This window comes from Aphelocoma coerulescens, chromosome 4 (assembly GCF_041296385.1).
Source record: "Aphelocoma coerulescens isolate FSJ_1873_10779 chromosome 4, UR_Acoe_1.0, whole genome shotgun sequence".
Lineage (NCBI taxonomy): Eukaryota > Metazoa > Chordata > Aves > Passeriformes > Corvidae > Aphelocoma > Aphelocoma coerulescens.
In genome coordinates, this window is record NC_091017.1 from 51,350,049 (window position 1) to 51,494,227 (window position 144,179).

Here is a 144,179-nt window from a genome sequence, read left to right on the forward strand (position 1 = left end):
ACTGTTCCCTGGTGGAGTCTCTCTTAGCACAGGGGCTGGGTTTTCTGTCCTCATTTCCAGTAGTTCAGGCAAGATCTAATTTATTAGAGGGTCATTTACGTTTTACTTATTCATAAAGGAAGAGCTGAGGCATCATCTTAGACAAAATAAAATAGGAATTTTTGGAGAAAATACAGGGTCTATCATGCCCTGATTGGGTTTTGTTGTTTGCTTTCTATTTGTAGGGAGATATCCCTAAAGACTACTACTGAGTGATTATGTCTTTGTGTTAGGTCAACACTGTAATAAAAGCCCATTTAGAGATGTTTATTCTTGAATTGGGGCTCCAGTGACATTTCTTTACAGGTCTTTTTCTGTTCTGACACAAACTTTCTATTCATTATTAGTAAAAAAAGGAGAGAATACCTTGAAGGAATGCTGTGTCCGAGCAGGCATTAATTAATTATTGAGACTTCCCTACACAAAATTTAATTCCCTAGAACATAAATGAGTAAGAACAGAATCCATGCATGCAACTTGCCCATTGTACAGAGGGATTAACAAGTTACTCATTAATGGACCCATCTGAAGTTGTGAGAAACATCTGCTTGTTTGCACGCAGTGAGCCATTTCAAGTGCTCTCCAGTAAGTTTGGAATATATTGGTGAAGAAAATGCAGTATGGATAAAAGCACTCCTAGTGCTTGTGTTCATATGTAGGAGGAATGATTTCTCATAATTTTTATTAAATTAAAGTCGTAGAAAACCCAGTATGCATTGACCTCTTCACAGGCTGCCTGTTCGTGCATGCACGCAGTGAGTGGATTCAGTGACGTACCTCCTGACCCTGCCTTTGCAGAGACAGAGAAGATGCTGTTTTCACATACTCAGCTCTTTGATTTCCTTTCCACTAGCCATAATTAACATTTATTCAAGCAACATTAGGAAGAACATAAATATTTCAAAGAAGCTAATTACAGCATCCAAAACATCCTCCAAGCTATTCGTTTAATGAGGATGTGTTTTGTTCCTGCAATAGTGTAACATTAATTTCATCAAGCAATTAAACAAAACAAAGCCAGATACAATAGAGAAAGATGTATTTTTTCTCCCGTTTACAAGAATGCTTACTTGAATTTCAGTGAGTTCCTTGCAAAAAGGTGACTGTCATAAACCATGCAAGCTTCCTATAAACTCAGATTCAAGAGAACTTCCTCTCAACATTTGCACAAATTTCAGTAGAAATATTATCTTGGTATAATGCATAGTCTGAGCTTAGTGCAAATGTACATTTTTGTTAGAAGTTATATTGTTTTTTCTAGTATACTACAGGGAGGATTACAGCTATGCCCTGATCAGTTTGCCTTACCCATGTATCAGGAAATGCAAAACTACACTGATGCTTTTAGTAAAAAGGCATAGTCTACAATGAAATGGAGTTCATACTGGATTGGAAGTACTGGAGGAGTGTAGCCTGTTAGGATTCAGACAATGTAACTCATGGCACAGATAGGATTGAATATGTAATGGCTACTGCTTCTGCCCATTAGCAGAATCTGCTGAAAACAAAATTCACATTTCAGATGAAAGATTATCAAGCAATACAAATCAAAGCAAGAGAGAAATATTAGATTTTTTTTAATGGTAAATGGAAGACCAGAAGTCTTCTACCTGGAAAATTTTCTCATCATCTTCAAAATCTCCTAATATGTTTTTGCGCAAGTGGGCTCAGCAAAATTTTTTCAGTTTGCAGTATTAAAACACACTGTGTAAAAATGCAACTTCTGGACTCATCAGAACCCTTTCACCTGAAACTAAAGTTTAATTCAAGATGTATCCTTTTTTAAAGTATTCTTAAAACACTCTGCACTATTCAATAGGTGCAGAATATTTACAGGTATCCTATGCTCAAATTATAATAGACTGTAATTCATTTTATTTCACAATCTATTAAATATTTAACAAGACTGTAATAATTAAAATGCATAACAAATTAAATCTTTCCTTAGGCTAGAGCTTGGACACTGATTCATGCATTTGAATCAAGATAGATTAGGAAGATACCTTTCAGCACTGATGACTCCCCATTTATGATAATTTCTTCAACTAAATATGTTCTGCTTTTATTAGCAGAAACCAGAACTAAATGCAATCCCTCAATAAAGACTGTTTTTAAAAAAACTCTTTTAATTAGGTAGATACAATCATACATACAAAATACAGGCTTCTTCAATTTATGTACTGGTCTGATAACTGGCTCTCCATTGACATGAGGACTGGCTCTGTTCCCAGACATATAAAGGAAAGCTTTGTTACTGAACCTGATAGAGAAGATGCTCCTATTGCTAAAAGAAGTTTATAGCATCTTAGCATGCTGCTTGGCAAAGATTTCACTGTTTTGATGGGCTAACAAAGCATCTAGGGTGGCAAAGCCCACTTTGTTTCACATACAACTAAAGGTGAAGGCAAAGAGCAGACACCAACATTATATGGCTACAAATCAAAGTTTTGTTTTGTTTCACAGTAACAGTCAGGCAGATTTACTCCACCACACACTATTTAGCCCCCAGTCACAACCCACTGAAATGGTAAAAAAGAGCTGCAAGTTGTTTTGGAAAATGGCAACCACTATTATTGCACCATCGTCTTATTGCTGGACTTTGATGTACTAATTTCCTTTGACAGAAAAAAAGCAACCAAGTGAAAATATAGGAGTGAATCGAAAAACAAGAGAAAATAAATCATAAAGATAGGTTCTAAATTGGGACCTGCTGTCCTGAAACTGTCCATAGACTTGGAGGAGCACCTCAGCTGCACAGGATCTTCCTGGAGCAAATGGCGAGAAAGCAGAGACAGCCAGACACGCACTGTTCTTCAAAGTCAGACCTTGCTGCTGGGCTTGGTGTGAGGAACAGGTCAGCACTAGCCTGAGCACCTTGCTCACTCTTGGTAGTGGCAATCATCCTTTGTTGGACCTGATAGGAGGAGGAGGCACTGTCAGACTTGGGTAGCCACTCTGGTAAGACAGAGCTTGCTGTGCTTCAGGGATGGCTGGACTAAACTGCCCGAGTGCCTTAACAGATTTGGAGTCTCTGTACTTCTGACTGTCATATAATGTAGTTGCTTTTATTATCTACAGGCATAAATAGGGACCAAGGTCTGCAGCTGTATTTTAAGTAAAATACCTTGCTAAGCACTGTATTAGGATTTTAATCTCTAAATATTACCATATCACTGAGTTCTATTTCGTTGTGTGTCATTGTGTGTGTATTTAAGGCATAGGAAAAGTCAGGAGGCAGTCACACCCCTGCAGCCAGGGAGTCTTCAGAAAACTCAGCGACCATTCGGCGGGTGCCAAGGCAGAGAGAGGGGTGCGCATCCCCAGAGCCCCGCATCCCAGCCACCGACGGTTTCTCCCACGTGAAAGCTCCACGACATTTACTCCCACGTTCAGCTAGCTGGGGGCAAATCAGCTAATGGGTCCGATTTCCCCACTTTAAATCACGCCTCTTCTCCCGCGTACGCCGGGCTGGGACAGTGTCTGAACGCCCTTGGCCGCTCGTTTCATCGCTCCGAACACCCACGGCAGTGGAGGAGCAGTAGCTTCCGCACCAGCCACCGCGGCTCCTGCAGGGCTCCGGGGGATTAAAACATGGACTTGCTTTTAAGGAGGGGGTTTAATAAAGGGCCTGGAGCCTGGGCAGCGCCTCGCCTCTGTGCCAAGCAGGGGCACCCGCCGCGCCAGCACGGGGTCCCGCGCCCTGCCCCGGGGCGGAGCGGGTGAGTCACCAGCCGCCGGCCCCCGGGGGGAGCGGGGCAGCCCTCCCCGAGCCCGGCTGGAGCTCGTCCACGTGTCGGGGGCATTTAAAAAGTTGGGGCAGGGAGCGAGGACATGTCCAGACGAGCGGCTGGCAGAGCGGCGGCGCCGGGCACTCGGCGGACATGGGACACCTCTGCCACCATCAGCCCCCCGCGGCCGCCCCCCAGCGCAGCCTGAGGAAGGCAGGAGACGCCGCGGCGCTGCCCGGGTCCCCGCTACTCCTCCTCTTCGTCCTCCTCGCCTCCTCGATGTCTGCTTGCAAAGGTGAGGAGCATCCCGCTCGCAACCCCTTCCTGCTCCGCCAGCTCCGCACATGATTCGGGAGCAGGGTGCGCGCAGGCTGCCAGCCTTGCGGGCCGGCCGCAGCGGCGCCGCTGGAGAGGGGCAAGGATGCTCTGGAGGGCGCAGCTGCTGGGGACGGTTTCGGGGATAGGTCTGGGGGACTTCTTCCCGGGTCCCGGTAGGATTACTGTGTCCTGGCAAAACACTCCAGCAGCTTGGGGAATAGGCTTTTTAAAAAAGAGATTTAATTTTAAGTGTCATTTATTCTGATTTTTAAAAGGCAAGAAAAGAAATGAAACAACATGTACAAAACTGCAGGAAAAATTAGGATCTAGGACCCTCTGGCAGTCCTACATGTAGCAATATTTATCAGGTGAGGAATCCTGAAAGTTGCTATTTTTGTAGCAAGGAGATCTTGTGAAACATCTAATGGGCTGTTTAACAAACCATACTCTCTTTACTCTATTTTCCCACCTCAGATAGATTAGCTGCTTACACCTTGCAAAGTAACATTACAAAATGCTGTGCAAGGACTATTTCCATTTTGTTTGTATTATATGTGTGGGATTTGCTTTAGTTGTGAGGTTTTGTTCTGCTTTGTTGTGTTTTCTTTTAATATCAGTAATCAAAGAAATCGAATTACAGCATACTTAATATTATGTTAAAAATAAGTTCTGAAGATGTGGAAGAGGGGAAGGAAGGAAGAGGAGCATAGTGAAGGGCAATGGCACACAGTATTTCATCACTATTCTTACACAAACGATTGTCAGGAGCTTGTTTAGGGAGAGCAGTAGAGGGAAGACAAGATGTAAGAAGTCAGTCCCAGGCTGTGCATCTGGCATTCTACTGCCTTGAAAGAAGTTGAATTTCTTAAATTGAATTGAAGGATAAGAGAGCAAATGGGTTGTGGACAATGTTGATTTTGTTTCGTTTGAAGGATTTTCTCCTCCATGTTCCCTTTGAATAGGACTCTTTTTCAATAGCACACGTTTCTTTCTTTCTCTGTCTCTCTCTCCTCTCTCCTTCCTCTCTCTTCTCTCTTCTCTCTTCTCTCTTCTCTCTTCTCTCTTCTCTCTTCTCTCTTCTCTCTCTTGCTTGCTTTTTTTTTTTTTTTCCCCTTCCCCTTACGGTTATTTTGTGTATATTGCAAAACAACTTAATGTTTCATTGTGTGTGCTGTTGTGTAAAGTAATGAAGTCCTGTAGGTACTGCAGCCCTGTTCTGGATGGGGTGATGGAGGAACACTGCTCAGTCCTCAGGGGGGCACAGTCCTAGGTGCAAAAAACAGATGGGATTGCAAATGAAATAAAAATTTTTGAATATGTGGAGAAGGGTAAAGGAAAGTGAGGAGTGGGTGAAATAATTTATCTTCTCTATCCAGAATTTTATGCTACAGGCCAAAAAAAAAAAAAAAAAAAAAAAGAGAAAGTTAGGGTAGTCAGGCTTTCTTGCTTGGTGCCCTAACATTTACTAATTCATGCTAATGAATTTCTTTAGCTCTCCCGGAAAAGCCTTGGGAACCAGGCAATGGCAGAAACAGTGTTCAAAGATAGGCAGGCAATGCTTTGATGGGGAAGGTGTGCTAATTAGAAGTGTTGCCCTGTTCTACTCTTTGCAACCAGGATACTAGTCCCAGGTAATACTCCAGTTTGAATACACTAATTTAAGAGCAGAAGACAAAGTAAGACAACTGTAGCACCTTTAATTTATTTCGCATTTTTCCTTGAAATGAAACAAATAATTGGAAATCTGTTTCCTTGTTATGTGAACAACTCAGAGATTTTAAAAAAATCCCACTTCTATGTAGTGTGGAATTAAGAGCCCATCTAATTCTTTTTTGGGGGCAAAGCAAGCATCCATAATAATTAGTCAGCTTAGATCTGTGCCAGTACAAAAATGTGGGTTTGAAATCCATCCCTTAATGCCTGGAACTAATTACTGCTGTGATTATTGTTGTAAGGGGTAAATGCAAAACAAATAACATGATGGGCATTCATACCATGCTCACTGGACATTCTAGCTAGGTCTAGCTTCACCTCTTTTTTGTTTAATTTGGTTCAGTTCTTTAAAAAATGTGACCACATGTAATTTTAGACTGCCTGGGAGGTTACAAAATCTCTCTAAAACTGAGGTCTTTAGGAACAGTGTATAAAATGGTTAAGTGTGACTCATGGGCAGCAACTTTGGGCAGAGGTATAAATTAGATGACTGTGAAGGGTTTCCTGCAGAACTAGGCATGTACAGATAAAGCATCACCCTCCCCAGCAGCAGTTTCCCTCCCATGGGAGTTACAGAACATCCCCTCACTGATACCATTGTGTGGTGTCTAGTGTACTCACAATTTGGTGATGCTCATTTCTTTTATTTACAGAGACTCTAACAATACCCTGCTATCAGAAATACACTGCCAGGTAAAATAACAATGTGGTAAGAGGGGTATTTTGCACATTGACTTGGAAGGGACCCTGGAACAGTGACTTCCAGGTCTGCAGCCTGGGTGGGAAGAGATAGAGAAAGGAGCTGCCCCAAGTCAAGCACAGCTTCACTGCATCATTATGCAGTTAATAACACATTTAATCTACTGAGGGACCAAACTTTTCCACATGACATATGCAAGACAGAGGAAATGAAGCCAGTTACACATGAATGGTATTCATATACAATTCATGTATTCATATGCACATATATTCTCAAAACACCATGTTCATCTCAAGGGCACTATCTATATGCAATCGTACATTACATAGTGCCTGTTCAATTCTGCAGTTGTAGTATACATGAAGGCAAGAGGTAGGGTCTAGATCCTCAACTCACAGTGCATGTGCTGGAGGTGAGCAGAGTTCTCAGAAAGCCTGAGGTTGTAGGCACTGGAATGTGATTTTCTGAGCAGGTCTCAGTGAGACCTAAGTAACTTCCACACTGTTTACTGCTAAGACGTGTGAGTGTCCATATCTGCTGTGAACTTGTGAAGAAACATCCTTCTGTGTTGCTGAAACAGAGCAAGCAAAAACTACAGGACAAACCACAGAACACCCAGCGTCGCAGACTTCCTTGGAGCAAGCAGCTCAGCCTTTGCAGTTACCAGTTGTGCTAGGTATCTCTGACATGGGACACTTACACAAATGACCTCTGCTGTACAGCATCGCTGAGCACGGTTTGTGCTTCCAGGTGCACCGATGCCACCCCAAGCACTCGAATCAAATGAGGATTTGCAGCTGTTGAAAGAGGTAAGCATGATCTGCCATGTGGTATCCTCCCATTTGTTCTGTTCCCATCCTTGCTACAGTCCCACCTTACCATCCAGTATTTCTCTTGCACAGAGTTCAGCTGTGTTTTCCAGTATGTCTTCCTGTATTGTATGTCTCCTATCTTGACATCAACAAAGAGGTGAAATATCTAATTTTCCAGATATTCTGAACAGTTCCTTCAGGGTTTGGACTGAATGTTGAGATGTCGTTCTGAGAAGAGATTGTCTGGTCTCAATGGAGAGCTATGTTTGATAACAGTTGTCACTTAACTGTGAATGACCAGGCAGTCACTGTCCCTGGAAGCATCACAGTGATCCATCTGATAGTTTTATAGTCTGTACATGATACTCAGGAATTGTTTCAACTCATCCAGTCTTGCCTCTTGCATCCTCTGTTCTGTACACAAGGCTGGGATGTTGTTCAATCCTACCCCAGCTTCTCAATTTACTAGGTAAAGGACAATGTACTGTGTCAATTAGCCCCTCTAACATTTGGCTACTGATTGGTATCATAACTTTCACTCTCATCTCTGAAAGGAACGTTTGTTTTGATCCTGGACTGTGACGCATGTGCTAATGCAGGCTCTTCCCTGCCCTTTTGGAACAGATGGAGTGGCAGGGCATAACATGTGGGGAGGATTTATCCTTCCACTTGCATGCCCTAGTGCTGCTGAAACCTTCAACTATTGTGTTGACATTTAATTTAGTAGCTTTTGATAACATTGGAAAGCAAGTGACTCATCAGGGGGGCAGATGCAGAGAGTAAATTTCTTCTGATTGAGACCATTACAGGAGACATTCTGCTTACTGTTATCTCCTCATAGTTCCTATTGGAGATGGTGACTCAAAACTTAACCTATTTCCAGATTGGCACTTGAATGAGCCCTAGTGACATTGATCTCCCAGGAAAAAATGGTCTCTTGGGACGTAAGATCCTGATAATTGTAAGGAATTTTTGAAAATAAGTTACTTACATTCTGGATTAAAAAGTTGTTTTATACATTTCTGCATGTCTTGATAAGATTTGCTAGCTGTAAGATTTGTCCCTGTGGTGACTGGAAACCAAAACAAAGGTCCTGTTGATTTCAGTGAAGAAAACGGTATGCATAAGATACTAAATTCTGTAAAATTTCGTAATAGAAGCAATATAAAAGTTACCGTTATAACTAGAATTATGCTGAACTGGAAATGGTCTAAGGAAAGGGAGTTGGATATATAGTTATATACCCTAAATCAACCTAATGATTGACTCACACTCGTTCACCGAAATTTCTTAAAGTGCAAATAATTCTTCCCTCTTTGCTACTTTACTAGTGGATAATTCAGGAGAAACCCTGCCTCTAAATAAATCTTGTATGTTCCAGGAATGGCTCTGAGTTTATAAATATGAGAACTTTGTAAATAAGTATTTTTTTCTTTACTTGTCTCTTACTTCCTTTTGTTTCTTTATGTTATTTAACCAACACAAAGCAACTTGCAATATTCTACTCTCAGGCCACATTTCTGAGACAGGAGAGAAAATCTGGGAGAAGATCCATAAAAGAAACTATTAATTTTTTAAAAAGGAATTAACATAAATTGTGGTTTTCTTCAACCCTTGCTTTTTCTGCAAAGGTTTTAGCTGAAAGATACCATTGTGTTGAACACAAAGCACTCTCTGGCTTGTTCTGCTACTCAGCTATGGTAGTTCTCTGAGTCAAGTAAATAAACAAATAAAACCCAAACACAAACAACCCCCAAGATGAAAGTACACTCTTTTTAACATAAGCTTCCAAAATTACTTCAGCCTAATTTTATCTCATTCATTGCTGTGTTCTTCCTCTATGCTTTCTTACTCTGAAAGTAGTGAAGCTGAACTAATACACTCAAACACATGCAAGACGAAGGAAGAAGAGAGAGGATGTGTTGCCAACAAAACCTATTTGAAAAGGGAATTCTGTGAGCTATTAGTTTTCCCACTATGTCTGCTAATGCTTTCTCATAGCTCGTCTCTGGAGAAATGGATTATCTCCTGTCCTGAAGTGCTCAGATATGCATTTTCTTAAAAAAAATTATTTTTTTCTTTTATGTTTAATTGCTAATTAGTGTCATTTAGGGCTTTTTATCTATAATAAAATTGCAAGAACAATTGCATTAACTGCTCTATTAAAAAAAACCCAAACAAACCATTATGTTTTTTATGCAGCCTGTGAACAACATGAGTGGCAAAGATTTGTTCATCTAACACTATCAAACATTACATGAAAAAAATAGCATATAGTGATGGAGGTTACTATTGATACAACTTTAAAGTTATTTAATAAAATTTTAAGTTGATTTTTGTCATCATTATTAAATTGTGCAACTTTAGTTGCAGTGTTGGAGACTTTTCCTTACAGAATACTCAGGAGTTTCAGCACCAGTAATATTATTTCTATGAACTCAAATACCTTTTATTTCATTTTCTTATGCCTTCTCTATTAATAACTCCATTAAAAATTAGTAGTATTACAGTATTCTTTCATCTTGGAAAAGAGACAACAGAAGGAGGATGTAGTTAATACAAGGTTATGAACCATAGGGAGAGGATGGGGAGGAATCACTTGTTCAGTACTTCTTCCAAGACAAGATTATCACAGCACTGAATGAAGACAGCTTTGAAAAGACTGGTGAAGACAAGGAGTAGCGGTGTTTCACACTGTGTTTAGGAAACTGCTGGCACAAATTGACTGGTGTGCATGAGATGTGCCAGCACATATCATAATCACTCAAGGGATGCATGTGTCATACACCTGCAGGGATGCTGTAATCCAATTGAAAGAGTTGTGTTTGAGGATTGATCCTTGAATCCCTTTCCTTAGTTTTGTCATTTTCTTCACAATTTTGTACAATTCAAAGATATTGCAGAAGAGATTCAAGTTCATAGTTCATGCCCCAGATGCTTATAACCATAACTTAAAATATGACTTAGTCTGAGAAGTTTGTAGTTAAGAGGAGTATGTGGTCAATAAGGGAATAAAGGTCACAGATAGGTATGTTTGTTCAGATCAAGCAAGTATAAGTTTGTTGTTGTTGTTGTTGTTGTTGTTTTCTTTTTTATGTGGTTAAGGCCCTTCCCCCTTTGAATGCAAAGTATTTAATGAATGGACCTATGAGGATGCCTTACAATAGACAAGCTTGCCACATCATTAGCTGCACTTACCTTTTTCTGAAAATATACATATTTCACTTGTTTTTTTTACTCTGACTTCCTAAAAGAAGTGTGTGAACTCTTACAGATAGATGATGCATGTTCTGCTTACCTGTCCACAGATTCTCAACCTCGGGTAAGTCAGACAGAGGTAACTCTACTATTTTGATACTGTTTGTTATACGTAGTAGAATTGCAAGTGTGATAGCTGAGTTCCTGTTTTCTTTGCTTTAGGTGTCCGGTACACTGGAAGAACTTTGTTTTTTGGTCATGGGATTTCTCCAGAAACCACAGGTAACACACACAAAAAGACTGCTTAGCATTTTTGAAGCCTGATCTCTCACTGTGCCATTGTCTACAATGAATTCTGAGGACTCAGTATGAAAATTGTCATTCAGTGCGGGAAGTATTTCTATCTGTTTTTACTCTGAAAGGCTACGTTGTCAGAATGTAACACCTTGTAAAGACAGCAGGGATACATCGATGTTTGGAAAATAATCTCCAGGCTGGGTACAAGGTGTTAGGCATTTTTATTGCTCTAGATTAGAAAAACAATGAAATCTCAATAGACAAAGAAATTTACTTATGAGAGTCTGGGGATGTACAAGGGAACATCTGCTAAACACATCTAACTCTTCTAGGGCAGAGTAATCAGTGCTCTCTACAGGGTTTGTAATTATTAGTTACATTGATAAACAAAGACATATAATACATCTGCCAAGGAAGAATATTCCAACCCAGTGCTGAAAAGACTATGTATGTAATCAAAATTATCCATTGTGCTTTTTATTTTAATGAATAAAAGCCTCTCTACCAACTATTATTCCCACAGGGTTTAGATGAGAAAGACAACACCAAAAGGGTAAGATGTCTACATATGTCCTACAATCACACTAAAAAAAGGCAAGAAAATCACAACACTCTTGCCCTGTTTTGTAGTAAAACCCCACTTTTAATTTTTTCAAACAGTTCTTATTTCATTATTCTAAGACTCATGACTCGGGCAACTCAGACATCATGGTAAGTGGCATAGCACCTCCTTGTGAGTGAGTACATGTGTGCTTGATTATAAAACCAAGGCAATGTTCCTTTTTGCAGTAGTCTCTCCAACTGTATAGCAAGCTTAGGACTGGGAGTTGCATGTTTAAAGTACAGAAGGTGTTCTAATAATATGGGAGAGGATCATCAGTACTGTACAGGTGTGGAAAAAAAATCCAACAAACCCCACCAAACATTCATGGAATCCCAACTGAATCTTAATCTTATAGTTTCAAATTTTAAGAGTGACATCAAATACTTTTTTCAGGTTTTGGAACATAGCACAGGCAGTGAAACAATGTGGACTTACAGAAGCTGAGAACATGACCATAACTATTAGATACTCTTAAAGCATTTTAATTCATTTTTAATTAAACTGTATTAATTCATTTGCACATGTCATAAATATGTAGCAGGCAAAATAGTATTTAAGTCTCACTTGGACTTTGGATTATATTTTGAATGAAAAATATAGTTTAAACCATGGCAAAGAATTGTTGCTCTAAAAGCATTGTCATAAACCAAGTCAAGTACATGTGATCCATTCTCGCTTTTGAAGTGCAAACATACTCTGTTACCTGTGTGCATCTATGCACCATAGGATTTTGAGAAAGTTAAACATATTCATATTTTCTTGTTTCTTAACAATCATTCTTACATGCCAATGTCCATTTTTGCCTTGTTCTTTACATTTCTCCAGAAATATGTGGTGTATTTCCTAGAAAGTGGTATCGTTCATATTGGGGTCAATGTTTTCATGCTAGAGCTGCTTTGGAGGCTTTAAGGGTAGTTAAGGCACAGTGAAATGAGCTATTTCTGCTGCTGCTCCTGCTTAAAAGGCTACTGCATCCCACTTCACCACCATCCTGCATACCTTTGCCACTGCCCCCAGAGATTACTGCTTTCTCACTTCTTTTGGTTTAGCTGTTCAGATGATTATTTTCTAGCCGTTCTCAGAGATACTAACTTCAGAGATGGATCAGAGATCCATCATTCCTCAGCTTTATAACCTCTCTCCACTGGCTGCAAGACAGAGCCCAAGTGGACAGCTGGGATGTCCATTAACTCCTTCACTCACATCAGACTCCTACTTTTTTTATGTATAAGGCTTGCCTACCTTAGGCAGATAGCACAAAATTGGCTACAAATAAGCAAGTTCTTTTTACCTATTAAGTACAATAACACTTTGGTAACTCTGGTTACTCCATATATCTTAATTGCATTACTTTTGTAAGAAGTATTGTATCAAAAATGCATTATTTTTAAAATTACATTTATATGAGTTGAAGGTTTAAATTGGTTAATGGAACACAGGTTTTATTCTTTATTTCTCTCTGTGGACCTCTTTCCAAAATCCCACATGGTTGTGTTTTTCCAGGGTGAGCACTTAGGCTGCACACAATGCCACTGTACTTAACTAGGCTGTCAGCAAGCTTAAAATCTTGTTGAACAAGGAATTTCATGATTGGTGCTTAGATAGAGTGACCAGTGCCATGGTTACAAATGTCACTCGAGAATGAATTCCTACTGCACACTTTTCTCTAGCAAACAACCCAATTTTTTCGTTGCCATTTATTTTGAAGTAAAATGAACTTTTCAGTACAACAGAGGTTGAAGCTGCTAATTTCCATAGTAGAGAATTGTAGAAGTGTTAGTAGGAATACTGTATGGAAATATTCTCAGTACCACTCATAGAGACTCATCAAAGTCTGAATAATTCCAGGAGTGTGTAAATGGTTCTGAGCTTTCAATTAGTTAAGGTAGGATACATAGCTTTTTCCTCCACCACTCTGCATAGTGTAAATATAAATGTTGATACCTGCTTATTTTCAAGTCAAAATGTTAAAAAAAATAAGTTTCTCGATGAATATCTTCAGTCCTTTTTCGATGCATGTTTGGTCCATAAGCCAATATTGCAGAGACTTTTTTTGCATCATAAGGGCTAAATGTCACTGTTGCTCATGTATGTGTGTTCGTGTCCTCTCAGTCGTCTGTCCTGCATCCTTTACTGCAACTCGTTCCTCAGCTTAATGAGAGAAGACTGAAGAGATACAAACTGGACGTATGTAAACTTAAACTCTGCATGCTTGTGTTCTCACACTTTGTGACTCATTAGCTTTTCTAAAAATGCCCTTGTAGACCTTTCTGCTTATATATTTTGGTTGCTGTCCCAGAATGTGCTTCAGGAAGGGTTATCTTGCTGCTGATCTTTTTTCTTCCTCATGTTGGGATGAAAAACAGAACCTGCTGTGCATAAACACATCCACCTCTCTCCCTGACTAGATAGGGAATTGAAAAGGTAGATGGGTGAAGGAGGAAACCTGCTCTATTAAATTCATTCTTTCTTCCCAGTTTGGAACAACACCAGATTTTTTCACAGCTTTGACTTCTCTTGAGCTACAGCTTGCCTGGTAGGATATGATCTTTGAAAGACAACTCGAGCATTTTCTTGGCAGTCAATCTAAGAGACTGAGCAAAATACCTTCTAGAGGGCAGGCATTAAAATAAAACTCTGAGTAATCATACATCTTCATGAATACATATTTTTCTGTCTACATATATACATGCAGGCTTGTGAATAAACATGCATATTTATTATGGGAGGTATTTATTTCTTTTTAACATCTCCAAACTCTTGGAAGTTTAGAAGGCGGGTGTTACAAAAACGACAGATTCTTAGCTTCAGCTGTTTTCTAGTATCAAACTTCTGACATGATCTCAAACAAGAACACTATTTACAGCCAGACACTTTATGAAGTGTCTGGCTGTAAGAAGAAAATGACATATTAACATAAATCACTAGTAATTGTACCCTTGATTCCTTTTATGTTCTAGATGAATTTCTTAATCTTGCAACAGCTGCCTATTTTGTTCCTGTTTTCACACATTGTTCACACATTGAGTAGAAAAAGTAGAAAAAAATGACATATGAATACCATAAGACACTTAAAAGGCAATGTACAGAAAAATTTTTATCCTTTTGAAATATAAAAAATTATAGTAGTGATCAGATTATAAATACAAGATGGGTATTTCAAACCCAGGTAATGCTAAAATGAGAAGAACAATAGAAATAAAAATCATACAGATATTTTACATACAGCAAGAAACTGAATATAATGCTATATGTGGTGAACCTAAGGCAGAATTAAAATCAAGGCTCAAAAATGATGTATAGGTTAAACCCCACTTCCTTTCAAAGCTTCCCTGGATTGAATCTACTTCTGTAGTTTGGAAATAATGGGAGTCATTCTGTTTTACACAATTCTCACAGCATTAGAATAGAGCACGAAGTGACTCCTTTCTATGACACTTCACCTTATGATATTCACCCAAGAGATCACAGCACCCCAGTTTTTAGTTGAGAAATACCCTCATTGCTAAATAAAAGCCATCTACATTTTATGTTCTGTTAAGCATAACACTGAGACTGTTTTGTTTCTCAAACTGTCTCCCCACCTGAAGGACAGACACATCACTCCAATCTGATACTAACAGAAGCAAATAAAATACTGTGATTAAGCTAATGTGTTCTCTAATCATGAAGGTCTCATTAAAGCAACTGGATACTTCATGTTTTGTACTTGTTACATTTTAATGGAATTTCTATTTTCTTCATCATTTGTTACCCTCCTTGCTGTATGGATCACTAGACAGTTGTTTCACCCTGTGTGCAGCACAGACAGGACAGACTATCATAAGCACTGCTCTTTGGGAGTTAATGTGAGAGGGGTGGTTATGGCACACCTTTGAGAACAGTCTGGGATCTCATTCCTGGGAGCAGCCCAAGTATTTCTGATATTTAAGCTTTGCATTGTTGTCCTCCTGCAAGATGAAAAAAGCAACTCTATCTGTAGAGACTCCATCACCATGAAGACCCTGGTTGTGCCTGGGTAATGAAACCTGGAAAATCAGATGTGGGAAGCTAGAATGCAGAGAATAGTTCTCTTCATTCTAGGTTCCCACATAGGAGGCAAAGGCTGTTCATCATTTCTAGTACCATTCTAAAGCAATCTGACCTGAGCTAAAACTTCAGGTGGAATTTGGCCCCATTCATGTTTTCTGCTATTTCTACATGACAACATAAACTTCTTGTCACTGACATGAAGAGAAATGCACATAAAGCATTTAAGGGGTAAGATTGTATATAGTTCTGAGGAATTACTTTTTATGTGTATGTAAACAACCACTCTTGCATGTAGCAATTTACAGCTGTAGATATAATTTAAAATACTTTTTTTTTCCAGGAAGAACTTCAAGGACCCAGAGTGATTCAAAGTAGAGGCTACTTTTTCTACAGGGTATGGTTTGTTTGAATTTTTTATTTTTGCTTTGTGGTGAAAGTTAAAAAAAAAAAGTAGAAAAACCACTGAATTACAGAAAGAATTACTGTGATTGAGGAAAATTGTTTTCAGTAAGGGCATTCCACCCTACAGGACTTCTCCAGGTCTGCTCCTGACATTTTCTTGAATTAAAATAAAGGCATAGTAGGAATTTTTAAAAAATCATATTCCTAGGTTTGTGTCTACATGATACCATGCTACGCCTTAAGACGTCATTGATTATTTCGTATCTAATTGTCAGAGAAAGTTCTAGAAAATATGGCATTTTGGAAAATCTTCATAAAGCATTGTTTCAATGCTTTATGTTACAAAAACTTCATCAACAGAGTATGTTTGCACATGATAGGGTTCCATGCTTACACACTGCTAGGTCTGACCTTGCAATTTTCCTTGTGTTTTGACCAGTAAGGTAAGAAACTAGATACAGAAATTCTCATGAGACTGAATACAGCTTTTATGCCGTAGAGCCTTTTTACTTCATTTTAGCAAAATTGAGAAGGTGGCAAATCAGACTTTTAAATAGTTCTCTTGATTTTGGTTAGTATTTCTACTTAAATAAGAAAGTGGCTAATGGCTTTAAATAAGAATGTAGCTAGGGTTGTATTCGATGATCTTAAACACCTTGTTTGCAGTCTAAATTATTCTATAATTCTAATGAAAAGACCACAAGTATGTATAGTTACATTTCGTATGTATCAGGCTTGGATCCTTAGGCTTGTTATGACAGGCCAAAGTTATGGGTAATATTAGCACTGGTGCATTCACCCTTCCAGAGTAAAAGGCAAATCCTTATTAAGCCCATGAAGAAATTTTTTTTCAACTTTCTTAGAAGTTGTATCAAGTCCCTCACTAGTGAAAAATAGTTCTGAAAAACACCACAGTGAAAAGGGAGAAAATCTGCCTATATCAAAGAATACAGTCTAAAAAGACGTATTTGTTTAATAGCAACAAACACTTACAATACAATAATAACAATCAGCACATTTTAAGAAAATGCAAAAAGAATAAGGATTAATGATCTCTTGAAGTGACTGCTTGCGGCTTTCTCCCCCTTAAAAAAGTCATACAAGATAGACTATTCTTCAGTTGATATGCAGTAAATTTTAGTGTATAATTCTCCTCCAGAGGTAGATATAGATTAAACAATAACTTATGTCAGATCTATCTTTGATGATAATCACAATGACATTATTGAGAAATGTACCAATTTCTATACACACCGAGATGTTTTGGGGCTTTGTTACTAAATTCTGTCAGTTTTACAGAGCACTTATTAAGTATTTGTCTTTCAGCCACGTAATGGAAAAAGATCAGTGGATTTTCGCTAAGGAGGTATTTATTTAATACTTTTAATCATGATCTACATGTAAATTTAGTTCATTTTTTTCCAAATAGACCACAATATTTTTCTTGAGAAGTTGTCTCAGAAAGCCTTTAACTTAATCAGCTTAGCTTTCTGCCCACAAACTTCTCCCAGATGTGTTAAATACACTTATCTATAGATGAAGTGAACAGAAGCTGTAGGTACTCAGTTCCCAGAACAGAGAGGAGAGAGGTGTTTCAGGCAGCAAGAAATGGAAAATATCCGACATTTGTAAACAATTTGGAAAGTGGTGCTGCTGATGATAAGTATATCTAAGAAAGAACTGAGTCAAATATCTGTCAAATGAATGCTAAGAAGTAAACTGACATCCTGAAGTTAATCCCCTAATCTTACAGAGATAAAAATCTCACTAAACTAAGTGCAAACTTCAGGATTTAATTTCAGTGCATTCAACAATTTGGAGAGATATAAAAATGTAGACCAATATTATCATGCTCTCTTTTCTAACATATTTTATACTGCCATCATATTTGAAGTGTTATATCCAACTTAGTGTTATATCAACAGCTAATGCTTTATCTTATTTTTCAGGATTTTCGATTCCCGATTTAGAACTAAAACTGCAGGAAAGCTGAGTACATGGACATACTGTTTTCCTTACAATAATTATTCGTTATTAATGTACAATCAGAAATCACTCAAATGTAAATGTTCTTAAACCAGATTCTGTTAAGAAGTTCTTTACTTTCTTGATTATATTAAAAGCATATTAAAATTCTTTGTTTCCTAGTGTTATGATGTTTACAACCACATGTAAAAGAGTCAGTGTTCGCATGCAACAGACATTGCCTCTAATAACACTGTTTAGCAAATTTTCCCTTCTAAATAAAGGCCCTCAGCCGGAGAGTTGTTTTAATGAGAATGTTTGCAATATACACTACCACATTTTTTCCAGAATGCATTGTGATTTGTGTGTTTCACTGGCTGAAAAAAAACGGATGAGAATCCCTTTTCCCTTAATAAAAGGAACATGAACAAGTTACATGTTTTGAAGAAATATCTTGACTTGAATTCAACTAAAATATAATGGCATCTATTTTTAGCTATTAAGAACACAGATGCACTATGATTCTCATTCAGAGGAAGACTTAATTGCAACTGGGATTAAAATTTGCTTGAAAACTCAACTGCTTTTGATGGAGACTGAAAGAAACTCTACTCAGAAGAACAAGTTAGCCTCACAATCTTCCCAGCTTCTCTGCCCAAGTTTATTTTCACATCAGAATTGTGTTAAATTATGTTGTTGAGGTTGTAATTACATTGAAAGTAACTAATCACTCAGAACTAGATGTTCTTTAAGATTCCTTCCAACCCAAACAATCCGGTGCTTGTATGGTTCAGTTTAGCAGTGGACTAAAGTTTTTAACAGTGTATTGGCTGGTCATGGTTTGAATTGGCCTCAGCATTACTAGCTCTGCTTCTGCAATTTTGGATGAGCAGTGATACTTCAGAAGGTAGCTGGAAAAATTATGGCCTCAGAGAAAGCCAGATTGAGAAGACCTTTTCCTCTTCCTGCCCACTTGTTTTTGCTCTGCAGTTAACTGTGTTCCCAGTCAAACTGGCATAATTATTTGTGAACAGAGGATCTAGTTACGTATGACCCCTGCTCAGAACTAGTGCAGGGCCTGCTGCAAAATGCCTTTTATATTGTATTGTATTAAACTAGGTTATTTGTTTTAAGCTTTTCCCAGAAGTGCCTTACATCACAGGGCTGACAGCTCCCTCTCCAGCAGGCAGGATGTGAGCAGCCCACGGCTGAAGGGCAGGGCAGGGAGCAGGGTGGCTGCCTTTGGTCACCCCAAACCACCACCTGGAGCAGGTCACTCTTTGACATTTGGTTTGTTTGGATTTTGTTAATCTTCTGTTTGTTGGGGTTTGTTTTTTTTCCTTTTCTTCTGGAATAGTTTTAAGTGGGATCAGTTTTCTCAGCAGTAACCCATGAAGGATGGGCTGGGTGGGCTGGGGCTGCCCTCACGCCTCCTTCAGCCTGTGTAAGGGGAGGCAGTGCCCCGGGCAGCCATGCACACGGCACCGATGGTCACCCCAGCCCCGAGCTCCCCAGGGCGGGCAGCAGCTGAAGCTGAGTGCCATGAGGGACTTGGGTCAGGGGTACTGAATGGAATGACACATCAAGAGATTTTGGAATTCTTCCTCCAAAAGAAAAACTGAAAGATTTGCATATGGGGTGCATGCCACCTATATGGAGATGGCATGCCATTAAAGAAGAAAACTGTATTTTAGTGCTGGACTTAAAATGTTCAGAATTTTTAATTGATTACATAAATAATTTGACCATTATGAGCAAAACACATTTCTGCTTCTAGTGTAGCACTCATTTCTGGTACAATATGGTTTCTAAATATATTACTGAAATGAAAATGCAATTTATTATGAATACTATAGTGATTACTATAGTTTCACCATATCATACATTACAATTTCTGTGCTGTAATGGTGGTAGTTGCAGAACCACAGAATCACAGAACAATCAGGCTTGGAGGGACCACAGTGGGTCATCTTGTCCAACACTCCTGCTCGAGCAGCGTCATCCTAGAGCACAGGTTACAGGATTGCATCCAGACAGTTCTTGACTATCTCCAGTGAGGGAGATTCCACAGCCTCTCTGGGCAACCTGTTCCAGTGCTTGGTCACCTGCACAGTAAAGAAGTTTTTCCTCATACTCAACTGGAACTTCCTGTGCATCAGTTTCTGCCCATTGCCTCTTCTGCTATTGCTTGGCACTCCTGAGAAGAGCCTGGATCCATCCTCTGACATACTCCCTGAAGATATGTATAGACATTGATGAGGTCCCTTCTCAGTTTTCTCCCCTTGAGGCTGAACAGGCCCATTCCCTCAGCCTTTCCTCATGAGAGAGATGCTCCAGTCAATAAACCTGTGTGGTTTCAAAAGCCAGCTGTGGATCCCTAATAAACAGCTATTGTGTTTGGTTTGCCTCTTATTCGAGGTAGGTTTTAATGGCTTTTCTATTTCTTACTTCATGGAAATGTTCATTTGAAGTTTATATTGAAGGAAGGCTCAGGGGAGACCCAATCAATGTTTATAAATACCTGAATGGAGGGTATAAAGCAAACAGAGCGAAGGTGTTTCTAGTGGTGCCCTGTGACAGGACCGGAGGCAGTGGGCACAAACTGAAACGCTGGAGGTTCCCTCCTAATATCAGGAAACCCTTTTTTACTGTGAGGGTGACCAAGCACTGAAATGTTGCATAGTCTTCTTCCTTGGTGATGTTCAGAAGCTGTCTGGACATGGCTCTGGACTGCCTGCTTTCAAGGCTGATGCTATTTGAGCAGGAGGGTTGAATCAGGTGACCTCCCTTCCAAGTCCAGCCATGCTGCAATTTTGGAACTCTGTGATATACAGCACACTGTTCTTAGGCATAACTGTGACACAATCAACCTTATTCAACTATTTAATAGGAGTACACCAGTCGTTTTACTTACAGTACTCTACAATGTGTTTATGTATTCGAGTTCAGAAAACTTTGGCACCTTGTACCAAGACTTTAACAATACACTGGACATTCACATGTATATTTTTGTACATATTTTACAAGGTACTCTGCTGAGTTCTGCACAGCACTTTCTTGTAACTAAGAAAAATGAGATGTGCAGTTTACACAAAATAGAAAAGCTAATGTGATCAAAACATTTTCTCTGTCTAGATTCTACCTGTACTTACTCCTGTTGCATTGTTAAAATGACTAAAATAATTCTAGGACTAATACTGTGTATCTAATGCTGTACTCTCAGAGAACAATTCATATAAATATGTGGAAGTTGTGCATCAAAACTATCATGTATTGTTGCTAGAGTATAATAACATTGTACATATATATATTTATTTTTTGTGAAAAGCAATTCTACAGTGGCTTTCAGTCAGTGTAATTAATAGCTGCTTTTAGTTCAACAAATTTCAGTAAAGCTTTTTCCTTTTCTACCTTGCAAGTATTTTTATAGACAAAGACTGCCATCTACTGATTTTACATTTCAGTTTTCATTAATTATTTTAAAACTGTCTGGTAAATACTAGTAAAAGTACTGTAATTCCTCCTTAAACTGATCCCATTTTCAGAATCACACAAATATTTAGTACCTGCTCTAATGTTTTCTTGTGTCATCTCTGACACTGAACCGTGCCATAAATCAAATCCCTCCTGATGGGAGAGAATTTTCTAAAAGTCCTTGCAAGGAGTTTCAAAGATAAACCGAGGCTTTTCCTGGAGTTTCAATGCTGCTGGATAGTTGTTTATTAAGTCTTATCAGAGGAACAGAGCCACTAGCATGACCCAGGCATAACACAGAGCACAGAAAGCAGGAGAGCAGTCTAATTATCAAGATTTACATGGCCTTTTAAAGACAATTTAACCAATAGTTACTAAAAACGCACATTATTTTCACTTTCCTACCAATTATTCAGTAACACGGCCAGGAACTGCGGAATTCCTCATCCAATTATTCCACACTACTTTTACTGCAGAACATGGAGTAGTAGAAGAAGGAGAAGAAGGTTTAGAGAACAACAACAATCCTCCATTTTGATATTTTTTACTCTTATCTATTTACTACAAAGAGAAGCCCAAAACCTCTAAATTTTCACCCTGTGACATTTTTACATAGTAGTCTATCACCTAATTCACACCACTGTATTTTCTAGTTCCTGTCTGATCGTTGGTAATTTTTTCCAAGGTTGGAGGTTAAAACAGTGCTGTTCAGGGGGTAAGAACCCTTAAAAACCCTTAAAAACAGGCAGAGAAATATTCTCAGCACTCTGGGTTCCTACAATCTCAAATGATAAATGCTTGTACAATTTGTTTGTTACTGAAGTTTCCCAAATCTGGCACTGATGAAATAAGAAAATTTATTTTAATGTTATATTATTGAATAAAAATTGGCATAGAAGCCTTTCTAGCTCTAAAATTATAAGACCTCAAGCTCAAGAGTTACTCAAATAATTTAAGTAATTGAGATGCACTAGATATTATTTTAAAATGCATGTAAAATGTTCCAAAGATTATTATTATTATTATTATTTACTTAATATTATTTTTACTTTCTAATTAGGCAGCAGCACTTGCAGGAGTGGAAATGTCTTCAGAGGAGGCAAAAGTATGGGAAGCGAAGAGAAGTAAGCTTCTGCATACTGCAGAAAGCAGTATGTAAAAGAAGCATACAAATGCTCCAGAGAATGTTTGGGTTATAATTAATCTTTATTGGCCAAGGTAATTACATTCTTGTATAAGATGTAGAATACTCCAATACAAAGAACTGAACTGGCAATTAAAAAACAATACCTCGAAAAATTAAATACCGAGACTAACAAAATAGCAATTGTTTGGAGGCAGTGGAATCACAGAGCATCTGAACTCAATTTGTTAACTCACTTTGTGAGAGTTAATGGTTCACTTTTGTTCAAACACATGAAAGATTTATTTTGCTGTTCATGCTTATCACCATGTATGTAACCTTACTGAGATCTCTGAATTTCACTAGGAAAGTGGTATCTGTTTCTTTGCAGATTCTTTTCTCATTGGGAGTAGTCTAACAGGATTATTCTACCTTTATTTCCCCTTTGACTTGAACAAATCAAAAGCCCATTAAGAAAAGTCTCCGTTATGCAAACTTGTATATAAACTGGTGAAATACAAGGTAGGTTCACTGGAATAGCTGAACATGGGGGAATATATATGAAAGCAGAAAGTATGAGAAATACTTTTAAATAATTCACATTATGTAAATTTTTTATGGTTTTTGTAATCATTAGATTTAAAGGTCACTCTTTAAAGGTAGAAAAGGTATTTGATTATTTTTGAAAGAAAAAAAAAAGATCTGCAAAAAGCAAAGATTTTGCATAGAATTTATGTAAGAATATTGCCTAAGCACAGGTATTTTGCAATTTCATGGTTAGATATTTTACTGAGATAAAGTTGGGCTGGCTCTAATTTTTGTTTTTGTGGGACGTATCTCGGCCTTTATTAAAAGTCAGTTTCTTTTTCTCTTGTGAGAATTTATTGCAATTATCAGAATAAACTGTAACTTGTTTTTACAGCAGAAGTTGGACAACACAAAAAATACTGATGTGATGAAACCTTGTACTGCTTGAGAAAATTTTAATTAAGATCATCTGTTCTGACATAAGTTAGTTCAACTATGGTTTTTTACTCCTTTGGTAAGCCTATTGGTAGATACCTACTGGCAGATACCACTTCTGGAAGCTTTTGTTCTGCAGATTCAAAGAGATAACTAGCAGATGCATTTCAGAGACAATGGCTTACCTGCTGTTATCTGCCACTTCAAACTAGAATGCTAGCTAGTAGTTTTAAACGTAAACAGGTCATCAGGGACTTTAGATATGATTGCACAGTCACTTCAAGTATCAAAGCTGGCTACTATAAAAGTAGCATTGCTTCCTCTCAGCAGCCAGCCTCCCTCCCACTACTGTGGCTGCTGCAAGGGACACAGGCACAGTGTGTGACAGTGGAAGCAGATGCAACAGGAAAAGAGCCAAACCTCCCTTTTGGTGACCCTGTCTTTGTCCAAGCAAAGTGACCACACGGTTGTAATCACAGCCATCAGATGTGATAAAGCGGCAGCAAAATCCAAGGTAATCTGCACCTTAAAACCAGATGTTTCTGGTGCTGAGTCAGTTATACTGTTTGGAAGAAAAGGTTTCAGGAATGTTAGCCAACCTTACTTTACAAGGATTATGTGGATTGTGACAGGCTTTCAAGTCAACATCCACTCATTTTAGTATTCTGGAGCGATGTGAAATTTAGTTTCAAAATCAGTTTCCTCAAACAGATCCTCTTTTGAATAGGCCATTGTGGATCAAAAAGGAGCACACTGAGCAGGTGGTTGTTCTGTGGCTCTGAAGTGTATCACATGCAGGATGGTGATGGCATTTCTGTAGGAAAAATGGCCATAGTTAATGGAAGTGCACTGGAAATTTCTGCATTTCCGGCCCAATCCAGTCCCATCATTTACCAATTCACAAAAGATCTGCTGCTCTTAATTTGGCATTGTTTAAAAGTTATGTTGGCTGTCACACAGCCTGTGTGAGTGAAACAGAACTATCGTTACACAGCAAACTCACACTGATGACAAGAGCAGAGCAATAGTATTTCTAGGAGGAGAATAGCTTCATAAAACCACCACAGCACCTCTAAGCTGTCCTGTTCCTTCAGGATCCTATAAAATACTTCCAAAAGAGAAGTAGCATTTAAAAAATGACCTTGCTTAGGCCACGGCTTTGGCAGAAAATGCAAATGTGTCATCTCCACAGCTGTGTTCCCTGTTTTGACCTTGTCAAAGAGTAATTTTTACTGCAACATTGCAGTAAGTAGGTGTTATGCTCCTATTCGTGCAAAGTGTGAAGAGATAGCATAGCATCTCTACTTTTTCCTGAACAATTATCACTGGTTACTAAAGATCTTCTGGGAAATTTGACAGATACAGCCTGATGTTATTTTTAGCTTCTGTTTGTTTGCCATATTCTAGTTCTGATAATTATGCATTTGAAAAGATTCCCGCATTTTCTCCTGGATGTTCCATTCCAGCTGTATCTTATTATCTCCACTACATTTCATCACAAGAGTGTTATCCTTTGTACAAGTAATAATTATTAGTTTTCCTTATGTCACATTTTCCTCAACTGAAAGCTAGAATTAGAATATTATGAATCAGTAACAAAACCAAGTGTTTTTATTAATGCTTTTTAGAATTCTTCCAGCGGAAAAGTTCATGGTTAGCTCTTTGGGAGCATTATTGGTAAAGAAGCTCCTGTCCCTATAGTATCTTTGCGTAAGACTTTGGTCACACTTGTGACTCAGATTGGGAAACTGAACTATCTGAAAAGTAACCCAGAAAGGAAATCCATGACAATTTGCAGTCAAGCTCTTTATTTCATTCTAGACACAAACACGAATTAAACTTCTGTAGATACTTTTACATATATTGCTATTCCGGTATCAACTGAAAAATAAAATTCTTGTAACTGAGAGAAAGAAAATTGGGATTACTTACACAACATTACCCTCAAGCATTTTGTTTTACAGAAAACAGCTCGCCGCTATGTTCTGCTACTGGCGTAACAGGTTTATGTTTAAATAGTCGCTGCGTATTTATCGAATGGTATTAAAAGCCTCGTACACACAAAAGGGCTGAGGCAGACACATCTGTTCTCTGCCGCTCTGGGAAGTTTCACCGGTTTATGCACCGGAAAGAAGAAACGACGGATCACCGCTGGGACGGGTTCCTTGAACCTCTAAATACCTCCGGAGGCGCTTCACGGAGAGCACCCGGGATACCGCTTGTTCCGCTTTGGGAATGCGCGTGCGATCGCGTTCCGTGCCGGGTTCACCATGCCGGCACGGGTGAGGAAGGCTCTCTGCGCCCGCAGCACGGTGCCCGCCCGCAGCCCCTGCGGCCCCGCGCCGCCGCCATTTCCCCCGGGCGCGGGGTGAGCTGAGGCGAGGTGAGCCGAGGTCAGGGCGGCGCGCGCCCGCCGCGCCTGCGCTGCGCACGCACTCCGCCCCCACCCCCCTGCGCACGCGTGGCGAGGCGCGCGCGCAGAGCGGGGATCGCCTCCCCGGTGTCCCGTCCCCGCGCACGCGCAGCGGCGGCGGCGGCCCCGGGGTGCCGCGGGTTGCAGTGCGCGCGGCGCACGCGCGGTGGCGCGAGGCGCCGCGGCGGCCGGCGGCGGTGGGGGCTCGGCGGCGCAGGCGCGGTGGTGTCGGGGGGGGACTCCCGGGCCCGGGTGCTGCTGGTGCCGCCGCCGGAGGAGCAGGAGGAGGAGGAGGAGGTCCAGTCAGTCAGTGCCGGTGGGCGGCGGGCGGGGGGGGGGCTGCGCGCGGGGAGCGACGCTCGCCGGGGCAACGCGGGCGGGCAGCGGCAGCGCGGGGCCAGGTGAGCAGCGAGCGCGGCGCGAGGCGGTGCGGGCGGACCCGCCGGGCCCCGGTGTGCGGTGGCGAGGGCAAGGCGGGGGGACGGCGCGGAGGCGAGCGGTGGAAGTTTGACAGTGCCGGCGTGTCTCCCGCCGCGAACCGGCGGGGCGGGAGTGCCGCGGCTGCCCTTGGGCGGGCACGGCCGCGGCCGGGGGCGGGGGGCGCTCGCGGGGCACCCGCTAGGCCCGGTGACCCACTTTGCTCCTGTCACAACTCCCGGGCGCGTCGGGAGCGCTGCCCGCCTGGCCCCGCGCCCGCGAACCGGGCAGGGCGGGCGCGGGACTCCCCGGCATCCACCGGGCCGGGCCGCGCCGGACCGAGCAGAGCTGCGGGCGGCACCTCCCCCCGCGGCCCGTCCGCCGCCGCTCCGTGGGGCGGCTCGTCCCGCGGGCGCCGGAGGGGACCCGCCTGCCCCCGCCGCCCCACGCGCGGGGGAGGTTTCCGCGGCGGCCCTGCGGAGCGCGGGTGTTTACACGGCGGACGGGCGGCGGTCGGTGCTCGTTCGGCCCCGGGCCCTCCCCGCGGCGGGACAGCTCTGCGGGGCCTCGGGCTCCGGGCGGTGGCGAGAGCGTGCCCGGCGCTCTTCCTGCGGCAGGTGGGCTGGAGCTGCGGGTTGCGTATGCACTTCGTAGGCTTTTTTTTTTTTCACCTTTTTTTTTTTTTAGTTCCGATAACTTTATTGCGATAACTGCAGCGTGTTCACGCTCGTAAAACCTGAGGGATTCCTACTAGCCCGCAGCCCTTTTTCGAGTTACTGCGGCCTTAAAGTCAGTGTGTTAAATACTCCGTGCATGCGGGTGTGAAATACGACCAGAGAGGGACTGGAAATCCGTGGTACTTCAGTTTTGTGTTTGGGTTAAGGTGGATCAGGATTTTTGGTTGGTTTCACTTTCAAGTTCCAGCTACTTTAGGCCTCGATATAAATTGGAAATGTTTTTTTTTTTTTCCATGAAGAGGAGTGTTTGTGAACTAATGAAACGTATTTGCAATGAGAATTTTGTAAGGCTGTTGTTTTCATGTGCTGGTAAGCATTAACCTAGCAAAAAGCACAGGGAAAGTCAGGTACGGTTTTTGCTGGAATATGAAATGGCAGGTAGAGGCGGAGTGGCTGATCGTAGAACCTGATCCTCTAAATCCTCAAAGTATTTTTTCTTATAAATGACTTCTTAAATGACTGGTTGACAAGCAGTGCTTTTGGTGGCAGTATTGACTTGACCTGGCCTGCCTCTTCCTTGCTTCAGCTGCACCAGCACAACGGTTCTTGGAGTTGTGTCCCGTAACTAGCTTGAGGAAATGATCCAGGTTAAAATAAACTACTGGTTTTGTGTTGTTGTTGTTTTTTTTTTTTTTTCCTTTTTAATGTGGTTATATTTAACCTATATAATTTCTCTGGGTAACAGGTGTGTCAGGAGGCAAGAGGACTGTTTAACCAAATACCCTAGTGAAAGAAGTACTTGAGAAATACACCTCGACTGTGGTAGTCCTGGCAAAGTTCAGTATGAGCAGTTGCAGTTGTTTCACAATGTTCAGTTTTACAGAAATAATGTTAACTTTGTTTATAAATATCTGTGGGATTTGGGCCTATTATTTGAAACTGGACAGAATTTGATTGTTGTAATAGAGGGATTCTACTTGAAAGTAACTCTGCTTTTTAATTTAACTATTATTAATTTTCATACATATCCACTTAAGGTACTTCCTCAAACTTGTTACAGACACTGCTTTCAGATTACCAGACGTAATGTATTTGGTTTAGATTCTTTTTGTAGAATATGGCAACTTGTCTGAGAATTTTGTTGGTAAGGCAAGGGTTACTGCTTCTTAACAAACAATTCAAACAGGGAAAAAAACTCCAAACTTCCGGGTTGATATTTAATAGTTTAAGGTGCCATTCAGCCATGTCTTGTTTTTTATTTCTTCCGCTTCATGATCTTACATGGAAAAGTTTAACACATTTAGGCAAAATAAAAGAATGTGAGGAAAGCAGAGTGTTTTCGTTACTAATGCTCTTCCAAGGACCCCAAAACCTCTGCTGTAGGTAACTTTATTTTCTTTGTACTAAGCAATTTAAAAGCTGAGTGGTAATTACTTTAAATTTAATTTGTAGTGTTGGTTAATTAGCTTCTTAGTATAGAATTTCACAGAAGTCATGAATCTTTGTGGTTGGATTGGTCTTGCAAAAGAAATTGCTGCTTTTAAGAGCTTTGAGCTTTTGCTTTTTCCCCCCCTGTATTTTAAATTTCTGCAAAAAGGTGAAGATACAAACTAGCAGTAGAGTTATTGCCCCCCACCTTCTCCACATGTTCTTTATATGAAATGTTTTTATCAACTTGGAAAGTTGTGAATTTTTTATTAAAAGCCAATAAACTTGTGTTGAAAATAGTTGTGAATCAAAAATGCAGTTTTCTTCACTAGGTAATCTCCTTATTTGAAACAGCTCCTTTTTTATCTGTGCTTTCCTTTAGGAGGTACATATAATTTGTTGTCAGTGCCTCATGGTTTCAACTTAGTTTAATAGATGAAGACTATGGATAGCTCTCCTCTAAGAATAGAAAACTAGTATCCTAATACAGTTTTAAATACAAAATATGATTCAGAAGAAGTGGAATTACAGCTGAAAAGTGCCTTTTCATCACATTGTAATGACTTCGTTTTTCTTGACGCAAAGACTTTGGTAGATCTCTGAAGTAAAGAAAAGTTCATTTTAGTGTTTTAGCCTTTTTAAAGCACTAGCTTCCCTATGAACACTGGATACTGTAAAGGCCAAATGAGAAAGCAGATATGGAACTGTTTCTGAGGATTGGTGATATTAGTAAGTAGTGGCATAGCAAAGTCAGTAGTGGTTGTTCCTACCATTCTTACTTTCTGTTTATTTACTTTGCAAAGTATTTCTAACCTTTCACTGTTCATGAGCTGCTTCACCCCTGAAGGGGTGGCACAAGACCAGGAGGGTCACCAGGCTCTTGGGAGAACAGTAGCTGTTTTACAGTAGCTTTATCTCTAGAGGAGGAAAAAAAAGTGTGAGACTACAGATAGTGACCAAACCATTCAGCTGTTTCTCTCATCTTAAGCTAATGCTGAATTATTGTTAGTAATATTGGCATTATTATTTTGGAGCCAGTGGTCTTTCAGAATAAAAAGATGTGTTGGAAGCACCAACTTCTTAGGAGAATCTCAAATGAAAGATTCCACTGTCTCTCTGTAACTCTGGCTCAAGCAAGTTTGGCTATATCTGTTAGGAAGGTACCTCATTCACTTCTGTGGGTGGTCCACGTGGGGAAAGGAACTTACTAGTATAGTTGGTTATTTTGTTAACTCAGTGGGAATCTGTAATAATTTGAAACTCTGTCAGACATTACACTGTTTATTTGTTGTAGGACTTAAAAGATGTGAAATGCAAAATCATGGAAGAGAAAGGAGACTCAGGGTTCATGCAGCTGTCTGCTGCCCTGAAGGATTGAATTCTCTATCCCTATTGCTGCCACAAAATTCCTTTGTCATGTAAAAGCCACATTAATTTTGGCATACCTCACGCCTGAGTGTTTAAATTTATAGTCTTAATGTTCTCTTACCATACTTTTTGTGTATATTATAAATTCTTTTTTATAGCCACTTTTAGAATATATAATCATATACATAAAACGTTTTGGTCCTCTGTGGTTGTCATATATTTAATATTATGTGGAAGCAACAAAACTTCACAGATTCTTTCAGCAGTTTAGATCTGCACACTTTGGACTCTTTCCAACAGTTAGATTTTGTTATTAAAATCAGTGAATTAGTTTTCTTATTGTGTACTGATGTTCTGAGAAACATTGCTGAGTATATTATGAAATCATCATTAGTAGTATTAATATTTTATTAAATATAGATCCTTAAAAATTAGTTATATATATGAGATTCAAGACTGATAATGACATATTTAGAGTGTGATGCTTTTGAAGCTTAGTAGATACTATGGGCATTCCTCATATTCATGATAAAAATGTAGCCAAATTAGCCATAAATGTGGCTACTTCAATGCTTTGTTCCTAAAACTGTGTGTTTGATAATCTCAGGGTATGTGAGAAGGCTTCAGTTTTGAAGCTAATGTCATTTTACCGATAATGACAGCCCGGTACTATAAGATAAATGGCGTTAGACTATTATGCTTTTTTAGAGCAGAAGAGAACACTTCTTGGAGTAAGACTGATCCAATTAAAGTGGAATTTTAAAATAAATGTATGTGATGTCATTTTTCTATAGAGGTCCTTCTAGAGTTCCGTTAAAAAGGATGTTTGCAGGTACCTCTGAGATGGTTTTTGGTGTATGTTATTTTGGTATATGGCCAGATCCATAAAATAATACAGAGGAGTCAAAATAGATTTAGATGGATTTTGTGTATCCAGCCCCAAATAAAACCTCTAACCCATGTTAGAGGTTTCTGGGTTTTCACCAGTGAAGTTTTCCAAAGCTGAACATTGAAGTTTTGTTCTCATTCACATCTTCCAGAATCTTATCACAACTGAGCATCTTGGCTTCTAAATCTATTTACTATTCATAAATTAGGCAATCTGTAAATTAGGCCTTCACTTGTTCAAAGGCATGTTCAAACCACACCTCAGGCACACCTATGGAATTGGACTTGGACCAAAACCCTGTGGTGACTCTCCCTTTTGCTCAGAAGCACAAAGGAGTGAGGAGGAAGAGGTTTTGTTCATGTCTCCTTTAAAGAATAGAAACGCCCAAAATAAACAACAAACCAACAAAACTCCAAAGCCTAGAACCTCACTTTTCCTTGCAGACAAGATGACTAAAGTCTAATTGGGCTAAAGAACTATACTAGGCCAGTTGTTTTCTTGGAGGAAAAGGAGATGATAAATATACCTGTATTCTGGCCTGTGTTCTATTTAAAATTTTGAATGCCATTACAAACTGGAAACTATGATTTGTGTCTCATGTTTGCTGCCCTTCTACCTAGAGAGGCATGCATACTGCTGGTGCTGCTCTGTCCAGCAAAGCTTTATTTTTTATCTTTGCTTCCATATTCTGAAAATTGCCACTGAAGTGAGAAGCTAGGAGTTGATGCATCTTCCCAATGTGACGCAGATCCTGCTGAGAGACTGTGGTTTAAACACCATTTGGCAGAGTAGAGATTGGCTTTCCACTTTCTGTGTTCCAGGTTAGTATGCTGTAACCCTGTGCTGCTGGACAAAATGAGAGCATATCTTTTCCCCTGCTGGCATGTTAAAAGAATATATTACTCCTGCTTTGTTGGGAAAAGCTTAGCTATGTGTATGACAAGGACAGGGACCAGGGTTGTGACTACTAATCTTACCTATGCCCTAGGCCTTCAGAAACAGACGAAGGCAAAATACTGTGTTCACTGGTTACTTGCATAGTTTGCATCTCTATTAACTTTTGTAAAAGTCTTGCTGAGTGATACAACTCTCCCTGGCTTTGATGCTTAAGAATTGTAGATCCTTTTGTATGGAATTCCCTTTTTGTGCCCTGTTTTAGTGAAGACTGTACTGCTTTGGCATTGTGCTGCCTATTACAGCCAGAGCAGGCAGCAGAAGTTGCTAACCACATTGCATGGTAGTGGTCTTGCTGTGGGACACTTAGAAAAGGAGGAATACCTGGGAATGGAGTGATCATCCAGCATGATGTCAGAATTTTAAGTGCTTTATAGTAGGGAATAGTATTGCTAAGGACCTCATCTACAAAGTTTTTTTTAGCTTGTAGCTCCACAAGTTTGTGAGCGTATCTCCATTGCTTGCAGAAGAATGATCCCAGATCCCGTAAGCGTGTCATCATCTGCCGAACTGGTAGATCTCCAGAAAGTTTCAGCACTTTCTTATCGGAGCAAGTATTTGTGAGCATAGAGGAGCCAGGCTGGACTGTAAGAAGTGGTTCTTGTAGGAGGTTAATATGTGAGTTTCGTAATGTGCATTAGAAACACTGAGGAAATATATATTTTTACATCTTAAATTATGATCGTAATGAGAGTATGAGATACTAAGCTGCCTAAAAAAAAGATACTTCAAAATACATTAATACAGCTAATTTAGTATTTCAAATTCTGAGAATCCTGCCGGTGTTATAAATAAAACATAAGTCTCCATTTTTACATTTGAATAAAGTTTTTAATGAAATAGTAAAGAATAGTTTCTGGCATTTAAGGGCATTTGAAGCGTTTGGTGGCAATTGCATTGCATGTTAAATGCAATTTCAGCAACTGGTTGTTGAGGTTTGGCCATTACTGACGTGCACCCTGGCAGAATAATGTTCTAGGAGTTTAGTGGTTGCTGTTGAGAGATGGTTGTGAATACAGAGAAGGTAAACTCCTGCTGGTGTGCTAAGGTAGAAGGTATGTAATTTTTTAGTTTACTCTTACTAGAGACATGTTAAAGGTTTGGATTTTCATCAGTCATCCAAAAGCCTCAAGATACATTAGGAGAAAAAAACCTGTCTTGTTTCATGTGGTAACTTTCCCAGTCCATAGTTTCCCAAAGCTTTGTTTGAAACCTATGTATGAAGTTGTAAAAAGATAAATCAAAAAATATTTTGCCACAATCTGCTTATTTCTCTTGGCTTAGTATACAACTAGGAAATTTTCCTCGATTAAAAGCTGTAGGGAGTTGCCTTTTTTTAAGCCTGATTTCCTAAGAAAATGTGATTTATGCTTTTTCCTTGTTTTCTCTCATTCTTTCCTTACATATTCACCAGTAGCTTTTGAAATAGTTGACCAGTTGTAGCCATGTTTGTAGGAGGGATGGAAATTGCAGACTGTAATGTTACCACAGGTTTTGGGAAAATAGGCAAGCTGGGTAGAGAGAAATGTGTCACTGCCCGCTCTTGAGAGCGAGATAATGCAATGGGATTTTGGTACTGACCTGTTTTTTTTAGCATGCAGTAAGTCTGTGTTGGATAGGAGAGCGGGAGTTATGTGTGTCATCAGGGCTTGAGGAGACAGAAGGAACATTGGGCTGTTCTGGAAAAGGATCGGGACCAACAATACTGTAGTGTGACATTATAGCAAAACAATAATAATAATAATAATAATAATGTCTTTCAGTATAAGAACAAAAGACAGTATTTCCCAAGTCAGATTTCCAGTAAGCCCACTCCTCTGTCTTGTGACACGGGGTTACTGGTTGAAAAGCAGGAGCTGAACTTATGTCTAGAATGGCATTTCTCGTCTTCTTTCCTGTCTGGCCTGTATTTGCATTACCTATTTATCATGATAAACAGCAGACTGAAATCTACCTTATTATGTTCAACTTGAAGATTTTTATCAAGTCTCAATAGAGAAATATCTCCTGCTGGTTGGTTTAGAAAAACTCAAAAACTTAGTAATGGTAAAAGTGAAGAAAACTTTATTAGCTTGTACTGCTTTCATTTCTAGAGAATTCTCTGCTGTATAATATGAAATATACCTGTCAAGCCTTTAGTAACCAACATAATCTTAACAAATTGTAATTTATTGATTTCAAGTGTTCAAATAGTTCATTTTTAAAATATCATAGCAGACTGCAAAATCGGTGGTTTTGGCTTGTGTTTATTTTAAAGTAGTTTTCATAGTAACAACAAATACTCTAAAGGAAACTGGATTTTCCTCTACTGAGTAGAAAAGCAAGTAGCAGCATGAATCACAGCTTCCAAGAACTGTCAGAATAGGAATGCAGATGCTCTCTTACAGACACACACACACACACTTTCCTGTCAGTTTTAATGTAGTAATGTGATTTAATAAAGTTTTCTTGCCATCCACAGCAGCAACATCCATTGTATGTAACCAAGCTACTACTAGCAGTTGTGTGTTTACAACTACAGTTTGGAGCTAGTACGGTAGTTCCACTGATAGTTCTCTAACATCTCAGCAATTTTACATGTAATATATTTTTCTGGAAATGTTCATGTTGTTAAAATGTTATACTTCATTTTTTTTATATAGTCTTTTTTTCCAGCTCAGAAGCTTTAGCTAAACATTTTGTGCTGCCCTAAAGCTTTTAATGATGTTTCATGGAAAATAAGATAGAGTTTCAGCCTTGAGAAGCTTGTGATCTGAATTTCACTGACATAGAAAATGAGGAGAATGACCTCAGAAATGGGGACAAGGATTCAAATTAATAAGCGAGTTATAGTGAGTGAATTAAAGTTTCATTTCTAAGAACATAAGATAGATCAGCAACAAGTAATATGGAGAATATAGAAGCAAAAGACAGCATAAAGCAAGTCCAAATAATATAGGGATTTGGAGGAAAAGAAGTATAATATTTTACAGGATCTGGAAAGCATAGTGAAATCAGAAAAGTAGTTGAATCAAGAGGAAGAATAACTAGAAGGTTTTTAGAAATAGGGCAGGAAAAAGAGCTGTAGAAACTTACAAATTATGTTGATGGGTTTAGCTCTTCTGAAAAAAAAATGAGACAGGAAAAGGATTTGAGAATATGCTGTTTTGATCAGTTTGGCAGGGAGGTTAGGACACAAATTCTGGTACTAAGATTTTTTTTTTTAACTCTTTAAGAAATTTCGCTGTCACTCAAGCTTGCTTTTAAAGTGAGTGGCAAAACAACAGGCAGCTGTGCCTGAAAATTTCATCTCAGGCATTCCTGTTGCTCTGTCACTACCTTCTATTACACATAGTTTTTCTACAAGCTGGAGGATTTCATATGAATTTCAGTACAATCGAGGGTGGGACTATAGAAGTTTTTAACATCAGTGGTGATTGACATACTATCATTTTATCTAAGTCAAAAAGATCACAAACTTTTTTCACTAAAATAACTGAAATTGCTTTTCCAAATTATTTTAGGTAAATTTGTAGTGCCTTTATATAGACAATTAGATTTATGGTTGATTCAGATTGATATACATTAAACTTTGTGTTTCCAACATAAGAAATGAAAAATGATCTTTCATAAACTGGGATAAATTTTTTTTACAATGCACCTAGACTTCCTGTCCTGTAGAATGTAGTTTACCATTTCTTATATATATATATATATATATATATATATATATATATATTTGATTCAAAACATTGATTTCTAACATTAGAATATTTCATTTGACTACATAGAAAAATAGATATGTAGGTGATAATGGTCTGCATTTCTTATCCCATTAGACTTGGCAGTAGATCTTCCTCAAACATTGGCATTCTTCCTCAGTTTGACAGCTTCTTCTTTCTGTTATATGTACTGGGGGACAAGGTGGTAAAGAACGGGTTTAGAAGTTACTTTGTTTTGGTTATGTTACGTCAAAGGAAATCCACCTATCCTTGCATACAATGGAAGGGAATAGATTAATGTATGCCTTAAAGGATATGCTTTGCCACATGGGAGTGCTGAATAGAAAATATCAACAGTGCGTAACTAGCAGTAGCTTTTCCAGCAGGATTGTCATGAGTTAGGTGATATTACCAAGTTGGTGCATGTGTATTTAGAACACAGTACGGTGTGTAGGAATACAGAATTTCTGATCTGTAGCAGGTGGGGAGCTATTTCTTCATTGAATGAATATTTGTGTATAGAAATCTCTGTTGTATAGTTAGCTTTTGCTCAGCCCATCTTACTGAAATTAGTTTTTTATTAGCGAGGGGAGTTTGATTAGTGAGTGGAGGGAGTCTTGTGCTGTTGCATGCCATGTTTTCTGAGAGTTTCAAGTTGTGTTCTGAGGTAGTTCACGTGTCCTGTTTGAACCGTAGTACACACAGTTAAGATTTTATTGATGCATTTTCTTTACAGAAGTTTGCATAGTGTATTGTTGACGATCTGCAAGGTCATAATACAATCCAAAGCAATTGTAATGCAATAATAGTAACATTAATGCTTTGTAGACATCGTTACGTCTGTAAATTTTGTTACCATTGGGATATTGCGTTTGTCTCACATTTGTTTAGATTTCAGACAGTGCCAGAGCTACATAAAAGGTGGTATCCAATGTTGAAGTTCTCCTTCATGAGTATTTACTTCACTATATTGAATAGAGGAATTGGAAAGTAAAATTGTGGACAATTTAAGGATGCATATAAAATGACTGAAATGGCAGGAGAGAAAACAGAAATAATCAAGGCTCATCCCCGGAAGTTTGTTTTGAACAGAATAATTTTTATTAAACTGTGGGTTTTTCTGTTGTTTTTCAGAAGATTGTGCCAAAGAAGACTTATTCAGATGACATCACATTTGGACTATTAATGCTACCCACCCACTCTAAAAGGCACAATGTATTTCTAGGTAATTTAAGTAAGTATGTAGATTTTATTGCTACTAGAACAGTAATGCTTTAAACAGAAGCATCTATTTTCAACCTCAGGCAAGGTAGACATTCCACTTCAATTTGATATTCAAATTAATGGTGTGTGTGGGCAAGAATAAACTTCAAATAAGCTTTTTATAAGCATTTATCCTGTACACTGGAGCATGGAATGAAATGACTGAACTGCACCTGAGCTGCCTTGGAAACTAGAAGGAAGAAAAAACCCAGACCTTATGAAGGCACTGTCCCCAGCAATGCAGTGTGCTAATGTGGCCCTGTGGTTTCTGGAGACTAAAGTAATATCTCTCCCAGGGCTGTGTTGTGGTGACTGAGCAGATGTACTGCCATGCTCACTGCTTTTCTTAGTGGTTTTTGTTTGTTTGTTTTGGATTTTTTTTTGCAGATGCTTTTGTTAAAGTTGAAATGACTTAATACCCCATTCATGTAAGGATATAGAAGAAGAATGCATCTTACTGGGTTCAAGTACCAGTATCTCTGTTCACATGTCACCTTTTTTATGAAAGGGTTGCTTCTCCCTGCTTCCTTGACTGGGCACTGTGTACTGTCCAGCTGAGGATGGGCCAGGAGGTGCAGATTTTCATCTTTGCAAGATTTGTCCATGTTGTATCTTGCAGTAAGATTACTGGTTGCTTTGTGCATCACATGGAGGGAAGCACAGAGCAGCAGGGTAGTTTGCTTATGGTTCATCTTTTGAGCAACAAAGGGGTTTTGATTCAATGTATCATGAGGATCACGCCATGGCCCTCTGTAGATTTCATAAATGTGTTTTTATGTTTCATCTTTCTAAGAAGGTGTTATTTTTCAGATGTTCTGTTGTTTTTTGACTGGCTCAAAGCATGCACTTTTATACTGGGTCAAAAAAACCCCCAAGAAATTGATCTATTTTTGTAGATCAGACATTGTTCCAATCTTGCTGAAGCAGGATTATTTTTTCTTGCTAGCAGAAAGCCTTCCTGTATTCCTAGTAGCTTATAATGCATCGGAGGTGCTTGGTCATGCATGAAGTTTGGTCATGAATGGAGTTACAGGTAGCAGTGCTTGCAGTTAATGATGCTTGACAGTTTCTATTCCAGAACCCTGGTTTTAGTTGCTTATAATTTAGTAAGACTTAAATCTCTGTGTTATATGTCTCCTTCACCTAAAATTCAACCAAACATCCACTTGTGTCAAGAGAATGAGTTGAGAGGGAAGAACATACTGTTTTCTTGATGCAAAATGCAGTGACAGTCTTGCCACTGGAAAAATAAAGCACCTGCATATGCTGGAGCAAGCACTCAAGTTTTTGGGAGAAACAAATTGTTATGCTGCAGTATCAGCCTGCTTTTTTTCTGCTATCCCACTTGCATTAGGCAGCATGATAGATTTCTGAAAATGTTTTGTACCAGTTCAGTAAATTTCCTAAATCCCATTTCTTCTGTCCAAATCAGGTGAGGTAGATGTATTCCAAATCCTTTTAGTCATAAGCAGACAGAGCTACTGAGCATGTTGTAGCTGGACTGTGAGAAGTAAACAGGTCTAATCTCCTCCACTCCATTGTAGTGTCAGGTACAAACATTTGAGTAAGAAGATTTTCTTTTGTACTCTTTGTGCTTTTCCTTAACCCTATCACCCATCTACTGTTGATTTGGTCTTTCAGATTCTGCTTCAGCAGTATATTTCCATAAGCGTTGTCCGTTTTTTCATTCAACTTTTCTCTATTCTTTGCTTTTTTCTCTTTATTGCTACTCTTACGTTCACAACAGATGATAATAAAATTGATCATTTTGAACAATGCAGGCTGTGTGTGGTTAAAAGTTATGAAATACTTCTTTTTGAGCATCCTGAAAACCTCTGTGTGTTGTGCATCTATGGTGTTGCTTTTCAAGTGACATTTTTAGAACATTAAGACCATATTTCTTCTGAAATGGAAAGGCAATATACTTTAAATTTTCAAATTATGCACATGTGAAAATTTGTATAGTGTTTTTCTTAAAAAACAATTTTTCTTTAGGAATTGCTCTAAAGAGATCTGATTTTTTTTTGTTTTCATCTAAATTTAGCAAATGTAGAGAGAAGCCCATTCTTTCATTTGCAAAATCTTCTGGAAATTTATTTGGATGTTGTATACTGAACATCAGTGAAACTAGGTGAGTCTGAATATTTTGGTTATTCTAAGCAACTAATGAATTGATTGTATGTGAAAAAAAAGATTAAAAAATCCTGTTTGTAACTTACAGTTCTAGGAGAAACTCTGGCATATAACCTAAAATCTAGAGGACTAAATTATTAAATAAATAACATAGCCAAGAAAAAAAACGGCAGAGATTAAGCAATGTATTCCTGGCTTTACATCTAAGGTAAAAAGCTATGTATACACCAAATATATTTTATCTAGTGTTTCTTTAATGAAATTCTTGCATTCCATAGATTGCTTGATTAGCTTGCTGTAGTATTTCTATGTTCCTGTGGCTGTTCTCTGAGATGATGTTTAGAACCAGGCTGATCTCAGTCTTACAATAGACTAGTATTCCTGTGTCATTAATCTGATTTTTCTCAATTCCCGTAGTTGGTAACCACTGGATTTAGAAAAAAATTTGAGTCATTGCAGTATAGCCATGATCATCTTTATCCCTTTTAAATTTTGTTTGAGTTAGGGCAAGTTAAATCACAGTGGTAGTGCTTACAAATGTGACACAGACTATACTATCTGAATTTCCAGGGAAAAAACAATACTGACACCTCTGTCTGAAAGTTCAGAGATGCAAGAATATTTATTTTTCCCTTACTGTATTTAATAGCACAGGTAATAGGAGGAAATGAATGAATGAATAAATGAGAGAAAGGCTGAAAGAAATAAGGTAGAAACAACAAGAGAAATAAAATATTTGAAGTGAGAAAACAGGACATAAAAGATGAAGTAAATAAGCAAAGAAAAAAGAAATTAAGCCTAAGGAATAGGGATATTTTGATTTATGTCTTCTGCTGAATTCTGGCACAGGGGAAATAAATTTTTTGTAGAAGCCAGTAAATGGTATTTTTTTTTTTTAATTGTGAGGCATTTTGAAGAATGCTTACAGAATTTTTCTAAAGCCTTTCAGTGCCATCAAGTATTTTCTTTTGTGACATGACATCTCTGTTGATTAGTCTGGTTTGAAAAGGTAGGGTGTAACTCCGATATATGCATTACAATTGTGATTTGGAAGATTAAAACTGCTTTGGAGAAAATCTCACTGTTGTGTCCCCTTACACATACTTGCTCAATGTGTTTGAACTCCGTGTCTTTCTCAGAAGACTAGTCTGTGAGTTCTGCTGAAGGTGCAAAGTGTGCTCTTCTGTCTCTACTGGGGACATAGCGTTCTGCATCAATCATGAAATTCCTGGAAAAATTTGAATGGTCCATGTGATAGTGATGTTTGCTGCTGTAGACCAGATGAAATCTAATACAAAATAAACCCTCTTGAACAGCTAGCATAGGAGTGTCAGCACCAGCTGCTTTGATCTACTGATCCATTTCTACGGTTTCAGATTACTTTCTAATGGGGACAGAGTCATAATTGTTCACATTGGTTATAGGTCAGTAGATGAGGGCAGTGAATCTCTAAGATCTGTGTATCTCTGCTACAAATCCAGCCATAAGTTTGGGTGCTGATTTTGAAAAATTTTAAAGTGCCAAGAATACTTTTTTCAATTTTGTTAATATAAACTGTCAATGAAACACATAAATACTATAAATGACAGAGGTTCAAACGACTGAATCATAACTGGCTTTTGTAATTCTGATTGATTAGTTTGGGTTTTTGCCATGTTTATATTTTTAAATTGTTAAACAGAGGAGTCTTCTGTTTTCTTTCATTTTAAAATTTTGGTATGGAACTCTAAAATATGTATGCTTCCCACCCCAAATATTTTGCTTGGACTGCTCATCTGCATTGAAGAAAACCCCAAGGCCAGTGTTTTATGGCAGCCATTAAGTAAGAACAAGACAAAAACCGAAAAAGTGATGGTCTTCGCAGGTGTTTGCAGTTATTACCCTTTCTCGTGCCTTAGCTGTCATGAATCATGACAGACTTTTTTTTTTTTTTTTTGCCTGGAATGAATTCCACAGTTGTTAAGCTTTTGAAAATCTAAGTAATATTTAGGTGCTGGTGTTAAATAATTTTATTTCTAAATAGCAGTTGAAAGAGTCCTCTCCGTCTGCCCTGTTTAATTTTAAGTTCAGAGTTTCCCAAGAATTTTGCATGCTTAACGGTAGCATAATATCCCACATATCTGTGACAGTGATTAGGACTAAATTCAGTTATGTTTCTTGTTTATTAGATCTTTGCAGAATCTAGATGTTGGCTTTCAGCATTTTTTTCCAGAAAATTTCTGAGATTCAGTTAAGATTTCTGTTGGTAAGGACATTTAAACCTACAGCCTTTTAATACAATCATTAAAATCTACCCAAAACTACTAAGGTTGTAACAGCACAAGTAGCAGCAACATTTTGAAACTGTTTGAAAAAAATCACTGGCTTTAATAAAAACAATAAAGTAATTTGCAGTATTATTTAATTTGTTCAAAATTGAGATATAAGCCTCAATTTAAAATGAAGAAAAATGTTGAGAGTCAAAATGTGAGTTGTAAGCCAGTAAGTTATGAAGATTCCTCATTATTTTAAGTAATCTTGCCTTAAAACTATTTCACTGTTATGCTGAAGTGCTAAGTTTGTTTATTTTTTTAATGTGTTTGGTATAAGTAAATGGTTTCAAGCTGTAATGTGTGCTTAAATACAATACAGCTGTTTTCATTAGCCTGTTAGCATATGGCCTGAACGTAAAATTCATGTTAGTTTCAGGATTTCCTGTGAATATTGATAATTTTTGGTATCCTATTCCTCAGTACCAGTGTTTAGTAGGCCACTAGCAAGATCCTAGGTCTTTGAAACCATTCTTGCAATATGGTGAGCAGAAGGGAATTATTAAATAAAACTTGATTGTCATTTTCATTTTTGATAGCTGATACATTAATTGTAAATGGAAATAGCTATAATGCTTTTATAAATATTTCTTAGTGTTGCTTTTAGGGACTTAAGTGCTGGATGATCTAAGTCAGGTTTTGTTAATTAAGTGGGAAAAGAGGCTATGAGGGATAGAACCATCCACTGTGAAGGGGCCTCGGTCCCAGCAGTGAAAGTCTCTGATGGTGGGGGTGACTGCCAGAGTGGCTCCTGGATGGTCAGACAGGGAACTTTCCTTAACATTGGGATCTCAGGAGTACAAAGACTTTGAGGTGCAGGAAATAAGCACTCAGAAACATGTATCTTGGTACATAGAAATCATGTGGTCTGATCGTTCTGTGAAAGAAAAACTTGAGAATTGTAAAAGATAAAAATTAAAAAACTGAGGAAGAGAGTTTAAAGTCGCACAAATGTAGCAAGTGTGGTCATAAGTAGCTGATAGGATTTTTTGTTGAGTATTCTAGATGGTAAAAAGGACGAATAGTTCTCACAGAAATAACTCTGAGTATTCATTTGAAACTTTGTAGGGTTTATATAGGGTGTCTGGATAGAATCTGAATTTCCAAAAATACAAAAAGGAGCTGAATTGTGACCTGCCCCTCCCCCCCCCCATCTAATCTTGAAAATTCTTATTGTAAATCTTGTAGCTGCAAAGTTTATAAGAGCTTGGTGTAGAATTTCCTGATACGTTTTGTCTTTCAGGCAGTATCATGATCTTAAAATATTTTTGAAAGAATGGGAGATACATGACAGAACTTTGCTATGAGCATTGAATTAGTCTGCAAGGTATTGAAAGCCTTCATTATAAAAATTCCCAGTGCCTGAAGAGTAATGTTCTCATCATAATTAATCAGCTTAATTTACAATTAAATTGACTATACGCAACATTTTGAAGATCATACTCATATATGAGAAGAAGGAATTTGTTGTTTGTCTTTTGCTGTTTCTCTGGTGACCCTCAGAAGGTGATTTCAGTTGGTTTTCTGGACTTAGCACAAGCTCTGAAAGTTTCAGAGGAGTGCATGCTTCTACTGCTCAAGAATAAAGAAAAAGTGAGAAAATTTGTTATCTACATAAATAGATAATGCTTTAGAAACACAGGAAGTTAAAAAATGTTAAATGTTAGTGTTACTCCAAACTGTAATTTTTCTTTGAGCTTTGGTTCCTGAACATTCAGAAATTCCGTTGTGTTCAGTGCTCCAATGTTTGAATTAAGTAAAGATACTCTTCCTTTATTTCCATTTAAGAATATATGCAGAATGATTACAGTAAAATTAAATTAAATTTGGAGTTGATTATTTTATAGACTTTTTCCTTATCGCTGCATGGCTGTTTCTGTTTAGTTCATGCAGCACTATCTCTTTTGTTACATTAATGTATCATCTTTCCCACCTGAACAAGTCCAATGACTGACTAAATGCTGGCTGATTCCATTTCCTTCGGAATCTTGCTTGTAGCAGGGTGGCAAAGGGATACTTAGTGTCTGTACCCAAAGTGGTTACAAAATGTTTTGCCAGAAGGTCCTAGGGACAAGAAAAATAAACTTGTTTTGTCTTAGTTTTATTCATTCTTTATCTGAAACAAGAGTTATTTCCTCTCTGTATCAGTTGCAAAACTCTTCTGGTTTGTTAATTTTTTGGGGGTTGTGTTTTTGTTTTGTTTGGGTTGGGTTTTTTTTCTTTGGGGGGGGGGGTTAGGGTTTGGTCTTAACCTTGTCAGCTGTTGCTCCATCACAGAAGGTCTCCAGATTGGTCAGGCATGATTTGCCCTTTGTAAAGCTGTGCTGGCTGTCTCTGATCACCTGCTTGTGTTGTATGTGCCTTAAAATTGCTTCCATGATCTTCCCAGACACAGAGTGAGGTTGCTTGTTCCGTGGTTCCCCGGATCTTCCTTTCTCCGTTTTTTTAAAAATAGGACTGATGTTTCTGTTTTTCCAGTCAACATGTCTGACTGCCATGGCTTTTAAAATATGATGGAGAGTGGCATGGCAACATCATCTCATCAGGTCCCATAGGCTTGTGGCTATTCAGTTTCATCAAATGGTCCCGAACCTGCTCTTCTCTTACAGTGGAAATACACTGAAATGGCCATCCCCTAGTGCTTCCCATGTTCTGTTTTGTTCTTTTTTTTGGCTACCTTATTCATTTTCCCTTTGTTACCACTTTGTGGTCTCCAAAATGATGTGCAGGACTTCTGGGGAAAGTGGTGGGTGGAGGTAGAGGGGAGGAGGAGGAGGAGCTGCTTGTTTGGTAATTTTTGACTTGGACTACACTTCAGTGTTGAAGCTTAAAATTTTCCAACTCTCTCGTTTTATGGAAATGCGAAGTCTCACTTCTTTCTTTTTGAAGATGCTTTTCAGTGAAGTGCACTGCCTACTTCATTTTTCAGGCAGGCAAACAGTCCACTCTTCACAAAAGCTTTATAGAATAATTTAGCTGTGCATGAGTCACCCATGCTGGGAAATTTAGGCATCAGAAGCACTTCCACAGCTGCACAAATCATGGATTGTGCAATCAACTTGTAAAAAATAAAGTGATGACTAGCACTAAATATTTTTAGAAGTGTTTTACTTACATACATGCATTTCTACATGATAATTAAGTTTCAGATAAAATACTAGCTTTCTGAAACACCTGTCACATGTTCTTGGGTGTTGCTGCTAGCAACTGTCATCGTTTTTAAAAAGTTATGTCCATTTAGTATACCTGTACAATTCTAAGTGTTACAAATAGCTGCTGGTTGTATAAATCACTTGTCAAATTTTCTTAGTTTCAGGTTATTAATTTAGAGGAATATCCTTGTATAAGTATCTGTACTGAGGATCATCCTAAAACCATCCAAGTTGATGCTAATGAACATGCTATTTGATAGATAGTTTGACAGCTAAGCAACATATCAGGTGTATATATTTACATTTTGCTTGAGATTCCTTGATTCTAAGGCTGAGTTCTGAGTTTGTTTTCATATCCAGAAGCTGATCCATGAGTCTGGGTCAGTATATAAAAATAAGCTGCATTCTGCCCAGAAGCTTTTTCTCATGGATTGCCATATGAGATGAAACAGCGCATGGGAGAGTAAAGACGTTTCATTTAAATACGAAGCAGGCTTCTCAAGTAGTAGCTACAATGCTCATTTCTTCGAGCACAAATTTGAATCTCATTTTTCCTAATTTTCTTCCCTGGTTGTAATTTAACACGTGGTGTAGGTCAGCATGAAATGGCACTGTTGCCAAAAGATGTATAACCTATGATTTGCTGCTTCCCCTTCCCCTGTGCCAACACAGCTTTTGAGCAGTCAAATGGTGAAACAAATGTAGTTGATTTAGCTGAATGAAACAACATTTGGGTTAGTTTTGGGCTGGACCAGTTTTAGGTTCTGTCAACTGATCACATATGAATGCTAGCTGAAAAAAAGGAATTTAATATGGCCATGGAAATGAGTGGTCAGAGTAATGATCAAAGGCTAACATTATGAAAACTTCTGGCTTGATTAAGGAGATTGGTAGAAGTGCTTACTAATGTAAGTAGCTGCTAGGGCATGAAGTGCCTGGTCTCTGTAGCCATGTAGTTACCTGTGTGGTCTGTGTGTGTATTGCTCTTGCTGTCTTTCATGTGGTAATTCTTCATCTGTGGACAGATTCAGAGGAAGTACTTAGTCTTACTACTCCCACATTCTAGGTAATTACCCTGACCACTTAGGAATAAGTCTTTGTCTCCTATTTAAAGAAAACCAACCAACCAAAAAAAACCCCACAAAACAAGCAAAAAATCCCAACAAAACAACCACCTACAAAAATCCCTTGAGTTCATTTTGTTTAGTTGTCTGGCATGGTGTGCCACTTCCCCTCTAACCACTCCCTCACTTTTTCATGTGGGCATAACTGAGAAGTGGTAAGATGTTTCTGGATGTGCTAGATACTTGTAACTTAAAGGAGTAAGTTAATGACATAGAATAATATGATGTCCCTTAAACCTGATTAAGACTCATAAGCTATATCCTTTGTGGACTGTAAGGCGCGAGGATCAAGCAGGGCAGCAAGTAAGATTACAGCTGTGGACTTCAGGAGAGCTAACTTTTGCCTCTTCAGGGATCTTCTTGAAGGAATCCCATGGGAGCAGGAGTCCAAGAGAGCTGGTTGATATTCAAGCATTACTTCCTCAAGGCTCAAGAACAATGAGCAAGAAATTGGACAAAGGGGGCAGGAGACCTACATGAATGAAAAAAACTCCTGTCATATTTCAAGTGTAATCAGGAAATACACAGGAGATGGAAGCAAGGTCAGACTGCTTGGAATCAATATAGAGAGCTTGTCAAAGTAGAAATAAGACAGGAAGGACCAAGACCAATCTGGAATTAAATCTGATCAAGGATGTCAAGGACAACAAGAAGGGCTTCTTCAAGCACATAACAGAAGAAAAGCCTAGGATAATGAGGGCCTGTTATTAAATGGAAGGAGACCCTGGTGGCAGAGGGCACAGAGAAGGTGGAGACACTGAATGCATTCTTTGCATTGGTCTTCACTGAAAAGACCAGCTCTCGGGAATATCTGACTTAGAAGACCAGGGTGAAAGAATATTGGAAGGAAGACTTTACCTTGGTCAAGGAGGATTGGGTTAGAGAACATCCATGTAAACTAGACATCCACAAGTCCAAAGGCCATGATGGGGCCTTGCATCAACAAGTGCTGAGAGAGCTGGGGGCACCATAATGAGGCTGGTCATGAGAGGTTGGGGCAATCAGGAGAAGGACCTGTGAACTGGAAGAAAGCAGATGTCACCCTGGTCTTCAGAAATGGCAAAAAGGAGAACCCAGAGAACTACTGGCCAGTCAACCTCATCCCAATCCCTGGAAAGGTGATGGAGTGTCTCATTCTGGAGGCCATCTCTATCAATGTGGGTGACAAGAAGGTGGTCAGGAGTGTGCATTCACTAAGGGCAAATCATCCAACCTGATTGCCTTTTATGATGAAACAACTGCCTGGAGAGATGAGGGGAGAGCAGTGGAATATTGTTTAACCTCAATATCAGCAAGGCTTTCAACACTGTCTCTCGCAACATCCTTGTACGCAAACTCCGGAAGCATGGTCTGGTTGAGTGGACCATGAGGTGGATTGAGAACTGGCTGACCCCAGAGAGTCGCTATCAGTGACACGGGGTCTAGTTGGAAGCCTGACACTAGTGGTGTCCCCCAAGGTTTAATATTGGGAATTGTTTAACTTATTGTTTAATGACTTGGATGAAGGGGCAGATGCCTCCTCAGCAAGTTTGCTGATGACACAAAGCTGGGAGGAGCAGTCCATACCCCAGAGTGCTGTGCAGCCCTTCAGAAGGGCCTCAACAGGCTGGAGAGATGGGCAGAAAGGAAATTCAGTGAAGGCAAGTGCAGGGTCCTGCACCTGGGGAGGAGTAACCCTGTGCACCAGCACAGGCTGGGGATTGACCTGCTGGGAAGCAGCTCTGTGGAGAGGGACCTGGGGGTCCTGGTGGACAACAAGCTGTCCATGAGCCAGCAATGTGCCCATGGGGATGAGAAGGCCGATGGTATCCTAGGCTGCGTTAGGAAAGGCACTGCCAGCAGGTCAAGGGAGATGATCCTGCCCCTCTACTCAGCCCTGGTGAGGCACATCAGGAGTGCTGTGTCCAGCTCTGGGCTCCTCAGGACAAGAGAGACATGGAGCTCCTGGAGCAAGTCCAGTGGAGGGCAACAAAGATGATTAAGGGATTGGAGCATCTCTCTTATGAGGAAAGGCTGAGGGAGCTGGGGCTGTTCAGCCTGGAGAAGAGACAGCTGAGAAGGGACCTCATCAATGTCTATAAGTATCTGCAGGGAGGATGTCAGAGGATGGATCCAGGCTCTTCTCAGTGGTGCCAAGCAATAGCAGAAGAGGCAGTGGGCAGAAACTGATGCACAAGAAATTCCACCTGAAGAGGAAGAACTTCTCTACTGTGTGGGTGACGGCACTGGACCAGTTTTCCCGGAGAGGCTGTGGAGTCTCCCTCACTGGAGATACTCAGGAACTGTCTGGATACAACCCTGTGCCCTGTGGATGACCCTGCTTCACCCAGAGGGTTGGATGGGATGACTCACTTTGGTCCCTCCCAGCCTGACCCGTTCTGTGATTCTGTGATAAAGGCACTGGGTGCAGAAATAATTTATATAACTTCTTACAGACCCTCTTGGCCAACTGTTGACTTACTTAATTTCTGGAAGTTTTAGAATAGCATAATGAGAACAGAGCAGGAAATTTTGACTGAAGTTTTCTCTTGATTAGTCAGAATTCTTTATGTAAAAAGTGCAAGTGTTCATTTGAATGTAAAAGCTTATAAATCTTCATTAGGTGTTTTTTTTTTCTGGTCTAGGATAGCATTTTAGAAAGATTCATTTGTGTGAACTTCATAATCTCTTTTTACCTTTCTTTCCCACCTTTTAAGACACATCTGCATGCTAAAAGTCTGGCAGTTGAAGTGCTCACGTAATGTGTAGGTTCATGTATTTCAGGAAGATTATTTGAGGTGGATAGCTGAGTCTTGTTGCAGTAATAATAACGATAAAGCCTCATTTTCTAAACTTAAGCATGCATTTATATCAACACCAACCAGAAATTTTACGTGGAATGGAAGAAGAATTTCCTTGGTGTTATCTTGCTTTGAATGTGTAATAATTGTCTGTTGAAATTGATAAGTAATTTTCTCCAGGACAATTTTCAAAAAGTAGTTGACTTTCTGTATCTAGTCATTCTTCCCTTTTATTATTGGGGTAGAGGAAAACCAATGTTTGACTCTTTGATCTGTCTCATTTCTTGGTGAATTATCATTTTCCAGTTTATTTTCCAGTATAGGAGTAAAATGTTTAATAAATTTTTCTTCTTTGGTTTGATTTGTTAGCATTCTTTGTAGTATTTATGCTTTGATGAAAATGTGACAAACCATTTTAGAAAAACTGATTGTTTAATGTTTGTGTCTGATACAAAGTATCTAAAATTCATAATGCTCAGTTTCATAAATATGCACATTTTTAATTGGACTAATTATTTCAAAGTGTTTTTAACTTCAGGATAGATATCTTGGTACTTTAAAGTTTTTTCTTTAAACTGTTAATATTGAGAGATCAAGTGAAGATTTTCTTTTTGTACTGTCTGGTAACTTTATTCTGTAGAAAAAAATTGATTTGTGTATAGTAAATAATTTTATGGGATAGTTATAATATTTGGAGGGAATTTAAATTTAAGAACATGTGTGTGGAATGTTTTCACCTTCTGAATTCCTGAAAAAAACCTGTCAGTTGTCTACCTTTTCCGTTCCATCTAAGAGGCTGGAAGAAAGAAGCTTGGTTTTGTTTGTTCATTGTAAAATGTACCAAGTTTAGATGAGTCCTGTGAGAGAATACCAGACTGCAGATTTTATACCATCTATTGCACTTTTTTCCTTAGCACAATGAGCTTTAATTTAGGATCTGTTCTTGAGCTGGCTAGCTGACTGCAGGTTGTATCTTCCCAGAATGCCATTAAAGGAAATGGAGATTTACACAGGGATGTGAAACTTTTTGGTTTTGAATTGTAACACTAACTGATTAGTGATTAGCTTCTCTTGACCTAAACTCCTGTTGTGAAGTCCTGTTTTTTTGTTAAGCACCATTTAAAGAGGCAGTAGGTGTACTTTTAAGCCAGACTTGATTAGGCAATATATATTGTATTTTAGATGTGCAAACACAGCACATACTCAAGTCTAATCCAGGGTACCCTGTTATAGATCCAGGAGTGGCAGATGTAGCTAAGAGGTTCCTGCTCTTCTTTGTTGAGGGGTACTGTTTCTTAGCTGTGCCAATTTTCAAAGGTACATGGAGCCACAGTTTTTAAATAGTCTTTATTATTCCATTCTTATTAAAACTGTGTGATATGTGCATTCTTTTAAACACATAATTTCACAAATCTGCTTCAGTGTGTGGCCAGAGCTAAAGGGGTGCTGCACACCTCCAGTGAGAGCCAAGGAAGGGTGGAGCCTTATAAAAATGGGAGCAAGTGGGATTATAACATGTAGCCACTGTCTTTTTTTGTACAGACTAGTTGCATAGGATTTGCAAATATTATTTCTGCCACACTTACAGCTTTGTTATTGAAGGAAGGGGATCTCTTGTAGGGAACCGTGTACAAATGGCTAAGAAAATATTTTAAATGAGACTACAGAAGAACAGGAGCTGTTCTGATGGCTAGGTTATTAAATGCTGCCTTTCATATTTATCTTATGAACTTGTGTTTGTAGTATTTTTGTTTGTCCTTTTTGTTTTTCTGATTTGGGGAGCTTGTTCACTGATGACTCTGAAAATTTGTATTGTATCACTTTCTTTTAGTATCTTTGTTAGTAATTTGATGGAGACACCTATAAGTGTAGTTAGTTGGGATCCTGGAAGGCAAAATACAGACAGCCCGGAAAAGGATGGAGGGGAAAAAAGCCTGGTAAGTGCTTCAGCATCCCACAGCCAAGGATCAATTACTCGACACCTAGCAACCTGCTGAGTGCTTTCCTGGTCATTCCCAGGGAGCTGGAGGGAAGCCAGGCTCAGGCAAAGAGCCCAGATTGCTAGCAAATTCCTGGTGAGGTGGCAGGTCTGAGGATGTTCTGAGAAGTCAGTTTGGTGAGTCAGAGACCAGATCAGTGGGGTACATGGACAAGTGTGGGGCAGGTTTGAATGTATCATGTGATTTAGGTTGGAAGGCACCATAAAGATCATCTAGGTACAATGTTTCCCTTTTTCCAGTCACCTGGAACTTCGCTTGATTGCATTAACTTCTCAAATATTACGGAGAATGGCTGTGCAAATACACCAACCAGTTCTCTCAGGACTCCGAGATGCATCTTATCTCAGGTGTCATGGGCTTACATACAATCAGGTTCCTCTGGTGATCGTGAATCTGATCTTCCCTTGCAGCAGAAGGGACCTTGTTCCTCTAGTTTCTGTCTTGCAGTCCATCCATTCAAGAAGTATGGGAAGAGAGGTTGCAAGCCAAGACTGAGGCAAAAAAGTTGTTGAGTACCTTAGCCCTCTCCTCATCTATTGTTACCAGTTTAGCAGCCTTGTGTAGTGGGTGTGTACACCTTCTTCGACTTCCCTTTTGTGGTTAATATACCTATAGATGTTGTTCTTGTTATTCTTTGCATGCCTTGCCAAGTTCAGCTCCAGCTTCACCATGGCCTTCCTCATCCCATTCCTTCACAACTGGATTGTATCCCTACAGTCTTCCTGGGATGCCTGTCCTTGCTTCTGCCTGTGCCCTTTAGTTTGACCAGCAGTCCCTTCTCATCCTTGCTGGACTCTTGCCTTCCTTGCCCGATTTCTTGTGCCTGGGGATCGTTAGCTCTTGTGCTCTGTGGAGGACATCTGTACAGATTGCCAGCTCTGTTGCTTGTCCCAGAGGGCAATGTCCCTGAGGTTCATATTGGCTAGCTCCAGAGGCCTAACTTCACTGCTCACCAGACTCAGAACTCCACCAGCGTGTAATCACTGTAGCCCCGGTAAAGGACTCAGGCTTATTAGAGCTTTCTTGCATGCATCTTCTCTGCAGTCTGGACCAAGATTAGAGAGCTGCACTGTATCGAGAAGGGAGCTATGGGGCCACCTCTGTGTTGAGCAAGGAGGTACAGACTACAGAGAAGGGTAGAAGAGTGGCAGCAGAACAGCCTGAATGATCTGGAGCAGTGGAGTGGTGAGCAGGGGTGTTTTTATTATCTGTGAGCTAGAGAGATGGAAATTGCAAACTGTGGTCAGTCCCAAGTTGTAGCGAAATCTCTCTCCTGATGGCGGGACAGTCTTAACATGTGAAGCATGCAGGAGAGAATTGCTTTTTCCTGTAATCCTCATAATTCATGCTTCTATGACGATATTATTTGCAGTGACTTTTGACCAGACTTGTTTGAACAGCTTGCTTAGGTCCGTTACCTTGTCAGGGAGTAGACTAGGACACATCTGTGTGACAAACCGTTTCTAAGAACTTAACCTCTCTTTACCTCTGTTGTTACGTTTTCTGCGTACCCAAGGTGATCTGTAGCCTCTTCTTCTAGCTTCTGTGAACTGTGAATGATGGCGTGCAAATAGTATGCACTCTTTCAAATGTCATTATAACTCAACTAAATCTGTGATATCACTGACTATTACCATAGCAGCCCTCCTAACAGGCATTTCATCTTTCCTGTAGACTGCTTGGACTTACTGTCTTCCCAAAAGTCCTTCAGGAGTAGACATGAGACTGCCATTCAGGTAATGGCAATCCACACCACCAGTCTTCTGTTCTACTGTTCTTTCTCCATTGTATGTTCTTCAGTACTCCCTGAAAAGGTGATGGACCTAAGGAAGCTCCTCATCCACAGCAGACTACTCATGGCCACTCACAAATTTTCCTATTAAAAGCCATCTAGGATCCATCTGTGCTAGAAGCAGCCCTCTCCTCGGTTGTCCTGTGAAGCGCTGGAAGATGAACACCTGCTGCTATAGCATGTTTTATCTCAGAAAATGACATTTCTAGGATGTGTCATCTCTTCTCCACAAATACAGACCAAAAACTGATTTGTTGATGTGGTAGAGGAGAGGTTGCAATATGTGGCTATTCCCAGCTGCTGGAATAACCTGTTCAGCTGCAAAGTTTGAACAGCATTTCTTGAAGTTCCTTTTAGCCCTATCTTTTGATTTTTTTTTTTCAATTGCCCTTTTTTTTGAGGTAAAAAAGGAGACATGTCAGTTTTAAAAACACCGTATTTTCACAGACAGCCTTTGCTTAGCAAGAAAAGATTAATCAGTCATTACACTAATTTGCTTTCTGTTGGTGTATATATCACTGCAAGCAAAGGAGCAACTACCTTGAAACCTGCTTGCTTGTTCTATAGTTCTACCAAACTATATGTGATGAGGGGTGGTTATGCAGGTGGTTATGGTTTATCTGTCTAAAAATCTCTTGCTCTCTACAAAAGTCTGTGGTTCCTGGAGAGAAACTAAACCAGAGCAAATTCTTCCTTTTCTCCTCCCCTCTACCCCACCTCCAAAAAAGAGAAAAATAAAGAGAAAAATGGTTGGGCTGGAGGTAAACCAATGAAGCAAAGAGCAAAATGGAAAGTATGAGTGATAGTGTTGTGTTAAATCTGGGCAGGAGATAATGGCTGGATCACTGCTTGCCCCAATTATGGTGTAATGTCCTAGTAGAGTAAGACCCCAGAAGTTCATAATCCAAATGATCAGAAGCTCATGGAAAAGAGTATCAGGAAGGTTTATAATTATCCTCAGAATCTCTATAATGAGCAGGGCTTCTGATGCTGTGCTTACATTGGGAGTCAGGTTCTGCTCAGCTGTTTGCTCATTGTGATATTTCTGCTCTTGGTCTTTTTTACCCTGGTGGGTGACTAGTGTTAGAGCTCTGCAGGGCATTGGGTGCTGTGACTTTGATTCTTTAAACAAGATCTTCTCTACAGCTAATCCTCAATGATTATAATAACTAGTTTGCTCCCCTGGCAAAATTGGGTTATAGCACAGAGATCAGGTTGTATTAAAGAAGTTGATCTATTTCTGTACACTATTTGTGTATACTGTACACAGAAGAAACTGTAGTGTTGGAAAACTGTATTGCTTCATATGTTTTTCCTGTGATGTTCCCTGTGTGAAATTATTTGTCTTAATAATACAAGCCACCTCACATTATTTCTGAGCATTGTAATCTGCAAAATCATGTATTACTTGTATGCCTTGACATAAATTTTACGTAAATCAAGGTTTTTCTATGCAAATATATTTTACAGTATAAGGACAATACTTATTCTTCCTCAAAAATATTTATCAGTGTTACCAATAGAGTGAAGTGCTGGAGTCATAGGGATTTCAGTTACTGGCTCTATACAAAATGAAGTACAGGCAATGTGTTCACCATTGTCCCATTCATTTTTCAGTCCAGTCCTGACAGAACATCTGTCATGAGCAAGACTGTGCTGTAATTTCATACTTTTTTTCAATCTTTGAATTTGTTTCCAGTATTTAATATTACCAGTGTACATGCCAATATTGATAATAAAATTGGACTGAAGGTACTGAAATTCTTTCAGTGTAAAAAATGGAATTTTTTATCAGATGGTGTGAACTTTATTACTTTAGTTTGGATTACAGCTTTTTACCCTGTAACTTATACAGAACCTTTTTTATTTGGCCAAGCAATGACTTGGGATGCAATAACTTATTGCCTCTCCATGAGTGATAAGTCAGCATAGTGCAGAAGTTGCAGTATTGCTAGTTTTTGTAATTTTTGTACAGATTGAGCAATTTGGTGTAGTAATGGTTTGCACATCCATGGCAGCAGATAAGATTTTTGATTGAGGACCTCAGCTTCCTTTAAGATAGTAAGTTTCTAGCTGCCTTGGTTACAGAAAAGCTGGAAAACATGCCTGTATGTGTTCAAAACACATAGTATCACACGACAGACAGATGTAATTTATTTTTTTAAAAAAAACCAATGAGTTGTGGAGCAGAACTATGACCTTTGAACACTTGTGGCTGCCAGTGCTGGCATGTAGGCTGGCTTTCACATGCATGCTATTTCTACTGAGTTAGAGATCTATGTGGTTTTGGCAATAAAAGCTTTTCCACTGTGATTAGCTTCTCTTTGGTCTGATGTAAGCTTGCATGTGTTCATTTATGATATAAACATACTCCTTTCCTGCTCTTCTTAAAATACCTTTTTGAAATATGTGTAAAAGCTCCCTTTTTTGAAACATTATAGAAGATGGTTCTGTGATTAAGACCTGTGATGTTTATCTTAAGTGTGTAATTGTGATTTAAAAGAAGTACACCTCTACATACTGCAGACAGGAGGTCTAAAATTTTCATCATTAGAACTCTGTTAGGCACTGGGTGAGAGTTGGCAGAGTTGTTCCACTCCAAGCAGTTTAAAAACACTGGTTTCATGTTGCAGACTTTGATGGGACTTTTTGTCACTATTAATGTTTGCACTTGTCAAATGGAACAAAACAGAATAGGAGAGGAGGCAGTAAGCACCTAAATAAGTAGGTCAATGGACCAGCAGGTTATTTGGCCAGACAAGAATGAGTGGCTTCATTGAATCATGCTGTAATTGTTTTTCTCCTGCTGGCAGATTGTTCTGCTATGCTTTAACTTCCTATGTTAATATTTTCATCTGTATTTTAACCACTTCAGAACCTCTGTTAGGTGCAGGAGAAGGCACTTTTCAAATCAAATAAGTGATAATTCTGGTATTTTCCATAAAAATCGTCAGTGAATTTAAGAGTAGCATAACTGTAGTTTATAGATCCCAGCTTCCTTTTTAGAATTTAATATACTTTAAAATAAAATTTTTCAGAAATGGAAGAAGTACATATTATAGTGAATTAGTTTTATTTTAGGACCAGTAAGCAAGGCAGATGGAAACAGGATAAAGATGAGGGGAAAAAACCTGATTTCGTGTAGCTTAAAAATGTAGAAAGTGGCATGGTTCAAGAGAAGTAACTATAAATGAAATGTAATGGTATAAAGAGACTGGAAGTAGGCAATAACTTATGTCTGTGCAGAGTCTTTGTATGGAAGAAGTACAGTTGTGAAGCAAGTTTGGGATACGTTCCAGGAATTGATTTTGAAGTGAGTTTTGAAAGAAAGAGTTAATGGCTATGTTTGAGGGAGAGGCAATAATGCAACTGGACAACTTTGCTAGTTGTCAGCAGCAGAAACATTCTACACATTCTGGAGTCCTGAGAATAACAATTTTGGAGACAGAGAGTGGAGAAGATGTAGCAGAGAAAGCCAGAAGAGACCCTAATAAGAACTTCAGTGAAAAAGTGTTTAAATAATGGTGTATAAATATACTTTGAAGGTAGCAAGTAGAAGTGAAGATGTAGATGGTACAGGTGAAACCAAATTCAAAAGTGAAAAGGACATCAAGACTAAAGACAGGCATAAAGTGATAGCTTAAAGCCAAGATGAAACGGTGTCAGAATATCCTGCTTATCAAGAAGAACTTTAAAGCAAGGTCAATTCAGATAGTGAAATACTTGAGATACTTTTGATAAGCAGAATATTGCATTTAGAGATTACTCTTGTTAAAAGAATTGCTTGTCTTTATTAAAAAATTAAGAAGTAGGTAGCTTTTAAACTCATTATTTTAAAGCTTTCCTTTGTTATTTTTTGACAGTTTGGAATTTATTTTCTGCAGAAGAGGATACCTCTAACTCCACATTGTGCTTCACAGGAACCAGGCATTGTCCCTAAACCTTAATCTTCAACAAGTCCCAAAGTGTAAAAGGTAAAATTGTGTTCTTATAATTAATAAGGTTCCCATGGCTTTCAGTTATCAACACAGATGGGCTGAGTAGCAGTGTTAAGTAGTGTCTTTTGTTCTCCAGAGCATGACTGAATCAGAATCTTAGAAATAGACATAGTCCTTTATTTATCTAGTGTTTACTTTCAGTTTGACTGGTTTTGGTGGAATTATCTCTGCAGTCTTATCCTTGGCATGTATAAGTACTGAGAGTGTTCAGTGTCTTGCAAATTAGTGTGCAAAGACAGAAGAGTCAGACCTTGAAAGATGAGAAACAAGGGTGCTACAGGTGCATTTCCTGTACTTTTCAGTACTTTAAACTATTTGTCTTGGATACCAGATCTAGGTTGCCAGTTCTGACTGTATGTATTGCAATATACAGGATCTGTATATTGTAATTATTGATTTTGTTGAATTCTGGGAATTGAGTGCTCTGTTAAAGTGAAAATACTGACTTTTAAATTCTGTTTCTGCATAATGAAGATGTCAGTTATGTCGCAAGTGAAAGTTTTCTGTATTTGGCTGTACAGGTATTTTGCAGATTAAGGAAAGTGTATAATTTGTCCTACAGAATTTCATATTGCTCTTGATCCCTATAATTTTAGGTACCATTTTTGTATAAAAATTAACACAGGGCTAGAAGTGTAATTAGTGCGTAGCTGTATTAATGCTTACCATGCAAGCTAAATGAAAACAAGTTTATAGCTTTTGTCTTGATTTTAAACTTAGTTCCATGCCAGTCATGATAGTTAGCTTTTACTGCTGAGCAACCTGTCAGTTGTTGTGGATGTTTGACAAAAATTCAGACACTTCTTCATAATTTACTTTTCTTATGCCATTTATGGCTGGTTTTCAAATGTTACAACTCTGTTACTTGGCCAACTAATTTGGGAAATTTAATTTGTCAGTATGGCTGATGCAATTGTTATTTTGAAGAATTGGAGGGAAGAAGTGGTTTGCTGTCAGTGTGTCTTTGTAGCACTAGATTTTGGAGAGTGAAGGCAAGACAAAAATGGTCCATACTAACTGAAGAAGTGGGGCATTTGGAAAAACACCAGCATGCCTTGTGATATGCCTTGAAAGAGATTGTGCTGTAGCACAGCTTTCCCATATACTTTCCTGCTGTGCTCAAGTTATGAAACTTTGTGGTGAAAAATGCTGTTCTTGTGAGGGAAATCCACACCATGTGTTGTTGAAGATTCAGAGGCAATTTGCTTGAATCACAAGCTTTCTTCCTCAGCTCCCTCATCATGCATTTGCTGCCATATTTGTTGTGGTATTGACACTGCTCGTTCCACTGGTTTTAGTACTCTCAGAAGCAAATCCTTCTCAGGAAATACTGAGTCACTAAATGGACTAAGATGATCTTGGAAATAAATGTAGTGCCTTTTTACTATTAAGTTTGTAGCCTACTAAAAATTCCTGAAGGATCTGCAAGTTCAGCTCATATAAAACTTGCTGCATGCAGTTGTTCCCTAATCATTGCCAGTGTTAAAATCTTGCTGCTCTGTTTTAGCAGCCTCTGACAACTGACCTTTTCATATGAAAGGGAAAGGTTTAATTCTACTGTTTTATGTTTGACTTTAGTATTTTTATAACGTGTGTTATATTCCTTCTCTCACTAATAATATTTCGTTCACATTCTTAATTCAAAGTCAAATGCACATCTGGAAAGCCAAAAACTTCATGTCTTGACTAAGTGACTGCTTTAAGAAATGGTCAGATTAACTTTCTCACAGTACAGAGATCACATTCTAATTGGTATCTTACTGTTATCTTTTCATGTGTCTATGGTAACAATGTGCTCAAGAAAAAATGCAGTAAGAATAAATTATAGTTGTAAAGAACTATATCCCAAATGCTTTCTGTTTGCACTGTTTCTAAAGAGAGTGTACTCCTAAGTGTATTTCACATCTGTTGAACCTTCAAACTTATGAGGGTTCTTTAGGAAAAAGTTAAAAATGAAAAGCTATATCTGAATTCAGAGTCATAAAAAGATTTCTATTTGTTTAGTGCAGACTTATTTACTGTAGCCTTTAATAATGTTCTCTTGAACCCTGTCATGTAAAATGAGCTATTAAGGCCCAGGTTATGATGGTAATGGAGACTACTTTAGAGAAGGTAGGAGGGCAGAGCAGAAGGTTGGAAGAGAGGGGAAGATTAGGAACAGCTTGTAGAACTAATGAAAACATCAGTATGCTCTAATGAAGAACACATTTTTTTCCCTCAGTCACAGTTTGATATTTTTTTTTCTTATAGGCAAGCGTACAAATGTCTACCACAAGACTAAAGTGTGATATGTTATGTTTTTTACCATAAGCACCCATAAAATGAGCTCCATTGCAGACAGGTATGTTAATAGATATGGAGAGTTTTGGGAGAATTACTGTTCAGTTCTTTCTTTAATAGTCTTTTTTGTATGGTTAATGCATTTAGATGTTAATTTATGCAAAAATTAAAGAGTGAGGTTTTGGCTATTTTTGACAAAGTAAATTTGGTAGTTGTTAGATGTGTCATTTTGTAATCACTGGAAATAGTGATTTCGATTGCTTGAGGTTAATCTTAAAATACACTACTTGTTTTTAGCCATGGGACAACATCTGTGCAAGTTGAGCTGATCTTTAATGTTTACTTGAACTTCCAAATTTTTAGTACTTCAGTTTTTGATTAAGAAAAGCAAATACATTTAAATGATTAGTGTTGCTGTAGATGATAGTAAAGTGACCTGCTAACCTTTTTCAAGGGAGAAGTAATAACTGAGGCATGTGTTCTACTTGATTCCTTGCGCTGCACTCTCTTAGCAGCGTAGGTGAACATCTGTACTTAATGTCCTGTGTATTACCATTTTTGAGACTTTGGGAAATGAAACTTGTATCTAATTTATGTCAATGGAAAAAAATAAGAGTAAAAGCAATGGATAAAACTTCTGTAATGCTTGTCTAACTTGTCACTTCTTCTAGTGAAGTTCTTTGGCATCTCACTGAAACTTCAGCCTTTTGAATATATTAATTGCTTCTAAAAGCTTGATGTTTATGTAGTAGCATACAAAATAGTAACTTCCTAACATCACTGTAATCATAATGTACAGTACAATTGCCTGATGGTTTATGAATCAGAGAGATGAGGTAAGCTTTTTAGAAAGGTTACTTTGCTTAAGGGAAAGAAACATTAGGGTAAGAAATTCCTAAGGATAGACACACAGAGGTTGATGTGGACAGCACTAAATAGACTGGAAGCAGGGAGAAGTTACAGAAATAACATGTGAAAGTCCATTATACAGCAGTTTTGGAAAACAGAAGAACAGTTTTGACTTCACTTTCAAAGGAAAAGGAAGTGTTACAAAGGAATTGTATGAAGGATACTGAGGCATCTTCAAAGGAAAACACATTCTTATTTTGGTATTTTAACACCTCTTTAGCAGTAGATTGGCAGTTGTCAAGCTAAGAAATTTATGTGATAATTACTGAGGAAGCAAATATAATGAATAGTTACTGTTTAACATGGATATTAATTGTATATTTATGAAATTACATATGTGGATGAAGTATAGCATATTCCTTAGCGCTCTTCCACTAATAATACTTCAGAATTTAAGAAAAATACATTTTCAGTAATTAGAATAGAAATTGCCAGTAAGTAAAAATTAATTACATATGTCCTCTCCCATGTTTTCAAAAGGGTAAGGTACTGCAAATAACCAAGAAGATAAAAACCAAAATGAAGCATTGTTCAATTAAGTGTTTGCAAAAGGCTGTAAGTTCTTATGAGAAAGGGTCTGAGAATCTCTTGAATTGTGTCAGAAATGTAAGGTTTTTTGCTTTTTCTTTAGTAAATGCAAGCAGAACACAGAAGACTTAGCTTCAGGTTACTGATGATGGCCCTTGTGAGACATCACAGTAAAACAGTTCCTTGCTTTCTTGGTGTAATGGAGATGATGACGATGATGAATAGTCAGCTCTTTCTCCTTTCCCTTTCTTTGTGATTTAACTTCAAAGGAGAGGAATTTTCACTCCAACATTTATTTCTTTTTGTTTCTTTCAGAAATGATGGAAGCATTTTTGATGGGCTGGTGGAAGAAGATGACAAAGATAAAGCAAAAAGGTCAGTTTCAAAGTTATTTAAAGCTAAGAAATGTCCTATACTTGTGTGCTTTAACTTACCAGTGTGATTTCTAAAGAATAAAAATGTTACTCTTACATAAATAAACATATTACTCAACAGCATTTCTTCTACTATTATTTTTCAGATATATTGTATATTTATAAGTGTGGCTCAGTTGTTTGTGTTTTGTAAAAGGGTGCTTTATTCCAAAGGCTTTGCTGCACTGTTCCTTAAGGAGGAAGCCGTTCTTCAAAAATGGTGTCTGAGATACAGAGTAGGTGTTTTTGTGACAGTTATCACAGCAGAAATTCTTAAGGGGCTGTTTGCATCAGGAACCTGGCAGTAGTATACAGTGTATAAGAAAGTCTCATAGTTGTTGTAAAACATTTTCTGGTTTCCTTTTCAGAGTGTCTAGAAACAAGTCCGAAAAGAAACGTCGAGATCAGTTCAATGTACTTATCAAAGAGTTGGGTTCCATGCTTCCAGGTAATGCTCGGAAGATGGATAAGTCCACTGTGCTGCAGAAGAGCATTGACTTTTTACGGAAGCACAAAGGTAATTATTTATAACAGTAAACATTATTTATAAATTCTTAATTTTTAAAGTGATACTCAATTATTACATAAAATATTACAAATTCTGCAGCTCATTTAAGGAATTTGTAAAAAAAAAATATGAAGTGCTTCTGGAGAAAGATATTTTTAAATCATCTAGGTAGCAGAGATGTACCTGTATTTCTGCTACTACTTAGCAAAAGCTAGTACTGGTTTTTTTGTCCCATAGTTCTCTTTGTGAAACATAAAATCTGTTTCACAAAGAGAAGTTTTATTTTTGAAATAACATCACAGTTTTTTGTTCTGGACAGACATGGGTGCAAATGGCTAAAATTTTGCTTCACGGGAAAACTGCTGATCCATTTTAGTGGAAATAACTTGCTGGAAATACTTATTTGAGTATTTAGATAGGCCTGGTTTGAACAGCTGATTTATCTCTCCAGGTTCTACATGAAGCAAGATAAAGCACTGAAAAGCTATTCCAGAAGAAGCTAATGCTCCTTCTCTTTGTGTCAGGTGCCGCCTACACAACTGGCTGCTTAAACAAAGATGATAAGGCGATAGGGCATTGTGGTTTCCAACAGTGTTACTGGGTTGGTTGCTTGACGAGAGAAAGTGCAATACAGAGAGCATAGAGACCAGGAGTTACGGGCATTTTGGCTTTCTTTTCTTTTTTTTTCTTTTTTTTTTCTTTTTTTTTCTTTTTTTTTCTTTTTTTTTTCCCTTTCAGCTGGGAAAAAAATGCCAGAAAATCTATAAATACTTTTAGCTAAACTTTTAAAGTTTTAAGATATACGCATGGATGTATAAGTCTCTGTATGTGTGTTGTTTAAAGGTCATGTGAAATGTCAAAACAATCAATATCCTTGAACATCTTTGCTGTTTGCATCAACTGACGGTGGGATATACCCATATATGTTATACTGAAGTTTGTTACAGGTTATTTCTGTCATGAAAAAAATTCTTCCACCAAGTGTACACTGATTTATTGCTGTTAGATATTATATATATAAAAAAACCTCTGCTGCTGCTCCTACACTTTTTCTTAATATGGCACCTTGTGGTTCACACTGCAAAAACAAGATTAGAAACTGAAGAAAATGGACTCTTTTGCTAATTTACCCATTTCCTTGGGTAATTTCTGAGAATGTATGCTAACTAGAAAGCAGTAACTAGAAAGCAGAAAAAAGTAACTATAAGGTTATAAAATGAGCTATTAAGTGGATGAATAGCTATGTATTTATCAACAGTATGTGTGTCAATTTAAGGTATGAGAAATGTTTTTCCATACCCTAGCACATCTCTTCCATTAGTGTTGTTTCCAGTAACACCAAATGTGTACTGAACATTGCCGTTAAAATTGTAAACATAATTTAAATGAAAAAGGAGGGTATTCGTATGAGAATTCATAGGTTTGGGTTTTTTTTCCAATTAAATATTGATTATGCTGTTTTAATTTTTTGAGATACATTTGTCTCATAAGAAAAGAAAGGCAGTATGAAGGCTCCTCTTCTGTAAAAGCCAGTTCTTCAGGTTATAAGGCGTTTGTGAAAATTGGTTCTGTTTCAAAATTACTTTATCTTGTATTGGTAATTCCTGACATAAAATACAGAATGCAGAACAAATGTGTGTCAGCCAGCCAGCAGTCATATTTTTTTCTTCAAAGTGCTGAGATTTTTTTTTTTTTTTTTTAAGAATAAAGGGGCAAAGAGCAGCTTTGGAGAAGGATGCCTTTTAGGGCATGGCACTTTTGTCCTTCACTTGGTGTGACAGAATGCAGCTCTGTGTGACTGCACATATCATATTAAGGTCCCTAAAGCTCTGACTGCCAGTGCTTACTAGCATTGCTGTACAGCATTTTACATTAAAGTGGTTTTGGACAAAATGTTGGTAAAGTTCAGAGGAATATTTTATCTCCTGAAGTGCTTGGATATGTTGCAATAAAGCTGAATGACCTAGGATAAATGGATTGTTCAGCACTGAGTAGCTGCTTTAGGTTGAAATCCTACTATGTTGAGCCACCAGGATTTAACTGCATTGCTTCTGGTTCTTCCAGGACCATTTCCACATTATCCAAGCTTGGTACTCTGGCAGCAGCTCCAGATGAACTGAGTTAATTATTGGCCAGTGTGGATTCTGTTTCTCACTGGGAAGATACAGGAGGCTAAACACACTGACATTGTATCACTGGGAGGTTCTCTTTGACTAGTACTGCCTGTCATCTTTCACTGAATTTGTAAACAAATTATTTAAAATTAGTAAATACTGAAGAATTTAGCTGCCTCTAATTGCAGGTGGTAGACTGATACTCCTACAACCCACAGATAAATGGTACAGATCTTGGCTTGGCTGGCAAGTTGTTTTGAGAATTCTTGGTGCTGGTATAGAATTGCTTCAGATACAGAACTTGAAGACTGAAGTTTAATGTGCAAGTTTGGTTATGCTCCTCTTTCTGGTATCTAGCTTAGGAATGTGGCCTTACCACCATTTATCTCTGAGTGCGACCTTCTGCCAGAACTTCTAGGCATTTCTCTGAAGTTACCAAGTGAAACAGGTTCTTTCTGTTACTTTGGCTCTGTTTGCTAGTATCATGCTTGCTCTAATTATGGAAAATAAAAAAGAACACCTGTACTTGTGATAAGGTATTTCAGAATGGTTTGTTAAAGGCATGAACTTCAGCTTTTATTTAGCATAAATCTGTTCTAATGCAAAAGACAGTCTTTTTAATTCTGAAGTAGGATGGTTATAAGGGCCAGAAGGAGCCAATGAATCAGACTTTTCCAGTTTAAAGTGAAGATTATCTGTGTTCTGTGGAATGAATGCACTAATTTCCTGGAATTTTGCCTCCACTTTGGTGGCAGAGCTTTTCATTTTCAAGTCCTGTGACTTGCCCCTCAGTGTTCAGTATCTTTGTTCTGACTGAAAAGCTACATTTGGGGTTATACATAGGTTTTCTTTATTCTCCAGCTCACTCTTTCTGCTTTGTGATACCATTTCAAAACAGATTGCAAAAGCCTGATGAATTTATATGTTTTGTGAGATCGGATAATTGAAAGGTCTTACTTGTTGATATTTTTTTCACCTCTTCTTGCAGCTTTCCACTTTTGGCCAGTTTCTTGCATGATGTTGCTGTTCTTTACTGTTCTTTTAGTTAAGTCTAAAGCTCTTTTGTAAAGTTTTCCCACTTCAGTGTGATAAACAAAACTACAAACTGCTCCAGCTCTTTGCATATTTAATTCAATTCCAGGTTTTCTGGCTCTTTGAGGCACCTGAACTCTAGTTTACCATCTTTGTTCAGACTTGTCCTTTAAAAATCAAAAACCTTAAAGAATTGGTTTGGTTCTTTTGATTTCTCTAAATACTTGATTACTTGTCCAAGATTGTTCTTATAACCAGTACTTCTGTGATGCTCTTGTTATTCATCAAAACTGAAGAGCTATGAGGTCCTGCTTCTTGTTGTTTTAGTTATCAGTTGATAAGGAAGCATAACTTTCAGAACCTGGGGTCAGGCTTTGCTTAGCAGCTGTTGATTCTCTCACCTCTGTATGGAAGTTAATCTATGTATTTCTCAACTCCTGCTGGAATCTTTACTCAAAATTTATCTATGTCAAAATTCATTTATGTGTCTGTAACAGAAAGGAATTCTAGAATGAGCCTGTCACACAGCTCTTAAGAATCTTTGTTGAAAAACTACTCTTTTTAAATATAAGCAGAAAAGAGCAGAAAAAGGAGAAAGGACAATGACAATTTTTAGTGCAAGGGTTAGAATGACAAGGATTGGCCAAGATACTTGAGGATTAGCTGTTTTAATGACATAAACTGATCAGGAATTCTGGCTTTCTAAATCTTTGTAAACAACACTCTTAATAAAACATTTCATTATAGTCTCAGGGGAAAGAGTATTTTTTCATCACCAAAATCTATTACAGACTGTCATTAACGTCAGTATTACCTTGAAATCTGGCAGGACTGTAGCACAAACTGGTTGAAGGAAAGAGAAGACAAATTTAATTACGACATGGAAGAAGACATTTGTTTTCTTTTTACAGAACAGCTTCTATATGTAATGAATGAACAACAGAGGAGACGGGAGAACTTTCTGCTGTTCCTTAACTATGAATATATAGCTTAGGGGAAAAATAATGGCTTTTGGAAGTATGAATCCTTATGCTGTGTATGTGTTTGATTGTAGAAATTACTGCACAATCAGATGCCAGTGAAATTCGACAGGACTGGAAACCGACATTCCTTAGTAATGAAGAGTTCACACAGTTAATGTTAGAGGTACATTATTTCTGGTTTTCTGGGAGTAGAAGAATTCCTCGCTGGAAGTCATTCCATTATGAAATTTTTCAGTTTCATGACATATGTTTTTTTCTCATATTTGAGTTGTAACTGTATGTTTTCATGAAGATAAGCCATCAAAGTTCCTATGTATGCAGAGTTTCAGAATTTTGTTTCAGAAAAGCAGCTTTGCTTTGAACTATATTTTCAATTAAATAAACATAATAACAGAGCAAGTCTGTAAATAAATGTTTACTGTCAAAGTGGATATTTTAAATTAGCAACATAAGGAAGGTGCTAGAGAAAGAATTATTATGCATAAATTAAAATTCTATTTATGAAAAAAGCTCAACATATCCATGTAACCTGGGTGCAATAAGTAAATGTTTTATTTCTTTGCCTGCTGTGCTTTCCAAAACTGGTTGAGAGCATTACTTTGCTGAAGATTACATGAATAGTTGCAAAACTACGAGAAAGAAACTTTAATTATAAGCTATTATTTCATTGAAAATGAGCATAAGTTATTTATATCTTGTTAGTGAAACAATTTTTAATTATAGTTAAATGAAAACTACTACAAATTAACAAACACTTTTTAATTTTTGTTCCATAGTTAAACCTTTACTTTGATGCACAGATACAAAAAGTTACAAGTTGTGGGTTTTGGTATTTAAAAAATTTTAAAAAAAAGTCCTCTGATATAAGAGGTTTTTTTCAAAGATGTGAGCTTTGAAATTTCCTGTTTAGAAATACAGTTCTGTTGTGCTTTTGTTGGTAGCTTTCAATTGAAACGTGTTATATTCAAAGGAAAGAAGTTTGAGTTCAGTAGAAGATAAGGCAGTCAGAACTGTATCTCACAGATTTCAAGTCTCAATAAAATCTCACTACAAGCTTCTTTCATTGAGATTGGCAATGTTGAGCTTATACTAAAATTTATTGATTTTGCTGGCTCTTTTACTTCTTCTTGTAGTTTTCCCACATCTTGGTTTTGTCTCTAGCTCATTTTTATGAGTTTTCTGAGGTCTAAAATGGTGATGGAATTAAAAATAACAGACAGGCAGAGTGGGAGTTGGGGAAAACAGTGGCTGTCTATATATGTACTTGCTTCTGAAACCACAGATTATTTAACGACGGAACAGTATGGGAATTGTAATCGTTTTAGTGTAAAAACAAGATGAAGGGTTTTCAGTAGAGAAAGACATTCCCATTTCTGTAATAAACTAAACTAAAATTGGTCTACATTATTTTCTGTATTGAATATAGCTTAACATTTTTAGTATGCTGTTTCTTTTTTATTTAACTGCCCGTTATGTTTAATTTCAGGCTCTTGATGGTTTTTTTTTAGCAATTATGACAGATGGAAATATAATATATGTATCTGAAAGTATAACTCCCTTACTTGAACATTTACCAGTAAGTAACAAGTTGCTTTTGGTAACATACCAGTTTGTCTGTTGTTGATTGGTGTTCTGAGTATTGATTAATTGTTGGCATTTTTGGCTTTATAGGACAGATGTATGCTTTGTTTTAGTGTTTCTGTTTTTTCTTCAGCACAATTCCTTCCTACTGGTCTGTCTTCTATATTAAACATTTCCTTTGGAAATGCAGAATGCAGTTGTCACTGCTTTAGAAAGGATTATGAAGTGCCTAGCATCAGTTTCAGTGTAACTGAAGTAACACAGTTGATTGCAGGGGACCCTTTAGAGTTCACAGTCTCTACATGAGTCAGAAGAGTATTACTAAAGATCTAAATAATTGAAATTTTTAAACTACTTTTTTACTTCTTTCTTGACAACACACTCTGATAAATACATTGCTGCTGGTTCTGCTTTTTAAGCTCAGTATATACTTTTGGGTTTATCACATTCACTCATCTTTAATCTGGGTGAGATTGCTCACTGGTACGTGTAGCATTCATTTAAATTTTTAAAGTTACCTTTGAATAGTGTTATTCTGAAGTGAAGCAAATTAATAAGTGCAAACAATTAATGAGTTAAATTGAGTGCTTTTCTAGAAGAGAAGGACAAATTCTTGTTAAATGTTAGTTGTCTTACTGTGGTAAGAGAAAATAAATTCTCTTAAAGTATGCATGATAACAGTATGAGAATTTTTTAAATGGGCAGGTAATTGTGATTTTTACTTTTTCTTTTAGTAGAATTTGACAGGTTCTCAGAGGCACATTTGTTCTTGGTTTTTAGGTGTGATTTGTGAATTCTAAACATACATTTTATGATTTCTCTTTTTTGAATACTTAACCTAATGCATTTATGCATATAATCAGTTGTTCAGTTTTGCTGCATTCATCTCTGTTGTTTGCGGTTTTGTGTACGTAGCTATGGAACCGATTATAAAATGTGGTAACTGGCAACTCATCCTCACCCAGCAGCTCACTTGTCACCCCTCAGTGGGATGGGGGAGGCAATTGGAAGGGTAAAAGTGGGAAAACTTGTGGGTTAGGATAAAGGCAGTTTAATAGGTAAAGCAAAAACCATGCATGCAAGCAAATCAAAGCAAGGAATTCATTTACCACTACTCATAGGGCAGGCATATCAGAACGAGATTTTTTTCTTGCAAAATACTAATATGTATTTCATCAGGTGACTTTGTTGAGTCAGTAATGAACTGTGGAATTGTTTTGCATTAAAATAGTAGGCTTTGTGACATTGATGTCTTGAATTAACGCTTATTAAATCTTTTTCTTTCAGTCTGATCTTGTGGATCAGAGTGTATTTAATTTTATCCCAGAGGGGGAACATTCAGAAATTTATAAAATATTGTCTTCTCATCTGCTGGAAAGTGATTCCTTGACACCGGAATACTTAAAATGTAAGTAGTTATTTTGGGCTAACCCCTGTAGGCAGCTCAGCCCCACACAGCTGCTCGATCACTCCTCCCGGTTGAACGGGCAAAGAGTCAGAAGAGTAAAAGTGAGCAAACTTGTGGGTTGTGATAAAGGCAGACTGGTGAAGTCAAAAGCTGTGTGCACAAGCAGAGCAAAATAAGGAATTAGTTTGCTCTTTCTGGTTGGTAGGCAGTTGTTCAGCCATCTCTAGGAAAGCAGGGCTATGTCATGTATAATGGTTACTTAGGAAGACAAATGCCATAAACCCAGATGTCTCCCCCTTCTTCCTTTCCCCAGCTTTTATTGCTGAGCACAATGCCATACAGTATGGGATATCCCGTAGTTCAGCTCTCCCTGCTGTGTCCCTTCCCAGCTGCTGGTGCACTCCCAGCCTCCTCACCAGTGGAGCAGAGGGAGATAAAGAGAAGGCCTGTGCACTTTGTAAGTGCTGCTAAGCAATAATGGGCACATCCCTGTTAGCAACACTCTTCTAGTCAAAATCCAAAACACAGCACCATGTGAGCTGCTGTGGGGAAAATTAACTCTATCCCAGATAAAACCAGTACTGCAGTTGTGTTAAAAATTATTTACTTGGAATTATACATGATCCGTTTTTCCAGTGTTATTTGAAAAGAGATGTGCTTCAGAGCCCTGAAGAACAGAAGTGTTAGTGTCCCCCCTGCTCTAGAGTAGAATTTTCAAAGTTGCATTGCCTTTTAATCTATAACTTCCCCGTGTATTAGAAATGTTCATATTGTTTATAGAGCTTCTATTCAGGCAGTTTTAGCAGTTGGCAAGAATAAATACATAGCAGGCTAATGGAGTTTGGGAGCATGTGCTTTAATGAACTTAAGTACAGGGCATCTTCTTTAATACAGCTCTAGTTCTCAGAGATTTTCATGTTACTAATATTCAAGCCCTTCATGCACAAAATCTAAAGGAGTTCTTTAGGTTAGTTACTGTCATGCTGGTTAAAAGCAGAGGCTGTGCCAGCTGGAATCACTACACTTACAGTATCTCAGTATGTATTCAGCTTTATTATTCCTGCTTTCCATTTCATGTTGCCTGTGTGCTTCATCAAGCATATAGCCTATTACTTTGTTTATTTTTTTTCTAGCAAAAAATCAGCTAGAATTCTGTTGCCATATGCTGCGAGGAACAATAGATCCAAAAGAGCAACCTACATATGAATATGTAAAATTTATAGGAAATTTCAAGTGTTTGAATCATGGTAAGTAATTTCAGCAGTGTTTGAGTGGTATACTTAGGCAACTCCGCAGCTAAACTGGCTTGGGACCATGGTGCAAAATGTAGGTAAACTAAAATCCAGCTTTCAAAAGAAGATCTTGAAGCAGAATTTTATCACTTCTGTATTGGTGTAATGGAAATGAAGAAAAACTGCCTATCAGGTATTACACGTCTGTGTATTTGAATGCAAAATGTAGTAATTATGCTTAATGCTTTCAATTAAAGGAAACTAGTATTTTGTAAAACATTTTTTAAAAGAATGTTTGAGAAATTTAAGTAAATACTTTAAAATAAGGAGCGTGAATTTAGTTCATCATAAGCCATATTTAAGCAGGTGTCTAACCTGAAGATTAGTGGTACTGAATACCTGCAGCTCTCATTACACAGGCAACTGGGAAGGAAAATGTAGGTTTTCCCCCCCGTTTCAGTTCTGTGCTTTCACTTGACAGGAGTTACCACTCAGATGAGCGGGTGGGCCAGTACAGTTTTCTGCACTGAGTTGCTACTCCCTGCCATTGAAATTATTTTTATTAGCTATGTATAATATTCTTCGTCTGTGCTGCACCTCTAATCTGTTTGGCCTGGCTGTGCTGACTGTTTACTTGGGAAGCCTGTTTTTGGGTCCAAGTGGGATCTGCAGTGTGATCAGTAGTAGATTCTTAGAAAGATCACCCAAAAATATTATGAAAACCAGTATGTTGTAATTAGATCTGTGGAGTTTTTATCTGATACCACTATTTTTCTCACAAAACAGGAAGAGGTTGAGTCTTAATGCAAATACAGTTATGTAATATAGGAAATACAAGAAACAGTCCTGAAAAGGCCAAATATAGTGCTAGTCTTGAAATGAGGAGTTGGGAAACTGCAGACCTTTTGGTTGCAATTCGATATTTGGAAATACTCTGGAATAAATAATTAAAATATATATGAGTTTCAGGAAGCTGCAGGGAATTGAATGGCAACCATTGTGGATTTTTCAGGTAGAAATAGCATCAAATCAGTTCAGCTTCCTCTACCAAAGAGTAACACACTGTATGGATAAGAGGATAAAGCACAAATAAATGATGGACTTTTAAAATATGGTTTTGTTATCATATTCTGTTCTCAAAAACGTATAAGGGAAGCACATGTTAATTGAAATTGCTTGAGAGTAGCTGCAGAAACTGATTGGAAAGGTTACCAGTGTTCACTGTCAAAGTGCAGTTTTAATGGACAACTTCTGTATTTGATTGGTATTTTCATTAATGTTATGAACAATGGAACATAGTTTGAAGTCATGAAATAGTCCACTAAAAACAAGAGAAGAATTCATCCCCAAATTTAGAAAAGAAATTATTTTGGTCTAAAAACCCAGAAAAATTGACTAAGAAAAAATGCAAGTTGCTATGTTTAGGAATATCAAACTATATGAACAAGGATGGCTACAGCGAGCTACATAGCAGTCCCTTAGGAAAAGGGGTTACTGTGGAATGTAAACTGAATGTGACCAAATCATCTTGACCAGCCACCAATCTAAAAATGCAATAGCCTTTCTAAAATATAGTCAAAACCACCTGAAATAATTCCACTGCACTTCTTAGCCACTTGCATGTCCTCATCCAAGTTTTGATACTTATTTGTCAGAAGTAAAGAAGTTGGAGAGAGTTCAGAGTACAGCAACAAAAGCAAGAAGTAGTTTATAAATCTAACTTACAAGGCAAGATAAACTCTGAAGAGCAAAGGACAAGGGCTAAGATAAAGAGGAAGGAAACTGCTTATTTTCTTTCTGATGGAAAGAGCAAGGAGCTGTAAACTGAAATCGCATGAAGAAACTTGAGTAGGAGTTCTAATCTAGAGCTGAATTAAAAGCAGTCAGGCTTTGAAAGACCTCACAGTGTTTTGAAGTCACCATCTCTAGACCTTAGTAAAGATAAACTAAATTGATAATGGATGGAAATGAAAGATAAGGTTAATCTGTTTTGAGGTCTAGTCCATCCTTTGCCTCCTTTTGATTCCATCTCTATGATGCAGTAAGTGGAATTTGTTCTCAGCTCAGTATCCTGATTCTTTCACATCCCTAATTGTGCTTTTGATTGTTCTGTTACTTAGTACATCTTCAGCATGTGTTGCTTAAATGTGATGGAAGTCTACAAAGTAAATACTTACCTCAGAGTTCAAAAGAAAAAATTAGCAAAACCTGATACAAAAGATAAATTTTAAAGATACTTTTGGAGAAAGTGTAATCCAGTCATTTTTACCAGTTAACAAGGACTAGAACTGTTATTAGTTTCTTAAAAACGCTTTGTCGGTAATAATATCATATTAACTGTAATTTTAGTTCTTTGAGTAAGTTACTTGATGGTTGTGTTCCCATTACTACTCTGTAACTACTCCTATTACTGTGTTACTATTCCTGTGCATATGAATGTAGATATGTAGCATTTTTCTTAATGCATGTTAAGTTACAAGCAAGCCACAGATAAATATTGGGTCACTTGTCCTGTGATATTACTACCACTTTCCTCCATACTTAAATTGTCATCTGTGTTGTCATCTCCTCTGTCTGCCCTCAGTTCCCAACTCAGCGCACAATGGTTTTGAAGGAACTATTCAGAGATCACACAGGCCTTCATATGAAGAAAAAGTTTGCTTTGTAGCAACAGTTAGATTAGCTACACCTCAATTTATCAAGGTATGTACAAATGAAATCATTCTTAAATGGACTCTGAATGGGGAAACTTCAGAGAGAATGCAAACAACATTTAAAATATTCATGGAAAACCATAAGGAATTTTATGATATGAAACTGAAAGTGTCTGTTTCTTACTTCAAATAGGCTAAGTTTTATGCAAAGTATCAAATGAGTTATGGTGAACATTAATTCTAAATAGGAATATAAAAAAGAACTATGCAAGAAATAAATTTCGAGGAAGTCCACAGGAATATAATTTAGCAAGATGAACTTAAGCAATATGAAAGATTACATCAAGGTTCCACTTCCACTGGAGAAATGATTGATTTAGTTGGAACTCGGACATGAATTTTTTGTTGCTGGTGGTCTTTCTGCAGTTTGACACAGAAGTAAATCTTGGAGGGCTTAAAGAAAGCTTACATTACTTGTCAGTAATGAAGAGTTGGGTTTGAGGTAATAGAAATCTTTTGTTTCTATGCAGTTATTCAGTAACTCAGTGGTTTAAACCTAACATTTTGCTTAATTACTAATGTACAATGTGAAGGTGCCTTTCCAAGCTTAGAATTGGATGCATATGATACTTGTAGTTCAGTAAGTATAATCCTGTTTCTCTCCAAAACCAATAAAAATAAATGCTCAGGATACAGTACAGTATGGTCTGTGATTGTGATTCCATTATATGTTTCATACAAATATGTCAATCAAGGTTCAGGATAGTCTGCTATCTAATGTTTGTTTTTGCAATTCAGTTGTAAAGTAATGCCATGAAGTGCATGTAGCCCAGTGTTAAGCTGTTCTCTGTAATACAAGAGCTCTGAACATTTAAACAAGTTTAAAGCACTGATGTCTTAAGCTGAAGACTGTTGGTGGTAGCTTCTGAAGGACATGGTTTATCTACTTTGCACTTCAAAAGCATAGTAGGGAGCATGTGGAGAAATCATAGAAATTTCTTCAGTTCTATCAGGCTGAATAGGAATTTTGTCTCTCCAGACTCGATGCCAGAGAAAGTTTGTTTATTTTTTCTAAAACTATGGAAATCTTTCATCTGCCACTTTACTTCTCATGCAGGTCTAAAAAATATGTTTCCTGTTATGCCTACAGTTGGTAGAGATGTTATATGTGGGATTTTTGCCTCATGAAATAATTGTGGAAAAAAGACCAACCTGACATTTGCAAATGCTTTTGTGTTTTAAAGTCTGACAGTTCATAGTAAAACTATGTTTCCTCCTCCTGGAAGCTGAGGAACATCCGTTTATGATCTTCAAGTGTCTCAGTCTCCTGCAGGCTAAAGCCTTACAGATTATACTCTGGCCAGAGTTTCATTCCTGTATCTGAACCTTTAAGCCTTCAGTGTCCAAGGAAGCTTCCATGTTACAAAAGTTTTAAAATCTTTCGAGACTTTCAGCTGGTGCTGTTCATTTGGGAAATCTTTTGAAGAAGACTAACATAAGAGTGAAGACTTAATCTGGCAATACCTTTTTATACTCATGATAATTATTGAGGCTAGCATTGACTAGTCTTTAACGAATGAGTGTATGTCAGGAATTTTACCATCCCAGTAACTTCACTAACAAATGCATGACACAGCCAGTAATGAGATGTGTGTTCTAGTATTGCCTTATTTAAGGTAGAACTTTCCTGCTCATCTGTCACTTATTCTCTTCCTTTCAGTTGGTATATGGTTCTGGATTCTTTATTTTTTTTCCTCGAATGTAATTTCTCAGGATATGCAATGCTTTTTGCATCTTTAAAGTTCATACTTTTCTTTTATGCATATGACCCTACCACTTTTGTAATAAAACATGTCACAAATTTTGCTCCCTAGTGAAGGCATTTGGTTCTACACATTCTTTAAAACATTTGTCTTGCATTTTGGCTAGTTGATGTTTGCATTCTATCAAGAAGGCAGGATTAATCCAGCTGAAAAGATTCTACCAAAATACTTTTTGTTACAAATGAAAGTCCTTTCTTTTCTAGATGCCTTGTTGACAACTTCAACAAGACGCCTTGTTGAACAAGCTGGCTTCTGCCCAGGGGTATTTTACAGTGGAATATCTGCAAATCATTAATATAAATGCATTGAGTAATTGGATACTAACCTGCTGCCATTTGCTCTCTAACCATGATGTTTTTACTGTGGTTTTACTGCCTGCACTTCAGTGATTTTTACTTTTGTTTTGACTTGCGTCAAAATAATTAGATCAAAAGAAACAACAAATCAAAAGTATATCTCAAGGATTATACTCTTGCTCTTTCATTTCTCTTACTTTAGTATGAGTGGTGCTTTATTAAATGCTGTAATTTTAGAAAAGTAGATGAACTTTGGGTTCTAGGGGTAGTTTCAGATTTGAAGCTTAAATCTTGCTAACTGGAATTCACATCAAGAGTCGTAAATTTGTGCCCAGAGTTGTTTTGTTCATTGCCTTCATCTAATTCTTCCATCATTTTCTCAGTCATTGTCTTTGGATTTTACAGTGATGAAGGTGAGGAAAAAAACATTGCCTAGGTATGGTCACTTTTTCCTTTCATAGAAAGAAAACTGAGATCTATTTAAAAAATGCAAAGTATCCAGTTAAACTCTTTGGATTATAACCTGAAAGAATGAAAAGAAAGGTGGTCCCTCTGTTAGTCTTCTACTGTATTTTTCTGCAGGACTGCTTTAGTTACAGATGTTTGCAGGGCAGCAATGTGCTCATCTGTCCACATTTATGAGTAGTCTATCAGTGTAGCAGCAGCTTCCACATTGCAGTCTTTAGGAAACTCTTGCAACTGATTGTCAATAGATCCCGGGGTGTTCCTGGCACTGGAAATACCATTGCAAGCTCCTACAAATGACAAATGTGTGCATGTGTCCAAAAAAGAAAGATTTACTTATCTCTAATTTTAATGTAATTCTTTGAGGGATACATTTGTATGCATGTATTCCATCATCCATCTTCCTTCTTGTAAGGCAGTACTAGAGGAGTTTGCAAAAGAATTGACTGGCTTGGGGTGCGTGGTGTTGTGACTGTCTCTTCATGAGGCACAGTACTTGGTGGGACATCTTTACCTTTCTCAAAGGGGACAGTAGAAGTTGGCTGACATGCTCTGAATATGTTTGAGTGGAATACATTTAGAATGATGTGCAGAATACCTTGAGGTTTTGTTGTAATGGAAATGCATCACTCCCTTACTTTTCATGAGTTCTAAACATAAGAATAGTGTGTTATTTGTAGTACATGTCTGTGCACAGAAAAGATTTAGAGTACTTTGTGTTCACTAAAGGGAAGAATCGTATTCCTAAATTCAGAGTAATGTGACCATCTTACTAATGTTGCGTTTTACCCATTATAAACATGGACTATAATCAGACTGTCTGGTGGGAATGTTTCATCTCTTCTTTTACGTGTTCCAATTTAAAAGCATAACTGCAGGAACTATTCATTTCTGCTAGTACTACTGTGTTTGTAGATACTGAGTTAGAGTTTAATCTCATGACATGGTTAGTCCATTTAAATCAACTGAGCGCCAGCTTGGCACAGTTGAGATTAGATTCTACCTCAGTATTATGTGTTTAAACAAGCAAAACCAATGAAGCAGTCTAAAAATAACATTATAACTATTGTGGAGTTATCTACTAACTTTAGGTAAGTCTGAATTTTGACAGTTTATCTACTAGAATAGAGCAGTTTTAAGAGATTTTTATTTTTTTCCTTTGTAGGAAATGTGCACTGTTGAAGAACCCAATGAAGAGTTCACATCTAGACACAGCTTAGAATGGAAGTTCCTATTCTTGGATCACAGGTGCAGTTCCTTCTGTGTAGTAGCAATAGCAGCTGAATCATACTGCTGGCTGTAGTATTTGGTGTTCACTAACCTGCATTAACTACTCATAGCTTGTGTTGAGTTTAATTTTTTTTTTTCAGACATAATGTGTTTGTAAACAAGACAGCTTATATAATTAATTCTGGTTTCTTTGAGAGTCTTTTGTGTGTGTGAAAATAAAATGACATTGATTTTTCTATTAAATTAGGGCACCTCCGATAATAGGTTATCTTCCATTTGAAGTTTTGGGAACGTCAGGCTATGATTATTATCACGTGGATGATCTAGATAATCTGGCAAAATGTCATGAGCATTGTGAGTACAACTAAGTCACTAAAATGAGCAAGTTTGTTTAATTGTACAACTGTTCTGCTGAAATTTTGTGATATTTTGAGTGAAGTTTGACATTATTATACTGCTGTTCCTTATATTTGTTTTTCTTTTGAAACAGAACTACAAAACAGATTTAATTTTATCTTATAATTCCCGGGTTTCATTGTGGTAAATTGGAGTGCACAGCTCTATGACTAATACTTTTTCAGTTCTTCCAATAGCATTTAAAAGGTTTTATACTGTTTAATAAGTGCAAAAATTGGTGGAAAATTTTCAAACCTATTCTTGATAGTGGTCGTAATACTGGATTTAGACATGGGTTTGGGCTATATGAACCTGGGAAATAATGTTCTTTTTATGTAACCGGAGTATTTACAGCTTGGCAAGACAGTAAACTTTATTCTTCATCTTTATAGTAATGCAATATGGGAAAGGGAAGTCATGTTACTACAGATTCCTTACAAAGGGACAACAATGGATTTGGCTGCAAACACATTATTATATCACGTATCACCAGTGGAATTCCAGGCCAGAGTTTATTGTCTGTACGCACACTGTTGTAAGGTAGGTTACTTTTTAAAGTAATCCTACTGGCGTGGGAGCTACCTTGATGGTATTTTTGGAAGTAGAGAAATTATAGCAGCGTAAAGAATCACTGGAAAACTTCCTGGGATACTTTATAAGCAAGGTGGCTTTGAGGAGTTTGGTCTTTGAAGTATATTTTTTAAATCATCCCGCAATATAGTAGTCACACTTGGTTTGTTCTTCTAGTTATGCAGAAGTTAGAGCAGAAAGACGACGAGAACTTGGTATTGAGGAATCTCTCCCAGAGATAACAGCAGATAAAGTGAGTGTTTTATGCAATTTTATTTTACATCTTCACATACTAAAAATTATACGCAAGCAAGTATACAGCAGCAAAAAGTGGTTTGTCCCATTTATCCCTAAATAAAGTAATTATTTGGTCTCTAAATAATGTGACTATTTAAAATGATCAAAGAAGTCTAGAAAGAGTGTTGAACTGTACTCTGCCTATAATGTCCTTCTCTTTTCAGGAATAAATGTCCATGTAGTTATACTATAACACGGTAGCATCCATAAGTTTTTATTAAGATCTGATTTCTGCAGCATTAGATTCCTAAATAAATGTTCCCCTTACTGGAAGTACCCACAATCTGAAAAACCAAGGTCAACACACAAAGTTGACTTGAAGGAATTCACAATAGGAAAATAGGCGCTGTTTAATTCAATGACTCTGTCCCACTTCTTAGAAGTATACAAAATTATTTTTGAATGAATGCCCTTGGAAGCTCAATGTGTGTTATAAGCTTGTGGATATGATCTGTCATGTTTTAGTCTGACAGTTCAGAAATGTTTTCCTTTGGCAGTTTCACAAGTTTCATCTGTTGGTGCTCCTTCTAGTGGAACAAACTTAGCCTTTCCAAAAGAATAAGCAGTTCACTCATTACACTGTTATTCAGAGTGAATTGAGGGGCTAGAGAAGGAGGTCAGCTCAGTAGTCAGTTTGTGGCCTGAGTCTGCATGTGTTTTGGTTTCTAGGCTTACATAGCTTTGGTTTCCAAGGATAAAAGCCTCAAATGGAAACAGAGCTTACAGCCATCAAACAGGCCAGTACTTCTGCACGGTCACCTGTGTAAGGGAGTTGATTAGAAACAGCAAGGTCTGAGATATTTTCTAGCAGAAATATACATCGTGTGTTGAATTAGAGAAATAATTGTTATTTATGTGTATCTCTTCAGAGTCAGGACTCTGGGTCTGACAATCACATAAACACAGTGAGTCTCAAAGAAGCACTGGAAAGGTTTGATACTAGCCCTACACCTTCTGCTTCCTCCAGGAGTTCGAGAAAATCTTCACATACTGCAGTATCGGATCATTCATGTAAGCACCAACTGTTGAAAATAGAATTGCCTTCTATTGAAAGTGAAAGCTTTCTCTACTTAATTAAATGTGTAACTGGCAGTTAATAATCATTTTATGAGAAGTGTGCAAGTGAAAACATCCTTTTTGATGGTTCAGAGATCTGCAGACTACTCTGAAAAAGACTAACTTCCAAGAGTACAATATCAGACACTGGAACACCCCATTTTAATCTATCAGGTTGCACTACTGGTCGATAGTCGGGAGGGGAAAAAAGCCAGAGTCCAAGCCTTAAGAGTTTTTTTATTCATTAAAAGCTTCTTGTGATTTGATTTATTGCATTACAGAATTGAGATAACTATTAACATGTTTCTTTCTGTTCTAACTCTCAACATTGTCAGCAACACCAACTAAAATGACAGTGGACACTAGCACTCCTCCAAGGCAAAGCTTATCTGGTCATGAAAAGACTGCGCAAAGAAGATCATCTCTGAGCAGTCAGGTAACTTCAGAGAAAAATGTACTTAAACAGTGTAGTTCACCTTTAAAAGCTACTATTAAATCCATATAAGCTTTGTTTTATTTCTTCTAAAAACACAGTTTAAACTGTAAGAGTTTTGCATGGAATATGTCTCTTAGAATTGCCTCATCAATATGCAACTTTGGTACACTAGATTTTTAAAGGAATATAATAATTAAGCATATATGTATTTAGGTTTTGTCATTAGGATTTGCAAGAATGTGGATGAATCTCTGCTTTCACTCACAGGGAGCTTCTTTCTGTTATTCTGGATTTTTTAATACACACACACACACACATATATATATGTAAAATAGCCAATGTAATGCTGTGTGTGTGTCTCTATAGAGAATTCATACAAATTGATGGCTAAGAATATTAGTGAATACTTCTGTATCCTTTCTGAAATCTGGATAGTATGAGAAAGTGTCGTGCTTCGTGTACGTGGTGCTCATTTTCCCATTGAACTAATACATTCACTTCAAAAACAGAATGCTTATTAAAAGATGTATTTCTAAAAATTGTTAGTTTAAGAATAAATCAAAGGTGTCAACTTCCAAACTTGTTGAAAAAGTCTTTCCCTTAATACAATTAAGACTTCTAAAATATTTATAGTTGTAATTTCTATTTTATACCTACTGCTTATATATATGTTTTTAGCAGTCGGAAAATAATGTGTATATTATGTAGATAATCAGTTGCTTTTGTTTTCTTAATTCTCTAATAATTAAGGTTAGATATTTCAAGAAACAATTTACTAGTTTCTATCATATTTTCATATGATACTGTTTTGTATTTGACACTTTAAAGAAGTACTTCAGGTCAAGTATGAAGTTCATTCTCTTATGATTATGGAACAATTTTTTTAATCGTAGTCTTTAAGCTCACAGTCTCTTGGACAACCAGTAACACAGCCAGCAATATCTCAGCCTGCAACTCTACAGCTCCAGTCTGGAATGACTCAGGTATGGATTAACTCGATTTATTACTATTTTTTAAACAGTCTTGTTCTCCTAGAGAACAGTGTTCTCCTGGAGTAATGGGCTGCCTGTGGCTTGGGTGCAGGTACTGTTCACTGAGTGAAAAACAGTTTGGGTTGCCAGGCCCAGAGAGTGGTGGTGAATGGAGTTACGTCCAGCTAGCAGCCGGTCACCAGTGGGGTTCCACAGGGCTCAGTACTGGGGCCAGTCCTGTTTAATGTATTTACTGATGATCTGGACAAAGAGATTGAGGTCACCATCAGTGAGTCTGCAGAGGTAAATGTAAATCAGATGTACTGAGTTGGTAGATGACACCAGGTTTGGTGAGAGTGTTGATCTGCTGGAGGGTAGGAAGGCTCTGCAGAGGCATCTGGACAGGCTGGATCAATGGGCCGAGGCCGACTGTATGAGGTTCAGCAAGGCCAAGTGCTGGGTCCAGCACTTGGGTCACAACCACCCCCTGCAATGCTACAGGCTGTGGGCAGAGTGGCTGGAAAACTGCCCAGCAGAAAAGCACCTGGGGGTGCTGGTCAACAGCAGCTGAACATGAGCCAGCTGTGCCCAGGTGGCCAAGAAGGCCAGTGGCATCCTGGCCTGTATCAGCAATGGTGTGGCCAGCAGGACCAGAGCAGTGATCATGGCCCTATGCTTGGCACTGGTGAGGCCACATCTCGAGTGCTGTGTTGACTTTTAAGCCCTTCACTGCAAGAAAGACATTGAGGTGCTGGAGTGAGTTCAGAGAAGGGCAATGGAGTTGGTGAAGAGGCTGGAACATGAATCAGACAAGGAGTGGCTGAGGGAGCTGGGGTTGTTCAGCCTGGAGAAAAGAAGGCTGAGGGGAGACCTCATTACTTCCTCTCTACAACCTCCTAGAAGGAGGTTGTAGTCAGGCAACTGTTGGTCTCTTCTCTCAGGCAATAAGGGACAGGGTAAGAGAAAATGGTCTTGAGTTGCACCAGGGAAGGTTTAGATTGTATATTGTATATTAGGAAAAATTTGTTTACTGAAAGAGTGGCCAGTCATTGGAACAGGCTGCAAGTCACGGGCACTGGCTGCCCAGGGAATTGGTGGAGTTACCATCCCTGATGGTATTTAAAAGCCATGCAGATGTGGCACTTAGAGATGTGGTTTAGTGTTGGACTTGGCAGTGCTGGGTTAGTGATTATCCTTGGTGATGTTAAAGTGCTTCCCATGTTAAACAATAGTCTGCTTCTGTATTCTGAATATAATGTTAATTTCTCTTTCAGAAATTGAGTCCTTTAGTGCCAAATTCACCTTTAAAAATATTCTCTTGAAATGAGCAAATTCCCTAATTTGACACTTTTACTTTATATTTTTCTTCCTGTTATTTGTGGGGATATAATTTTCAGCCATGTGCATTAGCAACATAGACATAAACATAGTTAATGCTAAAATATTTTAGGGCATGAATTTAAAAATCCACCAACTCTGCTGGTAACTTTCAGGCATATGCTTGTAACACAACGCTGCTTGGTCTTTGAAATGCTTTTAATAAGAACAGGATACAGGTATCGAAAGGTTATACTGACTTGGGGCCTGTAGCAGATGTCTGAGGAGGAATAGAAGTGGCAAATAGTTTCTCTGTGGGCTCAGCCATCAGCATTTTGTGATTGAGGGTATTCCCAAGTTATTGTTATGTTTTAGCTCTGGGTGAATTTTCTTTTTGAACTGGCACAGTTCTAATTTTTAACATGAGAGAGCTTTAACATCCACAGCACCATGTAAATTACTAAGGCTACATATATATGTGTGTGTGATTTGGACACACAGTCAGTTTCTCATGCTGTGGATATTTTTAGTTCACAAATTCTGATGCATCAATTAAATGTTAATTCTGTGATGTTTTCATAATAATGAATTGGTCCCCAGATTATTAGTAGTGTAAAGAGCAGTGCTTGATTTCTTTGCTGCTGTGGAGGACTGTATCTACCTCTTGGAAAGAAAATGTCATTTTTGCTCAGCTTTTAATTTATTCATTGCACTACAGCCTGTGTTTCAGTTTTCAGCTCAGTTAGGAGCTATGCAGCATCTGAAGGACCAGCTAGAGCAGAGAACACGCATGATAGAGGCAAATATTCATCGGCAGCAGGAAGAGTTGCGTAAGATTCAAGAGCAGCTTCAAATTGTTCATGGCCAAGGACTCCAGGTGAGTTCGTGTATCACAGGTTTCATCTGTAGAGAATTTAGGCATCTGAAATGTGTCTTGGGCACCTAATTGCACAACATGATCCTCCATATTCTCTGTCAGCTGCCATCTGGGCCTAATGTGTCTAAAATCCATAGTATGTGAAGCTGCTGTTCCAGAGGTACCTGATGTTTTGCTTCTGAATGTATCTGGAAATGCCCCAGTGTTAAGCAGGTCAAGCTTAGCTTATGACTTAACCTAAAAAAATGTAGAACAATGGAGTGGTTGTTAATTCTTGCAAAGTTTTTCAGCCATTAGAATATTAATCCAAAATCTTCAAGGTGAGCATCTCTTTTTCTCTTTTAGCTCTGAGGGTGTCAAATCCATGCTTCTTTGTTTCTTAAACTGTCCTATCATGCTGAGTGGCTCTACTGTGCATTGTAAACTTGAAGGAGTTGAGCCAGAAAGACAAGAAGTCTAGAGGATGCATTACTCAGTCTAGCAGCTGACTACCTGATTTCTGATTTTTTTGATTTTTCTATTTTTGTCATTGTCTTTTCAGCTGTATTTGGAAGAAAATAATTACCCTATTGGATTTTTCTAGTTAAAAGACCCAAACAAAAAACCGTGATCACCTCAAACTAGGATACATTTTAAGGAAATAATTTAATATTTTCAGTCTGGATTGTGACTAAAGAGTAGAAAAAATACTTCCTGGAAGTATTGAGTACGTTGCTTAAATTCTGTTGAAAGAGTAGGCGTTTCTGGCATGTGCCATTTTCAGTGTTGTGTGATGTCTAGTGTAAACATGCCAGGAGCAGACAGCGTTATCCACGTCTCACAGGGAGAGATTCACAGCTCCCTTCCCTTGCAGTGAGGAGGGACCTTGTTCAGGAATGTGAAAACTAGAGAGAATACTTCAGTGCTGCACATTCTGCCTTGTTATAGGCTTGGGCCTAACTTTTTGTAAAGAACCAAATATTTTTGTGCTGAATTCTGTTTATTACAACAGTGTTGGAAAGTTCAGTATAATCATTATGATTTCCTGATTGTCAAGGAAGATTATGTTTTTGGTGCTATGCCTAGATCTACTGATTCAGAGATTTCCTTCATCTGATTTAGTGTTACTGCTGAAGGGCCTACAAATAGAAGTGTGATCTCAAATATATTTTGTCTTTAGATAGTTGTGGACTACATTACTAGTTAGTCTCTAAATGGTACTTTTTCTGAAGGAACAAATATTGAATGTTAATGTTTAGAACTCTAGAAATGAGGATTCTGATTCTTACCAGTTAGTGTCAAGTCTCTGAATACTGACCCTTATAACTTGTGGAATTTTTTAAGATGTTCTTGCAGCAGTCAGCTTCTGGACTCAACTTTGGTTCTGTGCAGCTTCCTTCTGGAAATTCTTCAACTGTTCAGCAGCTTACACCAATAAACATGCAAGGTCAAGTTGTTCAGACTAATCAGACTCAAAGTGGGATGAACACAGGCCATATAAGTACTCCACACATGATACAGCAGCAGCCTTTGCAGAGTACTGCAACACAGGTAAAATTCTATTACTGATTTTGCTGGATAGAATATATGCTCAAAACCACAGCTGAAACACAACAGCTTCCCTGACATTCCCCCGTTATGAAGGAAGGTTTGAGATTGTTGAAAAAAATTATCGTCAAGGGTATCAGCAAAAGCCGAATTTAATATTAAGTGACAGCACGACGAAGTTCCTTGGCAAGATTCACTCTACTACTTACAGGGCAGTTAAGGCATAACAAGCAGCAACAAAACCAAATAGAATCCAGGCAATCAAAATGGAAATGAACAGAGAACTATCTAGGCGAGTGTATGTGTGTGTGTGTTTTGGTGCATGTGACAAAAGGACAGTGAGGGCAAAGATAAAAAAGGAACACGGCCTAAAAGCTTAACAGCTCTCAAACTTAACAGTATTTCACTTAACTTAAACCTAGTAATTTAACAAAGGAGCAACATGTAACTCACACCTAACTTAACTTATACCTTAATTTATAATTTAACCTTAGTAATTTAACAGAGGAACCACACTCAACAGCATTTTACCTAACTTATAACTTCAAAGTTATAATTAGCAACTTACTGAAAGAGCAACACTTAGCAAGAATTAGGTTATACCTTATGTTGAACTTAACAGCTTAGCAAAAGAACAACACTTAGAGGTGTTTAAGTAAGCTTATGTCATAAGTCACAGGCTTATTTACAGGCCTAACTTACTTGGATATCCAGTGTACTTAAACATCTAAGAAAGCAGCGTTTCTCTCAGATTTGCTATAGCATCTGCACATGTGCATGCACACAGACATAAAGAGTCAGTACAAGCAAGGTACCTGTGAAAAGTTCCCCTCAGAGGTCAGTGACATACTCACTTTGCTGCCTTTGCATCTCCCAACGGGAGAAGAATTGGACCTCGAGCAGTCGGGGCATCAGCCCAGGACTTGTCATTGTTGGCGATTCTCCAAGTATAGCAAACCTGAGGGTTTGCTGGCTCTGAGAGGCGTCCCACTCAGAGGGAGATTGCTGCTTGCAGGCCCGCTGCGGCCCAGGAGGGCTCCAGGGGTCTCATTCTGGACTGCTTTTATAGGGTCACAAGAGAGTGGGCTTTAGTCATAACAGTGTTTCATCCTGGCCACAGTTTGGGTCAACATTCTCTTTGAAAGTGTGAGAACAGGAAAGTTACGCCATTCAGGCAAGAAGAACAGTGTCCAAGACTGTTCATAAGGAAGATGATGCTTGTTGGGCAGCACAAGTTCCTGGAAGCGAACCGTGCTTCTGATAAGCTCAGGAAGAGCTAAGCCCAGGTTCTTCAAGGCCGAGGCCTAACAAGCATTTCTCAGATCACAGTGTGGCCTGGAAAGGAGAAGGGGGGAATGCACCACTACATCCCCTCCCAAATTCCTTTTGAACAATGTCTGTTGAGTCATTAATTTCTTTATGTTTAAAGCTTTACAATTGAAATGCATTTATGTTCTTGATAATGCAATTTCAGATCTTGTTTTCATTTTAAGACTTAGGCATGTAAATAATTATTAAGAAGTAGCTTTTTTGAAAGACCAGTCTCAAGAAAACTTTTAGCTTGCCTTTTTTTGAATGTGTGATTTTTTTTTTTGACAGAACACACTTTCCATCGGATGCAGTAGGTGTAGGACATCTATACTGTAATAGCCTTTTTCTTCCATGAGTTTATTTAGTTTCTTTCAATTCTGTGTATACTTCTAAAGTTGCAGTATCTTGTAGTGAATTCTACAGCTTTACTTCCTATGAAATGTGATTATTTTGGCTTTTTTCAACATGTCATCCACCTCATATACTGGGAAATATATTGAGCGGCTCTCCACTTTTTATCTTCTGACTCATGATTTTCAAGTCTTCTGTCAGAGGTATCCCCATAGAAGCTGGTTCTTCATGCTGAACACTTCTAATGGGTTTGACCATTATGTTTATGGAGACTCCTTACACTTCTGATCTCTGTGGTCACCCTCCTCTTGTACCCTTTTCCACATTCCTACTTTCTTTTTGAGATTTATGAAGAGACAGACTAGTGGTGTGTGTTACCATCTCAGCAGTAGGCTAGTTCCAAACTTTCAAGTAAGAAATTTGTGACATTATTTGCACATTTTAGTCTTAAGTTGGGCACAGAGACACTAAAGGAATAAAAAGAATTTTGAACAAACAGTTTGCAAGTAGCTGAAAAATTCAGGGAAAAAAATAATCTGAACAGGAGATGTTAACGTAGAAATACCTGTGTACTTTAAGAATTCATTTGAATAGAAGAATACCACTGGTAGTTTTGAAGTGTGGGCAGTGACAGTGAGGAGGACAGCTGTAGTATGTGACTATTTTCAACTTACTATCTCAAAATTTCTTTTCAGCATAATCAACAAAATGTACTTAGTGGACACAATCAACAGTCTTCTCTTGCCAGTCAGTCACAGAACGCAGTCTCGGCACCTTTGTACAACACTATGGTGATTTCTCAGCCAACAGCAGGAAATGTGGTGCAGGTTCCCTCTAGCTTACCACAGAACAACAACCAGAATGCTGCTGCAGTAACCACTTTTACACAGGACAGACAAATCAGGTAAATCTTCAAGATGACTTTCTATAATGGTATGCTTATGCAGCAGCACCATATACAAAAGTAACTAAAGTAGCATTAAAAAGGTTGTGTGATATGTGTTTCAGCTGTATGGATACAACCCCCGAAACTAAACTTTGCCCAAAGTAACATGTTTGCAGGCTTATCAAAAGCCATGTTGTTGTAGCAAAGTATGACTTTGAGAAATCTGCCTTTCTCAAGTGTATGTGATGCTTCATGGATTTTTTTTTTTCCTGAAGGGACTCCAAATGTCTTTTTCTATTGACAGATTTTCTCAAGGTCAGCAGCTTGTAACAAAGCTTGTCACGGCCCCAGTAGCATGTGGAGCGGTAATGGTACCAAGTACTATGTTTATGGGACAGGTGGTGACAGCTTACCCCACTTTTGCTGCCCAACAGCAGCAGACACAGACTTTGTCAATAACACAGCAGCAGCAGCAGCAGCAGCAAAGTCAGCAGGACCATCAGCAGCAGCTCACCACAGTTCAACAACCAGCTCAGTCGCAGCTGACCCAGCAGCCCCAGCAGTTCCTACAGGTAATGAATGTAGAGTTGTCTACAAATTTTTCCAAGTCCTGGCACTTTCAGCATGTTTAGGTTATCCAGGGTTGCTTTACTTGAAAACAAAGCACTTAAAATAGTAACCTGTGAATAAACCTGATGCATGAGGTAAGTTTATTCTGTAGCTGTTCTCTAAAGTCCTATTACTTAAAGGAGAGGTGGTCTTTCCTGCAGTTTCACTCCATGCATTGTCCTATCTTACATCTTTTTCCCTTTGAATTGCTCTTAATTGACTATGGGATGAAAAAACAGGTATTTCCTTTAAAACAGTTTACATTTTCTTTGCATTGACATATTAATGCAATAAGGTATGAGAGATGATGGTTGGTCTGGAAAGCAGCACAGAGCCCAAAGCAAGACATGTCCCAATAACGTGAGGGGTGAAATTCTGTCTAGGCTACAGGGGAGGCTGAGCAGCAAGTAACTTTGTAAGCAGAGAGTAGGGAAGAACCTTGTTGTAGTGGAGAAGGAAGAGAGATTGGGTCAAAAGAGAAGGAAGAAAAAACCCAAGAAGTTTAGAAATGGGAACTCTCAAAAAGAAATAGAAGGTAGAAGGAATTTATGGGAAAATCTGTTGGCATTTGTTGATTAATTACTGGCACATGAGTCACCCAGCAGCTGGAGTTGGTGAAGGAGGTATAGTGGCTGGAACACTAGAGAGGCAGTGCCTCCAAGAAAACATGGGTTCAAAAAATCTTAATTTGGCCTCTGATGTTGCCTTCTTCAAAAAAAGATAGTCTTTTAAAGTGCAAATGTAGTTTGTGCACATTCTTAACATTGTTTTGACTACTCTGGGAAAGTCAATTTATTTTGTCTTTTTTATTCTTTAAGAGTATACATAATTAAAAACTCTTACTTTGCAAGTGTTCCATACTGTGTATGCCATTTCCACTAAATCTGGGATCCTCTGCATAGGTGGAGTGTATAAAAATGCAGTAAGTATTTGGAGGCTTAACCTACATTTATAGGCACAGGGAATAGATGCAGTTCTGATTAGGGCTGAGTAAAATTTTCTTTCACTAGCATTTCAGCACTCATTTATGTAGTGGGAGACTTCAACTGAATCAAACCACAGTGCAGATTTGAATGTGTTCTCTGACAAGTCAGATAAATACTGTAACAACAGTGCTGTTTAGCAGGTTGGTAGTGTCTCTGTCTCTGTTTCTAAATTTAAAAGTTTATACAAGTTTGACTTAATCCTGATCAAACAGATATGTGAAATATGAAGATCTCAAGAGGTCTGTAGGTACTCTAGAATTTCTTTCTAGGCAAAAGTCCAGTGTTTTTAATACAAACTGTTAAAGTGCTAGACTTCGAAGTGAAGCAAATACTCTTTAAAAAGGACAAAAGTGCCTTTTCTTCTTCTGTTCACTGGGGCATCTTAGAGTCTGATTCTGTAGGTGGAGTAGTTGATGTACTTTACTTTCTGCTGCAGAACATTTCAGGACTGAGATGTCCTAGTGCATTTGTACCCATCCTTCATTGCTTTTCTTCAGTAATCTTTTTGTTGTTGTTGTTCTTTGAAGAATAATATTAAAACTATGTACCATTTCCAGTAGTAATAAATCTCCTTCAAAGGGAATATTTGGGTCTGCAAATGCAACATTTTCTTTGACTATGCATTTTGTCTGTGGGGAATAAATGTGATCTGTGCCAACCATGCATTTCCTCAAATAGATTCCTTACGCCCCGCTATGCTTTTGTGGTTTGAAATGAAGACAAATTTCTGTGTTCCTACCTATCACCACAGAAATTACAAAGACCAATTGCAGCTGCTTTATTAATTGGTCAGATGCACTGCTGAAATGTATTAGTATGAACAAATCTTTGCATTGTTTGCTCAGCTGAACTGGCCAAATCTGAAGTTTATTTTGATTGAACCCTTATCAAAAGTTAAAAAGCAGCTAGGCCTGTGTTTCTCAGTGCATCAGGAAGAATAATTTTTTTCTATTTTTGTGTTTTAGACATCCAGGTTACTTCATGGAAATCAGTCAGCTCAGCTTATTCTCTCTGCTGCTTTCCCACTACAACAAAGCACTTTCACTCAGTCCCACCACCAGCAGCATCAGTCTCAGCAGCAGCAGCTGTCACGACACAGAACTGACAAGATGACTGATCCTTCCAAAGTTCAGCCACAGTAGTGTGGGCGCTGCCTCTTCTTGAAGCAAACTGCCAAGAGGGGCTGCCCCACAAACAGTTGCACTGAAGCTACAGAGGTAACAGTATGAAGGCTTTCTAACACCATGGTGTTGAGATCTACTTCTAACTTCTGGAATCTGCTAAGAAAAGCCACAAGATGATGATGGGGACATGGCCAACTTTGAGAGTTGCCCCAGTTTCTGTGTTCTAAAGGATTTGCTGCCATGTTGTAATTTGTCCAGGTGAAATCTCCAAATGTGACTGAAATGAGAGTGATGCTGAAAATATTGGTATTTTTATCAATCCTGTACATTTTTAAAGTATTAAAACGGACATGAAGCAATTGTTTTGAATTAGCAGGAAAAAATGCCAGAAATATAGTCCAAAAACCATCTAATTTTTTTTCAGATGATTACAGGACAGTAAATATTTTGAAAATGTTGTGTGAAATCCAGTTCTCTGTTGTACAGATGCTGTAAAATATTGTGTATATGTCTGCATAAAAGGAGAAAGAGCAAAATATTTTATATGATGCATGAAAGTGTAATCTGTTATTTGTAGGTTTGAATATGTTTCCCTAAATTCTCACGCCATACTCAGACTAATGTTTTCCTCTGTTCTACCCTTTTGTTTACAACATGATGCATCATTATTTTCACCCTTAATGTGGGCACAAGTCTCTTGTTTGTGCTTTGTCCGTGATGTCAGGGTTTGTTCGGTGAGGTATAGTGTGTTGGTTAGTTGACTGCTTGAAGTTAAATTATTGATGAAGCTGTTTGAACTGGTGATCATGCATCAGGGTTCAGGACATTCAGATTCATGAATATCATCCATCATTTCATAATGAATTCATCATTTTATTTGAAAAATAGGAATTTGCACTGCTTTCTTGCGGATGGTTTGGAATTTTATTCCCCAAAGCTATCTTTTGATATAGTTCATAGTTGGAAATATTTATGTAAAAGGTTTAAAAAAAAATGACAGTAATTTTCAAGAATGTTTCAGTTATAGGAGTAATTTGCACAAAAATATATTTACATTTAATAACCTTTTGGGCACTTTTTAACCACTTTCTCTGTGGTGAGAATTGTAACTTGTTAAACCATGTTGGAATCTTTTTATTCTCCTTCAAAAATTAGTCAGAACTAATTCAGGGTCATTTTAACAACAACAACAAAACCCATAGTGCCTTGATTTTAATTCAGGTGATAATGTTGAACATCTTGAATTACAATGTCTTGAATCTGTAACCATTTTCAATTTTGAAGTCTTAGCACATTGTCAACCAAACTTGTGTATCTACTTCATAGATATTTCTGTATTGTGTTAATTTTAACAGTGGTCTGAGTTGAGACCATGAATATTTTTGACTGGTACTCCCCCTCAGACAGTATCCAGAAATAGAGGACTCTCAAAAAATCTAAGATCTTTAAGGTAATACTCTTAAAAAAAAAAAAAAGCAAACCTCAAAAGACAGGACTCTTTTTGCAGAAGGAAGAATAATAAGCTGATTTTTTTTCTTAAATCATTTTCGGAAGCATTTAAAGTGTGTTTTGGGCGAGATCATGATTGTGTTTAACACTACCAGGTATTGATTTAAGAGATATCACTGAACTAAGACTTCAGAAGGCAACTTCACTTTATAAAGAAAATAAAAAGTTCCAACAGATATGTGCTATTTAAGTAAATGTTGGTAGGCTTTTATGGTACTAGTTTGTGGAAACCAGAACTTCGGAGGAAAATAAATAAATGCTGATAGATCTGATAATTAATTAAGAACAAAAAACAGTAAAAGCAGTTAAAACTAGTGCTAGGGAGAGAAAGCTGGATTAATCTTGAATAGTGAGGAGGAGTTGAATGAATGTAACCAAATGGTGATGGTCTATTTTGTACTATGGAACAGTTTGATTGTATTACTGGATGAACCAAACCTGCAGGAGGTAATACCAGTTTAGCCAAGCCTTTGATGCCGTTGGTTACGCCTTGGGGCAAGCCTTTGCCTCTGCACGTGTCCCAGCATAAGACCTTTGTTATTCCCCAGTCATAATGCAAATGTTTGGCACCAAAAAGCCAAGCAGTGAACAAGGAAGGAGAGTGTGTGAAACACAGTACCAAAGAGAATCAGATTGCTCTCTGCTCCAAGAAGCCTGTTGTAACCTGGAGCAAGGAACAGATGCCAATACCAAACATAGCAAGGAACACTTTCCCTTCTTTAAAGGGATTTCTGGCATTCTTCAGACTGGGATAATTGTCAGAGACCTGTTTCTGTAAAGTTCTATATAAAGAAATCCTGCCTTCCTCTGCTATCCCTACCACCCCATTCCACCTGTTTCTATATGAAGCTGCGTTGACTAGAGGTCTGTGCTATCACTTCTTTTCCTAATGGAAAATAAGTTAGATACAAATTTATTTAACCAATTACAATGAAAATATAGCACTAAAAAAGAAAACTCGGAGAGCTTTAATAGTGCTGTTAGAACTACTGAATAGTGGTAAAATAGGTGTATTAAGCTATTGTACTGAGAATTACAGAAATTAGATATGCCAGACAGTTAATGATGCAGCTTTTTATATAAAGCTTCATTTCAACTTCTCTTCCCATTCCCCCCTTCCCAAATACTCTGGTGTGCTGGTATAGGTCTGTCAGTAAAAAGGCTAAACTAGAAGAGAGAAATTAGACGATGGGATAGCGTGGCTGCTGAAAGGGAACTATAGAAATGTATGCTTTGATCAAGAAGCTTTTTGTAGCCTCAGAGAGAGGTCATTCAATTACAGAACTACCAGCTAGTAGAGAAAGGATAGAAGATGGGGAAATTCTAAGGAACTGGAAAAATACGGCACACATTTGAAGAATTCCTACTGTGAATCAGGCAAATTTACAAAAGCAAGTGTGTAGAACTTGGTCCAGATTGTGTGCGAGTATGCAGATGCTTTGTTCACAAGCAGTGACTAAAAAAATGTATGTTTAACAGGTCTGCAGCTTCCCCTGTTGCTGAATCAACTGTCCTTGAGTTTTAGTGAGAAGAGGATCAGGCCGTTGCCTCTTTCTTAAGCAGCCTTTTGCTTCTGCCCAGCTCATTTACTACAGACTTATTTGAAACATCCTGATAAATAGCACGACAATGAATGCTGTGATGCTGCAGGTTCTGGAGCAGAAATGTTACAGAAGGACACTGACAGAAGGGAAGGAGTCTGTTAAGGGGAGGATTGTATTTGTGAAGAAAGGGGCTGGTGATACATAATGGAGTGAAAAGGGCAGCATTTGCACAGAGTTTAGGAGACAGGCATTGTCTGCAATGGGTGAGGCTTTGAAGAAAAGTGTCTGGGATAACTTCAGAGAGAAAAAAGAATATAGCTATTTTTATATTATATTTAATATATATTATATTTGTATATAAATATGAAAGGATTCTAGTAGGAACTCTCCATATGCCTTCCACTTCATCTAGAAGGTTTACCTTCTGCACTACGGTTCCAGTGTGTCACCACCTTCTGTGGGCATCTTGCCTACTGCCAAACACCAAAATTAGTAACCCAGTATCCTTATAAGAAATAGGTTTCATTTCAGCTTTATGTAAAAATGAATAAAATAAAGATATATCAGGCAGTTTTTCACAGGAAGAAATTCTCTTAAGACTTAAATAGCACTTTCTCTTTTTTTTTGTTGTTGTTTTGTTTTTTTGAGTAATAACAAGCACTTTACTGAAAAGACTATTTGAAAAACAGTTTATTTCTTTAGTCAGTGAAACTGTTAAAAAGTGGGGGCATCAAGGAATAACACATAAAACTGTCAAGAGAGACATTTCTGGAAAATGTTTCTTTATGGTGATCCTTTGAGGCTCAAAGTGCAGGATTAAAAAGGCTTCTAAAACCGGTTGCCTTTGTGTTTTATATGGCATGGGGAAGGGATTAGTGATGATAGCTTCCTTGGAAGGAGGCTTTTTAAGTTGCACAGTTGCCTATGAGAGAATCATCTGGAGGCTCATTTGCCTGCTCAGTAATTCTAAGTGTCCCTTAGGATTATAAATTGTGTGAGAATGGTCTGAAGGTTTAAAGATGTGGCCTTTTTCAAATGTTGAAGTCGATTCAAGAATCATTTATATTTTCAGAGATTTAACCCAGGTATTGTTATGAGTGTTTTAAATGTCATGGCATCAGGAGATGTCAAACATGTCAGATTCATAAGCTTCTCTATTTGAAATAATTATTAAAATTAGATGTACAGTCAGAGAGCTGGAAAATGGTTATTTTAATTAAAAGGGAAAAGAGACTAGTTTTAATAATTAACCTTTTATTTTTTTACTTATCCCTGGTGGAAAAAATTGAAAAGAATGAAATGAATTTGGATTAAAAAAGACATATTTAAACAAATCATAGTAGATGAGACAACTGTGAGAGAACATTTGAAATTGACTTGGTTGTCCATGAGACTGGATAGTTGCTTTTTCACTATCATGATTTTTAACACTACATTCCTTGTCTTTTTCTTTTTTTTTTTCTTTTTTAAACAGGTGATTTTAAGCTCTGTGATACTTCATGCTATGCCACCTGCATGAATTTTGCCAGCATGATATGCTATATTCAAAGATATAAATAAAAAGGAAGGGGGGGGGGGAACAAAACACTGTGTCTGAAAAAAATACTTTATGGCCTAATACAGAGACCCCAGCTATGACTGAGAGATGCTGCATTAATAGACAATCAATGAATGGGTAATTATTTATGAAACACTTTTGGGAATGGTCTTAAAGATGTAACTGCTTTGAAAGCAGTTGGCGAGTTGTCTTTTTCTAACAAGAAAGGTAAAAAATATTTATTTTCAAGTATATCAGATTGAAATTTGAGTTTTTAAGCAGTGTTGATTTCACAGTGTCTTGGGTTTCAGTTTTGTTTTGTATTTTTTTAACTGGCATTAGATTTATATACGTAAAAGAAAACAAACAGAAAAACCCTAGTGCCGTTCATATTGACGTCAGGAAATGTAGATACAGTTCCCTGGTGTTCATGTGACCATTACTAACTGTCAATTTTTTAACTGAATAAATGTAACTCATTTAAAATTTTGCTTTCTGTAGCTTCTAAGGTTATAGAATTTTTTTTTCTGAGTTGCTTGATGTCAGTTTTATCCAAGTTTCACAGTGAAGCGCTCTTACCCTTCCCACGACTGTACCAAAGGCACTCTCTCTCCCCCACCCACAGAACTGACTTGTGAGAAGTTGCTTGATGTCACTTTTATCTTCTCTCCCCTACCCAGACAAATGACTTGTGAGATTTCAGTAAAAATGCATACTGTATTTTTTCCTTGTCTTCTCTCTGTATCTCTTTATAAACTGATGCCCCACTCTAAAGGCTAGAGACCTCTGATTTGTGTGTTTACATTACTGCCTTGGAATTTACACACATAGCACTGGATTGAGTGTGCACAACTTAAAACTGCTTTCACACCTTCCTGTCTACAGTCCCTGTTCTTGCCAAAGGATGGAGCAGCACTGCAGAGTGTTTGGATGGGCATAGCCCTTCCCTCACCTTCTGTCACAGGCAAAACTCCCCTCTCTGTAACTTGGTGCCACTCCCTGCCCTGGCTATTTCTTCTGGTGAAATGTCAAAAATTGCTATTTTTAAAGGAGTAGAGGTGGTCTGAAATGTTGGCTATGTCACTGAGCAAGGAAGCAGAGACTTGCATTTAGCAGCAAGCACAACTTGTTGAGAGCTGTGTGATAATATGTAACCTGTCAGGGTGGTCTGACCCTTTTTTTACTGATCAAAGTGTAAACTAGTAATTCCAAATTAATTAAATGTTCAAGGAAAGGAGGGTGGGAAGAAAATTCTGTAATTGAAACTGAATTCCTGGAGAAAATGATAAATACACTTAGCCATTTTTACAGTCTGCAGTACTTTTTTTTTCTGGAATATCACACCGGATGCCCAGAGGAAGATACTGAGCGTTTGCCTTTGAGAATTAAATAATAGTTGTGCAAGTTGTATGTTACTTCTATATGCCATGAGGCCCCCATGCCCAGGAGTGAAACAAAGCTGTAAAAATGCTGTAGCTGTAGTTAAGAACTGTCATCACCCATCAGTGATAAGACTGAGAACACGTAGCAAGCACGATTGTCAGTTTTCTTAAAACTGAACTTTGGAAATAGGAGTGTATTTTTCCATAAATTTATCAGGAGAAAGAGTGGTAATTGCAACTGCTGCCACACCTGAAGCAATGCTGTTCAATGGCATTTTGCTGTCATGCAAGCTTGAAAACAAAAGCCATGCTCATATGAGAATGAAGCTGTTAAGTACTTGTAAAGATTAGCAATCCAAAGGTTAGTTTCACTTCTTACTCTCAGGCATTAGTGATATTAATTCCAGAAGATTTCAGCTGTTTGAGGGTAACATATAATAGCAAGAGCCTTCCTAGAATTCTTTGTAGCACACAGTCTCCGTCACTGTCAGACCCTTTGGCACAGACATTCTCACTTGGGAAGTAAATTGAAGTAATCCCAAAGAAACCACAGCTACAGTCCATGCCCACGTCAATGGGAAATGCTACGTCTACATTAGCAGAAGCCTGGAGCTGTAACGTAGCACAGGTGCCGACTTCAGGGGCCATACACGGTCATCTCTGGAAAAATGCCATGTCAGTATAGCAAGTGCCATTACATCATTACTTCCATGGCTCTGGAAATTAAGGATAACTCATATTAGGATGAAACAGTCTGATCCTCTTGATTATCTTTTTTTTTTCTAATATACAGTATCTGGGACAAACATGGAGGTACACTGAACTACCAATCTCTTTCTGGAAATATGTTTTAAAACCGCTCACATGAATCCAATGGCAGCGTTCCAGAGCCAGCCTGAGCTGGAGGGGCATCTGAGGTGAGGGAGAGCCTGTATGGCAGCAGGCTGCCTCTTACAATGCTCAGGGAACACAGCCCCTCTCTCACTTCAGGTTTTCTGACTTGGTGTCTGACTGACAGATCTCAAAACAACAAGCCCAGGCACCAGCCCAGCACACTAACACCTGCTGGCAGTACCCTAGGAAGAGCAGGCTTGCTCGTGACCTGGTACTGTACTTCAGTTCAACAGGTTTCCTTTGAAAAACTTTGTCCTGGCAGGATGGAAGATTAGATGTTTACCTTAGTCCTTGCTAATTGCACTTTGCCATATACAGAGTAATGAGACAGGCTTTCCCTAAGGATTAGGAATAGGCACCTTTGAAAATAACAATCACAAGTTTTTCTCATTGTAAACATTTCCACTGATGTGAGAAATTTCCATTCCAGTAGAACTGACTATCATTTCCATTTTATTTCTATTGCCTGGAAATGAGCAGTTGCTGGCAGTGTGCATTGCAAACCTCTGCTGCGTGCAATGTGCAGTCAGAGATGTAAATTCCTGCTTTAGATGCTGCTTTCGAGGTTCCTTTGGTAGCAGCTGAAATCAGCTGCATCTCAGCCCAGCAGGGAGAGCTGCAGGATGGATGGGAAGCCTGTGGTGGACAGTTGCCCATTTCCCATGTTGCAGATGCAACGGTTTGCAGAGCCTTCCCCCTTCAGCACTTGAACTCTCACTCACTGCATTTCACATTCTCCAGCTACAAAAGAACAAGAAAGTGCTCAGGATTGTGGCAATCAAAACTTCAGCTTGTTACCTTATATAAAAATGCCCATACACACTATATACTGCCTATATCCTAAATATCTAGCTATTTTTGAGACAGAACAGCAGCACACCCCTCTCCACTGGCAATGTGCTAGAATGACAAGAAGGCTGATGAAAACTGCTAAAATCCCAGACCCTGGCCCAGCCAATGGGTGAGAGCTGGCCAGGGTGCAACTCCTTAGAGACACTGTGGAGCCAAGGGCAAGTCCATGCGGGAAACTGCACAGTAAGACACAGCACTACTAAGAATATGTCACTGGAGCCCTCCATCACCTTCAACAGTCCTTCCTTGCATCCCAACTCAATTCTTTAAACCATGAAAAATTCCAACAATCACTGTAACTAGCAGCAACTACTAAAGCACCTTTCAAAGAATTTCACGAGCTATCTGATTTCATGCAAGACTTCCAAAAAGTCAGTTTGTGCTTAAAAAAAAAAAAAAAAATCAAAAAGCTACTGAAACAGCACTACTCAAACTAACCTGCCTAGCTGGTCTTTGAGAGCACCCAAATACATTGCTTTGACTAGGCCAAACCAGTACCTGGCATCTGTGTAAGTCTGTAATAGTAAAATATAGATGTGGAAGTTGCAGAGATTTGTTCTGCAACTTCACACTCACCTCTACAAACAACCTCTTAAAGAGCTTCATTCTCCTGTTGATCCTACAATCCTATCTTTTCGTACCAAAAATAGCATTAAGCAGCACACACAAACTTCGGGACGCTTCTACAATTAGAGCATGGCCAACTGGGTTGGCTTTTTGGATTCTGAGTAAAAAATTTCCATGTCTTTTCCCAATTGCATTTCTATTCCTAAAAAGAAAAATCAGGTGGCACCACAGTTACCCTACCTGGGACAGATCTGTGTGAATGTCCAGCGGCACCGCTTCTGATTGACACAACAAGCAGGTGTCCCACAGTTAGAAGTTTAGGCTCTTCCCTGCAGATGCCTGTTCCTGCCCTGTTTTAACATGACCTCTGCTACAAATGCACTCCCTACAGGAGTTGAAACTCATCACCGGCAGCGTGGGTCCTCAGACTGTGGGAAAGGTTTTGGCTACAAAGTTTGATTCAAAAGAGAACAAAAACAACAACAAAAAACCCCCCTAAAACAATCCAAAAAAATCTCACCAGCAAACCACTGCAGTTCTTTTGAGCCAAGACATGAACATGCAGACCTGGAGCCTGAAATGGCAGCCTGTTTTGATACCACTGTGCATGCCTGGCATTGCACTGCTACAGTCTTAAGAGTTTCAGAAAAGTGGCATTAAGGGGTTTTCTGGGAAGAGAAACCTAAAAGAAGGATTAGGGGCTGCTCTGTTTGTGATATACAAATGGAATGGTCAAATTTGTAATGCTCCATATTACTTCAGCTTCAAATAAAGGCAGATTCATTACATTAGAAACCATGTCTTCTATCTTCCAAGACTGCTACAAGGTAGCTCTTAGTGGGTTATACAGGCTCAGAATCCAAATCACCATTGGAGAGCAAAGGATGTATTTCTGCAACCCATGTACCTTCTTCAGCACTCAACATTTTCAAGGTCTTTGTAACACTTGCATTTATCAGTAACCAAAATAAATTTGGTAAACTTTCCTCACCTTAAGTACATAATCACTAGCTAAATCTTTGTGGCAGGAATTCTGGCAGCCATCAAAAACAATACTGAAAGTAATACAAATGGAGACACTATGTTTTATTAATACTCTTCCAGATTACATATCTATTCCTAAAAAGAAAAATCAGGAACACATCTAAACCTAAGAATTCCGTTACTGATCAATCCTGGGAATGGAATATGGTTAAGTTGGACCACTTCATTACTTTCTGTATACCTCAATATTTAAAAAAAAAAAAAAAAAAAAGTCAAATAATACTAGCTCCAGCCAGATTGCATATTGAACACAGTAGGTTGTTAATCACCCCACATCAATTTCCTGATAAAAATCCCTGATTAAGAAGTTTTCCCTCTAAATTAAGTTTGTAACATTCTCTGTTGGTTGGCTCAGCCACTGGATGGCATAGGAACTGCTCCCAGCTTTCTTGTTGGTTAGATTATCCAGCCTCAGGTGCACCATGGAACCACCATCTTTGGAGGTGGGAGCCAGCAGTTTTCTCCTTAACACCTGCTGTTGAGCAACATGGAACAAGACACAGTCTGCTTTAAGATGCCTGAAGAATCAGCTCTTGAAGAAACAGGAAAGGTGGTTGTGTGTAATGGAGAAAGAAAAGAGGAATTCTCAATATTTCAGAGAGTAGATCCTTAAACTCAGCTGAGCTGGGTCCAGCAAGTGAGAAAACCACTCAAATCCCACCGTGGGAGCAGGCACCACAGCACAAACAAACCAGACAATCAGCAGATCTCCACTGCAGAAGCTGTCCATAAATGCACCAGTCCCATGAATCATCGGCTATAAAAAGTTCAGTGTGTCATCTTCAGCACTTGTTTAACTGGAATTCTGTACATTATATACAAAAATGCACAAGGATAACTGCTTGATGCTTCCAATCCTTGTTCTTTTACAGCAATGAAAAATTTTAAAAACCAGAGTCTGGACTTATAAATAGTGCAGAAAATGCAAATGCTAAGAAGACAATGCCTCCTATGATTGTCACTGAAAAGGAAACACAAACCAAGAGGAAATTAGATATCAAAAAGTAATTATCTTCCATGACACATTACAGACTTTATTTTTTTAAATGTCTGATTCCCAAATAACCTTAAAAATTCGTGCTACAAGCAGTGGATGTTGTTTCCAGCTCAGTATGGGGATGCTCATATGCCAACCCACTGTCTAACTGCATCTCCAAGAATATATTCTGGCCCACAGAAGGAAGCTTTGTTTTACTCACTACTTGAGCCAGTATAAAACTAGGTTAACAACTGCTGCTGAGTATTTGGCTGTAGGGCAGAAAATAGGATACAATATTCTCATGCCATAGCAAGCCATCAGTTGGGACTGACATATAATTAGCATTTTTTGCACATTTTAGGCAACTGTATTGAAAGAAAAAGTATCAAAAGCATTAACTGCTTGCAATGGCCACAATCTGCTAGAGGCTGGGGCAGAATTCTGGGAAAGAACCACTGTATATGTTCTCTGACTCTTTAAACAAACTAACGTGCTTTGGTTTAATCTAAGGCTATTCCGGTGGCTCAAGATCCACACTGTGCTTGGCACATATGAAATCATTGTTAGATTAGCATTTTGTCACCACCTTCCTCGGCAAACAAACACAACAGCATGCCTGTTTCACTTTAAGCAATGAAGTTGGTTTTCTTTACCACCTCTGCAACTACAGAATAAATATTCTGAATTAACATATATAGGAAGCAGCTTCACAGGATTATTCTTGGGAGCAAGAAATCTCCCACATCATAGGACTGACAGTGGAAGCAAGCTGCAACCCAAGCTAAGCAAAAACAAACAACCCAATGTAACCTTACTGGTCCTGCCTGTTGCAGATAGCAGGTATGATAAAAAAAAAAATACATTTATGCCACACAGAGTAGCTTTTATGGCTTTTATATGGCTGGTATAAGTCACTAGTATGCAGTTCTCTTGCTCACCTGATGGCTTAGACTCAGAACTGCAACAGAATTTCTATTATCCACTGTCAAACAATAAATACTGACCATTCAAAATAGTGTATTTCCTTCCTTTGGTCTCCTAAAAGGAGTAGCTAATAGTGAAGCAAAACAAGGTGGGATGTAAGACAAGACTCAAAAAAAGTCCCCAAAAAGTCCAAACCACCAGTTTATGGGTTTTCCAAAAGTTTTGAGAAACACCGTTCCCAAGCATGCAGCCCTTTACACCACAAACATTACCAGCATTACATTTTTTTGGTTGGAGTGAGTTTTCACTTACCAGTCCTAACAGAAATTTTTTGTGCTATCATTCTCCCTCCAATAACTGCTAAACCAGTGCATAGGCAATGTCCCACTGTTCCTCCTACTGCCACACCATAGGGATCCTGAGGGGGGGAAAAAAAAAGCACAAAGGGATAAATCAGCACTGTTAAAAACCCATTAGTCCTACAACAACCTCGGAGCAGTGCTTTGATTCCCTGGTTGCAGACTGCCAAGCATGGAGGATACATCTGGCGATTCCTCTGCTCTGCCATTCAGCACTGTCTTAAAGACTAGTAATAGTGAACATCAGCTGGTGAGACAGACTTAAATCCAGCCTAAGATAGGAGCATATAGCATGTTTCAGCCAAGCAACATCTTTAAGTTGTTAAATATAGATCCAGAAATCTCTCCGTTGTAGTTAAAACAGTAAGCAACCTCTAGAGGGAAGGTGGCAGCTGTTGAAAAACACAATATGCATCAGCTGGAAGAACACCAACCTATCTATAAAGAAAGAGAAAAATAAGTCCTTGAACTGCAAATGAAAGCTTTCAGCAGCTACAACATTCCAAGTTCTTTGCCCTGCTTCACCCACTTGTGCTCTACACTCTGCCCCCCTCCGTCATCCAAAGAGGGAAGCATGAAAGTCCAGAGGATAAGAAACTATTTTATAATTTACTGTCAACAACAGCTTTTCACATCACTGAAAAACAAGCAGCTCCTCAGTGTGTGAACAACTGTACTACATAAAGAGGTTTCTCCGACCTCCTTAGAAATGACATGGTTAAGGACAGCGTATGTCCCCTGCTCATCTCTATGTCACACTTTTAGCTCCAAGAGGAAAAAAGAAAGCTGCTGCCATCACCTGAGGAATGCATGAGATCTCAAAGAGACGAACAGCAAAACTGTCTAAGAAATTCTGTCATTTGAAGACAACACTCACTGGCCCAAAAGAACCAAAACCACAAGCCAGTGAGAAAAGGTGGCGACCACCAAGCACTTGGCAGGTTGGAAAGCACCAAGAAATGCAGGAAGAAGCAGGACTGGGCCAGCAGAACAAACAGGGTCCCAGGACTGGGACCCAGAGTCTCTGGATATCCCTGCAGCCAGCAGTTACCTACACAGCCCTCACTGGCAGAAGGTGGATCTCATCCCCCCATTCCATCATAATTATTCACTGATTTTGAAAGCCAGTATCAAGATACCTTAAATTAATATTTTGTAGCATTTGTTTGATAGCACTCTTATGAACATTTCATATTCTACAGGTATGACAGCCCACAGGCTTTAACTGCAATGCTCAGCACTTCACAAACCAGACCAAAGAGTATGACAGACAGTTCCTAATGTGACACTTAGGAAATGGAAACCAGAAGCCAACAATCCCCCATGAAAAGATGGGCTTAAGCAACCTGCCTAGCAAATTGGGCAGAGGCTGTAGGGATTCCTCTTTTTCCAAGATGGCATGTAACTGCCTGAACAATAAAATCATCCTCTCCTGCTATTAGCTCTAAACATCTTCCCTACACCGTAATGGAGACAAGAGGTTCCTGCAGATTACAGCCTCCTTCGTTACACAGCCCTGATTTATCCCTAGGGAATGTTTGAAAGTGCACCTGAAAAGAAGCATGAGTCCTCGGGAAAGAAATGGAAATTATCTCAATGCATGAAAGAGCACAGGCAAGCTACTTATGTTTATTAAAAGCTTGACTATAAGCCCTCATCTTGCTTAAATATAATACAGTTATGTACAGTCTAATCATCACAATGAATATAATTTAATTTACAGCATTACTTAGTGCCCAGCAGTTTAGAGTTTACTGTCCTTCTATACACTGTACCATATGAACTCATATTTTAACAAGAGGTATCTGAGGTATCTAACAGTTTTAAGTTTGATGGAATGGAAGTATCTTTTAAAGTTACCCAGTTAAAACTTAATGACTGCACAGAGCAAAGAAACATCTGTTCTGTAGCATCTCTCAACACTGTAACAAAATCCAGTTGATTTCGGCTGCATGATATAAAGCAGCTATTTCTAGAAATGCCAGTGCAGTCCAATCATGTAACAGTAGTTTTAATACTCTACAGAGCTTCAGTGCCCTTCTTGTCAGGTCTTGACACACACTAAGCCACATCAAGGCAGCAGGTATGAATCTGATACCTCCTGCTAGAGTATTTTGTCTCATACCTCTCTAAGGGCAACCCAAAGAAGGCAAAAGAACAGCAGGGATTCTGCAACACTCACCTCTCTGGCAGCCAAGACTATGGTTGTTAATTGGGAACGATCGCCCCACTCTGCTAAAAACGTTAAAGTGAAAGCTTGAACAAAGATTGGAGAAATAAAGTGTAGCCACTTCTTCTGAGGTATAGTGGTGCCTGGCCCAGATTCCACATCTCCTGGCCCATTTAACAGTTTAGTTCTCTGAAGCTGTGGAGATCAAGGGGAAAAAAAAAAAGAAATAATCATAAAATTAAAAATGTCATCTGAACAACCCAAATGAAACACTTAACAATAATGCTAGACATTTAGTTTCTAGAATGTTGTTAGCCACTGACTGCTGCAATATCAACATATTATTTATACAGTCACCATTGCAAAAAAAAAGCTAAGTATATGCGTGCATGTATGTGTAAATACACACACATATATAGTTGTAATCAGCTCTAACTTCTGATTATTGTCCATCTTGTACTGCTTACAAATAAAGTGTCTGACCACAAAAAGAAATAGAAGTAGAGCCAAGAATAAACTGTCAGTGTCCTCTACTAGTAATGCATTAAAAACACCTCAAGAACACCCACACTAAGCAGAAGGTCCCTTCTGTCCTAAGAAGCCAGGCTTGCCACAGGACTGGAATCACCTGCTAAAAGAGCCTCCAGGGGCATCTTCTGTCCTATCTACCACACATTTTCCGTGTCAGATTACCAATCACAGACACAGCTCAACACACCAAACATGACAGTGCCGTTCTGCAGCTTCACAGCTGTAATTCTTCCACCAGCTGTAACCAACAGCAATTTTATTACTTACTTCCTCATCTTTTTTTTTAATTTCTGCTTGAACTTCCTCCAGCTCTTCCTGACCCTCATCTGGACTCATTTTCAAGCCTTCCCGTAGCATTCGGATGCCAAAGATTGCAAACAGTGCTGTAGACACATAGTATGTGTACACACGAGGAATAACTGTGGTGGCATAGCCAAACAAAACTGAAAAGAAAACAAATGTGTCATTTAAAAAAATAAGCATGAGGATCATAGTTGTTTTTCCCACATTCTAAGAAATGCTTGCTAGCAAAGTCTGAAATCCAGATATCCACTGATAAATAAATATTGCGTCTTTTGTTAGTTTTGTATAATTTTCTAAGTTTTTGGAAGATAACACGCTAGGCGCTCCAACCATTACCAGTCATGCCAGAGGCTGAAGTCCACTAAGATGCAGACAACGCACTCCAGCCAAAGTTGGGGTGCTGTTGTTCCTGAGAGCCAGTCCAAACAACATTATCTTTCCCATCAAGGTCTATCCAGTCCTGCCTTTCTCCATGCACACCATGAAACTACCATCTGTAATTGTATTAGATTAGTCACACTGTACCCCAGTTAATTCCATTTACATATTGGATAACATCTCTTTCCAATAATTTAATTTATCAGATAAAGTTAGAATAAGATCATCAACAAGTTAAATCTATCAGGCATATCTACAAATCATCCAGCTGGGTGAATCCATGTCTGTCTTCCTTTGCCAAGTGCACATTACTATTCCCCTCACCCCCCCATACACACAATGTGACTAACTTTAATCTTTCTTTATTTCAAAGGCAGATCCCACTTAGAGATAGAAAAGCAATCTCCACAGTGCATCTTTTAGAAGTATTGAAGGTGATCAAACTAAGCCAAAACTAGTTCTTAAATAAGAAATATGTATCCAGGACAGAGTACTTACTTTTCACAAAGTAAAATCACTTAGCATTTTTTGACAGAAAAAGGCCTATATAAATGGTAAGAAATTAAAAGTCCACACCTTATATTCAAGGTTGCTTGGACCATGAGCTCACAAGTATTTCTGCTGTTTTACTCCACATGCAATCAGCTAAAAGAAAGCGTATTACCATGTGTGCTTTCTTGTACACACCTTCTTAGTTGAAAAATACACTCAGAAGTTACTACATGATCTAGAAATAATTCTGCACTGCCACTACCAGAAGTAAGAATATGAGACCAAAATTAATCAGGTTTATAAACACAGCACATACCTACATGAATAGCAGTACTATTTGCACAGCTAAATTAACCAGGAGTTAAAGTAAACGTCTTTAAAAAGACTGAAAATACTACAGTAAAACAATGCAAGAAAGCTAGACAAAAAAAGCTATCTTTTTCTTAGCATTTATTACATATATAAGCATAGACAGTGAAATAATCAGAACTGTAAGACAGCTTATTTAGTCAAGCATAGCTTGAAAAAATATCTCAAGTAGATTACTTGGAATTAATGAGTTTAAATGAGCATGTCTTCATGAAATCAAGGTGGGCAAACCCCCCAGGAATTTCCAACCTCAGTTTGTATAAAACAAGGGCAAGAGATAGGAGAAGGAAAGCATGTGGGGGAGGAAGAACCCAACAACAAAACAAGTTCCTTTCTGAAAAGGGAAGAAATAATTGGGAACCTCTAAACTGAGGGATAAAAGCAGAAACGGAAGCTTTTATGAGAAAGCATCCAGAAAGATTTGAAGAAAGAATTTGCATAGAACAAGAGAGCCATAATGGGCAGGAGAAACGACACACAATGCAAGTGGAAACTGCTCTAAGTAAAACTGCAATAATCGCAGCAGTGTACACAGCAACAGCTACACACCCAAAAACCATTCACAGAAACCCTTGCCAAGCAGCCTGAGCCAGTGAACTGGCTGTCTCCAGTGTGTATACACCAATCACCACTATTTCAAGTATTTCTGACATGGGCGTGGTAAGAAATGAGCACACAGACAAACTCTGTGCTGCATCTGATGTACCTGAAGGCTGCTCCATTTTACAATCACAGCTACATAAGTGCCCACGGCTACAGGTTCCTCAAGTGCCACCTGATACCTTACTTCCTACTCCCTCCCCTTCATCTTCCACTTATGCAGTTCCCAGCACAAATCCAAACAGCTACGTGTGCAGGAATACAAGTCAGATGAGGAAAATGTGTCATCATATAAAGAATCTTTTGCCTTAGGAGGAAAAACAGAAGCCACTCCCACATTCTCTTCAGGCACACTAATTTGGCAGGAGCTAAAAAAAAAAAAAAAGAAAACAGGGGTCCAAAAATCAAACAAAGTTCTTATGCCCTCCATCTCATTCCCCTTCCTTAAACTCCTGTTGAAGCCTAGGGAACACAACGACTTCATTAGAGGCAAAAACCTAAATATTCCGTCTGAGATTCCATGCTCCACAGGAAAAGCTTCACACTCTCCACGAAAGAGAAAACTGCATGGATGTACTATGTGCATTCCAAATAAGGTTTTTTGATAAATACATACCTGTCACTTCTTAAGAGATAAAACAAAAAGGAAAAAACAGACTGCTAACCTGATAAACATGTCATCAGTCCCAGGGCAAGCATAGCACCAGCCAGTACAGTCAGACGGTTGTACCGCATGGCCATGATGGCCGCGATGAAGAAGGTCTTGTCCCCCAGCTCTGATACGATGATGACCGATATAGCAGCCACGAAGGCATGAATAAAGCCCAAATTAGTCTTGTCAGCTGACTCTTCACTGACAATGTGGACTGGAGCAACTAGTGAGGAGCCTTTCTGTAAGAAAGGGGGGAGGGAGGGGGGAGAGAAAAAACCAAAACAAATCCTAAACACTCGTCAATTAGGCTTTAACACTTAGGAGACAGAAGTACAGAGCCTTGTATTTCTCCTGTCATACCATACTGGGTAGAGTAACATTTTAATTACCTCTCATGCTCGTTAATGATTGTTAACTAGTTCCTGGCTGCCACCCACCTCAAATTGCCAGTTAGGCACTTAGCAAGAGGACCAGATCCTGTGATTATTAAAACATTACTTCACTGTACACACTATTTACCAGAACATGAGAACCACCATTACAAGAAAACATGGTCACCTCAGGTCTAATACTGCAATCTTTAAAATACTTACCTACTTTACAACCTTAACCTTAAACAGTTTTCTGATGTAAGTATTAATAAGTGCTTCAAAATAGAACTGGGTGACTATGATACCTTAGGAAAATAAGAAGCCCATTCAAAAATGATCAGGATCATTTTCTTCTCTTGCAAAATCTTTGCATCTCAGATGCCTTAAAAATGTTATAGATTCACAGAATGGGTTGGGTTGGAAGGGTCTTTAGCAATCGTCTAGTTTTAAGATCCCTGCAATGGGCAGGAACATTTTTCACTAGACCAGACTGCTCAGAGCTCCAGCCAAACTGGCCTTGAACACTCCCAGGAATGGGGCATCCAAAATTTCTCTGGGCAACCAGTACCAGTGCCTAAACCCTCTCACATGAAAGAATTTCTCCCTAATATCTAACCTACATTTCTCCTCTTTCAGTTTGAGCCCAAGGCAAATTTTGTGCAAGTTTTCATCAGCTTTTTCTGCATTTGCTCTGTTTGTTGAAAACTAACTTTAAGACTCTCCAGTGGTGAAACCAGACCAGCACACTCCAGTTCCCACCCACTCACCGAAGTGTTTACTTCTACACACAGTAAGGTATCTATGATCAAAAGCAAGGCACAAGATCGCTGTGTCGGTGTTCACATCCTTGACCAGGGATGGCTGAGAAAGCTTGTTCCAGCACATCCACCAGCAGAGACAGCCCCGCAGCGTGTTTTGACATGACGGCTTCCCAGCATTCCACTTTCAGCAGCGCTCCAAGTTTTTTGGTGTTGATATTTAGAAGCTCCCACGCTCTGTGTGACACACTGTGACTTCCCAGAGCTCCTTCACCTTTTTCAGCACTCTGTTTTCTGGTTTGGGTATGTGACCATCTGGCGTGCTCGATGTGCTACACCAAGCCACATGCCAGTAATTCTTCCATGCCTCTGTGTGATCAGTGGCACTACAATCCCCTCACCGAGAACACTGTTTAACAAGTTTTAACGCAAAGAAATTTATATTAAATGTTGAGGGGGAAAAAACCCGGCAGGCTCGGAGTAGCAACAAAGCCTGCTTTTAGCTGCTTCTGCGGGGGAAAGAGAGCACTGACCCCCTTCCCATGTCGGACCTAGATGTCCCTCTTTTAGCAGAAAAAGGGGAGGATGCGGTGGTCCTGCAGCCCTCCTTTTTTCGGCTAAAAGCGGGTTATTTCGGAACGCCATGGCCCCCGGACGGCGCGGCGCGACGCCGGCCGAAAGCTGCCGCGGCGGGCACAGCGCGGGCACAGCGCGGGCAGCCGGCGCGGCCCGTCCCCGCCTCACCTCAGCCCGCGGTTCCGCTCCCTGCGCCGCCGGCGGTGGCGGCGGCTCCTTCTTCCTGCCGGGCTCTTCCTCGGGAGCGGCGCGGAGCCGCGCCGGGGCCGCCAGCAGCAGCGCGGCCGCCAGGAGCAGTGCGGCGGCCCGCGGGAGCGGCGGCGGCGGGGACCCCATGGCGGCCGAGCGCGGAGCTGGGGGGCGGCGCGAGCCCCGGTTGAGAGAGCCGCGTCACCGCCCGCGCCGCGGCCCCGCCGCCGCCCCCACCCGCTTCCTGCCGCGCGCGGACGTCCCGCCCCCCGCCCCGCCCCGCCGGGGGGAGCCGCCGCTCTGCCCTGGGGGTCGCGGGGTGGCCCCGCAGCGCCCGGGGCGAGATCCCGGCCTGGGTTGCCACCCCCTCCTCCGGCTCCCGGCGTCGCGAGGGGACGGGCAAAGGTGGCTGTGCGGCGTTCCCGGGGAGCGGGCGAGTCCAAGCGCGTCATTTCCCCGTTCGGAGTTGCTTGCGGGCAGGGAAAGGGCACAGCGGGAGGGACAGGGAGCGGCCGCGTCAGGCGGCAAAACAATCCGCATAGAAACGGCCCGAACACGGCTCGGCTTCACTGATGGCCAAGTGCACAGCAGCGCTTCGGGTATGCGTGACCCCCGCAGGGCCGTGCGCCCCGAGCACGGAATCACAGAACGGGCCAGGCTGGGAGCGACCACAGCGGGTCATCTGGTCCAACCTGCACAAGGGTCAGCCTAGAGCACACGGCACCGGGTTGTGTCCAGACAGTTCCTGAGTATCTGCAGTGAGGGAGACTCCACAGCCCCCGTGGACAGTCTGTTCCAGTGCTCGGTCACCCGCACAGTAAAGGTCTTCCTTATACTCAGGTGGAACTTCCTGTGCATCAGTTTCTGCCCATTGCCTCTTGTCCCGTTGCTTGGCACCACCAAGGAGAGCCTGAATCCATCCTCTTGGCACCATCCCCCCTTTAGATACAGACATGAGTTCGCCACTCAGTCTCTTCTTGAGGCTGAAAAGGCCCAGCTTCTTCCAGCTTTCCTTGTGTAAGAGGGATGCTCCAATCCCTTAATCACCTCTGTTGCCCTTGCTGGACCTGCTCCAGGAGCTCCATGTCTCTCCTATACTGAGGAGCCCAGAACCTGACACAGCATTCCAGACGATGCTCTCCCTGGGGACCCCAGGAGAGCTGTGTGCCCTGATGCTCTCCCCAGAGCAAGGACAGGAATATGCTTCTTGAGGAGCAATTTAGGAAACAGGACAAGAACACCATTTAAACAGAAGGCATTTGGACACAGGCTCAAGGATCCTCTCAAAAACCACTTAAAAAAGTTATACAGATAGATGTGGTTCCAAGACATGGCTGCTGATGTTCCGTGGTGAACTGTAACTATGGGAGTGTTGATAGAGAGAGGGATGTGACAGCCAAGAGAGGCACAACATTTTGTGTAAAGTGATTGCTCATGTTTTTCAAATATGCAAGTTCAATTTTGAAAAATCATACAAAATGGAAATAGAGTGTAATAAGCTTTTAATTAGGCAATTCATAAGATATACTTCAGTGTATAAAAATACTTTTTATATACAAAATAGTGCATGTAAATAGACAACATGCTGAAACACCAGCACCCATATAATTCATCACACAGACTGATCATTCACACCAGTATCATGAGAATGACCAAAATATTCAGTAGTTAAGTGCAAAAAAAAGTCCCTGTGCTGAGTGACATCACCTCCCCAGTAAAGAATTTCTTTGCAATGCTTGTCAGGTACTGGTTAATGTGTGGTCTCTGCCTTAGCAGTTCATTATATCTGTTTAAAAACCAGTGTAGTTGTGGTCATGGTCATCCTGCACAGCTGTCCCCTCTAACACGTGAGGGACTCAAATAACGCACTATAAAGACAACAGAACCACAACCAAGAACATTAATTTTCTGCCAATTCTCTTCTACTGTCTTTTTAGTCAGAGAACTTCCCACTATTTTCCCCACTTTAGAGATAAAACAGTCTTCATCAATGAATGAAAACACTTTGGAGCAGGAGAGAAAATGCAGCAAATGGGTATGTTTATTTCCACTGCTGAGCATGAGTCACTCCTCCACCACAGCTTTTTCCATTGCTTTTTGTGCTTACAGTTGTAAAGCAGTGGCTGGTTTCCATTGTCGGCAGGGAAGCACAGAAAGATACATGATTTGCCACCCTCTGAAGTGATTCAAAGAAAAGACTTGGAAAGAAATATGCTTAAATATTAGTCAAGACATGAAATACAGTAGTTCAAATGATTCCCTCCTTTCAATGGTCTTCACATATATGTATTTGGACTTGCTGCACAACAGCAAGTGTTTTATGCATAAGATATAAAAGAGAAAAGACATGATTAGCATCTCTCCACTTTGAATTAAGGTCTTCAGTAAACCTTTTTTAGCTTGTATGATATGCAGAGACCTTACATTTCCTCACAAACTGGTTACATGGATGAGATTATCATTAAAATTATGACCTATTGAGGTAGAACTAGAGAATGTGTGCAACTTTACCTTGGTTGTAATAAACCATTAATCTCTTATATTCCCAGTTTGCACTAAAGATACTTTAGAAAAAAATCCTCTAAAACACAAATGGTATAAATGCTTTCCGATGCTTTGGATAGGAGCTGAAGCTTTTCTGATAAAACTCGTGACACAAAACAGCGGCCAGTGCCTGGTTAAAAAGAACATACATCACTACACACCACCACGTCACATTGTGAATTCCAAGTGTGATGGCCATAGAAACATATATGAGGAGCTCTGCAAAATAATGAGGGCAGGAAACACTCTCAAACCAGTCTCCAAAAGGTACACTGTGGCTCAGACTTACGACCTTTCCTGCAACCAGACAGACAGAAATTAATTGGGAAGATGCATTAAACAAACTCTTTTTCTCACAGTTACAGAACAATATCCTTATTAAAGCTATCATCATCATCCACCTCCATCTGATCTGGCAGCTTTGCACTTAATAAGATGCCACCTCTGGCTGTGCAAATACAGAGTAAGGAAACCAGTTTTTATCCCACATGGAAACAGAAGTGAGGCCCCCGAGGAGTGGCACAGTGTCCATCTTTAAGATGTTGGAAGACAGAGCTTCATTTTAAGTTTTATAGAACTATATATACAGACATACCACACCCTCTCCCCCCAAATCAGCCATCCAATCTCTTTTCCAAACAGCCTCATTTAATCTACACACTACAGGAACTAAGAAACACTTGTGTTTAAGGTATTAGAAGCTACATAAGCCTACTGAACCAGTCAGAAGATAATTCCTAAGTAAACAGTAGACAGAAAAGAAACATCTTACCTGATCTGCTTTTCCTAAGATTAGCTAGAATTGCAAGACATCTGTGTTGGTGAAGAGAAGCCCAAATGTACATCATAACTCCTATAATGTGATACCAGCAGATCTGCACAGAAAGCTCTTTTCCTGAATGAAACATGTTTTATTAATATACACCAGGAAGTAACTTCCCAAGCATCATCCCAAAACACTATATACATTTTTTAAAATGTTACTGTCTTACAAATTCTAGTAGCGAGCCTCTAACTCCTTGAAAGATGCTGTTAAATCCTGCATCATTTAAGTGCCCAGCTAGTAGCTCATTTGCCTTGATTGCTCTATACTAAAATACCTAGTTATTAATCCAGCAGCTTGAAATACAGTGTGATGTGCAGCGATACATAATTGGTAGCCCAAGACCTCAATATTCAACCCTGTTTGTAGCTATTGTTACCCTAATTAAACATGTTGTCATGGCTCAGGTCAACATGCAAGCACACAGTTGTCTTCCTCACAGCAATATACATACATACACCTACATACTGCCCCCACCCTATGTGGTTCAAAGTGGTTAAAAACTTCACCAAACCTGGTAATTACTGCCCCACAAAAATTAATCACAGGAGGAGTGCTACAACCAGCTGGTGGTTCGTCTATGCAGAGGATTTAGCAGCTCAGTTGTGAGACCCAATGGAACGTGTTGGCAGAAACAAGTCATGTAATACAAATTTCTCATGTATTAATGAAAGCAGTATAGTACCAAGGGAAAGAAGAGTCTGCCTGAGTCAAGGCAGAGCAGTGGCACGTTCTCTGTGGAAGAAAAACAAGGTGGCCAAGACAGCTTTGCAGACTCACCTTGCAGGAAAGCTTACAACAAAAAAACTCCTCTTCAGTTTTAGAACTGAAGTTGTGTAGTGGCATTTGAGAACTGGTACCTATTACTGTCCTTCACAAAGCATATGATTGATATCCTGAAAGTATCTTTGAGAATGTCTTTCAGCAAATAAGTATGACAGTTAACATGAAAGTGTCACTGTCTGTGCCTGTGTATAATGCTGGCTGATTGTATGATACACTGAAATGTAATTACTTTGAACTATGCCAGGAAGTACTTTTATGTCTCATCAGTTAACACACTTCTCAAACAAGCAGCCCTCTATGAAACCATTTGCCACAATGGAAAAAAATGAGAGCAAAACTGCATCTTTGATGATAACTAAGCAGGCACTTACCATTCCTGACATTAGTAGGCACTTGACACAGCACAGTTGAGCCAACAGCAATGTAGTAACCAAGTCCAAAGCAATACTGCACAATATGAATGACACCACTGGAAAACACGCTGGTCCAGAGGCATTCTGCAAGTCTTCGACAGCTATGCAGCCAAAGGAGCAAGAGAACCAGGAGCGCAGAGAAGTGCTCACTATCTGCTTACAGATAAACAATAGCAACTTTGAAACAGACAGGGACAATTTACCCTGACAGTGCTTCAAAAAGACTGTTGTTCCCTCTATCCACAGCAAAATTTTACCCTCATTTTAAATTAACTGGGGAAAATATTTGTACAGGTGAGGCACTGCTGACCAGAGCAAGATTTCTTCCAGAAGGTGCTAATGGCCCTTTCTGTTAAAAGGACTGCTGAAAGCCATCATATCCATAAATTAGAAATACTTCTATCTTGAATATGGTAGAAATAAGGTAGAAATATTTCTACCTTGAATAAGGTACCTTGACAAAGGTACCTGGTGTACCAGGAAAGTAATTTGGAGCGTAGTTGAAAAGCGGCCAATGAAGTAGCACTTGGATACAAATTCAGCACAGCATTGGTAATACAGTTTTTTAATATTTATATGTCTACATCATAATAGCTGGAATACTTGCCTGTGTCCTCACTCTGAGAAGCTCTGCCAAGAGCATGGTGCATGTCCTGAATCCATGACGGGAGTGACTCTCCAAGGAACTCAGCTCGGAAAAGCCAGATCAGCAGAAAACCATTCCAGAGCACAGAAACCACATAAAAGTGAGTAAACCACCTGTGGGAGCAAAAAAGGATTTTCATTAAAGTTCTCATCATTCCTTAGTTGGAAATGTAGCCGCAGGACGTGCTTGCCTGATGGTGAGTACATTCCTTTCTGGTGCCCACATCGAATGTCCAAGTAGAGAACTCAGGACTTCAGTGGTACCAAGCAGGAATAACCTTAACACATTTTACCCCAGTGAAATGCTGCCTGAAATAACCTCTAACTTAGCTTAGCTTACCTTACTAACATAGCTGCACTAAAGAGGAGACATTGCAAAGGTATTCCTCAAGGCTTACAGTTAATCGTGATGTACATAACATTTTCTTTATAATTTACACCACTCAAAGCATATCCAGATTAGTTTTCTCCTTATTTCCAAGCTTCTGCACCTCACAGCACTCCCACTTTTCTCAGTTCCAGTGGGTGCATTACATGACATGTTAAAATTCATCAAAGGCACCTAGAAGTAATTACCGTGCTCTACATTAAAATATCTTGTCCCTCTGCAAAGTCAAGGTCTGCAAAAATCATATAGGAAAAAAGCAGTGACCATCAACACTGCTGGGTGATTACAAGGCAAGACCACACTTTTGGTTTTTTAAGAAAACAATCAATCTCCCAACCCCATAATGCATTTATAAAAGCATACTGTGCATTAACAAAACGCAAGGCATGACAGTCAAGGCAGGTAACTGGGTTGTCTTAAACAGCCTACAGCTGCTTACAATATCCAGCTCAAACTAAGTGATCCAGTATTTCCTTTTGCTTTTAAAATTAAAAGTCCTTCTGGGAGTGAAGACAAATCAGGACCTCAGGAAACAACTGCAAAGAGATAAAATACATCCCATGGGAAGATGCTGATGGCCTTGACTTGACAATGTAACTATAGGTACAAAACTAGAACATAACTGTATAGCCAAGGGAAGACTTTATATTACTCTCGGGGCAGTGAAAGGGTACAACACCCTTGCGTAGTGAAACCAATGAAAACGACTCCCCCCAGAGCAGATCAGGTATCTCTAGACCACAAAAGAGCTCAAGTCAGAATCACAGCGGCAGCGAGCATCCCTGCGTGCTCCAGAGCACCTTGCCCATTAGCAGCTGGTTGCCCCTCCAGATAATCGCTTCTCCTCAGTTCCTTCTCCTACCAAGCAGAAACTGCAACATTCCGTCTGCTGATTCGCAACAGCAGAACTAAAATTCAACCCCTCTCCCTCACTTTCTGTTTATAAGACAAACAGAATTTGTATGTTGATAAAAACTTACCACCACCTCCAAGTTTCAAGCTCTTTCCCTGTTGTCCTGTTACTCAGTCGACCTGTATCTTGCCACTTGGCAGGAAACTTTCTCCACATTGATTTGTGCTACCAGCACACAAACAAGCCCTGGCACCTTAAAAGAGACAAACCCTGCGATCTTTCAGTAATCCCAATTACACTGAGGATATCTGACCAAGAGATCAAACCTGCACGGCAGTAAGCACACATGCTATCCCTCCTCAACAAGAGGAATTTTCACTATTTGCCAAACCAATCTGAAATGCAACACAACATTTTACAAGACAGAATGGCAAAGTTAAAAACAAGCCGAGGCTAGTAAAAACACAATTCTTGTCTGGAAACAAGACACAGATGAAAAGAACAGAAAATGCCTCGGTGGCTACCTTTAAGATCTTCTCTATTCTTTCAGAAGTGTTATGGATTCACTAATTAAGTAACAGAATTGCTTTGTAGATGTTGAGACCTTGAGACCAATGCCCTGAAAAAGCACATTCTTCAGACACCAATCTCCCTAAGAAGGGATGTTGGGAAATTTGTTGGAGAAAGGTCAACTCAGACAAGAACCTGCAGTACACAGTGATTAAGACAAAGCCTTTATGAGTCCTTATTTTCGCTCAGAGTACTGCACATCTTAAACACATCCCTGGGTGTTTGCTGTATCATGAAGCCTGATAACCAAGATACTACACTACCTTTCCATGAATAACACGCTGTGTCACAAAACTTTTTTTTAACATTTAACATTTGGTTTGAAAGCTTTGTATACAAAATGTGTCAGAGATTGTTACAATAGGGGCGATCAGATCTTCAGGCTAAGTAGCCTCCCAGTCCTGTCCTGCTGGCCTTGCAAGATCCTGTCTGGCCCACGTTCAAGTCAAAGACTAGTTCTAGTCACAAATCTCAGCTGATCAAAAAGTAAGAAATCCCATAATATAGAAAACCAGAAACATATAAAAAGCTGTAAATGGAGGGGTGGGGTGGGTGGGGGGATTGCTCCATTTCATAATTTCACTAAACATCTATTTAATTTCATTCAACATCTAAACATATACATATATTTAATTTCATTTCACTTCACTAAACACCCATTAAGATGGATTTGGATAACGCGGTGGTTTTTTGCCTTATCGGAGACTGTTCATGCAGGATCTAGATTGCTGTGTTCCCTTGCTGTTATTGGTCACATTTCAAAAAAAAATCTTGAAGGGAGAAGGCAATGACTGAGAATTTGTGTAGGACAGTCAAGCTGCAGTATATTTGCACACTCACAGTTACTCAGGATTCCACGCTCCCAGGTGCCTGACCTGAGTCTTGCAGGAAGGTTTGTTTTGGAAACCTCGCATGCGACTGGAAGGCATTAGGCTTTTGTTCCGATTCGGAACACACAGATTCTGTATGACCGCTCGCAGTATCTACGCTCCTCGGATCCCCATCTGCAGAACCAGAGGAACACTTCTGCAACAAAGCTGAGCCCAGCTCGATAGAACTCCGCCGTGCCCTCTGCGTGTGCTGTTCCGTGCCGCGACATCCGCCTGCGGTAACCGAGACACGCTCGGCCACCGCTGCGCGCCGCGATGGCGGCAGCACCCGCCCCTCACCTCTTGGGCACCTGGAGGAGCCGCAGCCAGCCCGGGAGCTGCCCGCACCCGCGCTTCGTCTTCCCGTAGCGAATGAGGTCCTGGAAGAGGCCGGAGATCACCAGGCCAAGGCCACCGGCCCGCGGCGCCGGGGCCCGCCGGAGCAGCAGCAGCGCCGCCAGGAAGGCGGCAGCCAGCAGGGACCAGGCGGCGGCCAGCGCCGCCAGCATCGCCCCGGCCCCGCTGCGCGCCGGCCCCTGCCCCGCCCCGGCCCCGCTGCGCGCCGGCCCCTGCCCCGCCCCGGCCCCGCTGCGCGCCGGCCCCCGCCCCGCCCCCGCCCCGGCCCCGCCCCGCTGCGCGCCGCCCCGGCCCCGCCCCGGCCCCGCCCCGGCCCGCTCCGCCCCGCCCCGGCCCCGGCCCCGCCCCGCTGCGCACCGCCCCGGCCCCGCCCCGGCCCCGCCCCGGCCCGCTCCGCTCCGCCCCGGCCCCGGCCCCGCCCCGGCCCCGCCCCGCCCCGGCCCCGGCCCCGGCCCCGGCCCCGGCCCCGCCCCGGCCCCGCCCCGCCCCGCCCCGCTCCGCCCCGGCCCCGCCCCGCCCCGGCGGCGGCGCTGTCCGTTCCGCTTCCCGTTCTCGGGAGCAGCAGGGCTCCTGGAGATCGGGTGGCTGTGCGGGAGCCGCGGCCGCTGCGCGCTGTCCCTGTAGCTACGCCCAGAGCAGCGCCGGGGGATGTTGTCTGCCCGGACTTCAGCAAAGCCTTTGACGCCGTTTCCTGAGGCAGTCTCCTGGAAAGGCTGGCAGCCCACGGCTTGGACAGGTGCACCCTTCGCTGGGTTAAGAACTGGCTGGGTAGCCGGGCCCAGAGAGTGGTGGTGAATGGTGCTGCATACAGCTGGCGGCTGGTCTCCAAGGCTCAGTATTGAGCACAGTCCTGTTTAATGTCTTTGTTATTGATCTTTATTGTTGATTGTATGAGGGAGTCGAGTGTACCCTCAGTAAATTCATGGATAACATCAAGTGGGTGAGAGTGTTGATCTGCTGGAGGGCAGGAAGGCTCTGCAGAGAGATCTGGACAAGCTGGATCAATGGGCCAAGACCAGTAATGTGAGGTTCAACAAGGCTAGGTGCTGGGTCCAGCACCTGGGTCACAACAACAACCCCCTGCAATGCTGTACAGGCTGTGGGTAGAGTGGCTGGAAAGCTGCCCAGCAGAAAAGCACCTGGGGATGCTGGTCAACAGCAGCTGAACATGAGCCAGTGTGTAGCCAGGTGGCCAAGAAGGCCAGTGGCATCCTGGCCTGTATGAGCAATAGTGTGCCCAGCAGGACCAGAGCAGTGATCATCATACCTCGAGTGCCGTCTTCAGTTCTTGGCCCCTCACTCACTACAAGGTGAGGTGCAAATTTGCACATTGAGGTGCAAATTTTGTATTTTACCAATGTACTTTACTAAGCAGAGGTATAAACCCTGCCTAGATTATTTTGAGCTATGACTGCATTAATCAATCCCATCAGTGAATCCTTCAAATCAGCACACGCTCTGCTGAAGCACGCATGACATCAGTAACATTGCTTTGGGAAAAAATCACTGAAGTTCCCATTTCCTGCTAAAACGTGTTTGTAGCTCTCTGGTTCTATCTGCATGACAGGTTATACAAATATGTTAAATTCAGTATCATTTTTGTCAATGCTTGGAGCTCAATCTAATTCTTTTGTCAATTCTGTATGACTGAAACCGAAATCTGGTTCGGGGATTTCATGGCCAAATGGTTTTAGCAGGAGATGAGTATATCAGGCAGATGGGTGTAAATTTTTGGGGAGTGAGAAGCTAGCCATGTGTGAGTAATCCCCCAGCTGGTGAGAGAAGGGGAAAAGAGAGCGTATCCAGGCTGTGCTGGGCAAGAGTTAGGGGTGTCACCATCCCTGCTTCCCAGCCCTGCAGCTGGGGAGCTCAGTCAGCAGCTGCCTTGCTGTGCTTATCTCTATGTTCCACACAGCCACATTTCTGAAGCGCTGCTGTGGCTACTGGCTCTGGCAGAGCAGGGTGTGTGTAAGCAGGGAGCAGCCATGTCTGCTTTGCAAGCAGTGATGGCAAAAGAGCTGTTTGTGACAGCCTGCAGGTCACAGCTGCAATGTGCTTCTGCAGGTCCTGATACGAGGCAGTCCTTTTGGGCTGCACATTCCCCACAGCTGGACATTGTCTGCTCTTGCAGTGTGGCTCTCTGAAACACTGCAGATGTACCTCTTTCTTTTCAGCCTCATCTCCTGTCTGAAACACAAAGGAGAGGCATTGCAGCCTTGCCTCTGCAGTCTGCTCCTTTTACGGCTTCCAAAAGACAGATGAGACAAGGGGCAGCAATGGTCTGGCATATAAAGCAAGTCTTTCCTTTGTCTGAGCAGCAACCTTCTAAAACTTCAAATAGCTTTGCTCAGCAATTTTGGTGGCCAGCGCAGTTGCCATTTTCATGAAGTCATGGTCTAAGACTCCTGGCTGGGTATATGGCATGGTTCTGCAGCTGTCTGAGTGGATCTTTAGCTTCCACTGCAGTCAAGCTATGTTTTTCTGTGGAGTTTGGGCTTTGAGGATGTTTATAAAACAAAGGATAAGGAATGTGGCTGTTACAGTGCCTATGAGACAGTGAAGGCCAGAGTGCCTACAGGTGTGCTGCTCGGGAATAGATTTGGTGTATGACAGCAGGACTGTCCCACATACCTGAAGACACGCAGTGCATCTTGCTGTGTTCCCATTTAGGGTGACAGGTACTCAACTTTTTGGCACTTCAATAATCTGCCAAATTTATCTGACCCAGGGCCTTGGTGATACAGCTCTCATGGAGGTCAGTGAACTACCAAATATTTAATATCAAATAACTCTTTCATGAACTAAGCTCTCAGGGACCAGGAATCTTCCACATGTGGGTGTTTTTACAAGGCACCAATTCTACATGGCAAGCTGTGTTGCCAGCTGTGATGTGTTGACTGTAGTGTTACTAGCAGCAAAGCCAGGCAAGGAGGGCATGGCCCAAGACTTGTTCTGCACTCTACCAGGACATGAAGGTGGGAAGGGAGAGAATTAGTGTTTGAGAAAACTGCAGCCATAAGAGATAGAACAGGTCTCTTTTAAATTTTAACAATTGGCTTCAGCACTGCTGCCATGTGGGATCTCCTGTGGGGAAAATAAGAGCCAGAGCATGAATGCTGTGCCCGTGGACCAACCCATGGCAGTGACTGTGTGCAGCAGCTTCAGGAAAGTGCTGTGGTCCACAATGTTTTGGTCAACACTTACTCAGAAATTGCTTTAATCTGCTATGAAAAGGTCTCAGAGTCCACCCATCAGCAACACTCCCCCAAGCTCCTCAGTGTCCCTGCAAGTTATTGTCACTGCTGTAATCATGGCAAAACACAAGTTGTAGGTGGCAGATTTAATGATGAGAGAAGTGCAATGATTTATGTTTATGCTTGAATCCTTCCTTTGCTTGTGGATGCTGGCCCTTTTCTCGCTATAATGCAGAGCAGATTTGAGTTACACAGGAAGATGATAGACTCCAGGTGGGTAATTTAGAAAAGCTGGTGGTCTACGGAGGGCTGTGGAGTTGCATCCCCGAGGCTTTCTTGACCACATAGTGCTTTCTGGATGCCCAAGGCACCCTCCACACCAGCTGGCTCCAGCCATGGCTGTTGCTACAGGAAAGTGGGATCCAGCCTCCAGATGGGGTCAGCCTGTTGGCTATTTCCCCAGAGTTCGGATAATTGGAGGAAGAAGGGAAGGAGTACAGCTGTGGAGCTGGGAAATTTTTTGAAGGGAAGAGGAATCAGCAGTTGGTTGTCTTAAATATGTTGTGTGCATTTATAATTGCAAGCTATACTGAGATGAAGATTTAAGTTGTACGGTGCTACTGCTCATACTGTGTATATTTGCACAGCAGTGAGAGAGAGCCCTACTTTCTAGGTTTTTTTGCCCCAGTGCTGAACATCTGTGGCAAATCGTGCGACACCATGTGCGGTAACGATGTCCTCACTTTTTAAGCGAGTATTGCCTCTAGGTGGCACCAGCACTCTTCGGTTTCCCCGAAACGCGCCCGCCCTGCGCTGGGCGCCGGGTCCTGCTGCCTGGGAGGGCCCCGAGCATCCCCGCAGCATCCCCCAGCATCCCCCCAGCATCCCCCCAGCATCCCCGCAGCATCCCCGCAGCATCCCCCCAGCATCCCCGCAGCATCCCCCCAGCATCCCCCCAGCATCCCCGCAGCATCCCCCCAGCATCCCCCCAGCATCCCCGCAGCATCCCCCCAGCATCCCCCCAGCATCCTCCCAGCAGCAGCGCTGCGGGGCTCCCACCTCGCGGCCTCTCCTCGCGTTGGCTGTCTGTAACAGCTGATTTTTGCATTTGTAGGCTTTGAACTTCGACAATTGCAGCCGTTTGTGGTTGCTTGTTGGCTTTCTGTGGCAAATACTTGTTCTCAGCTCTGTGACACTTACTGCATCTTGATGGATGGAGTTCAGTTTACCTAACTTTATCCATCTGAAAATTAGGTGAATGGATGAAACTATTTGGGTGAGTTCCTGATATGACTGATTGAGACAGGTATCCCCAGAGTGCCAATTTTTTTCTTCCTAAGCATGGATGTCTCAACTGTTGAGCTGAATTTTCCTCCCTGGTGAAGATCTGCATGAGGGAAAGAGAATCTTAAAGGATCCAGAATAAAAATGGGTATAAATTATTTATGCTGCTGGATGTAGAGTTGGTTTGATGAGTGTCATGCGAAGAAGGTTTTCACTAAGTTAAAAAAAAAAAAAAACTTTTTCACAAAAGCCTGGGTCATACAAGAGAGTTATCTGTAAATGTAACTGCTTTGTGTTTCCTGCCTGTTAAAGGAGACCTACCCAGACAGTTTATAGGCTTCTGTGAGACATCACTTATAACAAAACTTACTAGGTTTTAGTATAGGGAGAATGGAGAGAGAGCTTGAAAAGATGCTGTGCAAAAGTGGAGAAGGAGCATCAAGGCTTGGCTGAACCGTATAGGAAAAGCTGGAGAGATCAGACAAGAGCTCAAATTTATGTGTCACAAAGCTGGACTTGTGTGGGCCACTGAGGTCCATAATGTCTGATAGAACTTCACAAAATGCTTGTGGGGTGTGGGAGAGGAAAGTTCTGCTTTGGAGATTTTCAGCTCAGGCCATCATATTATTCAAAGGAATTTGTCTGCATGAGGGACAAAAATCAGCATCATTTACTGGCCAGCCCACAGCAGATTTCACTGCAACTCCAGACTTAATAGACTTACCCACTTATATTGTGTAGTGATTTTGTTGGTTTTGTTTTGTTGGTTTTTTTCATTTATAAGGGAGAATAGGGAAAATATTCAGTTACTCAGGTACTTTTTGCTGGTTGCTTTGTTCAGACTTTCTTTTTCCAACTAATATTTTCATTTGCTAATGAAGCCCAAAAACTTTATGAACAAAATAGCTACAGTTAGGTTTCTTGGTAATCTCTAAGATGGGATTCAATGTGAATTTAGCACAAAGACAACCCTGAAAGTAGAAGTAGAGGCCACAGTCTTTCAGACTTGTATCAACATGCTTAAAGTCAGTACGGTGCGGATTTTAAAATCAAGATGCTTGGTTATAGGATGTAATGATCTGTGTTTAGCTGGTTGGTACTAGTGGGTCTGGAAACCTTAGTTGTCAAAACATTCTTTGATTCAACTAATTAACACAATGGAGTAAAGTCATACACTTCTGTGATTTGTGGGCAAGTAAACCATGAAAGCCATCAGACTGCTGCATTTTGAAGTTTAAAATGCTAGCCTGTGCTCTACTGGTTTTGATCACTGGCAGAATATACTGAGATACTGTAGCCAAGAAAATATAAATCACAGAGTACAAAAAAAGCATGCTTAGAGATGTGAGACAGTTGCACTGAAACGCACTTCCCACCATTCAGGGAATCACTACGTGCCCTTGGCTTTCAAGTTATAGAAAGTGAGTGTTTCCACTGGCTGACTGAAAGCAGGAATCAGTCTCTGATAAGATGAGAGCTCCTGTTCAGGATTGGTGCCGTGCTCCTGGGATAAATGCTGTTGTATTTGCATAGATCTCAATCCATAATTCATGCACAGGAATCCATAGACTTCAAGGTGTGACTTCTACATGTCTTAGAGCCATGATACTAAGATACATGGTTTATTCACTATTCAGCTGTATTATTTGCTGAGTTTTCACCAAACACAGCTAGCCAGTATCTTGCCAGCATAGTCAGCTTGGCATCTGAGACAGTTTGGAGTTTCACCCTGGGAATAAAAGCAGCTTTCTTCAGCTTATATGATATGGTGTTGATCTCAGACTGGTAGTGTTCTGTGAAGGCTAAGTCTGGGCAAGCTGTTGTTTGCTATTTGAACTGGCATTTGGATTTTTAGAAAACTATCATTATCTAAGGAAGTTTATAAGGGAGAAAACTACCTAAAGCTCATAATTATCACTTGAATAATTTTGAGTTTCAGAATAGCTTAATGAAAAATAAATACAACTTTACTTAAGATTATAAGTAAGTTATGGTTAAAATGAGAGCAGGGAAGATAACTTAAAATTCTCAGGGATGAATCATTAATAGTTTCTTTGTCAAAGGGCACTGGTCCATGCTACAACCATAGGGTTTGGCAGGGGCAGAATTCAAGCCCTTAAGAGTAGCAAATAATTGTCTAACTCTGTACAAAAATCCTCAAAGGACATACCTGTCTCTGTCTTCTGTATATATTTTTTTAATTTAGAAATCTGCCAGAACATATTTGTTTGCAAAATGATTGGGATTTTCCTGGAATAGACAGATTGCGTTCGGGCATGGGTTCAAAAGTAACGGTTTCTCCCTGAGATTCCTTTTGAAACTTTCAGATTTGAGAGTTCAGGGGCACTAACTGCTTGCCAGAGGAGAAAGACCAAGGCTGATAAAAGTCATGAAGGGCAGTTAGCTTTCTCAGGTATATCAGCTGAAGAAGGAAAGCTCTAAATAAACTTGGCAGGCAGTGAGAAAGGTAATAACAACACTTACGGCTCACAATTGGGAAGAATCAAAATTCCCTCAAGGAAATACAGACTATTTCTATGCTGCTTTATGCACTCCATGGAAATGGATGACATTAGTGGGCTTTTTCCACAGCCTCTGGGACTGTGAATGAATAATATTTTAATGCTGGTACCTGTTTAAGAAGAATAATCTCAAAAACAGAAGGGATTTTAGGACATAGGTCCCGTTGTCTGGGGTGGTAGAAAATGTTCCAGTCTATACATGAACTCATAAATAGGAGCATGACCCACATTTGTCATGGACTATGAGAATGACATTACTGAGTAGCAGAACCACCTTCTCAACTGGGCACTATGTGGAGTGGGTACCTCTCCCTTTGTACGGGAGCTAAAGAACGTGCCTGTGTGCCAGGGATACCACCTGCTTCAAAATGGCAAACATTATGTTTGAAAATGCCAGGCTACTCCCCTGTTCCAGAATGCAGATGTGTAATTTTTCCCTATGTTATCAGTGCTCTGCCGTAACAGAAGTCATAGGCTAAATTCATGTATCTGCTTATACTTACTGGTGATCCTGCCTTGGGAAAGATGCAGACACTCAATGAACCCTTACTGTCTGTGACCTGTGACTAGAAAGAAATTCAGGTTTTCAACTACTAAGTACAGTTAACAGCTGTAAAAACAGCTGTAGAAAATAATTTGTGTTGCTAAAGGTAAACATGTCACAAGGGAAATGAAAGCTGTTTATTAATATTCCAAATTTTTTTCATTTATCCTTATTGTATAAATATAATCTGGGCAAATTAACTCTTCCTGATTAACTAATTTAGTGTAATATTGGAAAGAAAATTTAACATCTTTGCTTTGTTATTAATGCCACATTGCTAGAAAGGGCAAAAAAGATGCAAGGTCTGTGCTAACAGTATATGGTTTGTACTTCAAACTGCTAAGTTACCTTAGTAGGACTTGATCCTAAATACATCAGAGCTTTCAGTCTGATGTGGTAAATGAGACAAACGAATGCTGGCTTTGCAGTATTTTCAAGTGAAGGTGCAAGAGAATGGGATTTTATTCAAAGGAAATCAATTTTATCTGTAGCTTTTGTTACAAATCCCAGTCTAGCTCTGAACGAAACCTGGAGTGAGAAGGGAATCAGTTCCACTTTAGCTCACACATCATCTTTTATTTTCTCAAACCCTTTGCTGTATACTTCTTCCCTTGCTGGCATGTGCTTAAGTTTTGTACTCCTTTTTGCCAGCTGTTTGATTACTTTTTGTCTTGTCTTGTTTTTCTAATTCATTTTGTGCAGTAACAGATTTTTAAAGGAAACTTTTTTCCTTGGTGTTCTTACTGACTGAAAATCTCTGGTAAGTATTCATTCATTCAAGAAAGTGTTATGCTAGTACTTTTCTCAATAAATATTTATCAGAGACTTAACATTACAAACACCAGTAGAATTGTGATAAATACTGCCTTCAGCTGAGAGAGAAACAGTGCCTGAAGAGCACTGCCTGCTGCAAGCATGTTCAGATGCAGCCAATCAGTGATAAATATCTGGTGATTTTTAGGTAGGAGAGCTGAGATTTCCTTACCTACCAGGTCTGTCACACACATGATAGCACAGGATTAGCTTCTGAGCTGGGGGCTCAGAATTAAGAAGCAAATTTTATAAAATGGCAGCAGCAAACCAGAGGAGCTGGGAGCTGACATTGGTTTTAAAGCACTTTTGAAAATATTCTGCATCTTCTCCCAGAAACAGGCTTTTGGATTTGATAGATATGTGAGAAGCCAGAAGTGCTTCTTGTGATACAGCTAGGCAAGCACGTTGGCGTCCACTTCATTGGCATCTGTGTGTATGACTGTGAAAAATAATTTAAAGAAGGATCCTGGAAGTGTTAAAGCAAATGAAAGGTCATCCACAAGTTAATTACTTGTAGTGCCTTACCTGTGTATTTGCACTGACACATGCTGCTCTGCTGCTCTCTGAACTAAGGGCTAGAAAAATAAACGGTTATGAGCGGGTAGATGTGATAGAGGCATGGGGGGTCCCTGGCGATAAATAATCCCAGCCCCTGTGTTCAGATGCTGCAAGCAGCTTTGGCTAACGTCACCACTTGCTTGCCAGATTCATTGTGTGATTCATCTCGGTTCAGCAGCTGAGGCAGCAGTTAATAAACATTCTTATTGTCCAGACTCAAAACAAAGCTGAGGTCACTTGGGGCTGGCACTGTTACCTAGGAGGAGATGCAGGCTATTCCCTCCAGGCTGCTCTTTTCTTGGCTGTTTTAGTGAAATCTTATCCTAACAGGTTCCAAGCCCCTTGGACTGAGAGCAACAAGATGGCTGTCAGAGCAATGGGGATGTATTATTTGCGTGTGCTTCTGCTCTTTGTGCCAGGAACCTGGAGCCATGTGCCAGGAGCTCAGAGCAATGTGCTATACCCATAGCTCTGCTGGGCTTTACTTACAGAATACTATTCCTTGTGAAATCACTCCTGAAGCAGTTAAGAGAAGGAAGAGAGAGGGAGGTGAAAACCGCAGCAATTTGTACCACTATGTAAACAATTTAGGTTTTCCTTTCCAACTGTGCAGCCCATGGGTGTGAGGAGAAATACAGCCACATCACTAAACCTTCTGGCTAGCTTGTCTGAGCCAGTGCTCAGCGTAAACAGGGCACAGGGCAATAAGTGATAAACACCTCTCCTTAACTGCCACTCATTTACACCTTATCAGAGTGGTATAAGTGGCCCTGTCTTGGCAGGGACGTAGGGATGTAAGCACTGGGCATCCTGCATGGTGGGTCTGGGCTTGATGGGTTTTCCTCAGAAGGTGTGCAATAGTTGCTGGCCAAGAGGACAGACCATGGCATGTCAGAGCTCTAACTGGGCAAGAGACACTCTCCCTAATCCTTTAAATTTAGTCATCCTGCAGCTGACTTAGGTCTTATTTCAGGAGTCCCTCCCTATTCAGCAAGGGATTAAACACAAGCTTCAGTGGCTTTGCTGAACAGGGATAGAGTTAAGCTCAGGACTTTCCTCATATTTATTAGCACGATAGTCAGAGGTCTGACTGTTGTGAGCAGTGTATGTCAGAACTGTGAATGCCCACTAAATGGCCAGCCTGCTGGCTGTCACTCCTGCATTTCATTGGGACCACCAGTGCAACAGTCATGCAGAGTCCCTCTGCTTGCCTTAAGCCCCTGACTGACCAGGTGTCCAGGGATGGCAGCATTTGCTTCCTCCCCACCTCTGCAAAAATCAGTTCTGGCAGTATCTTGTCTGCCTCCCAGTTCTTAGTGATCAGAGGGTCTGTTGGAAACTTTTGGATTCAGCATTTACTACCAAGGTCGCCTGTGGTTGAATTCAACTCCTGATCTGCTCATGAGCTCCCCAAAAATTCATCCTGGCTGAGGAAACATGCATCTAACATCTAGTTTTTCATTTCACCCCAATACCGACAGTTTTATCCTGCTAAATTCCCTAGTTCACATCCAAATGGAATCAACAGCTTCCATCTGGCTTAAGGACTTAAGGAAAAGCAGAAAGATTAATTCCCAGTGACCTGTGCTGGAGTGAGGTACTGGAGAGGCAGTTTCAGTGTTTGTCACACCTAAAAATGCAGTGACAGTGGACGGTTGTCTCTGCTCAGTTCCTTTCTTTTGCTGCAGCATTTGTTTCCACTTAGATCTAGAGAGACTTGGAAAGTGATATGATGAATTAGAAGACACTACTTAGAAGGAAATGAAAATAAATCTATGCAGCTCTCTGTTGCCTCCCCAAGCCTTTCTGTGACTAGTACTAAGCTGTTATTGTACAGCATTTTTGAGATGCCAGGGAAGGAAAAACAAAGGGATTTCTGTACAGCACGGAGTTTTCCACCCTGGGGTTTTGGATTCCTGTTTGTGGGGCTGACATGGAGCTATCCTGCTGCTGTCCACCAGCAGCCCGGAGCCCTTGCACATGGAGGGGGCTGGCTCTCACCTTGCAGGAGCTCCAGTCTGGCCTGTACCAAAATTCGTGTGCGCTCCCAGAAAAACAAAAGAGGAATCTTTCTTCTTTTTGAGATGGAAATGAAGAACAGGCATAAATCTCAGGCTTCTTACCTCCATTCTCTGCTTTGGAAATCAACTGTGGTTGGTGAGTCCTGCAGCCTGGGAGCACAGTGGGGCTAGTCTGAGCATGCCGTGCCATTGCTGAAGATCCAATAAAGCCTGCTACTATAGCTTTTTTATGTGTGTCCTTCCAAAAATCTCTCTCTCTTTCTCTGTCCCTGTCTCTTTTTTCTTCTCTTTTTTTTTTTTTTTCCAACTATACAGGAAATGTTTTGGAAGGGAGAGTCAAGAGCCTTAAGTCTGGAATTTTTATGTACACCAGAAACTTAAATGTGTGGTTCAAGCTGATAAACTCACCACACCTCTTTCTGTTTTCTTTATAGACTTATTACAAATATCTGGCTTGGAAGCTTGATTTATGGTGTGAACAAAAGGAATATAGATGGTAGAGACATGAAAAGATAAATCTCTGGAGGAGACATGAAAGAGTTTGTTCAACTCTTAGATTGTTTCTTAATGAAACAGAATAACAGAAAAGATCAGAACACTCATTTTTTAAATGTTTGTGTTCAAGGAAGCTGTTGAACATTAGTGATGCCACATATAAAATATCACCTCTATTGTTTTATGCTTCAGTTGAAATTGCCTATAGAGTGCAGCCCCAAGTTTCTCCTAGCATCCCAGTTTGTATTGCTCTCAATTGGAGGTTTTTACAGAAAAAGCACCAGCAAGCACAGAGAGCTCATGGGGTATTTTTAAACAAGATCTGGCCAAAATTTCCCAATGGTGCATTTAGGAGCACTTTTTTGATTCATTTCAGATTGAATGTTTTGTGAAAATGTGTATATTGCCATGATATTTAATCGAGAAAAGAAAAAATAGATAATTTCTGGTTTGGTTTTTTTAACTTTTTATGGTATTTTAAATAATTCTAATCAAAATGAGTCTTTGTGACTTCAGCTTTTACAGTGCCATAGACTCCAAAGCTCCTGTGGACATACAGGATACCTTCCTCCCCAGCAAAGACATGAAACTTCCATGAAAGTTTGACCTAGAACACCTTTTAGGAAAAAGAAAAAGACGTTTAGTCCTGACTTACAAATTTTCAGTGGTGGAGAATTCCCACAAGCTTTGGTAAGTTTTTCCAGTGATTAGTTATCCTTATAGCCAAAGAGCTTGCACTTTATTTCTAAACTGAATTTGTGTGGCTTCAGCTTCTCACTCTATGGACTTATTATACCTTGGTCTCCTGCAGATTAAAATCTCCAGCTTGTAGGCTCAGCACAAGTGCATGCACCTATGATCAAATCATCTCTGTTCTGTTTTGATAATTTAAATATGAACTAACACTGGTATCTTACCTCTCCATGAAAGACATATGTCCTTTATGGCTGTTCTTTGAATCTCTTTCAATTGAGCAGGGTCGCTCATTGATTGCAAGCACCAGAATGAATCCCACTGTTCTGGCAGGAATCTAACCCATGATGCATAAAGGAGAAATCTAACCCTCCTCCTCAGTATGACCTATATGACCAAGAATTGCACAAGGCATCCTACTGCAACAGGAGTTCAACCAGTACTTCGTAAATAGCGGAATGCAGTTTCGTTTGAGTGACAGTGTGTTCGTGTGGTCCACCCAATTGTCTGTTTTGAAACCTCAAAGATTTTGTGTGTTGAGATCATATGGCACTGAAAATGCACGAGGATAATTTTGTGAAGTCAGCAGGTTTCTACTGTGTTCATGTATAATCATATTGTGTTCTAGGTCCACTTTGAGGGTTATTTTGCCTAGAGTGGAGCTCTTTACCTTTTGAAAAGAGGATTTTAGGAAGTAAAGATTCATATAATACACAGACTCAAGCTAACATTATGAAAAAATGGGTGCTCTAAATCTGTGTATTTCAGCATCTACTTGCCCATCTGGGCAAATTAGGATTTACTTTCCACTGGGAAGCTAGAAGATCTTGGATGAGGAACTTACTTGTAGGTTTAGTCTGTTCTCATGTCACTGGTTAAGTGAGGGTTACTGGCCTTTAATGGTTACTGGGTGTCCCATGTGAAAGGAACTATTGAGTCTTATAACCACAAGTACCCACACCACGGTACTGCCACCATGGCTGTTCTTAGCAGGCACTTTTCCCAAGGACTAAGTAAGTGTTCCAGGGCCAAAATGACCGTAGAGACAGACCTACCCATTCAGCCCCATCAGGATGTCTCTCAGAAAAAGAAATGAGGCACCTCATCAGGGACAGGTGGGGAATTTACACTGCTCCTACCCGAGCTGTCATTTCCCTGTGGCTAAATAAGACATTTGCTCCCAGCTCTTTCAAGAACACTAAATTAACTTTAAGAAAAAAAATCAGGTCTGTATCCAAATGTAAACAGATTATCTCTGGGCTCTAACAAATGAGATTGCAGCGAAGAATTATGTAATTCTCAAATTTGACCTCCAGTTGATGCAAACCGTCAAGAGCAGCCTCGTCTTTATGGGGATCTACTCCAAGCTTTAAAGCATCTATGGCTCTGGTTTTGTCATGAGCACATAGTAAATGTGTCTAAACATAGCTACTGCAAATGTCTGGACGTTACCAGCTAAGGCAGAAGCAGCTAATTGAATACAGCACCAGCAGGCGTAATGAATGTGCCTTGATTTTAATGTTATGTGGAAGATTTAATATTCAAGTGACTACTTTACTATTAATTGCATTGCTTATTCTAAAAATGAAAAAGATAAAAAGAATGACTAAAATTACTGTGTTAATTCGACGCAAATGAAGGGATTAAAAGTAGAGAGAAAAATGAAAACAAAGCATTACCAAATCCTTTTACTCACTTTATTTTGGTAAACAAGATCTTTCTGTTCAAATAAAAAGAAATATTGATAATTATAATGTATTGTGCACCAAGTGAGTATTTTCCACTGCAACAATTATTTTCACTTAGCACGTTAATGTTGACAGAAAAAGACCAAAGGCACCCTTGTGACTTTACCAGCATGTCATAACAAAATAAAGGCTTAACCTGTTTCTGAAGGATTGACTTTCAAGCAGGAAACTGGGCTATTTTGGAAACTTAGCTAATGACACTGTTATTTTTTCTTCTGAGTGATAAGGTTGATGGATGCATACCATTTGTATTTTGCTTAATCCTTTTTCTCCCATGCTCAGGACTATCACTTACACCATAGTGTTGATTAATCAATGTATATTAGTATCTAGCTGTACTGACAAATGCTCTTGTTCTGTTGTTTGCAGCTGTAAATTTATTTTGACAGAATTATCTGACACACAGTATCCTTTTTCTCCTTTGGAGAACTGTAAAGAATAAAATTTTCAGAGGGACCTAGTATAATTTGGTTTCCAACTCTTAGTGAAATCCTAGGGGTACCAAGTGCCCGTGTGCCCCAGTAGTCCTGGACAACACAGCCAAAGGCTTGTAGGATCTTCCTTATGCTCCAGAATAATGTCATAGTACAGCTAATGGGATAGATGAAGTTTCTATAAAAGTGGAGATGTAAAGAGCAATAAATATACAGATTTATGAGATTTAGAAAGGGTGCTAATAACAGTAGCTACCACAGGTGTTCAAACATTCAATTTTTTTTCCCTAAGGTGAATGTTTTCAAGCTAGCTCACCAAAATAAACGCTTTCAGCGAGCACACCGTAAAGGATATATTTGGATTACAGAGCTCTGCAGTATCAGTGCTTGGCTTCCTTATGGAATTTAAAATACATTTTAACTGATGGTGAAGAATTTCCAGTTGAAGAGAAGAGATGTTCAATAAAAACATGATTTTACCATCACCCGACACTTCTGCAAGGTCACGAGGGCAGATAAACAACTTCCTGCAGCTGTGGCTACATCTGGCACACGACTGAGGCAGAGAGCGTGCTTCACAAAGATAAACATATCAGGTTGTATCTCCATAGTCTCCTACACTTCTGGATAAAGCTTGGGGAACTGAACTTGGCCCTGCAGTGCCAGCGGTAATTAATATCTGAAACTGCTTTGCCACTAATTAAGCAAAAGAGCCCTGCAGTGGGTGTAACCCCCCCACTCCAATAATGTGTGGTGATTGTGGGTAGCTTGGGGCCATTGTGCTGCCTGAAACCCCAGTGGTTTTTCTCACCTGGACACTGTAGCTTCAGGGGCAGAGAGCTGAAAGAGAAGAAATGACCTGTGGATCTGTGCAGGGTCTGTGGGTGGGTGGTGTGTGAGAGTCAGGTAGCAGATCTGCCCCTAGAATTGTCACACAAGCAGTTTTTGGGCTGGGGAATGAGTTTCTCATGGCCTTAGGTTAGGGGATGCCTCTGTGTTCCTAAGACACATTTTATTAGCCGTTTTTATAAGATAGTATCTCTATAGATTGCTTAAATTCAACAGGCTTGGTTGATGAGTATTTCTGGCATATTGTGACACAGGTGGTTGGCTTTTTCCTTAAAGGCTGTCATGGTGCTTTCGGGTGTAGGGGGGGGTAGTTTTTGTTTGTTGTGTGAGCAAACTGAAATCAATAAATGATTTTCGACTGATCCCAGGTGGAAACTTCTGGGCATATTCAATGACACAAGCTGAGATAGCTTTAACCTGAATAGTAGTAGCAAAAAAAGGAATTAATTAAATTTTGCATGTTTTTTGTATTTGGATAGTGGAATAATATTGCACAGCTGGAGTGGATTTCCCTTGTAACTCCATAGGCAAATTCTATGTGGATGCCTCTGCATGTTTCTGGTGGGAAATCCAGTCCTGAAGAGGTGCCTTCCTGTCTTCCTGGACTATCCCAGGAAACCAGTTGTCCACAGAGGGCAATCCAGACCCTCCTCTGAGGTTGGAGAGGAGTAGACCATTGTCCTCTCTGCTGAGGTTGGGCATCTTGTGGAATAGGGAAGGGCATCTGAAAGGGAAGGGCAGGCAGTACCCAACATTTTTATTATCTTATATATTATATTACATTTTGGTTACTGGTTAAAAGGGGGTTACATTGATGTGGTCAGATGGTCACTTTGCCCATGACGGGGAGCTGCAACCCTGCGAGCATCTGAAAAGTGCCCCACGAGATCTGTACAAGAACTCCTCGGAGAGCCTGCATCCCAGGTAGTGCCTGGACAAGTCTGTCCATAACACACCACAGAGGTGGCCCTTGGTGGATGTAACACCAGGGAGGTGCTGGGCAGACACAGAGTTCTTGAGGCAGCCTCTTGCCACTCCCTGATCCAAGGACCACTCAGCTAGCAGCTGGCAATGGAAGGATCACATATATGTTCTACCAGCCAGATCCCTATCACAAAGGAGTTTTACCCTCAAAGAGGAAAAGCAGAATTCCTCCTCTGCCCTTAGCATGGCAGTTTGCACCAAGGAATAGTGGTTTGGTGGCATAGCTGCCTTCTTACTTATGTGTTGGGAGACACTGCTTCATTGCTTGCTTATGTGTTAGGAGATTGCTGGCTTTGTTGCCTGTAGATGTTTATGATATATTCCATGAGGAAACTAAAGTTGCTAGGACTTTGGCCCCAAGTTTATCCTGTCTGGAACAGCAGAGTTTTCTGTTTGGATTTCATTCAGTTTAGCAAATAAAGAAACAAAATGAATGAGTTATAAAGCATCTGTTTTCTTCACAAGAGCCCAAGTTCTGTAACAAGCCAGGTCAGGTAAGTATTTGTCCACAATTCAGCACATCACAGGGTGAACTGCAGGAGCTGACAGTATACAAACCATTTGATGTTGTGTTTCTACCCTGCTTCCTGGCAGACACCTCTCAGAGATGACAAGGGAGTATCATTTTTACATGACGGTGTTTCTACCAAACTGCTGATAGAGCCCTTCACAAGATCACAGAAGGGTCCGTATCATCTGATTAGCATTTAGAGAAGCTGGTCATCTGGGAGGGAACCGCAGGAGACCACAGACTGCACCCTCAAGGGCTGAGAGAGGAAAGTCTCAATCAGTGGTTGATAAGGCTTAGCAATGATAAATCACAAACAAAACTCCAGGCTTAGGAATTCGCAGCACAATCTGTCATGAATTTCCTTCCCTTCCCTCCCTCCCTCCTCAATATCTGATGAGAATTTGACTTTTAAAATGATCCCTGGCAGTACAAGAAACCAAATCAGTGAGAATTGCTGAGATATTCCTGGCTTTGGTTAGTTTTCTTAGTGTTCTATTTTATTTCACTTTTTTTATATATCTGTTTCTTTGTGTGTATGTATGTCTCTGGGTATATTTATGCAATATTGAAATGTTAAAATGCAAAAATCCCCTGTGAAAAACACTTGGTACCAGATTATAAACACTTTTAAAGAGGGGCATTTGAGATCTCTCTAGGAGTCCCAGTTCCCCACTGAAGCAGACTGCAAAACCCTTTAAGAATCACTTTGGAATTGACTTCAAACAAAAAAGACGTTTTCTACAGGAGGTACTTCTGCTGGGAAGAGCGCTCTCTGCATCAGGTTTTGCAGCAGTTCTGAGAGGCTGTCCCACCTAACCCTGCTAGCTGCACACAGATGCAGTGTGTGGGCATGGAGGTGTAGCCCAGTGCGTGGGCTGGAGATCATCCTGCCCCGCTGTGGCTGTGGAGGACGCGGAGCGCTGTGGAGTCCGGGTCATGGAACAACACATTTAACTGAGCTCTTGGCGTTCTGCTGTTTGGAATGGCAGCACGGCTGTAGGTCTGCCCAGGACACTTCTGCTTCACCTCCTCTTCCCCTTGTTAACCATTTCATTGATGAAAAGGAAAGATGCAAAGATCTTTAGGTCTCCCTTTGCCTAAGAATGGTATAAATAGGACTTGACAGAGTATTTATTCCTCCTGATTTTATAGCACTTACAGTCTCACAAGTACATTCTCTCTCTCACTTTCAGGGTACAGTGAGCAGGGTAGAAGCAGGCCCTTGTTTTGTCTCTGTCTCTGGGCACAGGAGCCTCCCTGCAGACTGAATCCTCTCCCCAGCACCTTTTCCATGCTGCACCTCACATAAAGGTTGGAGGCAGATGAGTAATATTAGGTGTCTTTCATATAAACCAGTTTCCTCCCTCTCTTCAGTGAGGTTCTGGATGAGCAAAGCCTGCATGAACAATGTCCCTCCCAGCTGAACATCTCTGACAGGAGCACATGTGGGTGCAAAGTGGGGTCAAATAATCCATGTCTATCCAGTTAAGAAGCTAAAAACAAGGAAGAAAAGTACTGTTAAAAAGGGACTGTGGAGGGAAAAAAAAGGACTTGAGGGGGAATGGTTGCAAAAAAAGCCAGAACTGCAAAAAAAGAAAAAAAAAGCAGCAGACAAGAAGAAAACAATTCTCTTGGAGAAAATTCCATTGTACTAATCATTTGAAGATTGCACATTCACTGCTGCCTAGTTTGAGGGATGGATGGTAAGAACTGCATTGAGCCTCTCACAGAGCGGCACTTTTAAAAAACATTGAAATGTTGGCAGTGGACTTGTGATGAAATTTGTGGGTTTTAAGCTAAACCTGCTATCCTGGGATATTTTGGGGCACTGCTGAACTGCTTTACTATGGTAGCTGATAGAATGAACTGAAAAAAGCAGAAATGTCCTTTCCAAACTGATATGAGAAAGAAAACTATTTCTAGAGGGGAGCACCAAGGATCTATTTTTATTTTTTACCCTATCAAAAATCATTGTGTGACTGCCATAGCCTGCTTTTTACTTCTGTAACAATTTCTGCTCCACAAGAGCAGTAGAATTCCTCCAAGGGATGCCCAAGTATGCAGAGATGCTGACACTAGCCTCATGCTGGTGCTAACAGTGTGCACTTAGTCTTATTAGACAATAACATGTACCCTGGGGTGTCTTCAGGCTTTTGATTAAGCTCCCTAGGATTCCAGCTTTGTAGATGGGCCATTGTAAATGCAGAGGCAGAAGAAAGATGCGATCACCTCTGCTCCAAGGGTGGTACAACCACCTCTCCCGGCAGGAAGTGTTCAGATGCCCTTGATGACAATGGGCAAACAGACAGTGTTTTTGTTTATTTTCTCATAAAGTGCTGATGAACAAATGAGGCAGAGGCATTAAGAAACTCATGCTGTGAGAAGAGATTTGAGTTTATCAGCTGTTTCTTGGCAGGCTAAACTTTACATAGAGTGAGAGTATAAAGCAATCCCTTCCTGAGGTGTGAGAATCTAGAGTTTTATATCATAAATAAGAGGGGAGGAGTGCTTTCCTGAGAGATTTGCTCTTTTCTGAAGTCAAGTTTGAATAACATTGTTAATTTTCTTTGATTTTCTTTGGTGTAACACAATCATGAGACACATAGCAACTAGCTAGTTTATAGTTGATGGGCAGGAGAGGATGAGAGGAAGCACCTATGGATAAAGCACAGCCTGGATACTGAGGAAGATCTCCAGCTAACAGGCTAAACTCTTCTATTAAACTTCTTTCATGTGGCAGTCTAAGCTTTCTGATGAAAGGTTCTGTTCAAAACTCAGGCTGGTATCTGCTCTCCCTGAAGGCATCAGAAATAGATCAAAATATAGAATCACAAAGTATTCTGAGTTGGAAGGGACCGCAAGGGTCATGGGGTCCAACTCATAAATGAATGGCCCATGGGGGGATCATACAGAGTCATGCCTAACAAAAGTAGGCAGTAGTGACCCTGAGCGATCACATAATTCATGTGCCGATCTCTGACCTGCCAAGTGGTGGGGGCTGAAGATATCAAACCTCATAGGTAGCACACACAGATCTCATTTTTCCTGGCACCCATACCCAGGACATCTTTATATATTTCAGCAGAGAACTCACAGTACATGGCAGATTTGGAAAACATTCTGGAAATTATTTTGTGAAGCAAAGTGGGATTTTCCTTGCAAAGCATCTATGGGCCAGTGGCAGTGCCCTCATGATCTCTTGTAAAAAGGTGATGCCATATGGCAGGAAGCCATTTATCTGGCTTCATTGCTGTAGGGAGTGAAAATTGACAGGACAATGCTATCTGCAGAGCTCATGGAGCTGGGTCAAATCCTGCTTACCTTACTTATGTAAATAGTTCCCTGCATCTCAATAGCTCCATGTTGTTACAAACTGTCCTGATTTGCACTTTGCAAACTGAGAGCAGAAATTGCTTCCAAACCTTCCAAATGGAGCTTTTCCCTCAAACAAAAAAAAAAAGCTTTGTCCTGCCCAACCAAGTTGTCCACATGATTGCAGAAACCCAGTAGTGTTTAACAGAGAGTTTTCTTTTGAAGTTTGGTTGTGTAAGACAGGAGGAAAACCTTCCCTCCCAAGCATAATCCTGTAGTGTAAAATCAGCTTTATATTTATTTATTTTGACATCCAAACCACTCTTTTTAATCCATATGTATAAGCTCTTACGGATTTAGGTCTTCATCTCTTGGTGATTTGCCTAGTATTTGTCACAGTCCCCTACAACAAGGGAAGTATTTTTAAGAAATTCCGCAGTTTAGGCTTTGCTATTCCTTTATAATGGTTGGAAAGAGAAGGCTGGCGTGGGCAACAGATGTTTAAACAAAATGTTCAGGGGTGGTTTTATAGACTACACAACCCAGAACTCAAACCTCTTGAATTGTTGCCAAGTCTTCCTCTCAGATTCACTTTAAATATTTTTGATCTGCTGCAGGTCAGGTCTGAAATTCATCAAGAGTTGTCCTTTGTTACCCCTAGGGAGACCCTACCATGCTGCACCTGCCTTTGCAAATAGAAGATCTGCATGCTGAAGAAGCACTAAGAACAATAAAGAAGGGTACAATAGTTAGGAAATTATCCTTGCGCACAGGTTCTGCATGTGCAGTAGCCTTCCCTGCTGCAGTCCTCCTGTGCAGCAGTGGCCAAGCCCTGGGACTGCAGTTTGTAAATGACAGGGCAAGCTGTGACTTGATGGGATCACCAGTCCCAGCACTCAGGAGTGTGGTGCTCAGCACCCCAGCTTTCACCACTGCACTTCTACCAGTTCCCACAGCTGGAAACTGACTTCCACAGCTGGAAGTGTCTGGAGGGATCCCAGTCCTGGCAGCATCCTGATACCTGCATCTCACCCACGAGGGGTCTGCAACCTCTTTCTTTCATTGCCTGACACTGCTGGAGCCCAACTCCTTAGTTCTCCTTGCACCAGACAACCCTGACCGGGAAGAGTGAGAGGACTCTGTAGTCTTGGAGTCAGGAACAGAGATGTGAGCTAAAAGTTGGTTTTTGAAATGTTTTGCTTAGCTGTTTAAGTATGCAAACATTTCTTCTGAGTAAAATGCAAAATATTATCATAAGATGAAGAAATTCAGATGTGCTCATCTGGAATTAAAGGCAATCTTGATTTGTTAATTTTGGCATTTGTAAGCCTGTGTGAAGCTGGAAGAAGAGCGATTCCTGCAGATCTGTGTATTGGCCTGGCAGAAGACTAAAGAAATCAAAATAGCATAAAACCTGGGATGGGAATTAGTCTGCCTAAACCCCATACTGATCCTACTTTCTTGGACTGGCTAATCTCTCTACTGATGCCAGAAATTATAAGCATAGTATTAGCAACCCACACCCGCACTTTTAGGCAATAATCAAATTGCTAGAGATCTCCCTCAAAACAGAGTCCATGTCTGCCCCAGTCTGAAGGAGCCCCTCTACAGCACTCAGCTGGGATAAGCATCCATCCACCCACTTGCTGAGCAGCCATAGCGAATGTAGCCTGCAGCAGCCCTTCAAGGCTGCGTGTCCTTCCTCCAGGCAGGGGTATCCCTGAGTCATTCTTCCCCTCTTAGGGGCAGCCAGGAGAGGTATGAAAACCAAACCTGGCTTGAGCAGACCACCCTTTGGGCAGGCATGCTCTCCCCGTGTGGGTGAGAAGTCCAATTCACGGGATGGGATCTGCTTCTGCGGGTTTTCAGAGACACCCTCCTCCTGCCAGGGCCTTTGTAGTGAATTTAAGAGCTTACTTTCAGAGGACTAACTCATCCCTTTCTTCTTCTTATGTACAATTGAAGTAACTGTCCACATTTGGAGAACTTTACCAGCATGTAGGTAAGTTAGGCACCTAAACTGGGCAATCAATAAGCTAAAACATGAAATGACTCTGTCTTTTCCACCAGGTGAAGATATTCCACAGAGAGTCCCTTGATCTCTGTGGGTGTCCCCTTTCCCCTGGACTTCCATTCTCATCCCTGACAGACAGCATGGCTTTGAGGGAGCACTAGAAACAGGCCCAAGCAACTACACCTCTCCATCTCCTACGTACCTATATGAAGAAAGGCAGCACAAGTTCGTTCAACACATTGATTTGCGTGAACGAGGCTCAGGATTTCTATTTTTGGAGGTCAATTTGTTATTAACATACATTTCCGTGTATCCATAAATCCAAATCTGTCTAAATGCAATAGATATGCACAGCTGAGTCAAGCCTGCAACATATTAAGCTGTGTCCCCTCTTCTGTGGTTTTAATTGGTTGCTGTAAATATTTGGAAAGGTTTGGCTCCTGAGTTCCCCAGCTCTCTAACTGCTTGTTTTATAAAAAGCAATCTAAAACAGAAATACAGAATGGTAATAATTGGGGGAGCCCACTACTACAGCTAGTATTCTAGCTTAATTAAGCTACTCTGTGGAAAGATTTATCATGGTTTGTTTTTCTAGAAAAAACTGCTCTGAATAATGAAGGAAAAATGTATTCAAAGGGACGAAATTTCTAAATTATAATTTATGTCATTTTCATTGCGCTTTGTAACTCTTTGAAAAAAGTTCCATTGTTTGGTGTTATCAGGAATTTCTGTGGGAACTCCCTAGAGAAAGGTGCAGTTGGCTCACTAAAAGGCTTTTCATTTAAAACATTACTGTAGATGGGCCTGTACATGAGATAAGAAGGAGGGGGTGGTAAAGAGGAAACAATAAAATATGCCAAAATGTTCTGAAATTATGGTGCTGAGTTGATATTATTTTTTTCATTTCCCTTTTTTTTCCCTCCTGCATTGTCATATGAAGAACATGACTTCATATTTTTATCAAATGGACAATACAAATTCAAAGCTCTGGGAGGAAGGGGAAGTCTTTCTTCCAAACTTTTCAAAACCTGCGATCTGTCAGTAAAAGCAAATATGTTTATAATAGAGTAATTAATTGAAATTTTATTTACTGCAGAGACATGCATTTTGGTAATTCTTTCTTTCAGGTCCATATCCTGAAGAGCAACAAGAGCTTTCAGATTGGTAGAGGAGGTTCATAGTTTCAGGGAAAAACATGATATATGATTGATGATCCCTCTCCCAACTCTATGTTATGTTTTCAATCAGTCCCTCCTTTCTATCACTTTTTAAAAATGACCATTTAAACATAAGGAGTTCATCACTTCTGCCCCCCCCCCAAAAAAAAAAAAACAGAATAAAAACATTTCTGCATTTTCTGCTCCTTTTTCATCTCTTGGTCTGAGGCTGTAACCATACAGCTCAAGCCCAGTCCTTACAGGTAACTCCTATTTTAAGAGCTGATTTCTAATTTTAACCCATCCTGTTTCTTCAAGATCCTAAATGTTTTTTACATTTACTCTGCACAAATGAGAGGGCATCTCATGCCACCCATCTTCGGTTTTATTTCGCTCAAGTCTCAGTGTATCTCTGTGTTGTGTTATAAATTCCCTATTTAATGTATTCTTCATTGTATTCATATTTTGCACTGAATTTTTGAATTCTTGCTTTCTGTTCAAGACACTCCCACTCTTCCCTCTTGCTGCCTGAAAGATTGAAGCTTATGTGAATTGATATTGAGGTCAATGGCACTTATGTTGATAACTCAAAGAAAAAATCCTGTGGATTTTTCAAATTAATGACAGGCTTTGCATAGTTTTGCAGAATAAAAAGATGCAAGAAAACTACTAGGTTTTGTATTTCTATGGTAAGAGAAGCATTTCAGGATTCTCCACCATACTTTCTCCCAGACTTCTAAAAGTAAAAACAACACAGTTTTATTTGCTTGGTAGTATTGGCTATTATTAAAGTTACATGTTATTACTTGCTGCAGATGTTAGCCCTTTGAATTGATATTGCCCATGCTGGTGGTCTGCTTCAATAATAGTAATAATAATAATAATAATAATAATAATAATAATAATCTCATCATCATCATCATCATCATCATCATCATCATCATCATCATCTGCTTTCCAGTCTTAAAATGGTGAGCTTTGTTTGGAAAACTATCCCTTTTAATATAAAGAATTAAATTTGAGATGTGTATTGGTTCTGAAAAAAAATCTGCTTTTTTTTTTCCAAATTACGAATCTCTTGAAAAATAGCCATAATCTGAAAATTTGATCTAGGTGTTATTGCCAAGATCTCAGAAGAGTCTTATCTTGCTGAACTACCTCTGCTTCAGCTCTTGCTATAGACCACCTCCACTCAGCACATGTTCCCTGACAGCAGCCAGCCAGGACAGATTGCACCCAGTATATTGACTGTCAGTCCCCAAGTTTTAGGGGGTAAGACCAGAAGTGGAAAACCTCTTTAAGGCCAAAATAATTTCCCCTTGTCCATGGACTCCATCTTTCAGAATAAGAAAAGGAATTTAACACTGACTTGATATCTCACTGTCTCACTCACATGGATTGAGTAATGCTTAGGGTGTCACCAGATCAGACAGCAGGAATTAACATTTGTTCTTCCTGAGATCCTCTGGTAGAAAAGAGAATTTCAATCCTCGGCTTTGCATTAAAATCAGTGTACAGGTTATGCCATTTCTGATAAAGCAAGTCTTCCCTCCCCAGAAGCTACTGTTCTTGGGGCTTTACTTTTTCTTATTGGTAGCACTGCTTCCTTCTTAAACTGAAGAAGATAAATGTAAATGGGAAGGTAAGAGATCATTGGAACACAAAAATTTAAAAAGCATGCTTTTCTTTCTGAAATTGCCACTTTTGATCCATTTCTGAGGGTTTATTTTTCCCGGCTATATTTTGAAACAGCCTTCTGGATCATCAACAGCTTCCTTGGTGTTGCTCCCAAGAAAAGTCTAGGTACTTCTTTTGCAATTTCTCTGAGTTAAAGTCAGTGAGAGAGAGAGAAAATGTCAAATGGGAGGAAGAAAACTGGCATTCAACCAGCACACAAGCCTCACTCTAATAATGGTCAAATAGTAGGGATAAGTCAGAAAAACAGGAAGAGAAACAAATTCACTTTCATTAGGAGAACTGCAGGATTTCACCTGTAATACTATCTTCTTTCCTTGTGTTTGTGTAACTAACAGGCTCCATGTGAGCAAACAGCCTGGCCAATACCTCTTGTCGGGTGTTCGCAACAAGGCTCATTCCCCTAAGCACACATCTTACATGGTAATTGATTCCACCTTCCCAGAGCGGCAGGATTTCACGACGCGAGCCCTCGGCGCGTGTCCACGGCATGCTGTGGGGACCCGCAAATAGCAGGGAGGAATTTTTAGAGTGCAGCTAATGGCCTTTGCTTGCCATTAAGCTGATAAGTGTAAAAATCACTCTCCAGACAACTTGTGACACTTAATGGTTCTCACACGGTACTTTTGTAGCTTAATCATCCCCACATCACCTCCCTGCAGACACAACCTGTGTGTCTGAGCTACAAAGCAGAGCCTCTGCTCGATGGACCTCAGTTGCTCTACGTTAGCTGAAGGAGTTTGTGGTGCTAGAGGATAATGCTCTGCCCATATTTGTGTGTCTGCATACCAGGAAATATTTTGTAAAATGTTAAATAATGAGATGAATTGTATGGATTGAGTGAATGTGATGTAGGACTACAGGAATGAGAAAATCTGCTGTTTGGGATAAAGATGCACCTCAAATGCCTTGATTTCATGGTGCTTTACTTACATTTTTTACCAGGATTAAGAGAGAGATCCTTCACGTCCTTTTTCTGATTGAACTTAAGTGTCAATACCCCAGCTCACCTTTACTGGAATCTGCTTTATGGCTTAATTGCAGTAATGCTAAGACAAACTATCTCTGTCTCCCTCTGGCAGCAAATACCATACTGAATATGGAGCACAGAGCTGAGTGTTCAATGGCCAGGACAGCTCTCTGTGGTGAGACTGCTGGGGATCCAAGGAACACAAGTTGCATGGGTCCAAAGGAAAAGCTACTTTAGGGGTTGGCAGTACTGACTTTGGGATCTGCCTAGTTGCCTCTTTAAAATTTGGAAGAGAAGAGTAGATGGAGCACAAGGTCTGGACAAGGGTAACAGGATGACAGGAAAACAAAGAAAATGTATTGCTGTTTACTTAAAGTTTAATTCTCTAGCTTTATTCTAGCCCCTCTGCCGCTTTTCACTCAAGACATGGCATCACCTATGACACAGGTGGAGCAGTACTGGCCATAGTTGCAGTGACTTTTCTCTGGAGGATGCCCCAGCAGCTCCAGTTCAGGCAAAGGGACTTGCCAGCATGGGGCCATGTCCTGAGGAGAAGGGGGAGACCTGAGGTGCCTGGGGAGTCAGCAGGGTGAGGAGCGAGTAGGGGTGAGCAAGGAGCAAGCCCCCTGCCATGCTGGGCAGGCTGGGTGCTACTGGACTCCTTCGTTCTTTCCTCTCCCTCTGCACAGGGAGGTGTCTCCTGAGAAAGACTTGGTTTTTTCCTTCTCTTGTCACACCTTTCTGCAGTAATATCTAAGGGTTTAACAGAAGAAAAAAATAATTATACTGTCTTTGTTCTGAAAGAAACACCCTGTCTTCAGTCTTTTCTTGGATTACTTAAATGCCACCCTATGTGCCACTCCATGATATTTTTTTTTGCATTACTTGTTCTCCCTGGACTATCAGTTGGTCCTACCATAACCTATATGATTTTTTTGTCCTTTTTAAGTGATGGCTGTATTCTAAATTGCAAGCTGTTCCTTTACATTTTGCTTGCCAGTACTTCTCTCTTAAGTGCCAGCTTCCAGATTTCTCACAGAATCCATCTAATACCAAATACTGCTTCACTGCTTATTAACTCAGAAAATGTGGCCAAGTCTCAGCTGTAAGTGATACTGCTATTGGCAATGCACTGCTCAAGGTGGTGAACTCGGAGGGAGATTCTCTTCCTGCTATTTGTTTGTACAGTGCCTAGCTGAAGGAGGATTTAATCCCTGCTCGGACCCTTTATGCACTATCACATACTAGAAGCAGTGGTTCAATTGCTTACTCAGCCTGAATTTGTCCTTATCTGTGCAAATTGTCAGACCTTGTTGAGTGTTACTAACTACACCCATTAAGTGTGTATTTCATTAGCATGTGGACTTTCTGGCAAAACTGTGGCAACGCCAAGCTCAACTACTTTTCCATCCAGCAGTGTGTACCTCGCTGGGCACAAAGCATGGGGCTGGGTGTTCACCTGCCAGCTGTAGGCACATCACCTGGGGTTGCCGGTGTCCCCTGCACCATGGACAGCTGTGTGCCCACCAGGTTGTTTGCTTCTGAAACCTTGAGCTTTAGAAACAAATCAAAACTGCCTTTATGTGAACAGTGCTACTGGTCCATCAACAGTCTTCAACGTGTCTCTACTACGTGAGGATTTTTCTTTCCTCAGCAATTAATGATCAACTGGTTTTCATGACACTTTTCCTTCATAAAGCATTGTTTTTATATTTGTGAACTCGTAGGCTAGGGATCTGCTCTGCTTACAGAAGAGCTTATTTTCTTTGCAGCTATTAATGACTGTTTATTTTGTCATAACAATGGAGATAAGATTCTGTGATCCTGTTCAGCTGTACCATGATCCACATCTTCTTGGAAAGGAAACAGATAGTTCTTTTCTACAAATCTCCAAGAATTGTAAGCAGCCTGAGGGTCAAACTTGTGTTGTAATATATGAAAACCAGAGTATTATGCTAGTGCAAATAAAAATAACTCCAAAATAGTGATAGAGCACTGGTTCAATTATAAAATTGTGTTAAAGATGATGTTTAACTTCTCAGTGAGGTCACTTTGAAGTGGATGTGACCTTATCTTTTACATCACCTCCACTGTAAGATTGTTTGAGTTTCTAAATGAGCCTACTTATGACCCATCTAAATACAGTGTGTGATTATGTTTTTGCCTCCAAATTTCACATTTGACCATCCTTCTTGATGCTTGACAGATTTTGAAGGGTTTTGAAAGTCTGAAATAAGTATGTCTAAATATTACATTCATTCTGCTGTGTCTTTTGTTGCACAAGCAAATACAGTTTTTATTATTCAACACAGCACTGATAAATATTGTACAACAAATACAAGAGAAATCCATCTAAAAACTATAACCACAGAAACTAGAATGAAAATCAGAAATTAAAGCCAAACTAATTTCAGTTTAGCAAAAAACTGGTTTTGGTTTGGGTTTTTCTCTGGAATATCACATCCTAAAGCTCTCTTCTGTTTAAGAGAGAAAAATGTTATGGAAGTTAATGTGTGTGCTTTTGGCCATTAAATTATTACTAAAATATTACTGAAATTAATAAAATGTTACTACTGGAAACTGTAATTCTCTAGAAGTATTTGACTGGATCAAAAGAAAGAGCAGTAAATAGGAAGAGAAACGTGAGTATGTGCTGAATTAACTTTTTTTAAAAATTATATAAGTTATGGCTCTATGCTGCTGACAATGCTAAATTTCCCATTTGAGGCCTTTGGAATTCATACATTCTTGAGGCGTTAAAGCCTCTTAGTATTCACACAGCACCAAATGGTTTATTTATATTTAAACCGGTCCTTCTTTGCTAGACTATGTTCAAGCAATTTTTCAGTTTTTCGCTGTGTGGATAACCAGGTACCTGAATAAGTTGTCCAGAAAGGCCATGTAATTTCTGTCCTCAAAGATATTAAATACTGGACTAGACAAGGCCCTGAGAACCTGGTCTAATTTTTATGTTAGGTCTAATCCAGGAGCTGCTTTGAGCACGGAACTAGATGATCTCCAGAGATCCTTTCTAACTTAAATTATTCAAAGCTTTTGTGCTTCTATGGGTGAGTTTTAACTCTTATGACAGAATACTGAAAGTAATTCAACAACTGTGCTGTCAAGCAAGGTAAATTTTCTTCTGAGGAAAGAAGGGACTTCTTCCTAAGTTTTGTGATCATTGCAGATAATTATTCTTTTCTTGTCTTCTTTCTGC

The 144,179-nt window shown here is 39.8% G+C and overlaps 4 protein-coding genes across 15 annotated transcripts; 2 read left to right on the forward strand and 2 right to left on the reverse strand.

The window, feature by feature from the left end:
* The first annotated feature begins 3,920 nt into the window (after positions 1 to 3,920).
* On the forward strand, positions 3,921 to 17,884 carry NMU (neuromedin U). Its single transcript, XM_069012166.1, has 10 exons — positions 3,921 to 4,062; positions 7,249 to 7,307; positions 10,585 to 10,632; positions 10,731 to 10,790; positions 11,329 to 11,358; positions 11,466 to 11,516; positions 13,522 to 13,596; positions 15,782 to 15,835; positions 17,170 to 17,209; positions 17,793 to 17,884. Exons 1-9 carry the CDS (start codon positions 3,921 to 3,923, stop codon positions 17,203 to 17,205), a joined length of 555 nt encoding a protein of 184 aa, XP_068868267.1. The 3' UTR covers positions 17,206 to 17,209; positions 17,793 to 17,884.
* Positions 17,885 to 26,006: 8,122 nt separating this feature from the next.
* On the forward strand, positions 26,007 to 93,836 carry CLOCK (clock circadian regulator). 12 transcript variants are annotated; one of them, XM_069014086.1, is made up of 24 exons: positions 26,007 to 26,097; positions 36,350 to 36,449; positions 38,523 to 38,609; positions 55,632 to 55,742; positions 58,017 to 58,107; positions 59,799 to 59,858; positions 60,265 to 60,413; positions 64,605 to 64,696; positions 66,020 to 66,109; positions 67,402 to 67,522; positions 68,656 to 68,769; positions 71,339 to 71,457; positions 75,158 to 75,240; positions 75,470 to 75,576; positions 76,011 to 76,158; positions 76,366 to 76,441; positions 77,355 to 77,496; positions 77,877 to 77,977; positions 78,871 to 78,960; positions 80,984 to 81,142; positions 82,514 to 82,672; positions 85,027 to 85,235; positions 85,522 to 85,789; positions 87,778 to 93,836. In XM_069014086.1, the coding sequence occupies exons 5-24, from the start codon at positions 58,061 to 58,063 to the stop codon at positions 87,952 to 87,954; spliced, it is 2,511 nt and encodes an 836-aa protein (XP_068870187.1). In that variant the 5' UTR covers positions 26,007 to 26,097; positions 36,350 to 36,449; positions 38,523 to 38,609; positions 55,632 to 55,742; positions 58,017 to 58,060; the 3' UTR covers positions 87,955 to 93,836. The 12 variants fall into 12 exon arrangements, with proteins under 12 accessions (XP_068870187.1, XP_068870176.1, XP_068870186.1 ...); XM_069014075.1 differs by having other exon boundaries at positions 26,008 to 26,097; positions 82,466 to 82,672; XM_069014085.1 differs by having other exon boundaries at positions 26,008 to 26,097; positions 80,996 to 81,142; positions 82,466 to 82,672.
* A 3,456-nt stretch (positions 93,837 to 97,292) lies between these two features.
* On the reverse strand, positions 97,293 to 107,136 carry TMEM165 (transmembrane protein 165). The gene is made up of 6 exons (XM_069014089.1): positions 106,896 to 107,136; positions 105,036 to 105,261; positions 102,496 to 102,671; positions 101,710 to 101,892; positions 99,481 to 99,586; positions 97,293 to 98,226 (listed from the first exon to the last, which is right to left on the reverse strand). Exons 1-6 carry the CDS (start codon positions 107,061 to 107,063, stop codon positions 98,150 to 98,152), a joined length of 936 nt encoding a protein of 311 aa, XP_068870190.1. The 5' UTR covers positions 107,064 to 107,136; the 3' UTR covers positions 97,293 to 98,149.
* Positions 107,137 to 108,401: 1,265 nt separating this feature from the next.
* On the reverse strand, positions 108,402 to 115,347 carry SRD5A3 (steroid 5 alpha-reductase 3). The gene is made up of 5 exons (XM_069014090.1): positions 115,108 to 115,347; positions 112,090 to 112,241; positions 111,441 to 111,635; positions 110,233 to 110,355; positions 108,402 to 109,757 (listed from the first exon to the last, which is right to left on the reverse strand). Exons 1-5 carry the CDS (start codon positions 115,314 to 115,316, stop codon positions 109,498 to 109,500), a joined length of 939 nt encoding a protein of 312 aa, XP_068870191.1. The 5' UTR covers positions 115,317 to 115,347; the 3' UTR covers positions 108,402 to 109,497.
* Between the last annotated feature and the right edge of the window lie 28,832 nt (positions 115,348 to 144,179).

Excerpts from the sequence above, each read along its gene's own strand:
- NMU (XM_069012166.1), top strand. The coding sequence starts at position 3,921 with ATGGGACACCTCTGCCACCATCAGCCCCCCGCGGCCGCCCCCCAGCGC. Across the intron at positions 11,359-11,465 it reads AGAAAGACAACACCAAAAGG|TTCTTATTTCATTATTCTAA; the intron begins GTAAGATGTCTA and ends TTTTTCAAACAG. Across the intron at positions 11,517-13,521 it reads CGGGCAACTCAGACATCATG|TCGTCTGTCCTGCATCCTTT; the intron begins GTAAGTGGCATA and ends GTGTCCTCTCAG.
- SRD5A3 (XM_069014090.1), bottom strand. The coding sequence starts at position 115,316 with ATGCTGGCGGCGCTGGCCGCCGCCTGGTCCCTGCTGGCTGCCGCCTTC. Across the intron at positions 111,636-112,089 it reads TTCTCAGAGTGAGGACACAG|ATAGTGAGCACTTCTCTGCG; the intron begins GCAAGTATTCCA and ends ATCTGTAAGCAG. Across the intron at positions 110,356-111,440 it reads GCCTACTAATGTCAGGAATG|GAAAAGAGCTTTCTGTGCAG; the intron begins GTAAGTGCCTGC and ends TGTTTCATTCAG.
- TMEM165 (XM_069014089.1), bottom strand. The coding sequence starts at position 107,063 with ATGGGGTCCCCGCCGCCGCCGCTCCCGCGGGCCGCCGCACTGCTCCTG. Across the intron at positions 105,262-106,895 it reads GAGCGGAACCGCGGGCTGAG|AAAGGCTCCTCACTAGTTGC; the intron begins GTGAGGCGGGGA and ends CCTTTCTTACAG. Across the intron at positions 98,227-99,480 it reads AAAAATTTCTGTTAGGACTG|TGACAATCATAGGAGGCATT; the intron begins GTAAGTGAAAAC and ends TTTCCTTTTCAG.
- CLOCK (XM_069014075.1), top strand. The coding sequence starts at position 58,061 with ATGTTTTTTACCATAAGCACCCATAAAATGAGCTCCATTGCAGACAG. Across the intron at positions 59,859-60,264 it reads GACAAAGATAAAGCAAAAAG|AGTGTCTAGAAACAAGTCCG; the intron begins GTCAGTTTCAAA and ends TTTCCTTTTCAG. Across the intron at positions 60,414-64,604 it reads CTTTTTACGGAAGCACAAAG|AAATTACTGCACAATCAGAT; the intron begins GTAATTATTTAT and ends GTTTGATTGTAG.